At 40.5% G+C, this 109,759-nt stretch overlaps 2 protein-coding genes across 3 annotated transcripts; both read right to left on the bottom strand.

The window, feature by feature from the left end:
• Positions 1-31,300: 31,300 nt before the first annotated feature.
• RB1CC1 (RB1 inducible coiled-coil 1) lies at positions 31,301-71,236 on the bottom strand. 2 transcript variants are annotated; one of them, XM_053396166.1, is made up of 23 exons: positions 71,133-71,236; positions 69,001-69,130; positions 68,304-68,430; positions 68,046-68,216; positions 65,684-65,886; positions 64,304-64,739; positions 62,875-63,045; positions 58,418-58,602; positions 57,549-57,735; positions 57,361-57,442; positions 56,558-56,619; positions 55,810-55,913; positions 54,909-55,035; positions 50,927-52,833; positions 44,470-44,623; positions 43,540-43,648; positions 43,213-43,453; positions 41,872-41,926; positions 39,782-39,829; positions 36,150-36,208; positions 34,716-34,852; positions 33,158-33,228; positions 31,301-32,268 (listed from the first exon to the last, which is right to left on the bottom strand). In XM_053396166.1, exons 2-23 carry the CDS (start codon positions 69,069-69,071, stop codon positions 32,191-32,193), a joined length of 4,785 nt encoding a protein of 1,594 aa, XP_053252141.1. In that variant the 5' UTR covers positions 69,072-69,130; positions 71,133-71,236; the 3' UTR covers positions 31,301-32,190. The 2 variants fall into 2 exon arrangements, with proteins under 2 accessions (XP_053252141.1, XP_053252143.1); XM_053396168.1 differs by having other exon boundaries at positions 34,725-34,852.
• Positions 71,085-84,708, bottom strand: LOC128417422 (uncharacterized). Its single transcript, XM_053396057.1, has 4 exons — positions 84,663-84,708; positions 82,038-82,108; positions 78,393-78,907; positions 71,085-71,244 (listed from the first exon to the last, which is right to left on the bottom strand). The coding sequence occupies exons 1-4, from the start codon at positions 84,706-84,708 to the stop codon at positions 71,085-71,087; spliced, it is 792 nt and encodes a 263-aa protein (XP_053252032.1).
• Between the last annotated feature and the right edge of the window lie 25,051 nt (positions 84,709-109,759).

The following is a 109,759-nucleotide window of genomic DNA, read 5'->3' as shown; positions in this document are numbered from 1 at the left end:
TTGAAGCTGTTGCTGGGGTGGGGTGGAGAGGACAAGAAAGTGTGGCGCCTCTAAGTTGCATGGCTATTGCCAGGGACTGTGCTGAGGAGGGCTGCACTGAGAAGGAATCTTCCCAGGAGCAGGAGAACAGTATAGATTTGGAACAGTGGTTTGCAGAGGGACATAGTTCAGAAGGCAGAAGCTGGGAAGTACTGGGTGGGGAACAGCTAGGAGGAGAAGAACAGAGAGAGAGAGAGAGAGAGAGAGAGAGAGAGAGAGAGAGAGAGAGAATGGGAGAGTGTTAAGAGACTCACTGTCGCTGGAAAGCATGCATCTGCTCAGCCCAAGGTCAAGAAGAGCAGATAAGGTGGCAGCACAGAAAGCACAGTGGCTGCGAGATCAGGTTGCAAGATGTGAGAGTGACGTGGGTGACTAGGGAGGAAGTGGGTGGAACCCTGAATTGGGAGCACCTTCATTCCTAAGAAGAATTCCTATTCTTTGTTCTCTCACTGTGATCATTAAAATGTCTAACTGGTAAGAGACTCCTTTCTCTTTGTTCTGCGTATCTAATGCCAAAGGGGTGGGATGGGGGGGGGGGTAGAAAGCCAAGTCCCTGGAGCCTGACAGCTACTTACACCATGGCCTGTGTATCAGAGCAGCATCTTTACCATGTAGGGGGAAGGAAGAAGGATCGAAGCAGGGGATGGATGAAAAGCCCTATGAAAAAATAACCATCATTCTGTTTTCCTGTGGTGTAACTCATCTGCAGTAGTTGAATACATTACTGTGCATGGTTACTCCCAGGTAAGGATGTACAGGACTGTATTCTCAACCACTGCAGATGAATTGAACCCAATAGGACTTACTTCTTTTGAGTGGACATGTAAACTGGGATTCATTGCTAGACTCTTACAGATTGTTCCTCCCTTTTTAACTAAAGAACAAACAGGCCCATAGGAACCTCTGAACCACCAGCTTTTGAGGATTAGGTTCCTCAAAATGTTATTTGAGATATAACATGTTTTTTTTCGAATTTTGACCCTCTCGATGTCTTCGTTGCTGATGAATGTTCCTTTCATTATGTATAAAGTGCATAATAATACGCAACCAACAGTGCTTGAAATGATCATGCATACAACAACACAAGCTGTAATGAAATCCTCAAAAATGGCAGGCAGGAGGGGTTAACTTGGTTATTTTCAATTCAATTGTGTTGCCCAAGGACAGGACTTAACTGCAAGTGACTCATTTTAATTATTCCATCACACGAGAAATCATCTGCTGCTGTCAGAAACATATGTCTTCCATGTCAGAGTTATATATAGATTCAAATAACAAACTTATTAACAGAGAAAACAAGAAAGTAATTGTAATTGATGTCCATATTGCAAACATATCTTCTCATTTTAATTAATTAATTAATACATGCATCTCTCTGTGTGCGTATTCAAATCTTCATTTTATCCTACTCAGTATCCACTAATGCTTCTCATAGGTTAAATGCCTTTGAAAATTACTGTCCTTAAAAAAATATTTTATAGCACTTAACTTGGTAATTGAAGGATTGTTTGTTTACTTACTTATATCTCACTTAATGCCAAAATAGGATTCTAAGCAGTTTACCAGTATAAGAACCAATTACATAAACATTAGACAATAAATATACAAATTAAAAACCTAATAAAACTATCCCATTAAAACATCAAAATTTGTATTTAACTCAAGCAAAAAAACCCTGTATCATTAAAACTTGCAGGTAATGTATAGGGATCATATTTTCCTGTTTCATGAAACAGCTTCTGGGATGTGTGCTAAACACATTGGGTAGGCAATATGTCTGACTCTGGCTGTTCCCAAGTTATAAGATGCCTGATTTCAAGCATTTTATTTTTGCCTTCCTATAGAGCATCAAAATATTGGCAGGAAGGCAACAGGGATGCAAGGTGTCCTTAAATGCCTTTGTCTGAAACATCTGAAATTGTTTTAAGGCACAATCTTATACATGTCTATTCAAAAGTAAGTCTCATTGAGTTCAACAGAGCTTCCTCCAAGGTAAATGAGTATAGAATTATAGCCTTGGTGTCTTAAATTTTTTCCAAAGAAACAACAACAAACATGAAAGAAAATCTTAAATGGGGCCTTGATGAAATTATTGCTTTGGTCTGACATTTACAATTGCTTTCCTAGAACCTTCTACAGTTCAGCCAAAACAAGTGAAGGGGTTGCTACAGTTCTTTCCCTCTTGAACTAATGTTGGCATCAGGTTCAGCAGAAATACTTGGGCAACATCATCAAATAGTTCTGGGGGCCTTACAAAAATAAGCAGCTTTCACAGGCATAAACAGCAGAAGGTGTGGATGATATCCAAGTAAGTCATATTCAGAAGAAGAAAAAACAGACCAATTGAAATCAATGGACTATTGGTTTATTGATTTCAGTGGGTCTACTCTGAGGATGACTTACATGGATACAACCCTATAACAATGGATGGTATCAAAATCAGGCAAGGTACAGTAAGCAGATGTGAAGGTTGGCTGCTGTCATATTAGCCATGGCAGAAAAGACAAAAGAAAAATCTTACCCAGGCTGGTCTTTTGCAGAGTTATGATACTGCGCTTGGCCCCAACCCAATGCTGCCTTGATGCTGCTTGATTGGTATTAAGATTTAGAGAAAGCATTGCCAATTACCCTGATTACACTCTTCTCTTTCCTAATCTCATCTCTTTAATCCAGCTCCATTCTTAGTGGGCGAGTCTTGCCTCCAAAGCCCAATTACAAATTGTCAGGAAAAAAGAAAGCATCAGCCAGAAGCAAAGGAACTTCAGCATGGCTTTATTTTATTCATGACATTTATATCCCAGCTTTCTTTCATTATTATTTCCAGGAGGTTTCTCTTTTTTTAAAAAAAATATATAAATGTTTATTGAGGTTTTACAAATCAAAAATTTCATCATTTCAGATAGAACATTACCATGAATAAAGCTCACATAAAGAACAGAAACACCAGAAAAACAAAGATATATAGCAAAAAAAGAAAAAAGAAAAACAGAAAAAAAGAAAAAAGAAAAATCCAGTTTCTTACATTTACAAAATTCCATACCCCTATGTCTTGACCTCCTCACATCCCCCTTTTTTGTGTTCCTCTTTATTCCAATCAAATTCAGCAAATTCAAACCCTTATTTAAACCATATTTAAATTTATATTCTTCTAATTATTATGTCCCAATTTTTCATTGTTTTAGCCCAATCCTCATCTTATATACTGTGACATAATATTATTCTGTGATAACCCCTTCTCCTTTTTAACATTCTTCTTTTCATTCACATTTAACCAGATCCCACAAACCCTGTTACCTTCACTTCCCACATCATATTAACACTCAAACATTTTGCAGTGTTTTTGTAAATAGTCCTTAAACTTTTTCCAGTCCTGTTCCATCAGTTCTTCTCCCTGGTCACGGATTCTGCCAGTCATTTCAGCCATCTCCATGTAGTCAATCACTTGCATCTGCCATTCCTCCACGGTGGGTAGATCTTGTGTCTTCCAATACTTGGCAAGGAGTATTCTTGCTGCTGTTGTTGCATACATAAAAAATGTTCTTTCTTTCTTTGGCGCCCCTTGGCCAACTATGCCCAAAAGGAAGGCCTCTGGTTTCTTAGGAAAGGTAAATTTAAATACCTTCTTCAGTTCATTATATATCGTTTCCCAGTAAGCCTTAACCCTTGGACACGTCCACCAAAGGTGAAAGAATGTTCCCTCAGCTTCTTTACATTTCCAGCACTTGTTGTCAGGCAGGTGATAAATTTTTGCAAGCTTGACTGGGGTCATGTACCACCTGTACATCATTTTCATAATATTCTCCTTTAAGGCAGTGCATGCCGTAAACTTCATACCGGTGGTCCACAACTGCTCCCAGTCAGCAAACATAATGTTATGACCTATGTCCTGCACCCATTTAATCATCGCTGATTTGACCGTTTCATCCTGTGTATTCCATTTTAACAGCAAGTTATACATCTTTGACAAAATCTTAGTTTTTGGTTCTAACAATTCTGTTTCCAATTTTGATTTCTCCACCTGGAAGCCATTTTTTTTGTCCAAATTATAGGCCTCTCTTATTTGATAATAATGAAGCCAATCTCGCACTTTGTCTTTTAATTTCTCAAAACTCTGCAGTTTCAATCTCTCACCTTCTTGCTCCAAAATTTCCCAATATTTTGGCCATTTGGCCTCCATATTGAGCTTTTTCTGAGACTTAGCTTCCATAGGTGACAACCACCTCGGGGTTTTATTTCCAGGAGGTTTCTCATCCAGGTGACCAGACCCAGACACTCTCTGCACCAGCAGGGGTGCTATATCATTTGCTTGGGCAGCTAGGAAAAAGTAGCAAGCCCGTATCTCCTTCCTTCCTTCCTTCCTTCCTTCCTTCCTTCCTTCCTTCCTTCCTCCCTCCCTCCCTCCCTCCCTCCCTCCCTTCCTTCCTTCCTCTCTCTCTCTCTCTCTTTCTTTCTTTCTTTCTTTCTTTCTCCAAACCTTTCTTGGGCATTACAGATATAGACCATCTTAAAACATCCATATACAAAAAATTAAAATATATACAAAGAAACAGCCATATAAGATATATAGTAACAGAAATTTTCATTACAGTGTCTTCCTGCTAAACCATGCCATTCACCACTCTAAGAGATACTATTGACAGGAACTCAGCTACCCTTGCAGTTATCTCCAGGTTAATATCAGACAGGTAGAATCTGAAATTTTCATTGTACCATGATGTTAAACTACCCAAAAAAGGGGATAACACGTGTTTGAGTAGTTGGTTGTACAGTGGACAGTAGAAAAAGAATATGTTCTACAGTGTCTGGCACATTCAAATAACATCCAGAATGTCTATCATTTAACTTTATCATAGTAAAGTTACCGTAATTCTGCAAATAGGGAATGGAAGCTGAGTTCTAGCAGTTTGCACACTATGACTTGATACAACACAATCATTTATAGCTTTCACAGACACAAAGGTGTTTAAAATGGGTGTGGAATAATCAAAGAAAGAAGGCTGCCATTTAACTACCCTTCTAAAGAAAAGAATATTAATATGCAGTCAGTCTTGTTCTAAGCTGTAAATTGCTATAAGAGCTTGATTAAATTTAATGTAAAACTTTCATTTGGAAGAAAAAACTCTGAATGAAGTGGCTATCAGAACACACAGAGAAAATTGTCCTTAGTAATGGGTAACATTTGAAAAACCTGCTGAGCACTTGAACCCCAACAGTCTTTCTGATATACCCTTACATTTATAATTTATTCTAACACTGGGAGACCGAGGCTCAGATCCCCATTCAATCAGGAATCTCACTGGGTGAATGTGAGCCATTCACTATTCATCCAGGTTAACCCAGCTCACAAGGCTGTTGTGAGGATAAAATGGGTGGATGGAAACCGTGTAGACTGCTTTTGTGCAGACTTCTAAGTGCCCTCTGTTAGTATCATGGACACTGGTGGCACTGTTCCAGCTTTGCTTTCCAATGCTCCTGAATATAATTAAGTCAAAGAGCATTTTTGCAAGCCATATTCTTCTAAGAAGTATTTTTATATGCAACAGATCATTTCTTTATGTTGTTAATGCAATACAGAAAGCCACTTTTAAATCAAATGTACATTGTTCTGATCGATGTAGCCCTTTTATGTGTTTACAACTGTGGGAAATTCAGATACTCCTATTAGCATCACTTGTCCACAGTGGTTAAGTGCTTTAAGACAGTGGCTTTCAAACTATGTTCCAGGGAACACTGAGGTTTCTTTAAAAATCTCTTAGGCGTTCCTCAATGAGAAGATCAGCCATTGAAGAGAAGCTCCACTTAACAATAGTTTTCCCATTGCTACCAATCTTCCTGTACAATGCACAATTCACAGGAGAGTTAGGTGTACTGGTCAAGGGGGACCTCTTTGTTGATGTTTTGTGACACAGTGAGGCACAACACACTTGGCTAGTAGTACCAGGCAATGGTGGACAAGGGTTCTGTGGTAGATGCACAAGTGTTAGCAGACAAAGCAATGTGAAAAAGATTCATTGAATCTTATAAAAAGCTCTAATGAAACTTATGAAAGCTCTACGTTTGTCTCACTTGGTCTGACACATAACAGATGCCACCAGCCAAATCTGTCGCAAACCTAGACATTAGCTAATGGGTTTTTGGAAACCATTCTGTTCTGCCATGTTCTATAGGCCATGGAAATAACTGTGAACCATGGTAATTCAAAATGGCAGTACCTGACATTTCCACATGGGTTAACGTAACAGTCGCAAAAGACAGAGTTGCAATAATTCTTCTCTTCATACCATTTTGACAAGTACACCATAAAAGAGGCTTGAAAATCACCATGCAACTATTAGTGAAGTGCCATAAGCATATAAGGAGGACTAGATGTGAAGAATGATAAAGCAGGAAGGCACATACTTTAACAATTACTCAAAGTCTTCCAGGAAGCAAGTGAATCACAGTGTGTGTGTGTGTGTGTGTGTGTGTGTGTGTGTGTGTGTGTAATTGCCATTATGAAATCAGGTCACTGCAAGCTTTTTTGGGTCAGACATAAATTATCAGCTAATACAAGGTTTTGAAATTACCTGGATTGTTCTTCCATATCTGGCCATGATGACTCTATCCTAAAACCGCACAACAGATTACATAAATTATCAACTGGTTGCTAAATTGTTGGCAGATTATGACCCCCACTCCAAAAAATCCATAATTTCATCACTTAGGAAGTAGCCTACATCAGTAGTAAAGGCTCCCTGGTGCAGAACTTCCAGCTGCAATATGTGAAGGACTACAGGTTGCAGCAACAGTGGCATGATGGGACTACACAGACATCACAGTGATGGCTGTTTTCTTCTAAATAAAACAGCAACTCAGGAAGGGCCCATTCTGAGTACAGAAGCCTGGTAGCAGAAGGTCAGTGTCTAACTTTCTCTATTGCCAGTTTTCCTGCTTCTATCTCCCCCGTCCCAGGCAGTCTTCCAAAGGTAGATAGGCACACGCTAGAAACAATATAGGGAGAAAAGCTGCTGGCTGTAGGGTGGAGGCCACTTGGAGTGGGGGAAGGGCTGGTGGGGAAAAGGTTAATCCCCCTCTCCCCCATACAAGATCTATTTTCAAAATGGGCCCCTGGCAGGGCTCTAAAGTGTGTGTGGTGGAGGCAAGGGGTCAGGGAACCAACCCAGGAGAGGAGGCCAGTGATTTATGGGGTTTGGCACTACCCGCAAGGCAGGAACCAAAGCAGGGGGAGGAGGAAGAGTCTGGGCAGTGTAAGATGGAGGGAGACACACAGGATGTGGCAGAGGAAGAAGGGACTGTGCAGGTGAGGGACGGACCAGTACACCTTTGGTAAAAAGGTTGTTCTCCAGTTGGAGTGCTCGCTGGCCAGTGTTTCCCAGTTATCAGTGCTTATACAGTCATACCTCAGAAGTCGAATGGAATCTGTTCCAGAAATCTGTTTGACTTCCAAAACATTTGGAAACCAAGGCGTGGCTTCTGGTTGGCTGCAGGAAGAACCCACAGAACCCACAGAACGCGTGTCGGACATTTGGGTTCCAAAGTACGTTTGCAAACCAGAGCACTCACTTCTGGGTTTGTGGCGTTCGGGAGCCAAAACATTCAAAATGCAAGGCATTTGACTTCTGAGGTACGACTGTACTACAGTTTTTAAAAGATTTGCTTAGAGAGCCTCTTTTGTTGCTCATCAGTATTTCACTTTCCATTCTTAAGATGGGAATAGAGTAGTTGCTTTGGAAGACGATATTCAGGCATCCGAACAACAACTCCCCACCATACCCCACCCCACTGTCTCCTAAAAGCATGAGGGATATATATATATATATATATATATATATATATATATATATATTCAAAACACAATAAAAGTGGTAAGTGTAACCAATACAAATGCATGCAGAAATACAACGAGGAGGAAAACTTGAAAGCAATTGAGAATACAATACAGCATTCAACTATCGCATTATTTTTTTTAAAAAGGGTGAGTCAATTCAGTTCTCAGTAAAGCCTTTCCACATGTTTATCTGCGGAACAGGGGATTAGTGGGCTGTTTGACGAGTTAGCATAAGAGGAAAACTTATACCACTTATACCATGAGGATCTGTTTTTAATGAAGCATTAAGAACTCTCTGTTTATATGTCTGATGTTCTGACAGCGCAGTGTCCACAGCTTGTTTTCACCTGGAACTCACCGGAACTTGGTTCTGGCACCTCACAAATGGGCCCCATTACCATTATAAGAGAACAAAGGAGGTGTTCATGGTGAGTTCCTGCATCTCTTTTTCTAGAAAAATAGCACTGGCAGTATCCCATACTTTTGCTAGCCACTTCTCTCAGGAAGGAGTTGATTTGGATTTCCCATGGGAGGCTGCTGCTTCTTCTTCTTCTTCTTCTTCTTCTTCTTCTTCTTCTTCTTCTTCTTCTTCTTCATGCTTTACTTGCGAGGGGCTTTAAGAGGGAAGAGTAGCAACAGTATCCGTTTCAGTGGAGCCTCAGGTTGTGTGCATGTGCCCCGTAAGATGAGGGCACATAAGCTCCAGGTGGGGGCATGATTCCCCTGCTGCTACAACAGCTCTGCAAGGCACAGACCTACAGACAGCTGCCTAGAGGCTAGAAGTGTGTGTGTTTGTGTGTGTGTATCCACATCACCATGGAAGCCGCTACGTGTACTTTTGTCAATAAATAATTAGCTATCGGATATATGCCTTCCTTGGCGCCCAGAACAGCCCCTCAAAAATATGCTTTTCATCAGAAAAAACTGCCATGAGGACCACATTCTTTTCTGGATAATGTGCAGTTTTCTCCCAGATAGAATCAGATAAACCATCTCCGACACGAAACATTCCCTTTTCATCAGAAGTATAAACTATGCCCATTCTTCAACAATCTGAGCTGCATGCTACTTGTTAGTCTCAATTTCATTTTAAAATAACTGGTGTGCTTCGAAGTATGAATAGTTCACAGTTTAAATAATCTCTCTCTCTATTAGATTGGGGAATCTATAGTGCAATCCTGCTATATGTGTCTTCTCAAAAGCTAGTCTCTTTTAGTTCAACTGGGGTTACTCCCAGGTAACTGTGTACAGGATTGTTGCCTTATTCTCTTGATAAATGGACTCCACTGTTTCTAGATAACATGAAGACGGGTCACGTGCATTTCCAATCAGCAGAAATATATCACTAATTAAGGTGGAATCTGCAGGATTAAGAGAGAGTCATGTTGGGAGAGGTAAAACATAGCTAACTTTATTTTCCTTGTTGCAACCTCTAACTTCTCTAGTGCCACCTACTGGCCCTTGTGTTTTTACATCTAAAGCCACAACATCAATCAACCCTGCAGAGTCCCAGGCAGGAGTGCCAACTTGAATAAAATATTGTGGGGGCCCAGGTAAGCCTCTCCCCACATAATCGATCACATGACACAATGCACACATACCATTTGAATGGAATGCCCATCAACTTTGTGAGGGCCCGGCCACCACAAATATTTTATTATGGGGCCCAAAGCCCCCATGGCACTCCTATGGCCCCAGGGAGGGAGGGGCAGAAACACAAACCTTCTCCCTTGTGTCGGGGGCCAGTATGCAATGAATGCTTGTTTTACTTTGCTACAAAATTCACTAACCTCCTCTCATTTAGTGTGTATGTGTAATCTATCCCTTTCTTCAGAATTCAAACTATTTGGAGCAGATTCAGAGGCAACTAAACGAAACAAGCTCATTTACATTATACAAAATTCTACAATCTTACATCGACTTACCTGAAAGTAATCCCCTTTGCACTCCAGGACAGGTACCTCTAATAAGTTGTGTGCAGTGTGGTGCTGTTTGGGGATTTTGCAGAAAGCTAATTGAACACAAGTTTATATGACTCTGGAAGCAAATTCACACAGGCAAGCAGTTTCCACACTATCCCTACCAAAGGTCCTAAGTACAGTGATTGGTGGAGGCATGTTTTATATGAAATAGTCCTTCACACAGACATCCCTGCTTTGATTTCTAAGACTGCTGTGATGAGGTTGCCCATTTGCACATCACCAGAGAAAAAAATGGTTATTTTAATTTTTAGGTACAGGTGCAAATTTAAAAGCAGTTAGTAGGGTTTTCTATTTAAAAAATGCAATACAGCTGTGGACACACTATACATTTAAAGCATTTCCCCCAAAGAACCTTGGGAACTGTAGTTTGTAAGTACTGGCACATTTTTTTCTAGGGAAAAAAAGCACTGCGTATAGTAATTGTCAATCTATATTACATCCCTTGGTGGCTAGATCTGTGAGGGCACCTCATGACAGCAGGATGTAACTATAATAAATAGCTTAGGAGATGTGTGTTTGATTGGGGCTTATTACAAATCAACAGTTAACCCTTAAGGTGTCCTAACAGTGTGTATCTTGTAATTAGCAGTTTATTTTTCTTCTTATTTCATTGCAAATTAAAATAATATACCCATGAGACATTTGTGGATTATTGTTTTTTTAATGTTCTGGCTTTCTGGATGCTGTAATGTAAGCTAAATCACAGCATTAAAACAGATGTAGTTGTTATTTTTAACTACAGTTCAAGTCATGTAAATGCCCATGCATTTGCTCCCTATTTATGTGCAAGTAAAATCAGAGAGACCTACGTTTCTATAAGGAGATCTGACTACTAGTATTGCTATGCAAAGAAATGTTAGGACTGATTCTTGCACCATAGTCTACACGGAGCAAGTTTGAGTGTGTAATATGCAACCAATGAGACAAAGTTCTGGGCTCCTTATTCAATCTTTTATGTAAGTAAAAAATTGAAGGAGGAGGAGGGGGAGGAGGGGGGGAGGAGAAGAAATTATGCAATTTGTACAGAGTTTGCCTTTGTGAACTACTAGACACACCCTTGTAACTTGTGATCATTATTTATAGCTAGCAGCAAACATAGAAACATAGGTTCTGAGATTCTACATGCATGACCAGAAATCACTAGGTCGTGTTTTCCATAAAATACCAGAATGTTACTCTTGATTTTAGCCTAATATCACAATGCCAACTCTCTTTAATCAAGTTATGTTATTTTCATGCTCGGATTTGTACTTTCTGTTCAGCAGTCAACTGCTCCTCATGTAGCAATGCATGTAGTATTATTGTCAGGGACTGGAAGGAAACTGATGAATGTGCACCAAGAAAGGGGGCTGAAGTCTGACTCAAGAGAGGGGGAAATGGTTTGTGGGGACTTGTACCAGCCAGGAGGCAAGAATCAGAGGCAGAAAAGCTTCAGAGCTGGAGGAAGAGGCAGGCAGGCAAGTGAAGGGCCAGGTGCTTCCCCACCCTCTCTTGCGCCCCTGTCTCCCAAACCCAGGAGAGAATCAAAGCAGGAAGAGCAGAAGAAGCAGCTTCCACACTATTTGAACATACCTGCTGTTTGAAGGTTGTCCAGTCCAAACCATAATTTGGAATGTAGACAAGTAGAAAAACTAATCCCGATTCCAATGTAGTTATACCATTTGTGCAAGGACTTCAGCACGCACAATATGGAACTTCCCTTCCCTCTGATTTGCCCAATCTTTCCCTAATCCATTCTGAGTATTCTCCTAACCTACAGCATATTTGGGGAGGGAGCATGAGGAGTGGGAGGGCAGGTTCTGCTGCACAAACACAATGCCACTGCTGAATACAACCCTTCAGCTACATACTCTGTAAAGCCTGACCAGTATGTGTGTGAAGGCAGGAGGGAATATAGGAACATTGCACTTGGCTAAATATAGCCTCAATTTGCCAGATTAATGTTGCTTTTACTTTTGACATAGCGTAGGTGTGTTTATTAGCTTTTATGCGTTCTGGGAAGTCCAATGGAATTAACACCAGCAGCAGACTGTTCAGACAGGCTAATGTGACAGGGCCCTCAGCAACGAAGATATCAGCGCAATGGAAGTTGTTCCACATCTGGCATTTGCTAGCTGACTGAGACTAGGTGCACAAATGGAGAGATCCAAACAGTAGAGGCCACTCAATTGCATCTCCCCAGTGGTTTAGTCTTTCATCCTGTTTCAAGCCAAAGTTCCCCTTTAGTGCTGGATTCCATTTGCACACAGTGGCAAAAAGTTGTTTGTATGGTTTTGCGTTCTACCACCCCCTCTCACACCATGGGCAGCCTAATCCAACGAAACCCGACTCTGCCAAAAGAAGCAGTAGCTCCTTTTAATGCTTAGCATATGCATTGCTTCAGCCCGTGAGATGGTTCAGTTCAGGTGCTTAAACCTGTATGTTTGTTGATATGCTCTGTAACATAACAGAGCTGGAAAGTGCGGGATCTTGCAGTATTAAGCCATAATAATAAAAGGAACAAGTTTGCCCTGAGCTGGGGTGGGGGGTGCCACACAATTGATTCCCTCCCTCGTAAAACATACAGTATTAATTTGGGGTAAAGTGTGCATAAAAATGCATGTATTAGTGAAATCATCATACAGAAGTACATAATATGAGAGAAAAATGGTTTGAAAAAATGTGGAGAATAGGCAAAATTGCATTAAAAATGTGTATATATTCGGGGGGAGGGAATGCGCTAAGGTGCAATGAATTTTCATGGACATGAATTTACAAACTGATGTGACTATGTGGAGAACCAGACTTAAGACTGGACACATGAGTAATTAAGAGAAACCAAAGTTGGCATGTTCTCCCATCGCTAGATGTAGATTGGGTCAGTTTACATTGAAATTTGCAATTGTCATTTCTCTAATTTCCACATCCTGCTGTTTCCTAGAATTCCCTTCCACCCCACTGCTGCCTCATCACTACTTTTGCATAGTTCTCAGATGGACCTCTGGCTTTTATTAAGCCCTGTGCTAAGTGATCATAAACCATCAAGCAGATGTGAAACTCCAAAATCTCTACCCAGTAGTTCAAGTTTCCCCAACAGCTACTTCAGCTTGCAGTGAATGAGTGTGCAATGCAATTTCATGGCAAATCAGACTTAGCCCATATGTATTCATTTACTTATATGAACATTCAGAGGCATAGCATGGGAGGGGGGGCTGGAGGGACAATTGCCCTGGGTGCAGTTTAAGGGGAGGGTGTGGGGCGTCGTGAACTATTGCGCCCTTCTCAGCTGCCCTCCAGCTGGAGGGTGCCTGAGAAGGACGCAACATCTTGTGGTGCCCTGTGAGTCCAGCACTGTTTTTGCAAGTCTTGCAAAGTGATACTGGGCTTACAGGGCACTGTGAGTGCACCCCTCAAAGCTGGCTGGCCAGTGTGCAGGTGTTGCTCTGGCAGTGCACCCCAGCCCCATGGCGGGCTGAGTGCGCATACCCCAGTCAATGCCACTGTGAGCATCTTCAATCCCACTCTCCTAGTGTCCATGGCACTCAGTGCAGCTCTTGCCAGAAGGGTGCAAATGAGGACAGGGCAGCACTCTTGCACACTTCTGTCCTTTCCCCATTAAAAAACAAAACAAAACAAAAACACTTTCCTCTCCCTTTGGAAACAACAGGAAGGAATAAATTTACACCATATCCCGGGCTGGTAAAAATTCCTCCTCAGGATTGCACAGGCATTGGCTCCTTCAGATCCAAGCCTTCTTGTGGCCCCTTTTCATCCTGCCAGTGTCAGAGCTCTGTTTTCTGTAGGGTCAGGGCTGCAGAAATTGCCTCAAGGAGGTAAAACCTGACATGAGCTTCCTCTCTCCATGGTCAGAGCTTTCTTTCCAATCTTGGAGAAGATCTGATGTATCATGATACCCTCCCATAAAATCTTAGCCGAAAATACAAGAAATACCACAATAAAAATGCATAAAATACAAAGGAGGGGACTTGGTGTCCTGAGAGTGCCCCTCCCCCACTCCTCCCCAACCTGTCCTTTCTCTTGCCCAGCCAAAGGTGTCAACCCTAGAGGAGGACATCTGCTTCTGATCTTAGGAAGCGGACAAGATGGTATGGGAGAACTCTTGGGTCTAAACCATTAAACACAGATTCCTCTCTTGGATCTTCCTTCTACCTAGATCTCTTTCTTAGGGGTTCCTTTTGTATAGCTTTAAACCCTATCTTTAGTTGTTATTTTTTACTGGTTTTAGCTGTTCTTATGGTATGTTTGTAAATGACCTTGTAAAAGAGAATTCATAAATTAAATGAAAAGGGAATTAAGGACTAGAAGTTATTGTATACAAAGCACCTTTAGCTTTTACAGTGTACAGTAATATTAGTCAGGCTGACAGTGTTCATTGGGCCTTGCACCCCAGTAAGTGTACATAGGAATGCAACCTTAGCCTCAGATTTTGAGTTGTAGGGGGTTTTTTTATAACCACCTGATAGACAACTCTGCAGCTGAGCATATTTTGTATAGAAAGGCTCACTGGACCGTGACATTTAGGGTCAAATATGTGGCATCTTGATCTATTTATTTTATGAGTTGCAGTGATGTGATCAGCGCTTTCATTCCATGCATTCAACGCAAACAAATACTGTGTGTAAAATGGTTTGCATCATACAGATGGCTTGCTGAGTTATCTAACACTTGCAATTTCGAATTTGGCACTCAGAATAAAACACCAGAAAGCTTACAGAAGCGTGTCGGAATTATGACATTTCCACCTTTGAAGGACAATTGGGTTCTCGCAGAGGAATCTATGGGGTAGCAGAAGAGTTGTTTCCACGGAAATAATCTAATTTAGGTTATAACATGCATGTGGATCTTTTACAGCAGTTTCCCTTCTTGCTTCAACCCCAGGGGATTCCTTGGTTAAAAGGTTTGTTTCCCTCATTTCTCACTTTTGTTGTTTGTACGGTACTGGAAAGGAAAGAGGCAGCGGGAAGGGGAAACAGCTTCTATGTTTTGATCTGCAGGAAGCGTGAAAAGAGCGCACTGTCCACATTGGAAGGTTACAGTGGGGGCACTTTGACAGGAGGGGGCTTCCATTGTTACAGTCCCACTTGCTCTGTGAATTAACACCATCCTTGTGGCAAAGTTAAACAGAGGCTTGGTTTACACCAGCTGACAGTGCAGCAAATATTCAGAGGTTTCTATATTGCTGTTTTACTGGTTCTAAGTTGAGGTTTTGGGTTTTTTAAAAAATGCTTCAATGATATAATGTGTTTTAAACTGTACACCACTTTGATACTTTGGAAATATTGAGTGGCATAAATGTGCTATAAAATAAAATAAAATAAAAAAATAAAATAAAATAAAATAAAAATAAATAATCCATTAGCAGATCACAGATTACAGGGATCAGAAGAAACCCCTGCCCTAAGACCTTGTAAAGCTGCTATTTGTCAGAGAAAACTTACTGGGCAAGGTGGGCTTACTGCCTGCTTCAGTTAAGCAACCTCTGATGTTCGCTGATAAAACAGATCCTGGTGAGGTCATACAAATCAAAGAGCTAGTAATAAAACACAGCTCACACTAGCCACCTGCACCAAGCAAAGTCTTTCTTCCAGCTGTCTCAAGATTATCTTTGGCTGTCTTAAACAAAACTTGGAATGATACGTGTTCACAAAAACAAACTCTTCTGTCATCACCATCCTATGCAATGGTGACAGAACCTGTCCTGTTCTCTAATTATGCAAAGGCTAGAAAAATTCTATGCAAATTCAAAAGTAAATCCACTGGGTTCAATAGTCCTGCAGCAAACCACAATGAAGTCAATGGGACTCACTTATGCGTAGTCATTATTCAATTATGCTGTGGATTTTTTACAGCTCCGTTTATAAATACAGTTACACAATTTTGAATAGAGGTTGTGGTATATTTCTGTTTAGATCTGAGTTGTTGTTGTTTTTAAGATTCAGCCATACTTAAGGGGCAGGAGGGAGCATTTGTCATTCATACATGAAAGTTTCTTCAGGAAGACAACCTTGGCATAAACTATCAATAGAAAAATGAAATACAAGAGATTCCTTTCTCCCCAGTGCAAGCCACACATTAATGCCACAGAACTTAAGGGCTGATTCCTACATTGTGTGAAATGGACCTCCAGATAAAATGCTATCTGCAGGAGGCACTCATCTGCAGAGTGCACAGTTAAGTTGGGTATATAAGGCAATGACAGAGCAAGAAGGTGGAAGGTGAAAACATGGATACCAGAAACTGGGGAGTAATATTGCCAGGTCCAGGCCCTAAAAAGGCTCCTATAAAATGAAAGACAGACAGAATTCTCTTGTGTGACTTCCCTGGTAATTTCAGCACTTTGAGAAGAAAATTGTACACAGTCTCTTTATAGGCATTATAGAATTCCCTTCAAGATCTTGGCCTAGCAACCAAGCAATGGAGGCACAGAGACATTGAGTAGGCTTCACATCGCATCACTGAAAACTAGTCTACTCCACCTCTGCAATTGGACACTGAACATAATTTTTTTTCTCAGCATTCATATAGAGTAGAAATATTTTGCAAAACAGTAACCGATTCTCAGGAATTGCATTGCATGTTAAGAACATAGGGAGCTGCAACTCGCCATATCAGACTATTTGTCAATCCAGATCAGCATTATCTTCTGTGACTAGAAACAGCTCTTCAGGGACATGGGCAAAGGTATTTTACATCATTTTCTACTTGATGCTTTTTACCTGGGATCGAACCAGGGATGTTATGAATGCTCTATCTCTGAATCCTCCCTGGTTCATTGTGCAGAAGATATGCAGCTCTGTAATTTAAGTGTCAGGGCTATTTAGCTACACTTGACAGGCATATTAAGCGACAATCCTATTTAGGCTGTCAAATTAATGTAAACTAAGGCACACAATATCTTCTGTGATTTTGCTGGCTGCTGTTTCCAGATCTAGGTCTGCAGAAACTGGAAATGTCAGTGGCTCAGCTGTACAAGATTTAGATGGAAAACATACACTTGAGTACTGACTGAAAAGGTCAGAACCTTGAAACAATGTTTCTCCAAAGCCTAATTTTGATGCCATTGAATAATTGCAAGAGCAAAACCCTTGCTACTTAGAATTATATGCTACTATATGAACACAGGTCTAACCATATCTGATTGTAGCACTACCAGTTGTGCTACTTACATCTAGCTTTTTACATTTGATTAATGTCACTACAAATAAATCTCTCCCAAAGAAGTGCCTTGCAAAATGAAATAGGAATATGTCTTCTATTCAGAAAGAGCTCAGTGACACAGCATCTCTGCATTCTCTCTATTGTCCTGTTTATGTTCAAATCTTTTCATTGCTCAATACCTCTGGGAAGCAAATAGCAAGTTAGTCTTCTTAATTCATTTTTGAGATGCTGCTGAATAGAGTTAGAGTGAAAAGAAGCCACTCATTGTTAAGGAAACTGCAGCTAAAGGAAGGAGAAAGAGAAATGGGCAGCCATAGACTGGCAGCTAGGAAGAATGGGACAATTAAGTGGGGCTTATGCTGGGCTGGCATGTGAGCAGATATATGCAAATGCCATACCTGGAAGTGGCTACTTACGACAGAGCCTGTTCACGTTGCGTAGTCTTCATACAACAAAATGAATCCACTATACCAGCCTTCCCCAATCTGGATCCTTCCAGAAGCTGCTGGATCAAACAACTTGGACCCAAAGTACCTTAAGGACGATCTGATCCCATGTTCCATCTTGATCATTGAGATCCTCTGATGGGGAATTAGGGTAGTTCAACACACTCCTGATTTTTTGTTGGCCTTTGCAAGGGACCAAGTCTTTAGTACTAGGCAGGGAAACCTGGTTTGGATTCCCAGTGGATAAGTAAAGTCCTAGAAAGAGCTGAGTGGTTGTTCTTGGTTAGAACACTGACAGCCATTCTAGGTGGGAAAAGTCTACCTCTGAGACTTGGTGTCATGTTGGGGATTGAAACCGGGAAAGGGGGGGGGTTGGGAATCCAAAGGGTGTAGAATAATAATCTGTTTTTTAAATTTTGTTTTGTTATTAGTATGAAAATTGGGGAATTCGTGGAAGGGAATTTGGGTCGACTTTAGAAAAATGTTTTAAGAATGAGCACTGATGTTTAAATACTGATGTTTATAAGTTAAAATTGGGTTTTTTTATTAAAATGAATTAAATATAAAAAGGTCAAAAATTGGGGACAAGAACTTGTTGAATTAACAATTTGAATTGGAATATAAGAAGGGGAGGTGTGGGGAAGTCAGGGAAATATGTTATTGAAAATAAGGATTGTAAACTTTATGTGTTTTTAACTTTTTTGTTTTTTCTTTTTGCTTTTTTAATGTATAAAGGTGGAAAAACTCAATAAATATCTTTTAAAAAAAAGAGAGACTTGGTGTCATGAACTGGCAGGATGATGGGGAGAAGGAAGAAGGATGGCGCCAGGACTGGGACACACTGGGGAAGCAGAGGATGGGGAACGAAGTACTCACAGGGCGACGGAGGTTGGGGAGGGATTGGAGGTCAGTGCACAGAAACCAGAGCAGCAGGGCACATCACTGGAGGGACCCCTGTCCCCACAAATGCAGCAGACTCTGAGGCTTTGGGAGCAGCAGGTGGGGTGCTCCAGGAGGCTGAGGCAGGCAAGGGCCCACAGTCCAGTTCCTTGGCTGGCCAGGTGGGGCTTGCTAGCTCTGAGAGAACATGTGTTCTTCTTCAGCTGGAGTAGGCTTGAAGAGGTGAGGGTCACATGCCTACCAAGCCCAGATGCTGCAATCAGCATGGAAGGTATAAAAGCTAAAGCAGAGCTGAGGGTCTGTGTCTGCTCAGCGACCCATGTTACTGGCCCTTAGGGTACTGTGCTTTGGGTGTGACTCTGAACTGTATCCTGGCTGCTTCAGACTTGATCTACAACTCTACATAGACTGTGTTTCTGGACCCTTGGACTTTGGATTTTAGACTTGGCATACTGACTTGCTGCAAGGTAGGTCAGGGTTTCAGGACACTTGGTTTCAAACGAGTGCTGCTTAAAAGCTGCTCTGAAAAGAGTGTGTGTTTTAAACTAAGTTTTGTTAAAACCTCAAAGAGTGCAATTAAATAAATGTACAGTACAGGGGGTGACCATTTTGCACAGGCTTCCATTCTGGGTTCCTGCACATATTGATGGAGTGTGCATAAGCCCGCCTCATTACGCCTGTCCCTGATTTGCCCTTTTCCTGGTCCAAAAGGATCTGCATCAGCGGTCATGCGCCAATTGGATGCATGCAAAATGGTTGCCCACTGTAGTGCCTCCTCATACTTTGAACCTCTGGGTAGGGAGTGGATGATCACTGGATAGTCTTCACAGAAATATACCTTTGTGACTGTTAAACATAAAAGGTAGTACAAACAATTAATTATTGACCTCTGCTGTGTGAATATGATGGGGGGGCTGTTAATTATTGCACCCATTATATTAGCAGTGTCACCCAGCACCCATCTTCAGTGAGGCTGTAACAACTATACAGTGGTACCTCAGGTTACATACGCTTCAGGTTATAGACCCAGAAATAGTGCTTCAGGTTAATAACTTTGCTTCAGGATGAGAACAGAAATTGTGCTCTTATGGAGCGGCAGCAGCAGGAGGCCCCAGTAGCTAAAGTGGTGCTTCAGGTTAAGAACAGTTTCAGGTTAAGAACGGACCTCCGGAACGAATTAAGTACTTAACACGAGGTACCACTGTATTGTGAAAGTAACTGTCCAGGTTTGATTTACATTAACCAAAGGGAAGCAATGCTAGTTTTCATTCTCTGGTTGTATTTTGCTCCAGTTGTAAATGCATACCACCCTGGAATATTATTTGGTTGGAAATCATTGTTGCTCAGTAATATGTCAGCACATTTCAATTTACCAAGACCATGATCAAGTGCAGCCAAACTCACCCATCCCCCCCAACTGTGAAGCAATTTATTTAAGGCCTCCTTGAAGGCTCTTTCAGTGGACCTCACACAAAGGCTTTCCAGCACATTTATTCTTGAGAGGTTGAGTCAGTCGCAAGGAAGTTTCACAATCCAATTTCTCCTTCCTTAAAGTAACCCATTGAAAAGGGCAAAAGTTCACACAACCCGCTACTGTGACCTAGCACTTGAAGCGGATGTGCAAACAGCCAATGCAATAGTGACAGACTTGCTGCCTATGCTGCCCAGTGTGGAAAAAAGCTTATTCACAGCATTACCTTATTTACCTGTCATTTCAGAAGCAATCGGAGAGACTACGTAGAGGGGAGAAGAGCTTCAGAGCACAGTTTTCTTTAGTATTGCCTCTCTATTGGCAATGTTTAAAATTTAAAAAGTTGAATAAACATTTATACTTCCTCTTTAATGCAATATGCTGAAAGGACAAGTTGTCATCAGCTTTGACTATAACTATAAAACATAATTTGTTCATGGTTTTTATATTATTAAGGACAGACTTGCGTGCTCAAGTCTGGACTTTCACAATAAGAGGAAAGTGAGATAATGAATTTAAAAGAATGCATTAGGACTCTGTTAGATGCCAGAAAGAATATGCTAATACACTCATTTCATCCTTTCCTTTAAATAAACAAAGGGATTCCTTTGTGATGTCATAAAATATTCCCTGTGGGATTTGCACAATGTTTGTAGATACTGTGCTACTGAAATAGAAGCTCATAAACAAGCATTTGATTTATGTCATTCCTTTGGAAATTTAATAATATTTTTTTCCCCTTGGAATGGAATTTTGGCATATCTTACATTATGTTTAGTATTATTAAACACATCCCACAGGAAAGCATTATTGGCCGTGAAAGCTTGCAATTCATCACAGATACTTTCTGCATGCAAGAGTGCCCTCTAGATATGGCACAATATTGCCATATGCAATAACATGTCTAGAGCATGAGACTAAACTAAAAGGTATCAATTTCAAGAGTTACTGAAAACCGATATACATAATGGGTTGCATCCATTGGCAGTGGGTGGCCATTTAATCTGGTGAGTTGGAAGCAGGCCCTATCACACAATCTGTCTGTCCCTCTGTGTGTGTCTTTCTTTCCTGACACACACTTTTTCTATCCTCCCTAGTGCTAGCACACACTCATGTGCACGTGTGCACACACACAAACACACACGGGAGGAGAAGTGACAGTGAGTTGGCAGTAAACCACACTGTTCAAGTTGGAATTAACTCTTTACTAGCAAGAACACAATCAAGCAATAGGGGAATGTGCCTGCACAAAGCCAATATTTTCATGCCTCTTCTAGTTCTGGGAGACAAGGGGAGGGGAGCCTGTCACAGTAGGAGGGGGGATACCCAGCCTGGCTCATCTCTGCCTCTTGGCCTTCCTCATCTCACTCTCCTGCTTCAGTTTCTGCCTCTGATTCTAGACTACAGTGGTACCTTGGGTTAAGAACTAAATTCGTTCTGGAGGTCCGTTCTTAACCTGAAACTGCTCTTAACCTGAGACACCACTCATCCTGAAGCAAAGTTCTTAACCTGAGGTACTATTTCTGGGTTAGCAGAGTCTGTAACCTGAAGCGTCTGTAACCTGAGGTACCGCTGTACTCTCTGCCACAGCCTCTGCCTGCTTACTAAACCCTGCTACCTCTTCAGCTTCCAACACCTCCTTCTCCTAGTCATTGTTGGAGATTCATTCCCCATGTCTGCAGTTATGGGATTGTTGTCTATCAGATGACGGTGTATGTTTTCATTCCACAGTGTGCGAAGTGACGGAGACAGGATGTTTGTGTTACTGTGTTCCATGAAGTGGGACTATTGTCCCTTGTTCCTTTCTCTCTTTGGTGTCTGATGAGAAAGAGGGAGGAGCTAAGTCAGAAAGCGCTGAGTGTATTATATGTAAATAAACGTAGATTAGCCAAAATGCTGTGATATTGGTTCTGTTACGCAAACTGTGGAGACTCTGCGTATCCCTAAGTGTGCCAATGTCTGTTGTCATCGGTAGCTGTGATGTTCAGGCAGAAGAAAGCTTTTGAAGCTCCCGAACAATTGACCAGGAGGGAGAGAACATGCCAGTCGGGCATGTGTCTCTGCCAGGGTCCTACACAAGAGGAGGACGCTCCTAACAGTCGTCCCCCTCTTCTCCCTCTGACAGCTCATCATCAGCCTACAATCAATCCCCTGGCTCTGAGCCTTCTTCCCTCGGTAGTTCCCTAGCTGGTTCCACCCACCATCCCTCTGCATCCAACTGGTCCATGACCTGAAGCTAGAGTCTGCGAGGAGGAAAATAATAAAGCTAGGGAAGGAGAGCATTTATATAGTTCCTGGTCACCAAATTGCGCAGAAGCAAACCAGAGGAGCTGCTTGGGGAAGAAGAGGACAGCCTCCCCTTCTTCCCTGAGCAAATCACACCCTTTCTTCTGTGGCAACAAATACAACATCTATTGTTTAGACCAGTTTTCAGAAGAAAAGCTTTCCTCAAGGCTTGTTCTCTGCCAGAGTGAATTGCAGCTGACTTGGTCTTTTTTTTTACCTCATCAGTGCCATCTTTTATTTCAGTCAGATTCAGTCTTCCATTTCTCTTCCTTCCACTACTGTCTGCACTTATATCTTTTTCTACTGAAGTTGTGCTCAGGTTAATAAAAGTGAAGCTTGATTTACAGGAAAGTGTAGATGGATAGATGTTTAGTTGACGTGTTAAGGCCAGACTACCAAATATTCAAGTTCTTCTAGCTTTGTGAAAGACTGGGTGTATAAGAGTGTGGCAGAGGGGAAAGTAGCATTGTGACATTAAAGGAACATAGGTGCAGTATAAAGTTGTGTAAGACAGCTCGCTTACACAAACTGGTAGATAATAAAATGAATGAGGGTTAAAGGGTTGGCTGTGTGCTTTTAGCAGAGTCCTCTGAGAGATACAATGTACATGTGGTTTTCATTTGGCATCTGCCAAGAAAGAGCTAGGCTAGCACAGTTGCTAGAAGTGTCTATGTGCTTTAATGCATTTCCTGTTGTGTTCATTGTCATTAGAGACCTCTTTTTCCTTGTAAGGTACAGTAGGATCAAAAAAGGGCAGATATTTTTTACTGGGCATTGCATTCAAACTCATTGGTCCTTAGCTGCTTTTTAATGACATGTCAGAGGGTAACTTTTGATTGGTTAAAGAAAATAAAACATAGCAGCAACTAAAGGAAATAACTGGTATTTCAACATAATTAGAGAAGGACTGTTTCCTTTGCTATTTATAATTGACCCTATCCATGAGGACTCAAGACAAGTAATTGAAAGAGCAGAACTCTGGCTGTATTAAATGCCAGGCATGTGTTCATGGAATGCATACAAGGTGCCGCTGATGATGAAAAATTAAATACTCAATAAACCAGGCATGGAGTGGAAATAAAGCTTCTTTTATTATAACGCTCGGACAGCTGTTACAAACCAAATGCATTTTCCTGACATGTAAGTGGAACCTTGGTACAATCTAGTTGGGACATTCCTTTTAGCTATGCACTAGCAAAAATAAGAAGTATTTCCTAGAAGCCGTTTTGCAAAAACAGTGTGTACAGCTAACTAATGGAAGCTATACAAATATCCAACAGCAGCTGGCATGGTGGGTCAGAGATACTCAGAGCTCCCTCCTGACACCAGTATTGCTACAGCAATGGATGGAGCAGCTCTGCCCACTCCAGTCTCATCCAGGTAAGGTGAAGCAGCACCAGTCTTGGGATGGTGGGTCTGCCCCATCACACTGGCTGCTACTGCAATATTAACAGATGTTGGCAATGGCCCATCTCAGAAACCAAGGGTCACTTGGAGACTGCACTCCTACACATAGAAGTCTCATTGTGCACAATGTGGCTTAACCCCAGGAAAACAAGTGCACATAAGATTCCAACCTATTCCCCCCCCCCCAGTAGTACAGTATTCTGAGGAACTCTGGGATTCCTCAGTTAAAAGCTGAATAGTGGAAGACAATCTGCCTTAAGGGCTTTCCGCAGGCATCTGGTTAGCCACTGTGAACAGGATGCTGGACTAAATGGGGCTTTTGAATGGTTCCAGCAGGGCTCTTTTTAGGTTCTGATAGTGGAATGAGCTGTGTTTTCTTGAAGGACAACTTTCCTTCCGTCATTCATCTCTCCTTGCAGTGCACAGCTGCAGAGGATTGTTGGCTATGTTCTGGAACATTCAGTTTCCACAAGCCAATAGGCCAAGCCAGTGAATCAATAACACATCCTAAACCATCCTCGAGACTTTTCTGCGGTTATGCAGCAGATGTGTAAGAATTTGTCAGCAGATCAAAAAATCTGGAAAAGTGGTTTTCTGTAGACCGAAAATGTGAAAACCACTTCTGTACAGTATTATGTTCCCTTCTATTACTATATAATCCCCTTGCAGGAAATATATAAATGTTTTAAGTCTTTCTTTCTTTTTTACACTGGGCACAGCCAAGCCACAGTGAAGCCTTCGGAAGTCCTGATTTCAAAGGGAAAGTTAACCCTCATGCATAAATGAATCTGATTTCGAAGCACTTTGCTTTTATGGTTTATTGTATTTTACAGTCTTGTTTTGGTGCTATTGGTAGGGAACTCTGTAAATAAGTCACTATTACTGCTACTCATTCAGAGATATACAAAAGTTCATACCCATTACAAGTATCCTTTTATAATACCCTGAAATAAATCAGCTACTTAATCTAAAAAAGAACAAAGGCATAAATAAGAAAAGAGAAAGAAGAGAATGTGAAAGAAAGAAAAAATAAAGAATGATAAAGACAAAGACTTCAGATTCATTGTCCTGCAGCTAAATATAGTATCCACTCATTAAGAGCCAACCATTCTATCCTCTGTAAACCAGTATTTTTTCAATCTTCAAATCACTGTGCTACAAGTTCATTTTCTCTTTCATGCAAGAAGTCAGTAAGAAGTTTCCAGTCCTGAATAAATGTCAACAATTATTTGCCATCTCAGCCTAGTTTAATAATTTTATCAGCCAGGGCTGTATTTTTTCATCTTTGTGCATATAATAAGCCTGGTGCTGTAATCACACGTTGGAGTAATCTTCTATAATTCTTTTCTAGTTCTGTATCCATTAACCCTAAAAGAAAGAGTTCTAGCTTCAATTGAATATTAACCTTTAAAATCTGCTGTATCAATGTACGCATTTGTAGCCAATATATTTTAGCCTTTTTACATGTCCACCTTGGAAGTACCATTCCTTGTTGGCAAACACATTTCTTGCCACTGGTCAGTGTCTGAAATTATTCTTGCACAAAATCTTGATTGGGCAGCACAGGCTCTGGATGCACAACATTGATTTAGCTTGACTGCTTTCTTAGTATTGACCTGTAGGTTCCCTGGTGAATTCCAAGTACCATTAGAAACAACTTTTCAGAGCATCAAATGAAAAGGGAGTTTTGTTTACAAAAAGCAGCTGTTGCCACGCAGGTTTAGGTTAGGACCATGGTGCAGGAACGAAATCCAATCATTTGCTCCCATACTAGTTCCAGAAGCAGGCCCGTAAGCCTTCTCTTCCATATGTTCCCCAATCTTTCATAGCCATGCAATCAGGGGACATGGGAGAGATACGCCTCCCCTCCCTCCTCTCTGGACCATGTATTTAATCAGGTTTTAGGACTTTGTGGTGAGGGGTAGGATGGAGAAGGAGACATTTATAGGCTGTCTGGGAGCATCCTTCTGCCCACACTGTTTCTTGCTGCCAGACCATCTCCCCCCTTTTGACAGACCTAGATCACTCTGGATGGACCTGACCTGACCCAGAGTAATCTGGGACTGCTGAGAGTTCTTGTCCTATGTTATTTAACCCAAAGATGCTGAGGATTGGTACATAAATAGGGATGTTCCTGCTTGAAAGGGGGAAAGTAGCAGCATAGAGCAAAGCACTAGCAAGAAGAATGAAATCAACAATAATATAACTAATAAATAAATCAGAATTGACGTCATGTTTGTGAAACCAGTGGAATGTTTGTCACACATAATACAGTAGGTGTGAGCTCCTACAACATTTTTTTCTCACATTTGTGCATAAATTATGGTAAACCATTCTTTTTGAGGGATTTTGTAGGATTGCAATGACCAAGCTACCCTGGGACGAGAGCTCACTAGCTTGGTTATCTTTATAGGCTTTGAGTTCTCACATGTTCTTAGCTTAATTTCTATCCTTGGTGACTATTTTTGGCAGGGTGAATTAAATGTTAAGGTGGTTGGAGTGAGTGTCAAAAGTGTCCCACAATGGATCGAGATCATGAGCACACCAGATGTTTCACTAACATTATTTGCAGTGGTGTGCTAGAGTTTTATGCATTCTATAACACGTCTCTTATAGGTTTTGAGTGCCTCGTTTTAGTAAGGAAGACAGGTCATGCTATACTTTCCTGCTACAGAATGTAAAGGTGACTACTGTTCAGCTGAAGTTAAGTTCTGTATACAAAAATATAACAAGGGAGAAGGATTGCAACGCCTAATAGAAGATATGAGGATGAATTCTGAAGAGCTCTTATGACTAAACCTAATGTAATTTACAAGAAGGATTGCCTTCAGGGAATGAATGGTAGATGCTTGGGTATTAGAAGGGGGAGAGTAGCAACCGATATTTGGATTACTTGAACCTTCGTTTTACAAAATGTCTGGAGGAGTTTTAGAGAGCTCTCATGCCTATGCCTCTTACTTAGTGCCCCAAGACAGATTGTACTCATAGAATGAAATAAATGAGAATTCCATGTGGACATAAGTGACATCCTGCACTAGGTTCAATACAAAAGAAACAAGATCCTCTCTGAAATGGTGAGGTGACCATCCAGAAATGACAGCTGAGTAATTTGCCTTGTGATTACCTACTCATGTGAGTCATAGAGCATGATGCACACAAAACATTACTCATGCTTGAAAATCAATGGGTACAAAAATAAAGAGAAGAATTCTAAAGCCAGATAAGACCCAGCTTTGCCAAGGCAAATCATACCACGTCCTCCATTCTCCAATCTGCAAAGACTAGTAGTGTTAGAACAATGAACATGAAAAGTTGATAGAGTACTGTAAGTGTAATAATAAAGCAGTTGCTGCTACTAATTATTTTTAATTAAATAATTTTACACCACAGTTCCATATTAACAAACCCTGGCGCACATTATCTCAAGTAAGCCTTTTAATACATCTCAACCATTTGTGGGTTTGCAAATTACAACAGCAATTTGGACACAGGACAGAATCTTCAGCACTTCCTCCTATGCCCTCTTGGCCAGAGGAAATGGCCCTTTTGCCATCAGTATCTGAAGATGAGCAGTATCTCCAACATTCCCATCTTGTAAAAGGTTGTGATTACAGAACAAGGGATCCTGCCCCTTGTCCAGGCAGCTCCCACAGAAGGGCAGGTCTTTCCAGCTTTCACAAGGCTCCAAGCAGCATCTCTGCTATGGCAACATCTCTTTATTACCCACAATGAAGAGTGGGAGGAAGGGCTATAGGCAGCAGAACTCACTGGGAGCTATCCATGGTCCTGATAGGGCTGCCTGAATCTGGACATACCCTGCCATGTCAAGCTATAAGTTTCTTTTATATACAACCTTGTAAATATGTTTCGTATGTTACAAACTTTTTGTGGGGTTTTTTAGTCAGTGTTTCAGTTCAAAGAAGCACTGTGCCAAAAAAGTGCATGCCCGTGCACTTAGAAATTGCATGCCTATTTGTCTGCAAAGGAAGGCCTCCACAAGTCAGCCCACCTTTTCTACGAGATCCACCAAAACCACTCCCCAGTCTGCACAAAGTCCTACGCCATCAATCACTTCCCCAAAAGGATGGCATTGAAGACAGACTTCTGTTTGAGCTGCTCCCTGACTTCTGTCTGTGACAATAAAGGGAATGTAACTCACTTGTTAAAACTCGTCTGCTTGTAACAAATTTAATAGCCATCAGTAAGCACAAACTGGTTGTGCCTACATGTGAGTGTGGAATAATGAGGTTAAGCTAATGGCAACTTCAATCGGAGCATCTCTCTTAAGTTCCCACCCTTTGCAGGAAGCTGCTGTCTCCTGGATGAATTTAGAGCTGATTTCATTGTGCATTGATTAAAGGTAAAGGGACCCCTGACCGTTAGGTCCAGTCGCGGATGACTCTGGGGTTGCAGCGCTCATCTCACTTCACTGGCCGAGGGAGCCTTCCAGCTACAGCTTCCAGGTCATGTGTACAGCTTCCAGGTCATGTGGCCAGCAGTGCACAGAAAAGCCATTTATTTTCCCGCCAGAGTGGTACCTATTTATCTACTTGCACTTTGACATGCTTTCAAACTGCTAGGTGGCAGGAGCATGGACTGAGCAACGGGAGCTCACCCTGTCACGGGGTTTCGAACCGCCGACCTTCTGACAGGCAAGCCCTAGGCTCTGTGGTTTAGACCACAGCGCCACCAGCGTCCCATGCATTGATTGGCATCTGAATAACAGTACAATCAAATTCTCTCCTCCCCTGCCCATTGCTCTAGTTCAAATACTCTCGGTATGAGGCAGCAGACTCTTTCCTTGGAGGTTTATAAGCAGAGACTGGATGGCCGTCTATCATGTATGATCTGGTTGAGATTCTTCATTGCTGGGGGTTAGACTAGATGGCCTTTGGGATCCCTTCCAACTCTGGAATGGTATGACTGGCAAGTTATAGCCCTTCATATGTCACTATAGAAATGGCACACATGCAGGCCAGCACTTCTACTACCCCAAGCATTTAAAATAGTTTGTAGTTTACTGTGAGGCTATTAGTGTGACATAAGAATAGCTATTGTAACCCCATGGGTATGAATTTTTATTTCAGAGCCGAGGCTTTAAAGGTAGTGTATGCAAGGGAATGTATTCCTTGTGACACTTAACAGTGCTATTTGCATTCTGTTGGTGAGAAAATTCTACGGGTTCAATAACATAAGTTAATGATTTTCATTTGCTTTTATGCAATACATGGGCTGGATTTTGTTCATGGGTGCTGCTAGTGTACTTTCTCCTGGAGCTTGAGACCCAACATAGAACAGATTGTCTCCTTTTCAAAATGGCCTTGATTTTCTGTGGTGAGCCGTTACATGCCAACAGTTTACCACAGAGACAAATGCTACGTGATGTGAAGCAGCCTTTGTCTTGCAGCTGTGATGTGCGCAGCAATCTTAACTTCAGTCATTTTGGCTCCTCGCTCGACTTCATTGGCTCCTTTTCTTTACCTTGACACTATAATGATATGACTCCTGACTTGGCTACTAGGCTTGCTCATGAAACTGCCAAAATGTACTATATAGACTGGGAAGGAACAACACGGTTTCTCACTACAGCTTGCTTTCACATGTTACACCCTAAAGATGTCTTATACAGTGGTACCTCGGGTTAAGAACTTAATTTGTTCTGGAGGTCCGTTCTTAACCTGAAACTGTTCTTAACTTGAGGTACCACTTTAGCGAATGGAGCCTCCTGCTGCCGCCAGAGCACGATTTCTGTTCTCATCCTGAAGCAAAGTTCTTAACCCGAGGTACTATTTCTGGGTTAGCAGAGTCTGTAACCTGAAGCGTCTGTAACCCGAGGTACCACTGTACAGACATTGGCCCAACTAGCTCAGTATTGTGCACAATGACAGTCAGTAGTTCTCCAGAAATTTAGATGGGATACTCCTAGCTCTTCCTGGAGATGCCAGAGCCAGAACCGGAGACTTTTTGCTCTACCACTGAGCCAAGACCCCGAGTATACAAAATCATTTTCTGCTACTGCTGTTCTGCAATTAAAAGCATTAATGAAGGACAGTCGATTAGCTACATTTTTTTCTACGATCAAGAGAATGCATACTAGCACTTTCTCATCAAGGATAGATACAAGAAGCTAACGGAAATGAAAAACGTATATAAATGGCACATGAGAAATGGAAAGGAACCACTGAGTAATTTAGTACCACCTCCTCACTGTGCGTGTGCTGTTTATTCAAATTACGAAGATATAGATGACGTTTGTTGTTATGGAGTTAGATGAAGCAAGGTGGCAGTGCATAGGACTCATACTTCCATAAGCTAGTCAGGCTGCGATATCCAACAAGTATGTAAACTGCATATTTTTCAGCTGACTGTTCAGAATCATTACTGAATATGTTAGGGTTTTGTTTGACAGAATTTCCATTTTAGACACACATAAAGATTATAAAATGAAACAGATGACAAATATTCCTGAAAAGCCAAGGCCATCACTGGGTGTTTATATTCTAAATCTATGACTTAATATTCTTATAGCTCTTCTGAGAGCCTGGTGTAAGCAAGGAACAACTTCTTCCCAGGATGAGCATTTACAGGAATGTACGTTCCATTCTGAGTAATTTAAAAGAGGAGTGGCTTCAAATGTTATGAGAAGTGCTGATAGGTGGATGCACAAAGTGGCACCCGCTTCTGCCTTCTCACTTTCAGTGTCCTGAATTAACAGGGTTTTTTGCAAGGAGGAAGTCCAACTTTAGTTATAGTTTCCCTCTCCACACAAAATACCACCCCACCTGCCACTTTGAGACCTTACAGTCCAGGGGTGCCCAAACTTTTTCAAAGAGGATCAAACTTTTTTCCAAAGAGGACCAAAGTGAACATGCGTGAGGGCCGACCACAGTTGTTGCGCTTTTAAAAAAATGTTTACCCCAAAATTGTTCAGCTTTTTTTTTAGAATTTTACCCCAGGACATATACTGCCACGGGGGCCAGATTAGGCCCCCAAAACAGAATTTGGACATGCCTGCCTTACACAGAATATGCAAAAGGAAATATCTCCACAAACCAAGGTATGAAGATAGGATCTGACCCTGGCTTCATATCATAGCTTGGCAAGAGCTCTCAAGTCACAGTCACTCAGTTTGGGTGTCATCAGAAACTGGGGGCTTAAGAAACAACAAAAATCTTCACTGAAACCAGGGATGCAAGGAAACAGCTTGTTCCTGCCCACGGACCCACAGCTCATCAGACTGGAATGATAACATTTGAAATGGGCCACTGCCATTTTTGCTTATTTTACTTCTGTGTGGTGAAAAGAAAAAGTGCAGTAATGTGTATCTTTGTCATCAAGTGTCTATTTATAGTGCCCCTATATCCAGAGCAAAGAGCTCAGGGTTACATACAGTTCACAAGATTTCCAGAAGTTTTGAAAACTCTTGGACATTAAATGTAGATTGAATTCTACAATTATTCTTCTATGGCATTACAAATAAGAGTTAGGAAGATACTGTGCATGAAGAAAAATGGTTAGAACAAACACTATTTTGCCTTGTCCCAAGCAATTTATTTGAACCATTTTACTTAGATGTTTTGCTGTGCAAACATGAACTCTCATTAGAATTATGAGCTTTGCCATACACTGAAAGTTTCAGAATGCTGTTTCTTTTGAAATAATACAGGCATTTTATATTCATACAAATTATCTTATACATTTAAATTTAAAATTTACAAGAACAGTCTTGGATAGAACTGTCGTACCACACGGGCATTTAAAAAGCATGCAGACCATTTAGACATTTACAGGTTCAAATCTTTATTGTTTGAAAATTCTACGTGTCTTTTACAATACAATAATTTGTTACTTCAATGACCTTTTCATAGTTAATGTACAATGGATTCTTTTTTTCCTGAACCTCAGCCATGAAATATAATTTTATCAATATGATTTTTCTAAATAGATTAATACAAGACTTCTCTGTGGATTGGGAAGGTTCAGGTGCTTCTTTTAAATACAAGAGCACATCTGCTTCCCTTCAAAATTCTGTGATCAATCCTTTGAAAAAGCTTTACCTATTGCTGTTTCGTATCAGTCCAACATTTTTCTTCTCTCTCTCTCCTATTAAAGGGCTTTGTAACACCAGTTGCAGTAGTTACCTTTTCATCTACTGAGGCAAACTCATGTTGAAGAAACTTATGATTATCTGCATGCAATGAACACTCCTCTTTAAATAACTGATGAATTTATACATATTATAAAGAATCTGTTAAAGAGTGCAAGTATTTTGATAATGATTTCACAAAAGGTCATATGCTGGTAATAATGGTAGCTAACATTTAACACCTAATAGGAACTAATGTATATTTAACAGGCTATTAGCATGGCTAGTAAATAAGCCATGATATGTAAGATTTGCCCTTTCAGAAAATGAACTCATTTGGTCCACACTTCTAAAGTTATCCAGGTAAAAAAAAATGGAACAGTTAGGCCAGACGTTGTGATGAAATCCTTGTTTCTAAAATGTAACACATTAAAAAGGAAGAAGGGAGGGGGGGGACAGTATTACATTGTGGAGCATTGTCATGGGACCTCAGTATAAAAAGATGATGGCCTGCTACTTGGGAGTGGTGAATGAGCACTGAAGGCCAGGCCAGAAAAAAAATGGTGATGAGGAGTTTCCATCATGTGTTATACTTTCTTGTTCCATGGCACTGCTTTTACTCTGTAGAATTTTGTACCCAAAGGAACTTTAAATCTGTTTTGTGCCTAAGCAAAAACAAAAACACACATATGCAAAGAATTATTTGAAATATACCAGAGCTAGTCAGAAAACAATACTTTTTCATCTCATTTCTTTGCAGACGTGGTTGAGCTGGCAGCTGCATGACATTTCTCCACACACACCCCAGTCCATAATCACAGCTTGTTTTATTCACAATAATGGTTCACTAATTCATGCAAGCACAATAACACTAGCTAAATATAAATCAAGCGTCCTTTGACAAGCTCAGTATCTTTAAGGTGCAAATGGTCAAATATGCAGAAATTCTCTGTGAATGGGCAATGCAACTAAATCTACCCAACTTAACAGAATAAGATATTTAATGTACATTAAGTGAAACTGAATCTCCTTTTGAGGTAAATTACTATTTCACCATCTAGTGGGCTATGGGTAAAAAAATGTAATTTTGTGAGACCTCAAAGCACTTGCTTCTTGATTAGCTATTGGCAGCAGCTCAGAAAATTACTGAAGTACTTCCCCCAAGATACTTAAAAGTATTTCATGGTTAGCCAAGCTTTTAGACTTAAGAAGTTGATCCAGAGCACTTTCATAAAAAATAGTAGTGTTGATGTGTAGTGTTGATATGTGAGGGATGAATTAAAAAGTTAACAATTGCTTTATTTTTCCGTGTATAAGACTAGGTTTTCCCCCTAAAAAATAATGTCAAAAATTAGGGGGCGTCTTATACAGAGATACATCTCCCCCCCCCTTTTTCTTAAATCTGAGTCCCCCCAAATACTTTAAATATTACTCCTACAACTGAGTTTAAAACAGAGTTATGAGTAAGAATGAGGGTAAAGTTCCCTCTTAACTAAAAGGAACTCTTGCAACTATTTTCAATGAGCCATGCTGAAACTGAATATGTATCCTTACCTTTTTTGCCTGACAATATTCCTTTTCCATCACTTTTCCCAACACCCAGGGTCTTCGAGATGCTCCTGAAGCTGGAAGGAGAATATTTATTACTTGTGGCATGATAATATCCAAACTACTTTAGGCACAAAATTGTCCATGGCCATTTATCAAGCAGGCACATTATAATCTTAATTTTAACTATCTGACGGAATAAAAAACTTCCATATACAAAATGTTACCTCAAATTGGTACAATATTCTAAACTCACAATCTTGCATTTGAATTTGAAAAAGCGTATACTGGCAAAAATGTTTATAGTGGCATATTGTCATCTTTTTGCGACATACAGTGGTACCTCTGGATACGAACGGGATCCGTTCCGGATCCCCGTTCGCATCCTGAAGTGAACGCAACCCGTGTCTGCGGGTCGCGATTCACCGCTTCCGCGCATGACGTCATTGACCGTCTGCACATGCTCAAGTGGTGAAACCCAGAAGTAACGCGTTCCATTACTTCCGGGTCGCCGCTGAGTGCAACCCGAAAGTGCTCAACCTGAAGCATATTTAATCCAAGGTATGACTGTACTGACAAAAGATATTGGTTTATTGTATGGTGCGTAAGAGGGATCTACTCTCACCAAGGAGCAATAGAAGATAAAAGCAGGCAGACAGCTCACCTTCATCTCTGCTACACTTCAGTTGCCCAACCCAGCACCACAGGAAACTTCCTTAGGCAACTTTAAAGCTACATGGACATTAATTAGTGGGGCATACTTTGATTCTTCATCTTTTTCAGGCCACCTTCCCACAGCTGTCAACTTTTCCCATTTTTTAAGGGAAATTCCCTTACTCCGAATAGGATTTCTCACAAGAAAAGGGAAAAGTTGACAGCTATGCACCTTCCTCAAATCCACCCACCCACCCACAGATATTGCTTCTCTACTACTCATTAGAGAAGCAAAGCATTAAACCTCCATCCTCAATGCTGCTCAACTAATCTGCACAGAACACTTAAGTAGCAGGAGAAAAAAAGACTGCGGCTACACCCTCATTCTCCCACTGCTCAGTTCATCGGCAGGGGAGGACACCACAAGCTGCATAAAATTAAAACAGTGGGCTGCACATAGTATGTGGCAAGGGATTGCCCACCTCTGTACTACAGATAGAAACAAAGGGTATGTTTCTTGGTACATATGCATAATGGCTGGCAAATGTGCACATTGCCCAGAAAATGTAAAAAATGCAGTTAGCTTGTATACAATGCCCCACTCAAATACCTTTGGAGATAATGCATGGGAAATATATGTACAAAATACTATCAACTTGTAAGCATTCAATAAGTCCTGCTGGAAAGTATCTATACTGACTGGAAAATGTGCACAGTTCCCTCTTCATGTTTACATTTTTCATAAGACGTGGGAATCACGCACTAGCCAGCGGTTATATATATACTGGCCCCAACATGTATATGTAATACATGCATTCACATGTTCAAACATAAATTTTAAGCAGATTATTGCAAGACTGAATATTTAAATGCACCAGAAGAACATTCTTTCCAGAGTTATGACACTTACCACACTCACCTGGTTTGAGATCCAGTGCAGCAAGAGATTCCGAGTGTAAGAAATACAAAGTTGGGCTAACAGTAAATAATACATAGTTGTCATGACGTTCATCCAAAATAATGAGAACCAAATCGCCAACCTGAAAACTGAATAAAAAAATTACAAGGCTCAGAAGAAAAGCAGCACTATTGTATTTTTGTTTACTCAGAGGAAAGCCCTACTAAGTTCAGTGGGCGTCCTCCTAGGAAAGGGACCACAAGATTGCAGCCTGCGTCATAATGCCCTTTACACACTTTGGTGCCGTGATATGCTTTTGAGGCATTATGTAGTTTTTGCTTTCACCAGCTAGGTATGGACATGTTGCCAGAATCGGGGACTTTTGTGTTGAACCAAAGGTGAAATGTTCTGGAAGGCCTGCAGACACTGTCTTGGTAGTCAAGATAACCCCAAACTAATTGGCAGTTGTTGCACGAATGAGCTCACAGATGTTTATATTCACTTGCTTTGATATATGCTAACTGGCTTGCTTTGATGCTGTGCTTATCTGTGGACTTTGGGGTGCTGGGCTCTAGGCCCAGAGAAGGGAGAAACTTTGGACAGTTGCCACCTATAGCCTCACTGGCCAGGTGTGATGGGAGGTTCTGGGTAAACTCACATATGTTGCTCTGTGCCTAAAGGATGTATACATGTCTCCTTGGGTGCAGACAAGCCACCTCCTTACTGCAATGTCCATCCCACTTTTGTAAAGGCTGGGAGACCTGGCAGGCTGGTTGGCTGCAAGTCCCCACCTTTTTAAAAATAAAGCACCAGAACTGGTCACTCTGGCATTTTTGACATCCTTCTTTGGTATCCCTGCATCTGACTAGTCCCACAAGCCCTCCTTTGGGCCAGTGGATCAGGACAACTTTATAAAACAAACTGCATCCCATTATGCGTTTCCATATGACTTTGTAAAACAAAAGTATTTATGTAGTGGGCTGTTGTTCTAAAAAATACAGCCAGTGCTGTGCAGTAGGTAGTATCGGACTAGAAGTGGGAAGACAGATTCAAATCCTCACTTTCACTTGCACAGTTGTGTGTGGGGAACCTCTACTGGAGAGTACTCCCTTAAGGATACAGACCAGTATTTCTTGAATGACATCAACCAGATTTTTTGTATTTGGCAGTTTAATTCTAGGATATTATCTATCCCAACACAAACAATGCATTTTTTCAAAAAGACACCCAGGGTGGGGTGGGGCAATTAGATGCTTCCCTAAAACAATAGGAACAATTAAATAAACCAAGGCAGAGAATTGACTCAATAGCTTTTCAGATATACTGTTTTCAGTCTGCACTCAATTAGAACTTTAAAAAGCATTTACCAGAGGAGGAATTTTTTTAAAAAAGAATTCAATAAAACAGAAAAAAAAATCCTTGACCATTATTAACACCCATACTTACTCTCTGATTGCAATTTTCTCAGAATGTCTTAGAGACACTGAAGACATGCTTTGAGACATCTGCAAAAATGAGACAGCATTATTATTACCCTTTTCTGAAGGGTTTCTGCAACATATTCTGGCTATAGGGTCAATATTGTAAGATATTTCTATTACTACTTATTAGACTGCCTAGGGACACACCAGACACCAGTGAAGGCATAGCCGGAGTGCTCTTTAACCAATAGCCTGGATGCAAAACTGGTTCACTCTTCACAGGCTATTTTTGACAGATGAGTGGGGCCACAAAGATTCCTACCAAAAGCACATCTTGCATTGGTGCTAGATTTTTTTGCAGGGATCAGCTACACTCAGAAGTTCCAACTGGGAGTCTGCATATGGTGATGATCATTCACCTGTACTCAATTTAACTTTGAATGGCATTAACTGAATAGCTGGTACTGTACTGACCTGCCACTGTGAAACTCAATTTTAAAAAGGAAGGCAATGAGGACAGAGGCTCAGTAATGAAACAAAAATGTGTGAATGCACTGGGATGGTGGTGGCAGCAGCAGCAAGTTCCTTTTTACTATTACTTGTATGAGAAAGAGTGTGATGGGAAGGTTGTGACAAGGTTTCTGTGTGAGGATGTGTGTGGCAGTAGGGCATGTATGTGCACACACAAACATGAATGTAAGCACGCAGTCCTCAACATACTGCCAATCCTGCCTGCAGCCCCTTGGTGTCAAAAAGGTTGCTCACCCCTATTGTTTGGGCTTAGAGTGAGTACTTCACTCTGAGTCAAATGGGCAAGAATATAACAAGAGTCCTGCTGTATCAAACCAAAGGTCCAGCTAGCTCAGTATGCTGTTCTCACCAGATGCCTATGAAAAGACTGCAAACAGGACTATTCCCCACACACCAAAAGGAAAGAAAACCTTCAGAAGCTGACCAAATTATGTTCAGCATTCACATTGCTACCAAAAGAGCATGGACACTTACATCAAACGCTGAAACCCATATTAAATGATGCATCAAAATCATTTCCACACAATATAAAACTTCTCTTAAAACTATAATTTTTCCAAGGACCATTCTGTGCACAACCATTTCAAAGAAATGAACAGAAAATAATGGGGGGAAATCACTTTTTTTATACAGTGGTACCTCGGGTTACATACGCTTCAGGTTACAGACTCCGCTAACCCAGAAATAGTGCTTCAGGTTAAGAACTTTGCTTCAGGATGAGAACAGAAATTGTGCTCTTGCGGCGCGGCGGCAGCAGGAGGCCCCATTAGCTAAAGTGGTGCTTCAGGTTAAGAACAGTTTCAGGTTAAGTACGGACCCCCGGAACGAATTAAGTACTTAACCCGAGGTACCACTGTATTGTAAAAATCTTTCATGGCATTTTCAGGTCTAACCACCAACAATAAGTTTATTAACATGCTTTCTTATTTCATCACAATTTTAAACAAGGCTGTTAAAAACTGTGTGCCTCATCACCAGATCTGGTCTTAAGTCTCAATATATAAAATAATTACTTTTATCATCTGTTTTCTCTGTTAGGCTTTCTCTCCAACATATTGGCCTGGATCCAAAGATCTACATGCTCGACAGGGCTATTAAGAGGCAACCAATTTGTGTTCTGCTATGTTGACAGTGTAACTTTTTGTCCATATGGAACATAAAAGCTGAATATATACCCTTTTGTCCGGTCACGCCACACCTTTTAGAATCTTTCCTTCATTTTATGACATTTAAACTCAGGGTTTTTCATAGTCTCAGTCACAAAAATGACATGTTCCAGTGACTCTAGATGAAAGAGGTCTGTTTCCTTACTGCACCTCGTAGATACTAAGAGGGTCCTAAAATAACACTCAATCAATGGAAAACTGAACATAAATCCTTGCTCTCACAGTACATCCGAGCTAAGAAGAATGTACTTCACATCTCTTCTTTATGATGACGTAAATGAAAGGAAGCATTTGCTGATAAAATCTTGGGAGTATCAAGAAAAAATGCAGTCATGCTCTTGGCTGCTACATTAGTTGCTTCAAAACCAAGTAGCAGCTATAATTACCCATAGACTGGCAAAAACTAGCTTTAGATTATTCGTGCTTACTTGTGAAATAATTAAGTTACTGTTTTCCCCTTGTGAAACTTCTGTTACTGACAAAAAACGGTCTTTAAATCATACATCCAACTGCCAAATGCTCTCTTGTAGCTTTGTTAGTGTTCAGCTGAACACAATATAAGATATATTAGACTTCACATGAGGGGAAAAAGTAAAGTTTGCCATTAAATGAAAGTTTGGCTACAAACTTTTAGAAGCAAGTTATTTAAATCAGTGAGACGTACTTTTCAAGTAAAAATGGATAGGATTACATAGGATGGTAGTCAACTCAATAACTGCACTCACACAAGGATTACCATTGGGATGTTTACTGTAGTACTATGTTGGATCCAACCAATAGTATTTTAGAATGCCAGTGAAAAATACCTCCAGTGAAAACTACTTTTTACTGCACTTCAACATCATTATTATGCAAAACTATTACAGTATCACTGATTCTTAGTTTCAAAGTAATTAGAAACCTATGTCTATTCCTATGAAGTGATTACAAAATCTCATTAAAGAAACCAGGCAAGACTCCAGCTTGCCTGCTAAATATTCTCTGTTTTGCACAGCCTTTGGGGTAGCCAAAGGGGTTTCCTCCTGATTTTGCTGGACTATCATTTCCATCAGTCCCAGGCAACATGGCTGACTGACTACAACACCCATCACCCCTGACCGACTACATCTGGAGGGTGCTATGCAGGTTACCCGTTCTAAGGCATGTTCTCTATACTCCCAGCACTCCTTGATGGCTGTACACTGTGGGGAAGTTCAGCAATGAGGGACAAGCCTTCTTGAAATAATCTTTAATCAAGAATGATTTAATCAATTGATCAATCAAGTCTACTGCCAACCACCCCTAAATGAACACCACTGCATACCTAGTCAAAGTCCTTTACACAAATCACAAACAGAAACATAAATAAATCTAATAAACACTCGTAGTGCTGCAATACCAGCAGCTTTCATGAGTGCTATGAGTTCCAGAACCCCATGTAGCCACATCTCTCCTGTTATGACATCATGCTTCTAGACTAATGCATCACAATTCTAGATCATACATCTTAGACTAGATCAGCTCCTAGCTACTCCCATGGAACTGCTTCTGGCAAGGTTGTTCCTCACTATATATTGCTAGCTTTATTTTCAAGCAATACACACACACACACGAACATACATATGAATAATTTTCCTTGTTTCTTTGAAAAACTACTCCCATCCTCAAATTCTGAAATATCTTAATTTTTTTTAAAAAAAGAGATAAATCAAACAAACAAAAATAAAAATTTTAAAAAGGAATATTTGCTCTCCCCACCACTTTGAAAGTATTGGTTTAATTATTATTTTTTACTCCTCAACAGTTTTCTTGGGCCTCCCAATTACAATGATCATCACATCCAAATGTAGCCTGGCTTAACGCTGTATTATAAAGGCATACCCTCTTGAGTTAAGTCTCATTGCCACAAGCCAAGAGTGGCAGAAACCTACCTGTTTAACCACATTTGTTTTCTAAACACATAATTTTGTTATATGCTTACCAATCTTTGATTAAGCCTCTTATTTTCCTCCTCTTTCAACTGCAACGTCTATAAAACAGCATAACACGAACCTTTCAACATTTTGTTTAAATATAGTTTTACATATATTAGTTTTATAACTTCATATGCATGTTTTCAATATTTTAAGACTGCAATTCTATACTTATGTGGGAGAGGATGGCTCATTTAAAGTCTGAGTAAACAGGTTTAGGGTTGTGTTGCTAGAGGCTCAATTTTTAAAAAACACTACAGATATAAGTGTGTGTGTGTGTGTGTGCAGTTAAGTGTATAACCCACACTTATTTATTGTGCCACATACTTTAGTGGGTCTGAATATGTTTCAGATCAGATTTGGCCTACTGGAACAGAAATTCATACCAGCTGTGCCATCTATTAAGTATGAACTCAAATGATGGTGTTCATAGCTGAATCATATTTCTTCCGAGTAGTTACATAACTTGGAAATTCAGCTTTGATTTCCTGAAAGTTAAATTTTCTTTCACTGGCTAGCAAAGAAGTTGCATGATAGAGAAATTCTCAAAGCTTTGATACTGTTAAATTAATTTGGCCCATGGTGTCCAAGCTTCCAAGACACGTCCCAACTGCAATTTATGACCTGCAGTCTGAGGGCAGGGGAGGAATTTGAAAACAGTCATCTCTATAGATGAGCTCTCCTACCATCACCACACCAGCTTTGACTGTAGGTGGGTGAGATCCAAGTATTCATCTTCCCTTTTTTACTGGCATATGGCTGGGTAGGCGAGATCTGTATTACAAGTTTAAAAACCAGTCAACACATCTATAACCAGTCGTTGTTTGACATCTTTTTAACTACACATGTTAGGGGTTAAACCTGGGGCTTTCTGGATACAAAGCATGTGTTACATCCCTGAGTTTTCTCAGTAACCTATGAAATGTGTATTAATTGGAAAGCCAAAGTAACCACAATAATTCCTATGTTTCTAGTTTTAACAGGAATCAGTTTAAATGTCCTAATATGAAAGGGCAGTATTGACTCTGATCCAATAGTTCTAAGCACCTAAAATGAGGAAATGCTTTCAGTCATCCAGCTGCAGAATAGCAGCAGTAACTGTTGTGTTACTACTCAGTAATACTTAAAAAGACATTTGTCAAAGTAAAACTTTAGAACTCTCTTGATTTAAGAATGGGACAATTAATTTACATTAGTTAAGAATTAATAGGACAATTAACTTACAGATCTTACAGATTACACATAACGCAGTAACAGGTTTGCTCGATAAACAGCAAACATGGTAGCAAGGTAGGCTTGTGCAAAAAACAAAAACACAACAGGCTCCTGTGAGCAAAGGTCATGCTGCTGTGAGCAGATCTCTGGCTGACCAGGATCCACATGTGCAAACAAGTGCTGCACATGCAGTTCCTGGGCTGGATCTCTGCATCTTGCACTTCGAACTGCACACACAGTTTGCTTTGGGAACTGTTTGCGCTATGTCAAATAGCAACTCAGGCTCATCATGCATCCAAAATAGAATTCAGCATCATTAAAGCTGCTGTGTATGACTCTGGATAGGACCAATGGATGAATTTGTCTTTCTTCCAAATAAGCATCTTCAAGTATCTTAAAATCAAAGGGTTCAAGGGTGGCGTCCAATGCACTCACTCCATTAACACAAGGATATAAACTTGCACAATGGAACTCTCTCCTCTGCCTGAGCACAACCCACACCCTTCCCAAATCTGGGATAAACTCCCAGAACAGATTTAGGGTGGAGGGGAGTAGAGTTCCATTGTGCTAGAGTAAACACTTGCACTAAGGGAACAAGTCGCTTAGCACTACATTAGATATAGATAGCCCTTACAAACATTCTTACAACAACCTGAAATCACAGGCAAACGTTCCCTAAATAACCAGTAGCGGTATGCATAAGAAAAAAGGCAATCACAGTGGACAAAAAGTTAGGACTTTTGCTTTTGTTAGCTCCCATGTGGTTCCAGCCCACCTTATTTCAGCAAATGTATGACAATAAATTAATATATGAAGCTGAACACAGAGGTTCCTAATCTCTCTTGAAGGTAATAAATAGGTAACCAGAGCAAAAACTACTCACTTTTTCTAACATCATTATCCTCTGCTTTTCCTCTGACAAAATCTGCACATTTTCACTAAAAATAAAATAAGAAATGGTTAACAAGATGCGCAGCTTCATTAATGAGAAAATATGTCAAATAGAGGGTTTTAGTAGATTAATATGTCACAAGAAAATGAAGATAAGCCATATGATATTCATCTTGACATGCTACATTGTGTCTCCAGTGTATCTGACATGCTGTATATTCCCCGCTCCTAAATAGGAGGTGACAAAAAGAACGAGGAATCCAAGCAGATTAATTAATCACAATGCCTTGGAAAACATGCATGGTATTTCTATTGTGCTCTTTTGGATTTTCAAAGGCAGTTCAGCAACCATTTTTGAGGTGAGAGAGTCTTTATACCAGGTGAGCTCTCTTTTTAGTTGTCACATGATAACACAGTTCAGTGAAAACACTTCCATGTGCTAATATAGTAGGGCTGTGTCCAGAAGAAATATTCTGGACCCTCCTGGTTGGTTTGAAGAGGGGGTTGCTTTGGGCCAGTGGCTTGTACTGACTTGGTGTTTCACTCTGGATCCAAGACATGGGGTAAAAACCAACAACTCCTATGACATCTACAGTATAGTCTAAATTTTCAATTTTTTAGACAGAATTGTATATTTATAGGCACAGTAGTCACTTCTGAGGGAATGAAGCTCTCAGATTTTGGACCCTTTAAAGTCTGAGGTGTTTTTGTTTTCTAAAAAGAGGTCCAATGATTTCCTATGTACTTTTGCAAACAATTTCCATGAACATGACATAAAAAAAGGAAAAGGTGCCAGTATATGGCACCTGCAAAAATTATAGAAGGATGGTGGACGGGTTAGAGTTATGAATAAAGAAAATTGTTTGAGACATTTTAAAAAGAATATTGTTTTCTGTTCAAATTTCCACCAAAGTCACATGCTGCCAAAGCCGAACAAGGTGTAGATGGATGTGTTTTATCCCTCACAGCAAAATAAACACTGTAACTGGAAGTAAAAGGAGAATGCCGATAACCAAAGAAATAAAGATGTCATTCACAGAACTATATACTCCTCTCTCTGTCTGTCTCTCTGCCTAGTGTTTTCCCATTCCTGAAGAGCTTGGAGGAGATGTAAAAATGTATCAAATCAGATCAAAATATAAATACAAATTCCCCCAAGAATTCCAGGTTGTCCGAAAGTCTTGCACCCACAGCCTATTCACCTCAGATTTGAGTTGCTTCACATGACAGCAGAGTGGGGGGCATTTTCAAACATTTCAAATAAGAATAAAAAATTCCAAACAATGCCTACTGACATTCAGATACATATCTATTTCAAGATTTGTGTACTAACTTTACAGCCATCATGCTTGTTTCCAGCGTGGAATCCATTTTTCCTTCTTCTGTGGTATCTGACGTTAATCGCTCAGTTTCTGCTGTAAAATCAGCTGCACAAGCTCCGGGAGGTTCTGAAGGAGGAGGTAAACAGGCTGGTGGAACAAAATTGCTACTTCTCAGCTTATTAACCTCTTCTTCAAGTTTCTTCTTCTCTTCGAGTAAACAGGCTCGGTCTTCAGAAAGACTTTCAATCAGATCTGAGAAAAAGGCAAGTAATATTCAAAATTCTGATATTCTGCAGAGCAATTAATTGGATTCAAACATGTACAAAACATTTGCTTACCCTTATCCCTTTCTTGCTGCTGTATTATTGCTTTTAATTTGTCACTAAGATCATTTATTATGTTTTCCTTTTTCATTTTTTCTCTTGTTAGAACAGTGTTAAACGTCGTCTGAAAATACAGAATCAGCATTATTTTAAGTAATACAATGTACATATACATGACATGAAAAAAAAAAATAGGTACTGTAACTTTTCAATCTCTGAAGAGGCTACAACATACCAGCTTGGCCTCCTCCCTCAGCAGCCATCTATCAGAAGCCATTCCATCAGGTACCGGAGAGGGAGAGAGGTAAGAATGAAAGACTGGGAACTTTTGGCTCTGCTTCTTCATATTTTTCAATTCCAGCTTGCTTTCCCCACCTCCTTCCCCGTTCCTTTTCTTTTTGTGCTATACCTCATTAAAACTGTGAGCCTGCAGGGACTGTCTTATCATCATCAAAATTTGTAAGCTGCTTTGTGAGCCTTCTTTGACTAAGCAGGGTAAAAATGCTTTTTTGAAATAATAATAATAGTGATTTATTTATTTATTTTACTTTTTTAGAAGCATAAGCCCAGAATGCATCCAATTTTGATGTTCTCCAAGCTGCTCATTTGTCTCCTTGTGCCAGCATCTTTCAGATGTTGTGGCACAATTGCCAATCATGCAATGGAAGTAGTTGAGGACTCGAGTGAAAACTCCACTCAAATGAACAGGGATCGTATAAGAACAAGCAGTGGCTGTATGTGACATGTCAGAAAACCAGTACTAGCCTGAAATGCTAGGCAATAATCCATTTGCAAGCTAAAGACATAAGGAAACCATCAAAAGGTCCTGGAACTCTGAGGAATGAGAATTTCTAAGAAGGCTGTGAAAAACAAAGGAGCCCCCAGTTACTTTAAAGCATCCTCACAAGTGTATCTAATCTGAACTCTTGAAACAGCCTCGTCTACCTGCTGTTCTGCGGTGAGTGATGTTCGAATGTTTTGCATTTCCTCATTTTTTCTTTTCTCATGTTCTTCAAGCTGCTCCAAAAACTTCACTTTTTCTTCCTGAAGTTTTTCTTGAAGTTCTGCAACTAAGCTTGATGCAGATGATTCAACCGAACTAGGAAAAAGAAAACATTGAAAATTTAAATGACCAGCCCAGGATGGTATGAACAAACTACAAAGGGAAACCTTAAACATCAATATCACTTTATCTGGTGTTTCCCTAGTTAAGAAATTCAAAATTCTGACTAGTCTAGGGGAAACATTCCTGATAAATGTATGAAAAAGCTTTTTTTTTAAAAAACAAACAGAGCAGCAAGATTCTTAGCGCACGGTGTGTTCGCCTTCTTTTGCTTGACTTTGCAGGAGAAAGTTCAGATGTTGTGCAAATAATCGGTGTGTTCATGGAAAGATAGGAGAGTAAAAAAATAACACCGAAAAATGAAACTAAATCTTGGTTATAGGAGGAACAATAAATTTAGTTTCGATCTAAACTTGCGTTAATCTCTATATTACAGTATAATGGGATTGCAAAGATGGAATTCACTATCAAGCAATTTGCTTCTCTAAAGTCAGAGAAATTAATAGCTGTCTAAATATATCCTACTACAATAGCAGGCAGGGGAGCCTTTGTGAATCAGGTACACCACCAGCATTATTCAAATGCAAAATAATCCAGCTACAGACATGTTACATGATGGTCTTGACATGCCACATAGGGAGCACAATGTATATTCTTGTTTTAATAAAGAGATGGGAAAAACTCTGCAAGAAATGGATCTGCTTCCAATACTGTCTTTCTTGAATATTCTCCAAGATTCATTCTCATATGTTAAGACAGCTAAATTATTCTACTTGTAAAGTAACATATTAAGCAAGTCAATTCAGTTACACAGTAAAAATTCTCAGCTTACTGAGATGATAGTGCGGAAACACTTCAGTCCGGTATTACACAATTACCATGCAATTCAACAAACTCAACTCATGAAAATTACATTTAGAATTTTAAATGTGATGAAACAACTTGGCACTAAGCACATTATGCCTTGATGTGGCCATGCCTCACAAACTGGCTTGATCCCCAACAACTGAAAATGTACTATTTTTGCTTTTAAAACTTTGGTACCAAGGAATCCCTTCCACAATCCCCTAAGAATATAATAAAGCTCGATTTAAAAAAAAACAAGTCCTATAATCTACAAAATAAGGCTGCAGCTCTGTGTTTATTTCTAGATAAGAAACAAAATCCATGTGCCTCCCCTTTCTCCTAATTCCAGGACTTCTGCCAAGGTTACTTTCAAAGAATCTCAGCCTAGCATTATGTTCAAACGAGGAATCCTGGTTAAAAATAAACCCTGCCCTTCGTCCAGCATGCATAGTTCCTTTCCGTCCTCATAACAACTCTGTGAAAGTATGTCAGATGGACTCAAGATCTGCCAGTGATCTTGGAACCGGCCTCCTTTCAGTCCTAATCTGACCCTCTAACCAAACAATGGCTCACCACTGTTTGCTTCTAGTGCTTAGCACACCCAGTTGCAGACATGAGAGAAACTGGAAGCTGTATTGTCCCACCACATTCCCACCTGTCCCCCCTCCTCCAGGCATTCCTGCACCCAACTATATATACATATGCCCAGATAGGTTAGTCTTTACCTGAACAGTTGCCTGAGCCTGGCTTCTTCTCTTCTTGCTCTATTTGTCCCCAACAACAGCCTTGGACTATCTCTACAGAGCACAGTCCTTTAACCTTCTAAGCAAAGTATCCCAAGGGTTTCCTGATCTTGTTGATGCATATCCTTGTGGTTAGGGACAAATAATATTTTCCTCTGAACAAGAGGAGTGATGAGCAGACAGATACTCAAGGATTTTTGCCATGGGGGCACTGGCTCCACTCAACCATACCCCAAAAGCTTTGGATTGCCTTTATCCCTAGCAAGCATCCCAGATTACTCCTGCATCAAATCGTCTAAAGTTATGTACTCTTGGAATGGAGCAAAAGAACAGAGAGTCCCCCCCCCCCCGAGTAAAAGAGAGTGAGTATAGATATATACAGATTTATATAAAATAAAATCTCCCTTGTATCTATCCTATCCCCCTGGACTCTGAACTCGCTCTTTGCTGATTAAAAGGCATGGGGTTGCCGATGTGCAGGGAGAATAGGACATTTTCATATCTCCCTGCCCCCCAACCGCCACTTTGTGTCTATTCAGAGGATGACTGCGTAAAATTTCACCCTAGATGGAGAAATCTGGCTCAACTACTAACAAGATCACTGAAGAAAGTTCCTGTGGCAGTCCATGGCCCAGACTGCACTATGTGAAAAGTTCCACACAAAGGGAAAAATGCAGGCTGCCTAAAGAAAATCATTATGTCTGACTTGACCTGCATGTAACAGTTTTGAGTAGATAATGTCTTGGATTGCTAGTTTGTTGTTGGTGCTGCTGCTGTGGTTTTGAAAAACCTTTACTTCATTAACCCATAATACTTTAATTTACACGGTCAAAAAGACTTACACTGTCAACAGAAAAAACTTAAATCCATACTAAAACCAACATAAAGTACATATAAAGTATTAGCTAAAGAACCTTGAAAACAACTAAGTAGTTGATCATTAATAAAGCTATCTTAGACTTACTTTTCATCATTCATGTTGAACAAACTATTGACTCATGGAATAAAATACTTTGAGTGGAGATGGAGGAAGTCAAAGTCTAGCTAGCTGAGTAGGTCAGAGTTGTTGGGCTAATAATGTCAAGGTTGTGAGTGCAGGGTCCATACGAGTTGGGTGGGGTGGATGGAAGCCTGTGAGATTTTCTTTGGAGTAGAATACATTGTCCACCTGTGCTGAACTGGGTTACACTTTTCCTTATGGCACATTTTGTAGCTTTGGAGTGCTGTAAGATCTGCCACTTACTTAACAGCCTGTGACATCTGTGGTACAAAGTAGCTGAGGCTGCTGAACAGTTTTGTGGGTTGTCCAGAGACCACTGAATTGTAAGATTTTCTATGAAAATTAGGGTAATTTGCATTTTAAAAAACAAAGTATGCCCTAGGTATATGATCTAATTTTGCACTGGTGGATGTGTGGGGTTTTTTTGGTATTTCATAAACAAAGCTAAAAAAATGAAACTGCCAAGCTTGTCTAATATTTATTTTCAATTGACATCAATTCATTGTTAATAAACAACTTACAAAACAGGCATTTTTTGCCATGGAAAAATACCCACCCCACATCACTACTGTTGTGAGTGGTGGGACTCCTTGGTGGACAAAGACTGGGTAATTCAAGCTCTAATATCATCCAGTGTGTAAACTACAAAGTGTTGTACATGTGGCTGCCTCTGAAGACTACTTGGAGGACCTCAGCTATTCCAAAATAGATCACCAAGACCATTGAGCAGAATAGATTTCTTTGGTTTAAACTAGTTTCCCTAGCTCAATTAAAACAACAACAATGTTGACTTAACCTATACAGCCACACACGGCTTGCAGTCTGAGGAATAGCCTGATCGCATGTGAACATGTTCACTCATTAATATTTTCCTCCAAAGCCCTTCTCTCTATTCCCCCATTAATAAAAAATTGAAAAGCAGTCAGTGGTATTGCATTCGGTTGTGTGGGTCATCTGTTTAAAGAAAAAAACAGTTGAGTTTTCCACTAAGCTACTAGAAGCCCCTTGTATGAGCCAAAACAGCTTCTTGGATTTGTAGCCCATGTTTTTATTCATTGCAAGCAAATTCTTCTGTGCAGAGAAACTTGGTTGGAAAAAACACACATCTATGCATACACTTCTGTTTCTTCTTCTCCTTCTTCCACTGGCCCCCCCCCCCGCCCCACATAATAACCATGCTACTAGTGATCATTTGTTGGAAGATCAGCATGCCTGGAATTAGACCCTCCCCACTCCCTAGGTGATCAACATTAACAAGCCTGATTACTACTTACAGACATATATGTAATACCTCTTCTATATGCTATCTAATGAAGCAAACAGAAGAGCTCTTTCAGTTGCAAGTAAGCAATTGTACATAGTGCTTTCTTATTTCCTGAGGAATGCCCCTTCAGGCATGAGCACTGCATGTATTCAATGCATGAGCATAAATGTCTAATTTATATAAATTGACTATCAATAAATGGCATAACAGCCATAAAATAAATATAGGACATCATTAGACTGCACGATTTTTAACAACGTATCTTCGCTATTGAAAATTAGTAATTATAACAAGCATAAATACTTAGCTCTATATCACATCACATTTGAAGATGGCCCATGATATTTCATTTGAGGAAAAGAACATAGGTCGTGTGTACAAAGAACCTGTTTAGAACATAATTTTAGTTCAGGCTACTTCTGAACTGTAGAAGTGAATACATTTGCCAGATTTTCAGCATCTTAAGTTTTTCAAATATCTGGGTTTTGTTTTGGATGTGACATTGCGGTGTCTAGTGATCTTCGTAAAGTCACTTCAGGCCTCCCAGAAATAAAATATCAGCTGCTCCACTAATCACTTTACTTATAGAAAAGCTGAAACAGTTACCACTATTAATTTGCTACTATATGCTTCAAAAGGTAGGAAATGAAGCCTGAAGTATTTTTGGTAAACAGGTATCTAATTCTGGAAAAGTCTGTTACTGGGTTCCTTGAATGCAAATTATGCACACTATGAACGTTCTTAGAATCTTATGTTCCAATTTTAACACTGGTCAGTACTTAGAACTGTGCTTAGGTAAACAAACGTATTTTTGTGCTACTTTAAAGACTATTAATATTGCTGTTGTATTCGTTTTCATGAACTAGAGTCCGCCATCTGACTAACATGGTAACCCTTCAGGAACAGTTCACTGTATGGCTCTGTTAGAAGTAACGAGAAACCACAGCTTGTTGCTGAAAAATGGACTGTATTGAGGCATGGGCTTCTACACTCTCCTCTCCCTACAATTTTCCATTTTAAAATGACAGTGTTCCCTGTGACATCCAAACTCAAATAAAGGTAGTTTGCTTAAATGACAGCTTGAGAAGCCACAGTTTAACCTTCGCTTATTTTCATTAACCAAAGTTTAAAACAAATTACAGTTCTTAAGAGTTCCGAAGATACTGTTTAAATTTAAACCAGAAGTTTTTGATCTGCTTTTATGGGTAACAAGAGGGGTGGAGAGGGAGAACCAGGCCTATGTGGAGTGTTCAAATTCCATCCATCAATCAAAAGTTCAATTTCACTCTTGGATAGGGCAGCTTCAAAATCTTTTTTAAAAAACCTAATTCCTAAAAGATATCTGGGGAATAAATGAGTCCTGTGAATAGGAACAAAAACCAAGTGCCACGGTTTTTAAGCAGCCCTATAGTTATATTTTAAGACCACTTTTGTGTAGCATTTTGTCCCTGATAAACTGCCAGACTGATTTTTAAAAACTCCCCCATGCTGCTTTCTCATTAAAATCAAATTTTAAAAAGCCAGAATCTCAATTGATAAAACTCACGGACTCTTAAAGCTATTTGTGCGCAGCCAGAAACATTGTTATGAATATCACTTTATGCTGTCAATGACTGATCTTAAAAAACAGAAATATTCTTCCATCATTTAAAAATGTTTTAAATCTTTCACTTAAGGCATTCAGTCTGCTCAGCTTGGACAGATGTATCACTTCCATCTGGCATTCAGTGCAAACTACCCTTCATGATCAATAAACATTATGAGCTGGATCCAAAGGTTCCCTTTCACTATGGAGAGAATTCCTTTACTAGAAAAATGAGGGATTCTGCCCTATCAACCAAAAAGAATTTTGAATTTAGATGTGACAGTTTTAAAATAATGCACATTGTGCTTGATTAATGCTGCAAGATTGTGTGAAGGTGCTTCTCTTATCCAACAACTTTTCACCCTAGGGGAAAGGTAATTTTTAAATTCTTTCTTACACACAGCTTGTGTTTAACATAGGTTCATCAATTTCATGGGGTGATTGATTGATTTAGGTCCACCTATCCACTGGAAGACAAAAAAGAAAAAATCTACACCCAACAGGAAGATGTGAAAAGCCGTATTAAGGAGGTTTGAATGAAGTCCTCAACTCAGGAGCTTGAACTATCTAAAAAGAGGCAGAAAAGCTCAGCATTTTTGCAATCACAATTTATACTTAATACAGTATACTTGAATACAGAAGTTCAATAGAAAAAGAACTATGTGCTTCTGAGCATAAGTCATGTAATGATGGAATTAAGGATTGGGTTGAGTGAGGGGAAAGGATAAACATATCTAAGGAGACAAGATGCGTCTGAGCAAGAGCAGGAACCATTAATCCAAGAATGGAGAAAACCTTCTATAGTTTGAGACTGCACTTACTCAACTGACTACAAATTATATTAAGCACTGTTGGTTTATTTTATTTCAAACATTAGAGGGCAACTTAATTCATACAGTACCTCTGATTAACTTGCATCTCTAGTTGCTGGATTTTCCCCAAAAGTTCTTTTTCAACAGCTTCCCTTTGCAATTCAAATTCTTTAAGGGCATTTCGGACTGCATCTTCTTTTTCACAGTTGAGCTTTTGAACAAGCAGTTTCCTGTCCTGTTCATGGTTAGTTAATAGTAGCTCTTTTTCTTCTGCAAACTTACTGATAGTGGCTTCATATTTCTTTTGCTGTTCACACAATACCAAATTTTCTTCTTTTTGCTTTTCTAGGGCACTGACTTCCAATTCTAGCTTACCTTGCAACTCTGTTATTTGTTCTTCCAATCTTTTTTCTGCTTCAAGAGCTTGTTGGTGCAAAGAAGTTACTTTACTTAATTCAGTTCTAAGCAAATTTGTTTCTTCTTCATGCCTATCAATTAATTCTGCAATGCACTGATCTTTCTCAATTGTCATTAAAGTTCTTAGCTCTGCTAGACCCACCTGATATTCATCATTATTAATTTGTATTACATGGTTCAAATTATCAATCTGTTTTCTTAACGTTTCAGTTTCCTTGTCAATAAGACTTTTTAGATTATCTTGCTGTTGAGTTTTGTTTTCTTCTAAAAGTATTTTCATTTCATCTGTTTCTGCCTCTTTCAGTGCAAGTTCAACCTCTAATTTGCATCTTAAGTCAGACAGTTCAGAAACCTTGACCTTTAATTCCTCAATCTGTTGTTCTTTCTCATGGACATTTGCAGCATGAGTTTCTTGCATTTGTTCAAGTCGGAGTTTATTCTCCTTTTTCAACTCCTCCAAGCAATCATTGTGTTTAGCCATTAGTTCATCAAATTCTTGTGTATGTCTTTCCTGTAGATTGGATTCCAGTTCCTTTAAGTGATCTTGCTCCAAAGTCTGAAGTTCTGCTTTCAGAAGCTGCATTTTTTCATCGTTTTCAGTATGAAGTTTTTTCAAACTCTCCAACACCCTTTCACGTGACTCTCTTAGTTCTTTAATTTCACAACTCTGATTCTTCATTTGACTTTCCAATTCAAGCAATTTTTGCTCCTTTTCATTTTGTAAAAACACAACTGCTTCCTTTTCATTCTTTACTATTGCAAATTCATTATCTTTATCATGCAAAACATCTTCAAGACCTTTTAAGTCACCTTTTAATTTTGTGATCTTTTTTTTGTTCTCTTCACCATCTTCAACTAAAGTATTCATTTTGCTTTCATATTCAGTTTTTACCAATTGCAGCTCTTTCTGGTGTTTATCTTTTAGCGTTTTTTCAAGAGAAAATTTTACTTTTTCTATAATATTCTTTATTTCTATTGAAGTACATTTTAAAGAACTGGAAAGGTCACATTGTTCTTTTTCTACAAATGTTCTAAAATGACAAAGGTCTTCTTTTATGTTTATTAAATTTAACCGAGATTCCTCGGCAACATCTCTACATTTTTCCATATAAACATTTATAGCAGAATTTTCTAAAGCTTCCGCTTTTGCACATATATTTGTATCTTGCATCCGCCTGCTGTCAATTGCATTGATAACTGAGGAATAGAGAGACTCCACCATCATTTCTGGACTTTGAGGATCACTTATCACATTGGGTGACGTTAGGTTTTCTTCTATTATGAACTCATTAACCGCTGACATAAAATCAGATTCTGGACTTTCTGCCAGTGAGTCCAAGTCTAATGACCCTTGCTTAAGGGCTTGTTCAATGCTTGGATGGGCAATCGTTTCAAAATCAAATGTATGAGCATCAATACTGTCTGGAGACAATTCTTCTAAAGGACCTGGGGGGCACACAGGAGGGCACAAAGGACCATGAAGACTGAGTGGTGGAGGAGTTCTAGGAGAGGTAGCAATTGTTGTACTTTCCATCCTTGGTGTAGTGACAGACTGTGGTGAGGCTTGACTGTTGGAAGCCTAGAAGTATAAAACACAGGTCAGAGTTAAAATACTATCGTTCCATAAACATAAACAATTCCTAATATGGGCCTCGAGCGGGCTCCATACATGTGGCAGGATTTCACATTAGAGAAGCAGGAATTCATAAAACCTTATGACACCTTACTGGCAGCTATAGGTAGCAGAAAGTAAAACCATGGTTAATCCAGGGCAAACCAGCAAATCAGTACCCCAATCTCATTTGATGCACCTTCTGAAGCTGCCTCATTCTTGCATCCCATCAGAGTTCCTTTCATTCTGTTTCATCCTTATTGTTCCTAGCTTAATTTCTCCCCCCCCCCCTTTTATATCGTTTCAGAATATTTGAAATGGACAGTATTTTATCTGATAAAGAATAAAGGAATTTCTAAACAACTTTTTTCCTGCTTGCATGCTTTGGAGAAAATAACCCCCCCCTCCAAGCTGTCCAAAAATAAATTGGTATGCTTATGCTCTATTTCTGTGTGGGTGGGTGTGCATAGTAACATAGTATGCCGAAGTAAAATGGGAATTATTTTTACTTCCTTTCTAAAAAGGACCTGGAATCTATATGCTTGTTGTACTAAAAACAAATGTTTTTATATGTATTGAGAACTAACATCAAAACCAGTGGGGTTTACTTCTGAGTAGACTTGTAGAAGACTAGGAATTCTAATCTGAGGTAGCCATAATGCTACTTGTGGCAGGGCGGCCTTTATTCTGAATCAGTTAATTTAGAACATTTTTGTCTCTGGCTCTATCGACCACCAGCATGCAACCCACAACAAAGGTTGCCCGCTCCTGTGCTAGAACATTATGTAGCAAACTGGTTATAATTAGTGTATGATAGAGGTCCTGAAATACTTGTCAGATGGTAAATTACATTACTCTGAATTACTGGGATTTGCCCGTTTACATGCATTTATGGAAGTACAATTTTGTTTAATAAGTGAATCACATAACACAAAGATATGAATGAAATCTAGCCATGATCACTCTCTGTAATTTCTACCTTAGTTTCTTTCAAGCTGTATCTCCTTAAATTAATTGTTTATTTAGGCTTTATGCTGTGTTGACAAAACAAGGTGCAAAGACTGAGTTCAGAAAAAGCACACTATAACTAGGAAGTGGATTCTGCTTCATTATCACATTTTCTTTCTATTCAATTAGTATTTTAAAGAAAAATATTTCAAATATTAGCCATGCAAGCCTAATTTAGGCTTGTAGCAAAATGCTTCCTAATTAATATCAATAGTAAATTCCCAAGCAAAAATCTCCTGAGAATCAGAAATATGAACAGAAGCAGCCCCTATAACAATGCACTGAAAAAGAACACCAAGATAAATATTTTACAAATTTTCTCCTTGATATAAGTCTCTCCATATGTTACCTTTCTAAAAAGGGTGGTGTAATAAACAATCAAAGGACGGACCCCTGATGAGGTGACAAGCTCACGGATTTGCAACAGATGCTTTCAGAAATACATAACTGACACTTAACTATGTTTAAACCTAAAACGTTTTGTGATTAAGTATGTTACTTCAAATAAATGTTGTGAATAAGAGGTCCTAGGTATTTCAGAAACCCAACATTTAAGCACCACAAAATATCTTTGGAGGTTAGGGAAAGCAACTTTTAGCTGACTGTTCCAGTATGTCCAATAAGTTGTGTTAACTTTACAAAAAATAGGAAAGCATTTAAAAAGGTCTGTTTGGCAAAATGCCAAGATTCAAAGGATCGAACCCTCCTAGTTTCTCAATCAAAAATTTTAGGGCAGTTGATTGCGATATTATATAAAATATGGGCAATAAGCTGCCAACTGCAGGCAGTTTGCCTTCTTGTAGAGAGAAGAGACACTCCACAAGAAACATCTACTGAAAGTTGGGTACTCTCAGGAAAGGCCGGGGAACTGAGAAGCAATTTTTTTTTGTTTGTTCTTGTTCACAAAATACATTTCTCATAAATATTGCTCACCGATTCACTTCACAACTTAGTTAATTTCTAAGTAATTGTGTTTAGGATTGGCATTCAACAATCTACCCAAATATAAAGTCACACATATAATACAATGGTACCTTTTGTTCATTCAGCAGATCTGTAATGGTCTGTGACATTTCATCCAAACTTTGTGCTGCTTTGACCAGATTATGTAGAGCAAGTACATGCTGGTGGAGAGGTTCGAAATCACAAAGTATAGGAACCCTTAAAAATACAGAATAATTAACACAGATTACATTAAACAGATATTAACAGATTACAAATGTAAACTGCATTTCAGAATATTTATATATAAAAATATACCACTTAGCATATTCAAAATCTTTAAGTAGTTTAGCGGTCGTGGGTTTGAGTCCCACGTTGGGCAAACATTGCAAGGGGTTTGGACTAGATGACCCTCGTGATCCCTTCCAATTCTACAGTTCTATGATTCTATGATTTACATAAAACAACACAATATTCAACAAAATTTCCAAACTCTAAGTTAAAAATGACAAAACACAACTGTATTATCACAGATGAAACCAAACCATGCACAAAACAAAAATAAACATAAAAATCAAGAGCCAAGAGTCCCAAAAGCCTGGGCAGACATTTTAAAGATGTTTAAAAGTTCACAACTGTCTCTGTCTTTACCAGTTATTCAAAGGAGGGCAATCCTGTGCTATCATGAAAAGTCCTGCTGCCACAAAAGTGTTCAGTTTGAACCCTAATTGCTAAAGATCAGAGATTCTAATACACAGCCTCTAAAACTAGGTCACCAAACCATACAAATACCTGGCCAAAGGAAATAAATGAATACTATAAAGCAAGGCTAGCTATGGCAGATATATTTTTTTTCCTCTGAGCAACCTTACTACAATTTTACTAGTTTATTGTTATGGGAACCACTGCCAATCTACTACAAAATGCCCAGAGATCTAGCCGTAGATCCCCATCTATTTTCTGCTTGCCCACATGCTTAGGAACTCATTTTACCTGAGTAATGGTTGGACTTCTGAAGGACAAAAGGACTGCAAAAATTGCAGATCGGATAATGAGATATCAGGAAGTTCACCATCAAACCTGCGAGGTTTTCGGGTCTGTATGTAAAACAAATCAATGAGAACACGATAAATAGCAAAATAGATTGGACAACTGAGATATTTTTTTAAGCCCGTAAATAAAGACCATTGAGATATATTTTAATTTCCATTTATCGGTTGAAAGACTGTGCAGGGAGCTTGAATGTCTCCTGATCACTAAAACAGCTGCAGCTGAAAGTAGGAACATCTGAGGCTTGTAAACAAATCTACAAAAGTAGCTTGCCCACAAATAAATTTGTTAAACAAATGACCAGATATTTCTAAGAAAATAGTATTCAAGGTTTGAGAAGCTTCCCAACCTGGTTGCTTCTTCTGTGCCTCAGACAGGGTAGAGACTATTTATAAGCCTGAAATATTTGTCTACACTTTTAAATGAAAATATACACATAAATGGTTACACTGGATGAAAGATCACTAATCTATGCTACCAGAGCAATTATTCTAGGGCAAGTATAATATTAAATCAAGAGGCAGAGTAATCATTCTATGCCACCAAGAATCTAAATACCCCCTTCTTCACAAGCTAGTTAATACAAAAAGTAGCTACACACTTCCTTCTAAATTCAAATTATACTAATTGCTCAAAGTGTTTGGGAAAAGCCAAAAGTCTACATTAAAAATAAAAAGCATGGTATACTCACACAAAAGGATGGGGGCCAGGCATCAAGTCCCCTGAACAAACGATTTCTTAGAAAAGATTTCCCTGTTCAGAGAAATAAATATTACTTGATTTATTCACATATGTGTATGTATGTGTATATGTATGTTTCTATGTGTGTGTGTGTGTACACACAACAAAACAAACAACAACAAAAATGGGGAGGATTTTTTTTGGGGGGGATGAGCCCAATGCATTTCCTAACAGTTCTTTCTCAGGACTCTATTAAGAGGAACAATATAGAACTATATTGCAAGTTATTTGTGCAAATTTAACAGGGGCAATTTCATTTTATTTTTTCCATGTATACCTATAGATCTCCTTTTTTCAACTTTTACATAAAAGGTTATTTCATTGTATAATTCAGGTGAGGGGTGGGAGAGAAGGTCCAAGGGCAGCTGTGAAGAATCTTTGGCCCTCCAGATGTTGCTAAACTACAATTTCCATCTGCCCCAGCAAGCATGACCAAAAGTGATGCAAGCTGTAGTTCAGCCACAGATGGAGGCCCACAGGTTCCTCACACCTGGCCTAGGGCAATAAAGCAAAGGGAAGAAAGGAAAGAGAAGAGAAGGGATGTGGTAGTTTTCAAAAGCCCCCCCCCCCCAATGATCTAGTTTTTATCTGCACACAACTAGCTCAACATAAGGTAACAGTCACAAAATGCTGCAATTTAAAATAGCCTTTACATGGTAGCCACAATGTATGGCCACTCAGAGATAAAAGTGGTGTATATATCAATATTACAGGTTTAAGAATGAGAGTGAGAGAGAGAGAGAAAATACTTACTAAATAACTTTCCAAAAGATTCCCTTTTGGCCTTTTCTGCATCATAAAGATGTTTCCCATCTTTTATTAAAGCAGCAGCCCACTATAAGAAAAAATACATATTTATATTAAACATACATACACACACAGTCATGTTCCCTCCTCAAGTCTTCAATCTGAGATCTAGGTTTTGTACTCAAGTTGCTTACCTCCCTGTAGTGTTTTACAAACATCTTTCTCCTTACAACTTCAACAACAGCCAAGCAGTACATCTGAGGGACATTACTAAGCTTCTCTACAATCTTCACTCTTTCTAGCAGCTCTGTTACAAGACGAAGCAATGCTTGAAGTTTCTCTCCATCCTGGTCAGCATGAAGCATTACAAAGCAGCACCACCTATGGAATACAAAGTTTCACTGTAGCATACTGAATTGTTAACAGCAATAAAATTTCTCCACTGGATGCTTCTACCAGAACTTCTGTTTCCAGAATTGTATCAGTTTGCTCATTTGTAAACAAAAGAGAAGTTCTCTGTTCATTTTCTGCCAAAAACCGGAATATAATACAGAATGCCAAAAACCATTTCTACAAATCTACCTATATTTGCTTATACGGCATATTGGTCAAGCTTCAATGGCATGGTAAAAATACAAAAACAAAACACTAGATTCTCATACAGTTGATTTATGCATCGTGTACCAAGTTCAAGATCCCAGAACTGTCCCAATAAGTCACATTAACAAAATTAGATCTAAATTCAGGTTTGACTGTCGGATATGAACTAAATATCTTTCTTGCACAAGACTAAAAGCAAGCCCCCATCCCACCCAAAAAGAGATGAGCGAACTTTACAGATATCTCCAATCTTAGCACCTAGTACTTAGATTGGTGATAACAGATCTTTATGCTTGACATAGCAGGCCATTTAGTTACTGACCATTACGAAGTGGAGGTTTCCCATCCCTGCATAAAAACATTATTTTAGAAGCGTTGCATGCATGAGAGGCTCGTGACAATAAAAAGGAAACAAAACAAAACATGGTTGAGGAGCATATAGCACTGCAGCAGCATCACTTACTTCAGCCGGACTTGTAGATTATTTGCAAGTTCTTGTTTGGCAGTAGTACATTTCTGTTTAATATCTAAAAGTTTCCGGTGGTTAGTTAACATAATCATCAATTGATTTGCATGACTCAAGCACAAATCAGGTAATACAGAAGGATCTTTCAAGTTCTCTGCTCTCTTCTGATTAGCCAAAAATCCCTATAAGAAAACAGGTTTAAAACTCATTGTTGTGGCAAGATATGAAAACAAAAGCAGGACAAAAACACTGCCTTTTTAGAAGACATCTGAAGGCAGCCCTGTTTAGGGAAGCTTTTAATGTTTAATAGACTATTATATTTTAATATTTTGTTGGAAGCCGCCCAAAGTGGCTGGGGAAACCCAGCTAGATGGGCGGGGTATAAATAAATTATGATGATGATGACGATGAAGCCTGGTCTTCACAGCATATAATCACTCAATTATAATACATCTTAATGCTCCCTGATAGCCCAGATCCATGCATATCCCAAAACCAAGCTAAACAGTGTTAGTTATTTGAGCTGTCACATTTAAAACAAGACATTGTGCAGTTTTATAAAGAAACACAATTCAATAGACAAGGTAGGACTCGAACCAATGGCTTCAAGTTACAAGAAAGGAGATTCTGACTAAACTTTCTGCTGGTAAAAGCAGTTTGACAGTGGAACAGATTCCCTCGGAAGGTGGTGGACTCTCTTTCCTTGGAAGTTTTTAAGCAGAGGTTGGATGGCCATCAGTCATGGATGCTTTAGTTGAGATTCCTGCATTGCAGGGGGTTGACCTAGATGACCCTTGGGATCCCTTCCAACTCTACAATTCTCTATTTCTCTGAGCTTGATGTTTCATTTGTAACCCAAGCTGTGACACTGAAATGATGGTGGGTGGTATAAAAATGGAAATTAATACATATTTATTATCTTGTCAAATGTTCTGTGCCAGCTTCATATACACAAACCAAGGACAAGAACACTATTCAGATTATTTAGTACTCCATGCAAAATGGGCACATCTTCTGCAAACCATAACTTAATTACTGGCCCAGAGTAAAAAACCTCATTTGTTAAAACCTACTTATATAACTGCATGACATTAAAATAGAACATCTGTCAGCAAGACTAACAAACCATACTGTTCTGTCACACAAACTGCTAATTTTAAAACATATTTTTCCTACTGTTTCAAGGACCTTGCTCCATTTTAGTGAATTATTACTAAAAGAGTTTCAATTATGTTTTTACTTCTGCTACAGGGCAATCTTATGGCTACTCAGAAATAAGCCCCATTGAGTTCAATGGTAGTCCCAGGTAAGCATGTACAGGATTGTAGACACAGCTATATAATGAAATTGCAAACTACAAAAATTCTGCATCTTATTTACATGAAGTAGCTTTTTAAAAAATAATAATAATCCATGGTTAGCTTCTAAGGTAGCCAACAATAAAAATTTTAAACCACAAAACAATAAAGGCAACAAGAATAAGACTGTTCATTAAAAACTAAGGAAAATATGATTGTCTTCTTTTAGTGTCAAAAGGTAGTGAAGCGGGCAGTAATGAAATGTTTAAGGAAAACATTGCACCATCAATTGGGAGTCGCCACTGAAAAAATACATTGGACAGCTAGTAAACATGTGGAACTACATATGAAATCATTTTATATTTATGAGGTGAAGCTGAATATTTGTCTTCAAGAATTATGTCCCACATAGTGATTTCAATTAACACAAATAGTGGCTGTTGAAAGCTACACACAGAGTGTGTCAGCTGTGGACACAGCTGTCAATGGCAGGATTGCTAGCACATAACCAGCTGATTGTTTGAATCCTTCAGAACTTCAGATGTCTCTACATAAATATGGGAAAAGGCATTGTATTCTACATATAAAAATGGCTGGATTTTGAATAAAATATAGCTTTTTATATTCATAATACAAAGATTTTAAAGAAAAGCAATCAACACTGTATTCTTTCTAGCAACAGGCTTCAACCTTTTTATTTTTCCAGGGATTTTAAATTGCTGTACTTTTAACTGGCTGAATAGTTTATTCCTCTCAATTTTCCTATATTTTTGTTTCACGACTTTTAAGTTTATTTCAATATTGCATTTAATTTTTATGTATGCCACCTGAAAGGCATTTTCGGATAAAAGATGTGGTGTATGTGTTATTGAAATAAACACAACCAAATGAAAGTAACAAAATGGAAGTAAGTAGCACAAAGATCTCTACAGCTTTACATTTGATTTAGGAGTTGAGCGGAAGTAGCCTTATTATGCATTGCCACCTACTGACCATATTGATGAAAATCTAATGGATGAATTTATTTATAAAATCAAGAATTTATTTTTATTTTCACTCTATGTCATGCACAAATCACAAAGCTATGTAGAAAATTAAAATAATATTGCCAGCATTTATTAATGGATCCCAGTTCCACAAACAGGATCCAATCCAGTTCACAGCCAATCGTTCTCTCTGCTTTGAGGCAGCAGCTTCAACACACCCTCCTCTCACAATAAACCTATGTGGCTCAGGGTCACTGTGACAGAGAAATGTTTATCGAAGAGAAAATCAGGTAGCTTAAAGCGAGCAATTAATTACAGTTGCTGCAGGAGCAACAGAGGTGGGGGTTATGGGAGTGAGAAACTCGAATCCCAATTGTGCTATAATATTGTAACCTGCCCTGGGAACTTAGGGTGAAGGACACAAAATAAGCAAAATAAATAATGGCAACAGTGCTGGAGCCTGCTTCACTTCCAAGAAAGAGAAATGCAGAGAACTGGCGCCACAGCATGCTTTACAACAGGGGCACATGGTACCATCAACAGATCTTTATCCACAAATCTCAGTGACTAGGATACAGGAGAAAGAGGTGACTTCTCATATACCCTTGTCCAGAACTGTATAGGCTTTTTACACCAGTAATAAGAACTTGAATGTAGCTCAGTAGCAAATCAGCAGCCAGAGCAATACTTTCAACAGAAGCTTTATACGTTGCCTCGAAAAGCTACCATGCAACCGTCTTTTTGTACTAGCAGCAACTCTAGATGAAATTTAAGGACAGCCCCATTTAAAGTGGACTATAGATCTAATAGTACCATTGTGTGTACCACTGTCACCAAACTACCCTTGTCCAGAAATGGCTGCAGCTGGCGTTATTAGCTGAAACTGGTAAAAGGCATTTCCAGATGCTTGTGCTTCCACTGGCAATGCTGGATCACGGATCAACCCCCCACGTTATGCACCTGTTCATTCAGAGGAAGCGCAACCCCATCCAGAAGAGGCAACGGACCAGTTTTCAGATCCAGTATCTACTCACACACAGGGCCTCTATCTTTGCTAGTGTTTCATTTCAGTTTGCTGTCCCTCAATCCATGAACTGTTTCAGGACTTCCACAGCACCTCTTGATTCAGATGTTACAGAGAAATAGAGCTGTGCTTCAATACTTCCTAATGGCATTTGATCCCACTGGCCCCTTATACTGAATAGCACCATGGAACTCCCAGGGGACTGAAAGGCATCACCCAATGCTACCTTCTACAAACAGCACTCCCTACTCCTAAACCCACAGTGGTGATCCAGTGGTATCAAAGGCCACCAAGAGATCTAACAAAATCAAGAGTGTAACCCATCCCCACCCGGTTTCTCTCTCATGTGACTGGAGCTGGTTTGGTCTCCAAGCAGGCCTGAATGAAGACTGGAACTGGCGTACAAAATCTGTCTCATTCATGAGTGCCTGGAGTTGCTCTGCCTCCACCCGAGCTGTCGAGACCCGTTTTGCTGCTTGAGGTGAAACAAGAAGTACCACCTTTACCTGCCTAGCTTCTCTCACCGTCGCTTCTCTGCCAGCCCTGACACTGACACATATTTTGGGGGAGATCTCACTGAATCATGTGAGATCTTGCACACTCACAAGATCTCATGTTATTTTAGCCAATACAGTGGTACCTCCGGCTGCAGACAGGATCCGTTCCAGAGCTCTGGTCGGATCCCAAGGTTTCCACAATTGGAGGGACCGCTTCTGCGCATGCACCCGGAAAAATACTTCCGGGTTTGCCATGTTCACATCCTGAAGGATATGCAACCCGAGATGTGTGTATCCAGAGGTACCACTGCATCAGCACAGATGTGGCAGGGCAGCTATGGGGCTCTGCCTTGGGGGCTTCTGCCACCTGAGGCAGCCACCTCAGTTTGACCAAAGGCACAGCCAGCTTTGCTCCACCTTCTTCATCACCTTTCAAAAGACAGCTGTGTCTTGCATCAGAAGGCTAGCTTCCAAATGCATATTCTGATAAAATACAGCACATTTCCTAGCCTGGGTTGCACTAATCTAGGGCTTAATACTAAATTATAAAATTGTGATACTTTAAAAATAGTGACATTATTGGGGGGGAAATACTTGGGAAACAGTATCATCCACCTGCCACTCACATAAAAACTGAAAGAGTCATTACCTGAGCAAGTTCTTTTTGTTCATTTACCAGTCTGCTACAGCTAGCTATCATCTGGTCCAATGCATAAAGCCTGTCCTCAAGTCCCTTAATGGCTTTCATGTTCTGATTATCTAATTTGGCAATTGTTTGTCGACAGTCTGCCAAAAAGGGCTGAATAATCCTTGGATCGAGCTGAAAAACAAAAAGGCAGTTGGCATGAATAACCACTTTTAGTGAAAAATTACTATCAATGGATCATGGAAAGATAATTTCACATATGTAACTTTAGAAACCAAAAGCTTGAAAGATTTTAAACTGCAGATGAAAATGTTGTCTCTAATTAGTTCCTTAAACCTTCTGATTAACAACACAATCCAAATGCATGTTTACTTGGAAGCAAGTCTCACTATGCTCAGTGGAGCTTACTCCCAAAAAAGTGTGCACGGGATTGCAGCTTGTTTCATTTGAACAAAAAAAAGTCTCCAAAATATGCTTCTTTTGGTCTTTTTTCTTAAATTAGGCCTCTAAACTTTCAAGCCCATGTACCAGGTATCCATCAGGTATGTGATTTGTTCAGATGAATCTGAACTGAATTGGGCAGATTATGAGAGATTTGGGACTTGTCCAAGTTGAAGTGGGATCCCTCTGAAACAATTCCATTTCAATCTGGTTTCAGGAAGACGACTACTCTGGTCACCTTGGTGGATGATCTTTGCTGGGAACTAAATAGAGAGAGTACCATCCCTGTTGGTTCTAGCAGACCTCTTAGAAGTTTCAGATACCATCACCCACAAAGTGCTTATGGACTGCTAGATGGAGTAGGACCATTTTGCAGTGGCTCCAGTCCTTCCTAGATGGAAGGTTTCAGAAGGTAGTCCTGGGGACACTTGCTTAATGCCTAAGGTATCCCACAAGTTTCTATTCTGACCCCATGCTACTTTTTAAAAAAAGAAATGCTAACAATGGGAGAGCCTATTTTCCCATAAAAGAGTCTTAAAATATATTTCAGAGTTAACATCATGGGCATATTGTGACAACTTAGTCAATTCTGAAGTGGACCCAAGGCTCATTTCCATTTTTTAACAATGACAATAGCAGCAAGTGGCCACACCTAGCCTCTCAGAAGATGATTGGCTGCTGATACAAGGAAAAGGATATTTGTTAATTACAATTCCCATAGGGAGTGACCATGTTAGAGTGAAAACAATATCGTTCATGAACAGTGGGAACCTCGCTCAAACCACAACCACAAACCACAGCAAGATCATCATGCAATGTAGGAGTAAGAAAGAGGATTGTACAACTATTATTAAAATCTGATTCATAACTCCTGGTAAGAACATCTCACTGTATTCCTATGAAGAATGCTTAAACTTGTAGCAAGCTGGAAAGCCAGAACGCAAAAATATTAGAAGAGAACCCAATGGCATTATTTGAAGTGTTAACTTACTCTGCTCATGGAATCAAAACATTTTCTGACCAAGGATTCAACATCATTAGGTCTATCTTGAACATTTATCCAGTCTAAAAGTGAGACATTGAAAGAAGGCAGATCAGTCTCCTTAAGTTCCACTGAAGCATCACTGTCCTGAACAGAAGGATTTTGACTGGCTTGGCTGTTTTCATCCACTTTTTCGGAGGGTGTGCCATCTGGGATTGCGTGCTCTACCGATTTGCAAAATGATGCTAACAGCGATTGTTTGTTCATTTTAAGCATGTCAGGAGAAAATGCCACTTCAGCTGACTTCTCATTCTCAGTGTCTTCACTTTCTGTCCCACCACGTTCAGCAGAAGAATCTAGTCGTTCTAAACATTCCCGGTAACTGTGTCTGGTTAAGCTTTCCAAGAGTGGGATCTTGGCCATTATCGAAACAGCAGCCCCTAAGCTTGAGAAAAGAACACACACAAAATCTATTAAATACAAAGAAACTGAGGTACAGTGGCAAACATAATTCAAAAATATGCTCTCAAAGGTGTACTCAATACAATTTAATACTCAAGTCTTCAACTTTTTCCAATTAAGAAATGCTTCCTTATAAAATTAAATATTCAAACCTATTCTGAATTGGACTATGACTTGAGCCTTATTCGGATGTTTATTAATTGTATCCATGGAGGGGTTGCAGTGACCCTGCTCTCTCCACTCAACCATCCAACATTATGAAGGAAAGTCTGACGGGGAACTGTAACTGCCTCCAGCTGAATGTGGGTACAGTTTCCCATGTGACTGAGAACCCTCTGTAACTGGGGTCAGCTGAATGTGCTTACAAGCCCCTTTCAGAAAGGGCAGCAGGGAAGGGGCAGGGCTGGCACATACAACCCTGTGGGGTACTCCATGGATTCAATTCCTGAATTCTTGAATAGGATTATTTTTTACTAGAGCTAAAACTTTTACGCATGCATGTGCAACACTATTTAGCAAACGGTTTCAGATGAGCCAGTGTAGTGTGATGGTTCGAGTGTTGGACTACTCCTTAACTGTGAAGCTCACTGGGTGTCCATGAGCCAGTAACAGTCTTGCATTGGAGTGTTGAAGAAAAAAAGGTTAGGAAAACTTACATTTTTTTTTACAGTGCAATCCCAGTACATATCTACTCAAAAGTAAGAATTCAGTGAGATTTAAGTTTGGGGTTATAGCCTTAACTCCAAAATTAAACTTCTATAAATAATACCATTAGCACTATTTATTATTTCAATTAGTGCAAAGACACTGGAACTGGATTAAATTTAATTTACTGTAAATGTAAAAAAAACGCCATAAAACCTTAGTTTTCAGTAAAGCGACTATGCAGAGGTAGCTTCTTATTGAGGAGTCTAATGGCAAACCTACTGTGTAAGTTTCAGCTTAATATCATCTATGGACTGCAGGTAACTTGAATATGCATTTTCAAACTTGAAAAGCAGCTTTTGGTAAGAATATGTGCAATCTTCCAAATTTGCCATTATGGCAGCCCAGCCTTGGTGCTGAAGATGTTCGTCATGGACTAGGCCTTCACAGAAGGAACAAAGTTTCTTGGCAATCTCATACATTTCCTGTACAAAAACAACATAAACATTAAAGTTTTAGCACTCCAGACATACATATCAACTTGTTGCAAAACATGATGCAAAAAACTCTGACATTTTCAAGTTAAGATATATGAAACGCTAAAAGCATTTATTAGATATTCCTTAGGAGGAAAATGATTCACTGGTGCAAAGACAAGATGTGCAGTAGAAGGCCCTGCAAAAGGAATCTGAGTGAGAGTAGTTGTCCTGGAACACTCAGAACAACACAGGCTCAAATGCCTCACCCCCTGCAGATCACTCGTCTGCCTTTTTTAACTAACAAGGTGATATGCTGTGCAGTTTCCAAAGCCAGCCAACACATAGGCACTGCATGTTTTGTTAATATGCAAGAAAGCATCTAGCAAGAGCAAGAGAAAAATCTCCTCCAGCTTATGCTCCAGCTTTTTTATTCCCAAATCCTGGCTAGGTGCCAATAAGCACTTCCTACATACTTCCAGGCTGTGTAAAACTCCCAAGATCCTCTCTGATTGGCCCTCATCAGTACATCAACAATACCCAGTACTATTTTTCCATACCATGTGAATCAGGTGTGGCGGTGCTGAAGTGAGCTGGATAAGGGTCAATAAACTAAGTTTGACTCCTGCTATGATGTTAGTTCTGGGTAAGCACCTGTCCCTTGGAATGCACTTCCAGCCAACATCAGATAGGCACCTATTACATTGGAATTTAGGCATCTGTCAAAATCTATTCACTTCTGTCCAAGGGGTGATCCACCGATGTTGATGTATTCATCAGTTGATGTATTAGTCAGATATACTGACCTGTAATATATTTTGTATTTGTTTTACGAATGAAATTTTATTCACTTAATTTTGTTGATCGCGATATTTTTCCCCCCTAATGTTGGTGGCATAAAATTTTTGGAAATAAAACCAACTAACTTCATTAAATATGATAAATTATCCTCTTTTCAAAGAGCTCAGGGTCACTGAATGAAGGTGACCAGCAGCAGGCTCAGGACAAACTAGCAAGAAGAAGTACATTTTCCTATAGTAAATGAAGTTTATGAAATTCATTGTCACAGAATATCATGAATGCTAGGGTTAAATAAATGCAGGCAGGACAAATTGCTTTGTTCAGAGGTAGCATACCTTTGATTACTAGCTGTTAGGGAGAAACATGATATGGCTATGACGGAGCATAGGAAGCTCCACCAGACTATTTGTCCATCTAACCCAGTAGTTACTTTGACTGGGAGAGGCTGCCCAGGATTTCAGAAAGTGTTTTCCCAACCTCCTGCTAGCTGATCTTTTAACAGAAGGTGCCACACATTCAACCTGGAATCTTCTGCAGAAACTGAGCTATCAAATCACCATTGTCCATCACATGCTACTTGTTAAGCTTCTTTGAAACATCTGGCTGACCACTTTTTGATGCACTTTTGGAATTTACTGGATCCCACAGTATCAAAGGATTTATCCAACCAATCAAGGCAAAATGAAATCTGTTCTTAACAAACCATCTAAAATACCTAATTGTAATCATATTTATTCTGTAAGATTTATATGCCAACTTTTTAAAAAAGCCTCAAAGCATTTTACAGAAAGTTATGAAAACCCATGTAGTTTTCATGCAACACACATATCTATTTGCACTTCCATAAACAGCATAAAGTGTATTTGCATCAGAAATACCACTTTTATTGCAAACATGTTGGTGGTCTTCCGTTCAAAGAAAATGTAATTTTGAAAAATACTCAAGAGAAAATGGTACTAACTAAAGGTAGGTGCAAATGCAATGTTTTCTGGGCATTTACCAAGAATCTAAAAAGTTCTAAAACAGTCTATGGGATCACACATTTCTGTTTCATGCCACAATCCCTTCCTTATTCCACACCTGTTCACCCTGTCATACTATACCATTATCATTACTTTATCATTACTTCTAACCTCCTACAAACAGAGGACATTTCAAAACTTGTTTACAGACTCCTGGATTAATCCAGTATGTCAAAATCCAAAAGATACTATTCCATCCCCACAAAATGAAACAGAAGAGTACCAAAAGTAAAACTTTGTACCATGAAAGCAGCAACATGTCCAGCTAGCTTCAATTTGAGAGAGTTTACTGAGTGCTCAATGCTTTAACACAGCCCAATTGTTAAAGGGTCTGAAATTGCTTACCACAGCAAGCTGTGTCCGTGAAGCTACCGTGTGAAAAACTGCAGGCATCATAAGAGATTCTTCCACTTTTAATTCCATCTCATTTTCTGCTGAAAATGTTGTTTTTGGAATAGCTGGAGGACGTTCACACAAGATCATTTCTTTGTTGAAGAGAAAAATTGGGTTTGTATCCTGTGTTAAGATAATAAGTATTACTGTCTTCTCCTTCCAGACTTTTTTTTAAAAAATGAAATAATGAAAAGAGAAGTGAATATTTACCGTTCCAGCACTATAACTACAGACTTTCCTGTCAGCTGCCATACACTCTCCTCCATTGACAACCAATACTTGATGTTGAATAGCGATCTTGTATTTAGTTTGGATAGCTTGTTTAAGGTCTGCCACACTGATTAAAATGACAAAATAAAGTTTCAGTATCTTCCACAGATCCTTAAGAATTATACATTTACAGAGTACTCTAAATGTTAAAGACTTAATATAGATAATGCCAAAGTTCAGTTATTAAACTGTTACTTCCTACACTAGGACAATGATAGAGGCTAGGAGTAACTGCTCTTTGTCAATCCATCACTAATGACATTTTATATGAGAAACCATCCCAACTGTTTAAGGACAGAACAGGCAACGTAAGTTGGCCCTGCTGCAGTGACCATGCCATATATCCAGCACAAGCTCTCTTAGAGTGACTGGCAAAGGAGGAAGGATCTCAAACAAGGACGAAGGGGGTGAGCTCCGGCAAGGTTCATGTAATGGCACAAAAACCACATTAATAAGAGAGTATTTATTAAATTCTCTAAATGTCTCAGAAAACCTGGAATACTACAGGTTCATTCTAAAAGCAGTTTTGCTTTAACTCTCACTCCCAAACAAAACATATACTGTGAATCAAGAGATGACTTTGCTAAGAACAGTCCAGCAACAGACGCCTCACAGAAGACCAGACGGATTTACTTACTTCTGTACGGCAAGTTCTGTGTCAAAGGTAAGGGTGGTTCCAGTGTTGACCAGAAATACATATAACTTCATGGTGACTTCTTTAGGATCCGGAAGTTTATAGCTTCAACTCTGTGATTATTATTTAAAAGCTGAAAAGAAACCCAAGTATCAGCTTAATAATAACACATAAAAATTATTTTCAATTTAAAGGTTTTCAGTGTCAACACTTGAGGCACATTCATAGCAGGAAATCCTAACATATAGCTATGAACTGATGCTGCAGCAGTTCAAGGACGTAAGAGAATCATTCTATGACAGCATATGTACGTGTGGTAGCCTTTAGCAGGGGTTGATTTGCTTTGCGACATTTTGGGGGAAGTCAGAAGCAACTGTGTCGGTGACCACCCCGTGGCTATTAGTAACCAAGGTATGGTAGCATGATACAGGGTATCACGGTATTACTAGTCTATTCTGCCTCTTTCAACCATCTCTTGCATGCATGCCCTCCCCCCCAAAAAATCCTAAACACAAGAACTAAGATCCCAATAATTGTACGTCCTCCTGGGACATGCAGGTGACATTATTTCAGAGTAGACCCACTGAAATTAACATACCCAAGCTGGTCTCATCCATTCATTTCAAAGAGTCTTCTCTAGAGGAGGACTAACACTGGCTACAACCCCATGTGTGTGGTACCCTAAGAGACTGACACTCTGTAACATCCTGAGAATTCCAAATTTTTCACACATACTTTTTCATGAATTTTTGCAAAGGAACTAGGAAACAGGCTGCTTTACTAGCCTACTGTATAAAGGTAATCTGTACATTTATTGCTTCACTCACTTTCGCCTCTAGCCCCAACCATCACTGGCAACAAAGCTTCTGTACCCAGATAGGCTATATTTTTAAGACTTTAGAGGAACTGTCTACATAACTGCTAGAATTACCGTATTTTTCGCTCTATAACACGCACCCGACCATAACACGCACGTAGTTTTTAGAGGAGGAAAACAAGAAAAAAAATATTCTAAATGAAACAGTGGATGTATGATTTTTGTGGTTTATGCTGTGGCCACAGACATGTGATCTGACAGTGAGTTTGGAGTAGCCCAATGCAAAAATCCTGAGGATCCATGTGGATCCATGCTTTGTAACCATGTTTTTGCACCACTGCGGCCCCAGGCAACAGTGGGTCCGTGATTTTTTTTCGTGCAAGATGTAGCCATGGACATGCTATGTGATCTGATGGTGAATTTGGGGTGACCCAGTGCAAAAATCCTGAGGATCCATGTGGATCCGTGCTTTGTAACCACGTTTTAAGTGGGGAGGGAAGGAAAAGCACTCAAGGGACAAGGAGCACGCATGGGGTGTGTGGAGAAGGATGCTGCTAATAATGCAGGAGAGGGGTTTAAGGGGAGAAGGAACACATGTGGGGTGGGTGGAGAAGGATGCTGCTAATAATGAAGAAGAGGGGTATAAGGGGAGAAGGCTCCTCTCCTCTCCCACTTTGCTCCTTTAAAGCAAGCAGGCTCTGCTTTTCTTCCTCCTCCCCGCTCATCCCCGGCTTAGCGAGCTGAAAAACTTTGCTGCTATTTAGCGAGCTGAGTGGGGAGGAGAGAGAGACGGAGAGCCTGCTTGCTTTAAAGGAACCAGCCGGACAGGAGCCGCTTACACACGAGTGTAAGCGGCTCCTCTCCTCTCCCGCTTTGCTCCTTTAAAGAAGCAGGCTCTCTGTCCCTCTCTCCTCCCCACTCAGCGGCTCTTCTCCCGCTTTACTGTTTCAAAGTGAGCCACGGGGGAGGGAAGGAAGGGGAACCATGGATCCTCTGCTCACAACTGCAGCAGATCCCCCCTGCCACCCATAGGCATTCCCTCCATAACACGCACAGACATTTCCCCTTACTTTCTAGGAGGAAAAAAGTGAGTGTTATGGTGCAAAAAATACGGTACTTCAACACCTGGATGTTCAGGAGGAATCATTATAATGTATTAATTAAAAGAGCAAAACCTGGCGACTTTAATTTGTTTACCATGACACCAATCACTTAGCAACAAATTCTCAAAAAAAAAAAAAACCACCAAAAAACTGTAGCAAATAATTTGTTATGAGTTTAAACTTGAAATATTTGCTCTCCGGGATGAAACAGTTACCTTCAGGCACTGCATGGAGGTTCCACTGTCTTTAACAGCTGGGTTGCAAAACCACCTATTTTCCTCATTTGACTTTGGCAAGAGAATGAAGTAAACACAGAGCATCAAAGACCTAAAAAGTAATGGGGGGTGAGAGAGAATGAAGGGTGAATATTTGTGAAACAGGAAGCAAGTTAACAATGACTATTCAAATGTTCATGACAATGCTGCACTTCAAAAACTACTATTAAAGCACTTTTTTCATGCCAATTGTATACTTTGTACTAAACAGAACAAAAAACAAAATTGCCATAGAAGGTTTACAATAAACATTAGGTGGGGAAAACTAGGTGATTGTAGAGAAAAGAAATGTGAGACTGATTAATACTGAAAAACCTCATTTAAATTATTTCTGTACAGCATGAACACAACAATTTCATCTAAGCTGAAACAGAAAACTCAGACTCATGAATACCACCAGCTCACACATATCTATGATAGTAATTTGGTGTATAGTGGGATAGCTCAGTCAGTAGAGCATGCAACTATTAATCTCAGCTCCGTGGGTTTGAGCTCCACATTGGACAAAAGATTTCTGCATTGCAGGGGTTGGGCTAGATGACCCTTGGGGTCCAACTCTACAGTTCTATGATTCTAAGAAGGAGAAGGAGAAAAAGCAACTGTTCTGTAATTTACAAACGCTTCCCTGTCTAGTTACCCAGAGGAGAGACTAAATTACCACCAGTGACCAGGCTTTGTTATTTACAACTGAACAAAGCATAGTCCTTAGTTGTCATCCTATCCAGAACCACTGTGGGAAGAAAAACAAGCGCAATATACTTTGAGAGGCTTCGTTTGAAATGCAGTACAAATACTATATATTCTTGCCCTAACCTGGTCCAGATCAAAGTTCTGATGATGATACTGAGATGAACAAAAAAATCAGGGCACATCCAAACATAATCAGATCACAGGTTTATTATGAACGTTGTTTGGAGACTGAGTTGCATCCAATCAAACAAGTTTCTCTCTCCTTCAACCACATTCCACCCAACTCATTTCCATCGGTTCCCAGAGTTCCCTGGGAAGAAGCATCCAGCGTTAAACCACTGAAAGTGTAGCTCTGGAAGCGAATGGGGTCTCCTAGCAACTCTTAGCACCCTTAACAAACTACTCTTCCCAGGATTCTTTGGGACTGTTTAAAGTAGTATGTTTTAAATGTATAGTGTAGATGAGGCCTGAATCCTGAGCAGTGCCCTGAATCAGATCAAGGATGTGTTGCCAAACTTCTTCTGAAGAGCAATTACAACTCTATCATATTCAATATGCACATGAGCAGAAAACTTCCTAGCAAGTCCAGCACAGTTATACTTCATTTCAGAAGAGGCAGCCCTCCAAATGGGAGATGATTTGTTTAAAGTAACTCAGTTTGGAGATATAACGAAGGCCCAGATTGTCCCAGAAAGCTTCGAGGTTATTCAAACCACTTTAATAAAAATCCAATAAAATAAGTACATAAAATAGAAAGGATAGGAACAAATCCAAGAGACTATGTGGTTAAATGTCAAGAACACCGTAAACTGCAACGAGTCTTTTTTAGAAAAATGGAAGCACTGTTCAAAAGAGGTAAATTAACCAGACTGCTTACTGTGGCAAACACAAGTTGAAGCAAGCAAAAAAGATGAACAAGGGTATTAAAAAAAACACCCACAAGCACTTAAGATATTAAGTGCAGGAAACCAGTAAAGAGGCAGTAAGAACCTTGGATAGCAAATGAAAGAACAACTGTAAGAAGATTGGAGACTGCAGCAAAACAAAATGTGTTGTTTCCACTAGTTTTCATTGTAAAAAATGCTGATGAGAGTTCCACAGTCAAACCACTCCTTTCGGGGAAGAAAGAGCCATGCCAAATAAAGCTGCTAAGCAATCTCATTATAAAGCTAAATGTCACATTAGAAGTTTAACAGATCACTGGAGCAAGATAGCATTCATCCAAGACAGGCATAGGCAAACTTGGCCCTCCAGATGTTTTGGGACTACAACTCCCATCATCCCTAGCTAACAGGACCAGAGATCAGGGATGATGGGAGTTGTAGTCCCAAAACATCTGGAGGGCCGAGTTTGTCTATGCCAGAGCCAAGGCTTCTTTACAAACTCAAATGTGAAAAGTGCCAAAATTTCACAAAGAATGCAACTTATTAAAACCAGAATCAGAGGGTTAGAAGGCTATCAGTGTAATTAATGCCAGTATTTAAAAGGAATCTAGCAAATTACAGACCAGTATGCCTACGTGAAGTTCTAAGTAATTAGAAGAAAGCATGATTAAAACTAGGACATTAAAACACCTAAAAGCATAAGCCTTGTTGAAGACAAGTCAGCATGGCTTCTTCAAAGAGCTTCTAACTTGCCACTTCTATTTCAGAGTGTCACGAGTACAGTGGTGCCTCGCAAGACGAAATTAATTCGTTCCGTGAATTTTTTCGTCTAGCGAATTTTTTGTCTTGCGAAGCACGAAATCCCATAGGAATGCATTGAAAATCAATTAATGTGTTCCTATGGTCAAAAAAAGTCCAAACAAAGCCAAATTTGGTACAACAAGAGTTTATTAAGTGCTCTTTAAAGTCACACATACTGTAAAGAGCATTTCAAAATTCAAACCCAGAATTTTTTTTAAAAACAGCAGAGTGGCCCAATGGTCACAGAAAATCATAAAAATGCAGGGGGGGGGGAACAAGCTTCCAGATTCTTGCAAACCCCTCCCCAACTGTTCCCCCAGCCACCCAGCACACAGAAATTCAAATCCAGATTTTTTTAAAAAAAACAGCAGAGTGCCCCAATGGTCACAAAAAATCAGAAAAATGCAGAAAAAAAACACACAAGCTTCCAGATTCTTGCAAACCCCTCCCCAACACCAAGTCCTTGAATTCCAAACACCCCAACCCAAAATCCAAACCCCCCAAAAAAAGTTTTAAAAGCTTAACTTACCAAATGGCTGCAAAAGAAGTTTTGGAAAAGCTTCAAAAATCACCAAAGTCTTTAAAAACCTCAAAAAAGGCTACTATGTACACTGCGTTCTATGAGTTGCTCCTCGAAGTCAAGTCGCAACTGTATTAACGGTGTTAAGAAAAAGGAAACAAACTTGCAAGACGTTTACGTCTTGCGAAGCAAGCCCATAGGGAAATTCGTCTTGCGAAGCAGCTCAAAAAACGGAAAACCCTTTCGTCTAGCGAGTTTTCTGTCTTGCAAGGCATTCGTCTTGCGGGGCACCACTGTATATAGATTGGGGTAATCAGCTAAGTTTTATGTACCTGGAACACCCACAGAGCTTTTTATACACTATTCAAGTGCTTCTGAGCAAACTTAGCAGCCAAGAAGCAAGATCAAGGGGTACTCTTACAGGTTGAAACCAGGTAAAAGGACAAAATGGCTGGAAGAGACAATTTTTTACAAGGAAGGAAAATAAGAAGAAATAAAAACAAAAAACAAAATATTGGTTACAGCCTGTGGTTAGCAAGGAGAGTGTAACTCACAAATCCTGGTTTGATAACAAACCGTGGCTTAGCTCAACACAGGACAGCAGCAAAAAGGATCAGGAGAAGAAAAGCAGCTGCATACTCCTCTCTCAGAGCCCACATTTGGGCAGTTTCAGTAAGTAAGCTATCATTTTGCTTATTGTGTTGTGTGGTCCAGGACAGTGTCTGTACCATTCTTACCAAGGGCGTGTCTTAACAGAAGCAAGAAAAACTCAAAGAAAACTGGAAAAATCCTAGACGCCAATGTATTTTTAAGAGCTGGAGGCCAGGAATTTCATTACCCCCAACAGTAAAATATGAAATGTGCTATGAATATTGCTTTGCTGTGTGGAACACAAAAAACTGCATAGATTCCATAAAAATAGTGTTGTTAGACAGGGTGGACGTGGGTGAATGCATAAGACTGGAGCTGGGAAACTAAATTTAAAATTGTCACTAGGCTATGAATTTATTCACTGACCTCAAGCAAGTCACAACATTATCATCTGTGATCTTTGCCTGCATTTTGCACACAACAGCCTATATGCAAAACTGTTGTGAAGAGAGTTTGGAATGCTAATTCACTAAAGAAAGTAAGTAAAGTAAGTATCTAGCCCTCCTAGAAAGAAAGTTATGAGGCAAAATGTCCAGTATGGTGTGGCCACCTTGTATATTTTTCCTGGTACTGAGGAATGCTCCCATTTCTATTAGAAAACAACACTATCAGTGTGTGTGTAAAATTGATATTGTACAATCTCAACAATCAGGACCAGCAGGACATAGCTGACTTCCCATGGTAAACGTAAGGTTGTTGGGGGTCACTGTTTCTCTAATTTAGTGTTATGCCATGCAGCCATTTTGTATTACTAGCAGCTATTTGGTGACTAGTGTCCCCAGAACTCTTAAAATTCAAACGCACCTGGTGGTCAAAAAAAGTTGGCAAACCCACACTATACAAATAAGGTATTCTGTCAAGTAACAATTCACATTTGCATGGATTCTTAAGATTTATAGATACAATTTCTTCCCTCCCCCATGCCAACAGAGTTTAAATTCTTTAACAGTTCATTTACATGTAATCCCAAACTCTCCTACTGCAACCAGTAAACGTATTTTAACTTTAAAATGTAAGCATCATGAAATTTCATTGATAATAACCATTATTTTAAAAATCACCAAAGCAGTTATGGATCAAGACAGATACAAGTTGGATGAAAACATCTCTCCATCCATACTGAAATTAAACCAGTAGAGCAATCCTATACATCTACTTAGAAGTCAGTGTTGTGCTGGGGTTTACTCTCAGGAAAGTATCTACAGGGTTGCTCAATAAGACCCCCATAAAGGAGACCCACATAGGGTGTCCATGAAGACTCCTAATGAGAATCAAACCAGTAGAGAATACATAGGACAAAACACCTTACATGGAGCATTAGCTTCTCATAATGATATACTGGAGCTGTTCAAAAACAAGTACATCACAAATTAAGGTGAAATACTTCACAACTATGATACTTATACCCCTCTATCAGTACAGTTAATGTAAACTATGAGCCCAATGGAGCCTATAGCATGGCACAACTGTGAAACCATAATTTCATGCAGGCTATATCATTGTCTGGTGTGTTCCTGTATCATGGGAATACTTTAATACCAACATATTAAATACTTTCTACTTCAGCGCTAGACTAAAATGTCTGATCAATAAACTATAAGCACACAGGTACAAGCAAGTTCCTTCCCCTAAAAAATAAATAAATCCAAGAAACACTTGAATGCAGCCCTTGCCCTATTAATACACCTAAGATTCACTAACTGCTAGTACTACAGCAGTAGTTGGTTATGTAACTGCTATGTACTGTTCTATGTTACATTAAGATAATACTGTGACAGGGAACTTTTCTTATGACAGTTCACATTAAATTCTCGATTTCCCAAATACATTGTAGGACTATTTGCCTTTACATAGTTCCATCCTTATTTCAGACATCATGATATATCAATATATTGCTATGTTTAGCTGCTGGATGTATCATGGTGCTCAAAACCAGGTATTGCCCAGTCCTACTGTAGGTTTAAACTTAAATAAATAATACTTAAATTAATACTATATACAGGAGGAAAGATGATTACTCTCTAAATAAAAAAAATTAAGTCTACACTGCCAATGACTTAATTATTTTATCAACTAAACACAGTTATACAAAAAGAAACACCAATCACTGGAACTCATGTGAACACCACACTAGGCTTCACAGGTTCATAAAACTAAATTTAAAGAGTACAATCCAAACTCCCATCTCCTACCAATGGGGTTTTGCAGAGCAGTGGAGCCACTGCCACAATGGAAGCCCTGCCACTCTCAGTGGACACAGTGGAAAGTGGGGACGCAACATCACTGAGCAACAGCAGACAGCTTGCCACCCGCTCAGCAGAAGGTCTAAGAGGTGGGCAGAGGAACACCTCCACCTAATGCAACCCTCACCCAGCATAAAGAGGAGGGGGGTGTTGGATTGCTCTGCTTGCTGTTAACACTGATTGGGAAGGCTATTATTCTTCATATTCTACATTTGGCAAAGACCTACAATGCACCTCAAAGCTTCAAAACTTAAGGACACAAAGAAATAGCAGCAAATTTTGCAAAGCCAGTGTCTGAAGTTAGAAGCCAGTGTCCGAAGTTAAAAATACAAGCAGTTGCAATGCTACTCACACTGACAGATGTTCCAATAGCTTTCACTTCACAGTAGAAAATATACTTTTTGTAGTATTCATGGTAAAAAAAAGGATTACAGTGATTCACTACACACCAACTTTTCATAACATGTTCAGCATAACCTACATATCACTTAAACCAATCTACTTTCACCTGACCCAGTGTCAATGAAATACATTATGGTGTCAATGAAATACATTATGGTGTCAATGAAATACAATGTTCTATTATGCTTATCTACCAAACTGCCATTTAATTGTCCCAAACAATTTCATCTTGTAACAGCATGCTTATGTGTATTTTGTCAACATGCTCAAACCTACAACATAAGTGAAGCCTACAAAAAGGCAATTGCCTGGTTTGTGTGAATATCACCCAGTCAGTGACACCCACCCACACAAACAGTCAATTTGGGCCAAGCCCACCTAACTTAGAAGACCATTCCGACCCAATGTGACTTTGCATTCACACAGGGCCTTCAGCGCAAAAGGAAGGGGGGAGGGAAAGTTGGGTGTGGAGGAGATGGAGCAAGATAAAAAAAAACTAGAAATCCTTCGCTAGCATCCGTGCGAATGAAAGCTTTAGGTAATAAGCCTGCTGTCCTGGGTGAGGAAAGAAGAAAACAAAACCACCCCAGCCACCCCCTCGGAGCACACTGCCTCCTTTTTCGCAACAAGGTGCTGTGGGCGGGGCTGCGAGAAGCGCAGATGGGCTGAGTCATCCCCCCTCGGAGTTAACTTCAGGACGAGCCGGTCCCCCTTCCGAGCTACGCGGGCCGGAGGCGGAGAGGGAGACGAGGAGAGCCCCAGCTCTCAGCCCCCAAACCTCGAGGTTCTTTAGCCCACGGACGGAGATAACCCCCCACCCCACCCCGACTGAGGGGGTGGCGGCGGCTCCGCCCTCGCAAGCGGGTGCGCCCACCCCCACCACGAAAAGAGGGTCCTCGCCCCTCCCCTGCCGAAGGGAGGAGAAGGAAGGCGGGCCTTGGTCGCCCCGGCGACAGCAGCAACTGCCGCGGCCGCCTAGCTCCCCCACCGCGCCCTTTTCCCGACGTACCCGAAGGAGAGCCAAACAGCAGCGGCGGCGCCAGCGGCAGCAACAGCTGGGCGGCCCCGCGCACCATCCCGCGCCGGTGACCGGCGGCCGCGGAAGCTCCTCCTCCTCCCCCCCTTCGCTGCGGCTCCACAGGGCAACCTCAGGCGCCGCCGCCCGGAGGACAAGAGCGGGAGGGGAGGCGGCGGCGGCGGCGGGGCTCCCTGACAGGAACAGGGAGTGAGAGAGACGCGGAGGTGGCGCGCGGGGAGGGGAAGCCACACAGCCGGGGATTCCGGGCGCTCCTTCGCAGGGCCCCCCGCTCGCTTTACGCGCAGCCCTCGCCGCCGCCGCTGTTTGTTATTGTCGTCACTCTCTTCCGCCGCGGTGCACGCTGGGTAAGGCACAGGCCGGAGGACCTGGAGCGGGGAGGGGGAGGAACCATAGAGAGAGGCGGTGACTCGGGGGATAGAGTGGCACGGAAACTTCCTCCTCCTCGGCTGAGAAGGGGAGGTCCATATAGTTTCCCCTTCCAAATGCTGGAAGGGTCGGTTTTTGAATAGGGAAATTGTCCCTCCTCACCCACCCCCACCCACCCCCAAAAAGAAGGAAAGGAAAGGAAATGGGGAATTTACCAGGAGCAGAAGCGTAGTTGGGCGGTGACTCGACGTAAACGTCATGTGTTGTTGTCCATCTGAGGTTGTATTTATCCAATTTTGAGTCCTGCTAAAGAACAGGAGATTGTTTTTATGTCTTCAGAAAGCTACAGAATTCAAAGAAGATGCCCTTTCTTCTTCCCATGATTGTAAATGCCAATGTAGAAAGAGGGGGAAATTTTGTGGACAGGAAAAAATATGTTTACACTCCCCATTGCTACCATTCAGCATGTGAATACCTTCCTGTAAGACTCAGACCAGGACTGCAATTCTAACCCCACTTAGCTGGGAGTAAGCTCCATTGAATTCAATGGTACAGTACTTGCTTCTAAATATATATGGTTAGGCTTGTAGCCTCAACAACAAGGGTCCCTGACCAAAGGGTCCACAATCTACGGCTACCAATTTAGTTGAATAAATTAGTGCTGTGCTGAGGCATGAGGTTACCTAATTAGAAATTAGGCCACTGTGAGTAGTGGGTGTTGTTTTGTAGAGCTGAAGGTGCTATTATGTAACATTTGATCTATATTTTATTTTCCCTCAGCTTTCATTTAAAGAGAATGTAAAAGGATGCCGTCTCTTGGTTAAAAATGAAAACATTTGGGCCCCAAGATTCACAATTCTGGTCTGTTTTTGAGCCACTCTATGTTCTTTTTCCAATCTGAATTCAGCTAATGAGCTATTCTGTATAAAACAATCTCTGATTCCTCATGCGCTATAACAGGGAATCTAAACTTAATAACTTCCCTTTGGGCCAAACTGGATGAAATCTGCTGGCACAAGAATCCCTATAGTGTGGATTAAGTCTCCCAAATAGTAGACAAATAGGTCCGGGGGTGGTGGGAAAGTCAAAAGGATTCACTTTCCTAAATAATAATCCCTTACAGGAAGAGTGGGTTTTCCCATCTTTCTAACTTTAAAGAAATTCAGAGGTGGCCAAGGGATGTGTATTCTTGCCTCTACATTAAAAAAAATTAACTTGAGGGCATCACACTAGCCTTTCTTTCTGGTCATTACTGGAGTCCTCCAGTAAGCTATATAGGTCTTCAATAGGGCTTACAATGTGAGGCTGTCTAGAATGCTATGTGCAGAGTTCTGAAGAGCTCTGGGTTTTGTTTTGTTAAAGCAGAGCAAAATAGGATTCTTTAAAAACTTAAATTTAGTTTTTTATTCTAACAGAATCCTTCATTTTAACAGTTCAGAACTCTGCAGTGCTCCATAGACAACATTTTAGACTAGGAGTGGGAACCTTTATGACTTCACAGGCCAGATCTTTCTCAGATCTAGCCTTGCAGGCCACATTTGATGTGCAGGCCACCCACCAGTCAGTAAACCTGACATCACAGGGGATTTAGCACTTTGAAGTCCTGAAATTGGAACTTCAGAGAACCATGAAGGGCTTGCAAGGAGCCTGTGGCTTTACCATGCCTAGGGAAAGGTGCCAGCTACCTAGCCACCAGAAGCATAGGTGTACATGTTGAGTGCACCTCAGGAGCTACTGTAAATTCCTGCTTATCAATAAAGAATGAAACTACCTGCCTGCCAGTTGTCCTCTTGGACTGAGTGTGCTCAGGGCAGATAGTAAGAGAGTGATACTTCATCCTGCCCAAGCAAGGGAGGAGTGTATGCCCACATCAGGGAGGAAAGTTGTGTGAGACTGTGAGGCATGCTATGCCGTGTTTAAAAATGGGAGGATTCTGCTGTGTATTTATGAAAACACAGGTGTGTGTCAGTGTTTGTGTGCAGGAAGGGACCAATGAAGATATTTGTCCTTCCTCTGTCTTGCCTTATTTCCCTACTACACACACCTCACATTTGCTACTTCCAGAAATGGTGTGTGTGTTCATGTGCATATCCAGATTCCCAACTCTGTTACAGTTGTCTTGCATTTCCCCATGTGCGTGATTCTCCTATACAGACTGTCATCTACAGAGCTGTCATATTGCTGCATATGCAGAAAACTACCCTTGTGGGATCTATTCCATCCCAGTCATGTCTCGGTGTGTTTTTGCAAGGCAGCCTTTGTGTTACTCTTGTGCCTGCTGAAAGTGTTGCTTAAGGTGTAGTTTATGATCACATTGTGGAAACTGGCAACACTGAGTTAAATAACGTGGGATTTGAGGGCAAGGCAAGACAGCAAATAATAGATGGGTTTAAGCAAGTATATGAGCTGCTGCAAGAATTATTTTGGATAAGAAGCAAGGCATGTTAGGATGTACCCTATTATTATATTAAGGGTCAGTCTAGACTAGGCTTCCCCAACTTGGTGCTCTCCATATGTTTTTGAATACAACTCACATCAACCCCAGATGACCCAAGCTGTGTGGAATTGTACTCTGAAACACCTGGAATGCATCTGATTGGGGAAAGCTGATTAAAAAACAGTCCTTCTATCCCATTGCCCCACTTTGACAAGTTCTTTCACTTTTTCTTACTAAAAAAAATATCATTAATTTTAAAGCACTGGAGTGTGCTCTAAGTTCCATGTCTTGACTTAGAGATAATCATTTGGCAACTTGGTGCCCTCCAGGTGTTTTGAACTACAATTCCCATCATCCCCAGTCAGTGTAGACATGCTTGACTGGGGCTGATGGGAGTTGTGGTCTAAAACCTCTGAAAGGAACGTGGTTGCTGAAGACTGGTTATTGTTCTATGGTTGTTCATTATAGGTATATAATTATATGTAATTGTTCATAATTGGTTCTATTTTGTATTTGCTGCACAATTTAAAAAATGCTGTTTAACTTCTGCCACGATAGGACTATTAGGGTACTACCTGTGCCCAGTTCCTGTCTTCAAATTGATCCATCCTATATTTAATTATAACAAGAGAAAGTAATATGTTTGCAGACTTTAATTACACAAGCAAAAGCAGTAAAGTATACATGTAACTACAGAGCACCTAGTAGAGCTTGTCGATATAAGCAAGCAGGGATGTCAGTAGTCTATTCTAGACTATATGTCCAAGTGATACAGAGGTCATCATGTAAGCTTCAGTGTCACCTGCACATACATTTTTCACAAGCTTCCCATAAGCATTTGTTTTCTGCATGGCTATTGAGCAGTTGTCAAATACTCCTCCAGCTGATAAACAAACAAAGGCCCAAGAAGAATACCAAGGAGTTCTTGGTTGGATGTGCTTGTTTATTTGTTTTGCAGCTGCCAAATGAAGCCTGTTGGCCTGAGACAGAGAAGCAATCGTGGCTGGGATAATCGCTTGCCAATTGTGTCTCAGTGCTGTCTGTCTCTATTCATTTTCTTTTCATTCTGTGTGAACAGAAAATATTAAGGGAAGAAAAATCACTCTCTTCCTTGATGGTAGCTGGCTTGCAAATAACTCATTTTCAGAAACACTCTTCTTTAACTAAAGTTCTTGGGACACACTGTTGCATTCTAACTTTAGCCTTTCCGGGAAAGGTAAGATCTGTTTATTTGCCTCCCTTTACTTAGGCCACTTGTTGGCCCATACTCTATACACCTTTGAGAGTAACACAAGTGTTTGTTTGTTTGTTTGTTTGTTTGTTTGTTTGTTTCTTGCATTTATATCCCACCTTTTCCCGAAGGAGGTCAAATTAAGGTGGTGTGCATGGTTCTTCCCCTCTTCATTTAATCCTGTGAGGTTAGGCTGAGAGGCAATGACTGGCCCCAGATCACCCAGTGAGCTTTCATGGCTGCATGGGAATTTGGTGTTTCGGGTTGTAGGCCAGCACTAACTACTACACCACGCTGGCTTCACTGGGGATTACTAGCAGGTTGCCCATGGGCACACATGTGCTCAGAGGCCTTTCCAGGCTCTTATTTCCCTCCACCACATTGAAATTAGACTTGAAAGAAGAATTCTTTCATGACCAATAGAAAAGGTTGTTGTATGTGCATGGTTGCAGACTCTGTGTAACCACTGCAATTTCTCTTGTTTGTAGATGTGTCAATAAACTCAGAAAGGTTAACAAGCCCTACTTTCAACCATGATGTAGGTGAGGGATGGGGACTCTTTTCTGTCAAAGGTCACATATTCTTGGGCAGGCTTCCTCAACCTTGTAGTTTTGAGACTACAATTCCCATAATCCCTGACCACTGGTCCTGCTAGCTAGGGATCATGGGAGTTGTAGGCCAAAGACATCTGGATGGCCGAGGTTGAGGAAGCCTGTTCTTGGACTTTACATTTACGGGAAAACAGATTGGAGTTAGGGGTATTGTTCGGTCTGCAAAACAAAAGAATAGCCTACTGGATCAAGCCAGTGGCCCATCTAGTCCAGCATCCTGTTCTCTCAGTGGCCAGCCAGAAGCCTGTGGTGAAGAAGAAGAAGAAGAGGAGGAGGAGGAGGAGGAGAAGGAGTTTGGATTTGATATCCCGCTTTATCACTACCCTAAGGAGTCTCAAAGTGGCTAACAATCTCCTTCCCTTCCTTCCCCACAACGAACACCCTGTGAGGTGAGTGAGGCTGAGAGACTTCAGAGAAGTGTGACTAGCCCAAGCAGCAGCTGCATGTGGATGAGCGGGGAATTGAACCCAGTTCACAAGATTACGAGTCCACTGCTCTTAACCACTACACCACACTGGCTCTGTGAGACACCAGTAAGCAGAACATGAGCACAAGAGCACTGCCCCCCTGTGGTTTCCAGCAACTGCTATTTGGAAGCATGCACTGCTTCCAGCTGTGGAGGCAGAGCATAACCATCATGGCTAGTAGCCATCAGTCACCCTCTCCTCCATGAATTTGTCCAATCCTATTTTAAAGCCATCCAGGTTTGTGGCCATCGCTGCCTCCTTAGGAGTGAATTCCATAGTTTAACTGTGTGCTGTGTACTCCCAGGCCACCCCCTAACAATGCCCCTAGACTTGTACATTGCAAGTCAGTTTCCCGAAGAGCACAGATTTCTTTGGGGGCTGTCTTACATCTGGAGGGATCAGCTGAGAGCAGGAATCATGAACCTGAGAAAGAACAACGTAGTGCTCAAATTACAGGGAGAGGAGAAGAATCCTGGCACGTTCCATTTATGATGCCTCCCACCACCACACCCTTAGGTACTGCTTTTAAAAGCTGACCTATGATTTGCCTAAAACTGACAGTGGGTAGGGCTTGTGCATTTCATGACCTTTAGCCTCCTTCCACCACCACCCCAGCAGTGTGAGTATGAGCAATCCAATGTGATTTTTGTGTTACTTTGGGTGGGATTCACCTAATATGCCCTGTCAGCAGAAGCCCTGTGCAAAGATTTCCACCCATGCAATGGGATTCCTGCACCCCTCCTGCCTCCACGTGCCCACGGAGGTTGGCTGGGCATTCAGAACAGTGTACTGTGGGGTCACTCCATCTGGCAAACTGCAATGCTTGCACAGACAGAACACTAATACTAGCACAATGTTGGATTCTACCCTTTGATTCCAACTCTGCGCTGGTGGAGATGGAAGTATCTGTTTCTTTGCCTTGGAATGATCACACACTGCCTGCTATATTTGACTTGTGTCATATATCATATGTCATTACAAAGCATCTGCCATCACTGGAGTGTGTTTGATTGACTTGCCACTCTGTGAAAACCTTGCTTTCTTCTCTCTGTTCAATGACATGCATTTACGGTGGTGGTTCTATATCAGTCCTTGCAATGTGGACTATAGCTTGCTTAAGCCTCTTACCTTTCAGCACCAGAAGTGAGTTAGATGTATCCATGAAATATAGCATTCCGAATGGTGACTTTTCCTTTTCTGGGAAACGATGCCATGCCACAAGCAATGAAAGCGTACCTTATTAGTCAGCTTACAAACTGCAAGTGGCAATGCTACAAAAGCGCCACTAGAGGGAGCATCAAACCATTGTTTGTATTTCAAGCTTGTTACCATCTCTGGCAAGAACACAACAGACTGGGTAGTAACACTTTTCTGGTGATAAAATTTAAGCATCAAATTTTCTAGAAATTACTGCATGTGTGAATGGAAGGTTATAATACATCCCAGTATACTTGGGACTTTGAGCGAGTTCTGCTGAACGCAATGATGCTTGCAAATGATAAATCACATACCAATTTAGGAAAGAAGAACAAATGGTGCATTTTCCTTCACTGTGTAAGTATTCTCCATATCATTGTGTGTTCATCTTATTCGAAATAAAAGTGGCAGCAACAAATTGTGCAGTTTTAACTGAAACCTAGTGATGGAACATGTCGTTCCACACTTGTATCATCTTCACCGGCAGCTGGTTCATTTTGGCACAAAATGTGATGTCCTAGTTATCCATTTTAAAGCTCTAAAGCAGTTCGGGGCCAGGAAATCTTAAGTACCATATTAAAGACCAATAGTCTCCCATTTTTCTTCCTCTTGTCTAGTGATAAACAAATACTTTAGCAAAACAGATGCAATGCTGCACTGTCACTGCATGCACTACCTTTTTAGGGCCACATAACACACTCTTTGAATTCCCAGTGAGCTCTACCAAACCTTTTCTGCAAAACTCTCAAAATAAGATTCCATCTACTTCATGCATTTTAATGGACATTTGCAGGGGCGGGGGGAACTTTGCACCTGAAGAATGCAATGTGCATTGCTAACAAGCCTATGCTCTCAAGAATCAATGGTTTTCCCCTTTCCAAAGCTGTTGTTCCTAAGTGACTTGAATTATGTTAGCTTGGTTGGTAGAGCATGAAAGGGTTGTGGGTTCAAGCCCCACATTCGACAAGATTCCTGCATAGCAGGGAATTGGACTAGATGGCCCTCATGTTCCCTTCCAACTAAACAATTCTATGATTCTATGAATTCATATTCCATAGGAATATAGATTTGAATGCAGTGTAGCTCTGATAAGTATAAACAAAAAAAAAAATCCTTCCAGTAGCACCTTAGAGACCAACTAAGTTTCGTTATTGGTATAAGCTTTCGTGTGCATGCACACGTGGTATCTGAAGAAGTGTGCATGCACACAAAAGCTCATACCAATAACAAACTTAGTTGGTCTCTAAGGTGCTACTGGAAGGATTTTTTAAAATTTTGTTTCAACTACGGCAGACCAACACGGCTACCTACCTTTATCTGAGAAGTATCTGAGATATGCAGCAGCCTGGGCATTAAGATATTGAGTTTCGCTCTGCTTTTCCATATTCCTCCCTGGGTGTTTATTTTAATAATTTCCGTGTTGATTTCATTTTTTAAAAAAGAATTGAAGTCCAATATAAAAGCAACAAAGAATTGCATAAAGTATCATTATAAAACAATAAAGCTGGTATCAAGCAAGTTCAAAATATTGAATGTCACCAGGCAAATTAAAATCCCGCAGAGCGTAAATTTTAAAGCCTTCCAAAGTAGTGAAACGATTTGTGTGTGTTTTCAACATCCCTGTGATGAAGTAGCGCTGTTACTGTTTTGTAATTGAGGAAAAGAAGGAAAGGAGCATTTAAATGTGTGCTAAAGGTATATATGCACAATGCAATCCTATACATGTCTACCCAGAAGTAAGCCCAACTGGGCTTAATGGGCTTTATTCCCACCTAAGTGCATATATGACTGGCCAAACTCTCCAGAAAATATGAAAATAAAACATGATACCCGGGGCCAAACTTCAGTCTGTGCTCTTTTGTTTGCTGTCTCAGGTCAGAATGTAATGATCTATGACGTGCCAACTTGCTTTGCTTTCTTTGTACCATGTTTATTTTGCTATCAAATACAGATATGGACCCAGAAACAGCTTCAGGCTGCAATGTCATGCCAGAAAGCTTGATTTGTATCGGGGAGTCAACATCTGGCCTTTACTGAGCACACTAATGCTGGTTAGCCAGAGGCAAAAAAAAAAAAAACCCACACCCTTCAAACCACAACCTAATGCACTCCATTATAAAGCAAAACATGAAGAATATTTGATTTATCCAGTGTTATTGTTCTATACTGATATTGCCTCTCCTACCTAATCAGGCTGAACTAGTCAATGCTGGGGGTTGGGGAACCATTTTTCTATAAAGGGACACATTTCCTGAAGGGAAATAGTTTGGAAGGTGCATACTGGCAGTAGGCAGGTCTGGAGCTGGGGTGTGTGGGGCTGGCAATAGTGGGCAGGGATAGAGCCCAAAGTATGTGAGGCTCCTCTCTTTCTGCCACCTCTACCCTGCCTCCACTTCCTTGCCAACCACCTGAAAGAAGGTCAAGGGCCACGTGCATTCATTCTTTGGGCTGCAGATTACTCACTGGTGCCCAGACACAACAGAGGGCAGGCTGCAGAGGGCCTTCTCGGTAGTGGCGCCTGCCCTCGGTAGTGGCGCCCTCCCATCAGATGTAAGGAAATAAGCAGCTATCCTATTTTTAAAAGACCTCTGAAGGCAGCCCTGTCTAGGGAAGTTTTTTTATATTTAATGCTTTATTGTTTTTAACACTTGATTGGGAGCCGCCCAGAGTGGCTGGGGAAACTCAGCCAGATGGGCGGGGTATAAATATTAAATTATTATTATATTATTATAAACACGTCTACATCCCCAGGCTGCAAAACCTGAACTCATCTCTAGCAATAACTATAAGGCTGAGTTACGCCAGTGTGGCATCTAAGCCAGAGAAAATGCCAGTGCTTTTATCAGCAAAATGCAGAGCAATTGAGCCACAGCGGATTAACTGGGTCTTATCCCAGAGGAAAGCCAGCATTATGCCACTGCAGCAGCAAAAAAAGAAGAAGAAGAAGAAGAAGAAGAAGAAGAAGAAGAAGAAGAAGAAGTCGTCTGCTGGACAGCAACAAGCAAACACAAGGGTGACAAAATTAAGTTCCCTTCCGTGTCATCCCTGCTGTGGAATTTGCCACCAACTTGGCTCGTTTTAAAAGGAGATTAGACAAATCCATGGAAAATATTCCAGTGTTGGAGGCAGGATGCTTCTCAATACCAGTGGGGAGAATGTTGTTGCCCTCAGCTCCTGCGTGTAGTTTTGTCATAGGCCTCTGGATGGCCACTGGCAGAACAGGATTCTGGATTAAGATGGTCCTTTGGTCTGTTCTGGCAGGGTTCTTTTTATATTTTTTGGCCACAGAATCTTTGGCCTGTGCTTGGTCTGATTTGTCCAAGTTTTCCTCCAGCCATCCTCCCTTTTGTTTTGATTTTTTGTTTTGTTTTGATTGCTCAGAAATAAGACAGTCTTAACAGTAATCACCTGATCCTTTCAGAATAACGGCCTGTAAAGAAACAACAACAAGAAGAAGGCTTAGGTTCCCAAGTGAAATAGCGTCCGTTACAGAGTTATGAGTCATTAATGGTGTGGTCATGAGAAGGGAGGGAAAGGAGCCAAACAAAGTTTGAGCAAATCCTCTTGTGCTGGGAATGTGGCTGACACACATGGCCCCAACTAGCCAAATACATGCATGATTCATTAACTCATCTCCTTCCTGAGCCACTGCCTGCTCATCTTTCAGCATCCTGGGATGCTTAAAGAAGTACTCTAATGCATCTTCCGAATGGATGGTAACTTACTCTTTTTAAAAACCCTCTGACCAAGGAGTTCATTGTATTCCATTGTGCTAGTAGGAGTGTGGGGAATAATGCCACCCAATGAACAACATCAGAGAGGCTGAGCTATAAGTGCATATTAGCGGAAGGTATTTGGGATTAATAACTTCCAATTAAATTTGCAGGTGAGGGATCATCTATGTCTGCCTTAAGAGCTGTCATGGCTGTCATTTGAAAAGGCCTGTCCCTGGACATCCTCATAGTATTAATTAAGTAAAGTTATCAATAAAAGCAAATGAATCTGTAATTACTTTACCGCTCTGCTCCCTTGCTGGAAACCTTCCTGAGGCAAACTGAGCCATGCAAGCCAAGCAACCAGACACATCCTCACCTAACTGAATCAGGCACGGTGTGAATAGTGACCACTCTTGTACCAAACAGGGTCAAACTAAAGCTGACCTTGGATACGCAAGTGAATTTTTTAGGAGCATGTACCTTCGCGGGTGGCGCTGTGGGTTAAACCACAGAGCCTAGGACTTGCCGATCAGAAGGTTGGCACTTTGAATCCCCGTGACAGGGTGAGCTCATGTTGCTCTGTCCCAGCTCCTGCTAACCTAGCAGTTCGAAAACACATCAAAGTGCAAGTAGATAAATAGGTACCACTCCGGCGGGAAGGTAAACGGCGTTTGCGTGCACTGCTCTGGTTCGCCACAAGTGGCTTAGTCATGCTGGCCACATGACCCGGAAGCTGTACGCTGGCTCCCTTGGGCAATAAAGCGAGATGAGCGCTGCAACCCCAGAGTCGGTCACGACTGGACCTAATGGTCAGGGGTCCCTTTACCTTTTTACCTTTCCACAAAGTAGGGAGAGTTAGCAGGCTGTCTCATTTTTTCCAGGTAAATGGGAATGGTAAATTCTGTCTCATTCCCTTGCTCCCCATCCAGTGCAGATACAGGCTCCCCATCCAGTGCAGATACAGGCATAGATACACACACTCAAACACATACACACATTAATGCAGCGGCAGGAGTAGCCTGGTTTGCTTGATGTCTTTTAATGAGAACATCATTAAAGCCTTGTTGTTGGCTATGTAAATCACAAGGTATGTGAACACACAGGGTGGGAATGGCTCTTCTGAGACAGGCAGTTGCCTCCAGCCCATGCAAAGCCAAGCCTCAAAAGGATGTTTTCAAGTAGAAAGATGCAAAATGCTCACAAACTTGGGTGGCTTTTGAAGAGGATCAGACAAATTCAAGGAAGATAATGATCTGAGTCCATAATTGCTTCTGAATGCCAGTCCCAGCATGAAACTACTCCCTTGGCAACCTCCATCTTCCTCCTCCCACAGATTACCAAGCACCTTTTTCACCACCGGCCCAATTATGAAGCCACCATCCCCTCCTATTCCTCAGATCCTTTCATGCTCCTGCTTTCAACTTCACCCCATTCTCATGCTTCCTACTCCTCCCTGCACCCCCATTTTTACCTTTACTCCCCTTTCCCTCACTTTCCTCAGCTCTCCCTTGCACACAGATCAACCCATTTCTGTGCCTTAGGCTTTCTGACTGCCCAGCCCAACTCAGGATCATTATCATCTTCACTCCCCCTTTCCCCTCCCTCCTCCTCCCTCCTTTTTTCACCTTTCCTTTCCACAGAGACCACCCCCATCTTATTACTTCTCCCTTCTGTTCTGCACCCCCCCCTTTGTACACACCCCATGCTGATATGTTTCTTCAAGGTGAATAGAATCTTAAGAGCAAGCATGTCAGTTTACATGTTCAGTTAGAAAAGGATCAGTTCTCTTGATAGATGTTGCACCTCTAGGTGTTTGCTTGTTTATAAAATACATCTTATAAATTACTACATGACTACTACTATGTTGAAGATAACATATGGTACCAGGAATAAAATACGTTGTGGGGAGATACTGTGAAATGTTTTGAGGGCTCCACATCCTTTATCTCTCTCACATGACGTGCTGAGGAATGAGAGAGGGGCAAGTTTAAAATAGCCCATGCTCCTCCCTTCATACTAGGCTGAAATGAGAGCAAAAGTCTGAGTAAAGCAGGGATGGAGAGATACTGAGGGTTGCTTTCTAAGCCAGTTTTTACAAGGAAAAATGTACAACACAGAAGCAAACACCAAAAAGCTGACACCACAGAGACTTTCCCAACTCCCTTCTCGCTCTGCTCAAACCTTGTTTTAAACTGTCACACACTTTCACACATGTCACCTCTGCTGAAACCTACTTGCTTAAAATGGCCACTTTCCCCCCTCTCAGTTTCATCCAGTTAAATTGTCATAGATTGCACACACATTATCTCAGAAAAGCTAGAGTTGTGGAGATGTGAAGGGCACATATTTCTGCCTCTGGTGCTCATGTCTGAAAGTGGCGGTTTTCTGGTGCTGTATATTCGAGTAAACAAAACAGAGTACGAATCAATACGTGCTTCCAGTTTCCTCCCTGGCAATTTTAAATGTCTGGGATGAGCAAAAGATAGACTGTAAGAATAAAGAATAAATATGTTCTCTGTTGCTGACGGCTAGACTAACCACTGCACCATTTGGGAAATACATGAAGAAGGCCACATTGGAACAGTGGTATAGCAAAGTATGCTTTCTGTCCGTGTGGGGAAAGGTAACTTGGAAAATCTATTTTCATAAAGGGTTGTCAAAAATACACATTTATACAGTCTGATTCAACTTTATTAAATATATAAAATTATTATTTGTTTCCTAAAATGTATATACCACTTAACTGTAAGAAAAATAAAATCCAAAACCTTCAAAGTGGTTCAGTGAAGAGCCAGCAGCCTCAGACATCACAGCAAGATAGGCAAGCTTGTGGAATGCTTAATAAGTGACTGGATATTTGAGACCAATGAAATGTTGTCTTTGGAACTCTCTGCTGCATTTTTGAATCCCTGTGAAAAGAAGTGTAATAATTAGATCTGACAATGACTGTTGTGCTACATTTTTTGTCTATTATATTCCTTTGTTATAATTTTCCTTATCCTTAAAAGCTGAATTTAAAAAAATACTAGTATGACAGCTGCTTCGCTCCACTGACACTTCAGGAAATAGTTTAGCAGGCAAACAGCACAATCCTCAGCATGTTCACTCAGAAAAAAGTTCCACTGGGTTGTTTGGGAATTGCTCCCAGGTAAGTATCCATATAATTGCAGCTTTAGTTCCATTCACTTCAGTGCCCTATTTAAGTGGTTTTAAACCTAGCAAAGTGATTTTATATCCTGTTAAAAGAGCAAGAGGTTAGAGAGAACCTAGCAGAACTTTAATTTAAAGATGATGCCTTGTGGGAGCTTGGGGAAGGAATTATTTGAAAGGGCAATCTATGTCAGACTGACATTACTGCCATTGCTTGCTCAAGGGAGTTGTGGTAAGGTGCATCTAACTCCTCAAATTTGCTGACTAAACCTTTGTTACAGTCAAATACAAGTTTTGGTGCCTTACAGAGAAGTAAACTGAAGGGTAATCTTTTTATGAATCATAAGAAAATAGGGCTTTGTGTCATCATGCAATATCGTATTGTGATATTTGTGTGACATTATTTCACATGCCAAGTTGCCATGTTGAGCTGACTTTGTCATGTCAATATTACAGCTCACCATACCCTGTCTCAAGATCCTCTTGTTGTCAAGGAGATCTTCAATTTCACAGATTTCCCCACAATTTTCTAAATCATCTATCCATATGGGTTTCTGATTCTCATTATGTGTATCTGTTTTCTGAAGACCACTGTTCCACAAAACTATGAACCATGCATTTTTCATTCAGAGCCAATGGCACAGTCCTGATGGCAAGAAGGTGGCAGAGGGGATGGTACAAATAACCTCTTTGAAAGGTTTAACAGGGGTTTAAACAGAGGTTGGATGGACATCTGTCAGGGATGTTTTTTTAGCTGTGATTCCTTCATTGCAGGAGGTTAGACTAGATGGCTCTTTGGTTTCCTTCTACCTCTAGCACTGTATGATTCTATGTATGAACCAACAAAAGTATCCTTTGCAGCAAGGACTGGAAAAATGTGGCCCTCCAGATATTGCTAGACTACCACTTCCTTCATTTCTGACCATTGGCTATACTAACTGGGGCTGATGGGAGTCAGAGTCCAATATCACCCAAAGAGCCATGGGTTCTCCATCCCTGATTTCCAGCCAATGAAAGGCCTGTAAACAAGGTTGTAGTTCAACCTCAATTACTGAAAAATGATGCTGCCACTGTCACTATACTGGCAGCACATCTGGCTACTGGTCATTGGGAAAGAGGAGAAGTCCTTTCCTTTAGGGGAATCACCTGCTGCATGCTACATATATGGTGGAAAGATCAGAAATGCAGATTCACTCATGCACCCCTTCAAAAAAAAGCAATTATTGCAATATTTGAAGCTGCCTAAGAATGACTTGCCGATCAGAAGGTCAGCAGTTCGAATCCCCACGACGGGGTGAGCTCCCATTGCTCGGTTCCAGCTCCTGCCAACCTAGCAGTTCGAAAGCACCTCAAAGTGCAAGTAGATAAATAGGTACCGCTCCGGCAGGAAGGTAAACGGCGTTTCCGTGTGCTGCTCTGGTTCGCCAGAAGCAGCTTAGTCATGCTGGCCACATGACCTGGAAGCTGTATGCCGGCTCCCTCGGCCAATAAAGCGAGATGAGCGCCGCAACTCGGTCGGTCGGTCAGTCACGACTGGACCTAATGGTCAGGGGTCCCTTTACCTTTAAGAATGACCCACCACATCTGGATGTAACATGAACTAGTGTAAAAATGCAACTAAGCACAATCCTGTGCATGTATACTCAGAAGTAAATCCCGTGATTTAGTGGGACCTATTCCCATATAAGCATGTAAAGAGTTTCAGCCATGGTTTATATTTAACACCGCTGAGGTATACCAAATTATGAGTCAACTCAGTACACAAATTACATGTTATGGGAGAGGCCAGTAAATCCTTAAGACCACAAAGAATTTGTTTTGCTAACTATTATATATAGTTACATGTCTTCTTATGGCTCATTTAGCTATGCTAATATTTTCTGAGTCTCGTGCTGCCCTTTCTTGTAGGACAGGCAATGCGAGACCAGGAGAATTAAACACTGTATCTGATTGTTTTATGTTTGTCTCAGCAAAATGCTACTATATATTGAACTGGAAAAGTAATGATTTGTAGCCTTGGAAACAGCTAACAGAAGACAAAAAAAGAGAGACAATATATACATTAGTATTACTTATTTACAAACGATACATATGTTCAAGGGTCAAGGTTGGCACATTTTGCTCCTACCTTTTTTATTATATTGGAAATACCTTTTTTTGTTTTTAACTGCAAATTAAATACAACAGTCTGTTTGGAATATTGATATTATCATCAATTCATTGCTTACAGGAATAATATTTTAAAGTACAGTATTTAAAAGTTTCTTTTTTGGTAGCATATGATATATTAATTTAAAAATATCAGTTACACTGGCAAAGCAGTTACACACTTATTTCTACTTTCACTATTTATTTTTTCTTCAATAATTAAAAGTTCCCTCCCCCCATTGTATTACTGAAAAAAACATTATTGGATATAATGAGCTGTCTTAATAATATGCCTTTATTTTATGGAAGTGCTTTTGTGAATTGATCTTTCTTGGCAAAACTTCTCCATTATTTTAATTTTGATCATCCTTCCCTTTGAAGTTCACAGCACTATCGGCTTCATTTCTTTCTCTGCGGTTCCTTAGAAATGCAGCCATCTGTACTCCTGGGGTTGGCTGAGCAGATACCCCATTCCCCCATCTGTCCAGACATGGCACATATGAGCCCAGTGGACTCTGGAGAAAACAGGTCAGGTAGCAGTCTGGAACAAGAGCAGGGGATGGACAGGCAAAGACAGTATCCACTCAAAGGAAGGAAACAGGATTAGAATACAAGAGAAGTCAAAGTCAGGCAGGTCCCAGCAACACACACCCCTGGCACACACAAACAAAACACACAGCAACCAACTGTCTGCAACCAACCACGCCTTGGACCCTCAGGACTCTCACACTGCCAGCAAAAATAAAGTACCTGTTTACGTGATGCTGACACAAAAGCTTTGCTCATATATTATGTAAAAGAGTGAAATGTTACTGTCTCCCCCTTTCCTCCCCCCTCCCCCTTCTCTTTCCCCTCAACCCCATATTGCCTATAACAGTAATGTCTCAACTCTGAAAATGAGCATTACGGAGCATTCATCCTGATTTGTTTTCAACAGCTGGCTACTTAATGAGCATTCATGCTGATTTGTTAGTGGGGAGTCTAAATGACATTTATTTATTTCCTAAAATTTATACATCACTTGATTGTTCAAAACAAAACAAAACAAAAAACACCCAACCTCAGAGTGGTTTACAAAAAAATAAAACAATCAGTAGAAATCAAAAGAATCAAAATCAGCAATGAACTAAAAACAGATTAATACCCACATCAATATTCAGTCTATATGGATAGACCTTTCATCAAAGCAAAGGTGCTTCTGCACTTTTCACTGCATTTCCCCATCACTTCTTCTTTTTTTACAAAGAAGTCTGATCTTTTGGGGAAGTGGGTTTGCTGCACAAGAGCTCCAAATCACCTTTAATCGTGTAAACCTGAATGTGCTGGTATGTGATTCAACGCCACCCAAATATAACAACAGTCTGAAAGCACCCACAGTGACAAATGAGATAATTCAGTTTATATTTGTTTATCTCAAAAATAAACAGCAGTACATTTGAGTTGCTGTTTATTTACCTTGTCTGAAGAAACATAGGCCCCGACAGCTGAACTGCTGAGCTTCCAAACACTGAAAAGGCAATTTCAACACAACTTTCATTACATGCTACATCTTCTGCACCTCCCACACACCCTTTTCAGGTTTGTTCGTTTTAGTTGTGCATCTAAAATCCTAACATGCTGCCTTCAGTTTCACGTTCTGTTTCTTGTCAGCTTCTTCCTGTGTGGTAAATGTTTGATCACTCTCTCTCTCCTCTCCCCATCCCAGCCAACTGAAAATCCATTCTTTTCATGCAAAAAAGAGCTGAAAATTCATAGTTTTCAAAAAAAAAAAAAAGTGTAGCTGTGGGATTTCACAGGGTGTCATAAAGCCAACAGTAATGATGATCTTGGCTTCTTCTCACAATTAAATTACAGCAGAGCGCTGAATTATTCACCAGAATTGTGAGCAGACCTCTTCAAAGTCAAGGTGACAGGTCTGAAACTAAAGCACCAGCTGACAATTTACTTACAGGATTTCTGTTCACGCCACCGCAAGCTGGAATGCACTTTGAGTTCAGTGATCATGTCCATTTAATGTGATGCCACGATAGCAACCCAAGAATTTGCAGAGCCTTTCCCAAAATAAAGACTTTGTCGAGCAAAGGGAGAGCAAGGGGTGGAAATAGATACCTTTTCAACAAAGCTTTTGGATCAATGTTCACCCAGCCAGAAATCAAGTCTAGGTATAGGGGGGTTCACATGAAGTCTTATACCCATGAAGTCTTATACTCATGGGAAGCAGGTGGAAGGGAGGTTGTGCCAGATTGACCTGACCCAGCTAGAGGAGAGCCACCTGGAGGTGCTTCACAACACCTGGTGCATTTTCAGAGCATCAGATGGACCAACATAATAACTCAATAGCCTAAAGTATTTTGCTCTTTTTTGGAATGTTTGTACATAGCAGCTATTTCTAATATAAAGGTGTGGCACTTTCCCCCCACCTGCACCCTGTGGGACAACTTTTACCCACCCACCTGTCAATCACCTGAAGGGTGAGGTTCTGGAAATAGGTGGATTGGGGCATATAAACAAACAAGGACGACTCATCCAGAAGGTTTACCTTGTGGATGGCCCTCCTCAATGGCTTTACCTATCAAGGACAATGACTATGGCAAGTGGCTTCATGGTGAGTCATGCTGTCTTGCCTGCAGGAAAGGAGCACCATCAAAGGATTATCTTTAGGTGGCGTCCTAAATGTATTACCTGTCAGAGAACAATTGCTGTGGCATGAGGCTGCCTGACTCATCCTTGAGACATTGTTGTTCTGTCTGGTCTGCACCTACATTTCTATGGAATTTCTATCTGATGGAGGGAGCCTGATGGTTTTAGATAGGAAAACCTGAATCTGCTGTTCACCAATCATTTTACTTTATTGCCATTATTTGCAACTTAGCTATCTGGCTGAGTAGGGATTTGAACCCTGGGCTCCGAGGTCCTAGTCTGACACTCTAACCACTACACCACACTGGCTCTCACTGAATATATGGAAAGAAGTGATTATGTTTTCCTTAAACTTGTACTCCCAACCAAATATAAAAATTGTAACTCATTTCAAACAGGAAAGGGCTTGCAGAGATATAATCTTTGCTTTTAATTATTATCAAGACAGGATGCAGAACTAATTGCATCTATATTAAACATTTTGCAGCTCTTAAAACTTATGAGGCCTTATCTGGAGAAAGTTTAATTGTGCTAAGTTCCCTTGGAAATGAACAAGGAAAGTTAGTAGTGAACAAAGTGAAAGCTTTGTTCTTTCTCAGGATCAAGACCGTACAACGAATTTCCAGATTGATGCAGGTGAAGGCAAAAGCTCTCATTAGTCAATTAGCATATCTGACAATTTCCTAATTGGGGGGGAAGAAATCTGAAATGGTATTTTATAAGGTAAGTGCTTCTTTCTGAAAATGTGTATCTACCTCCCACCAAGCAGTAAACAAAGGAATGGAAATCTTGTCTACAAAGAGATGCTTTCAAGATATTCACAGGAAAATAAGTGCAGCTGTCTGCCAATTCATGCTGGTTTTGACAAACAATTTTTTTCCTTCCCAAACAACGGCTGCATTTTAAAAAAAAAATGGCATCAGAATGACCAAGCTCACACAAATATTAATAATCTTGGTTTATTTTTGTGACACTTGAGAACAGACAAATATGTTAAGATAATGGCTGGTTTTTGGTGAACGATATTTTGTGCTGCACAAGCTCCTCTTGAGATCATTTGTTTCATATCAGCAGTGCAAGCAAAACATCAAATCTGTTGCTTAAGATGCCAGCTGCATTTAAATATACTTGGAAGAGTAAGCAAAAGTAAATCTAAAGATTGACAGACTCCACTGGCAATTGCATTTGGCATAGGAGCATTAAGTATTTCACAGACCAGTGCATTTCTAAATATCATCTCTTCTAAAATGAAGTACAAGTGTCGATATATTGACTCTTTTAAAACTTCAAAAGAGCATGTACCCAAAAGATGTTTCTGCGTCAATTATTGGCTTGCTTCAGTTTTAATTCCCCTAACCCATGAGGCCCAATGACTCAAAGACAAGATTAATTAACGGTATCCTGCTTCTTATTATTTCTGTAATGAATTTGTCACCTTAATATGACTTCATATTTTAATCTGAAGAGTGTATATCAGGAGTGAGAGTCAAAAATACCAGCTGGTGTGCCCTTAAAGTCTCCTCCTCCTCCTCCTCGTTCTGTTTTTTTCTTCATTGTCACATTGGGAAATGACCATGAGTGAAATAAGCATAATTCAGGAAAACAGATCTTGAGGAAACAGACCCATGTCCTGTCTCTCCCACCCAAGCGGGTCCGTCAAATAATCCAGAGAATGAAGGCAAAATGAAATTCAAGATACAGAAAGGTAGCCGTGTTGGTCTGCCATAGTCAAAAAAAATTTTTTTTTCCTTCCAGTAGCACCTTAAAGACCAACTAAGTTAGTTCTTGGTATGAGCTTTCGTGTGCATGCACACTTCTTCAGATACACTTCTTCAGTATCTGAAGAAGTGTGCATGCACACGAAAGCTCATACCAAGAACTAACTTAGTTGGTCTTTAAGGTGCTACTGGAAGGAAAAAAATTTTTTGTTTTGAAATTCAAGAGGCAGCATTCCTAAGTAAACTTTGGTTTTAATTTGAGAGTGCAGATTGTTGGGATCATGGGATGTCAAGCCATACAAAAGGCAAAGGTTTCTATGCACACATCTCTACATCCAGGAAAACAAGAGGCATGATCACAATTCAAGCAGACATTCCAGGCAGGGGAAAACAGTCAAGAAGAAGACGAGGCAGGGCTGATACTTAGTGGGGACTAGGGAGACTCCCAAGGAACAGGTAAAGAGACATTGAGGGCTGCATTTGACCCCTAACCTAAAGTCCTCCACCTGGAATAAAGAAGCAATGGTTTCTCCCCATCACTGATAAAGTGAAACACTTGCAGTCGCCATCTTGGAACTGAGTCTGCAAGCTGACCTCATGATTATAATTTGAGTCGTGTGCATCTTTCCTCTTGCTTTGTGTAATATGTTGCCAGACCGCTGTGACATTTGGGTTGCTCCCCCAAATGTTATTGTTCAACTGTGGATTTTGGAACTGTGGTTGTATGTGTGGTAACTTGTTGGACCTCCTCCTCTCCTCTGTGCCTGCCTTGGAATGGAGAAGGAGAAAGCTCAGTCAGCTCCAAAGAGGAAGGGGGGCAGAGGCAAAGCTATAGGAAAGAGCATACAAAAGGAAGAGAGTTTTCTTTGTTTTTTTAATCTACCTTAAAGAAAATGAAATCTGGTTGTTAATCTACAAGCAGAGGAAGATGGTTTTTCAGCACTTGAAGATGGCCTTTCATTTTGATTTTAAATCCTCTCTCACCATGAGGAGTACTATACAATTTGGCTTCAGGTGACTCTTTTTGCCTGGTAAAAAGGTAAAGGGATCCCTGACAATTAAGTCCAGTCACAAACGACTCTGGGGTTGCAGTGCTCATCTCGCTTTAAAGGCCAAGGGAGCTGGCGTTTGTCTGCTTCTGCAGACAGTTTTTCTGGGCCAAGTGGCCAGCATGACTAAGCCGCTTCTGGCGAAACCAGAGCAGCGCACGGAAATGCCGTTTACTTTCCCGGAGCGGTACCTATTTATCTATTTGCACTGCATGCTTTCAAACTGCTAGGTTGGCAGGAGCTGGGATCGAACAACAGGAGCTCACCCCGTCGTGGGGATTCATTCCTAGCTTTCCTAATAATCCATGTCTCATGTTATTTCTATACTTTGCCTACTCCAGGAATCTCTGTATTTCATTTAAGGTTTGGGAGAGATCTGGGTTAAAAGCCCCCTCCCCCCACAAATAAAATTTAGCATTTACCTTCTTCAGCTGGATGAATTTATTTTCATTATTATCTTATAAAGCTGCCTAAGCATTTTATATCAATCAATTCAATAAGCAGCAACATAAAATCATTAACTGTAAATAGCCTCACTACTCAGCAAGTCAACAGTAAACAACCATAGCTACCTTCTATTTATTTTGTAATATCATTCCTTAATGGGGACATGTTTTCTAAAATAGAATAGACAGGCATCTTCCCTGAGTGACATGCACCTCTCAGACACTGGCAATGTTTTATTGCTATGCAGTTAATGAGATAAAATGTTGCTTATGTGCATAGGAAATACATTTCAAAAATCAATAAGGGCCTTAGAAAAATGCATGTCAGAAAAGCTTGAAAACATACAGTTTTGAAAAATACACTTTAACAGTGTAGCCCAATGCATATTTATACAGTCTCACTGTCACGATAGGCCTTACCATTAGGTAAAGTAAGGTGGACACCTAAGGCAGCTGATTTGGATGTCTATTAGAGATAAAGGAGAAATTCAACACAATGTGTATTTAAAAGGTGGGCCTTCCCTGACAGGTGGACCTACCTAATTCACCCTTTCAACTCTCCTCTTTCTCTCAAGACTGTGAGACTTCTGATCCCATCATCTAGTAAATGGTTTGTATCTTCTTCCTTGTCCTGTCTTCCTTGGCTGGGAGTGGGAAGTAGAGATATTGTGAGCATTCAACCAGGGGTTCTTGCATAAGGAGGACTGAAGAAAGGAAAGGAACAAAAGGGCAAATTTCATGTCCTCCAAAACCTGTTTTCTTTGAAAACTTTTGAGCAAAAAAAATTGTATTGCTCTAGGTGTGGTTTCACTGTGTTTCCTGGATAGATAACGATCCCTGAAGTCAGTAAGTACTGACTCATACTGGCGAATATATCATGTGGAATATTAATGAACATATAAAATAGGAACATATCACACGGAATCTCAATGTGCTTTATGAAGTCCCCTGCTGGATGAAACCAAAGGCTCACCTTAGACCAGCAGCTGGTTTTCTAAGGTGACCAACCAGATCCATGGGAAGCCCTGTAAGTGGCACATGAGCACCATTACCCTCTCCAACTGTTGATCTCAAGCAAATGGTATTCAGAGGCATGCTTCGTCTGATCCTGGAGGGAGCATATAGCTATGATAACTTGGCTATTAATAGCTGCATGCGTGAATTTGTAGGTGGCAGCAAATTTGACAGTTTGACATTCTTTTAACTATTCAGAAAAGGTTTGGGCATACAAGAATCTCAGTAAACAGGGGACCACTTGAGGTAGAGGACTGGTTCCTACATCAGCTTATTTTAGGACCTAAATCACAAGGCTGACCCGCCCATGAAGGGATGTGAGGTGGTTACCTCAGGCGGCTGATCTGGGCCTGAGGAGTGTGCTGCTTGCCCACGCCTCCACTGCAGTTGTGGCACCCCTCTTCTGCTTCTGTGTGCGCCCCACATCTCCTCCTCTGTGAGTATACCATGCCACTGTTACACACTGCAGCAGGGGCACCTCGCCATCCCCATGCCGCCACTGTGGGCATACCCACAGCAAAAGAGGAGGTAGCAGGGAGAAGGAAGAGGGGCATTTTGGCCCTGCCAAATCGGGTTTTTCATTTTCAGATCTTCCATTTCAGATAAGACATAAATCTTTCACCAGAAAACACATTTTACCACCTGAGCCTACATTAATGATTACAGCCAGGATTTAAAGGTCTGAGTGATGGTTTATTGAAGCCACGAGGTTAGCTGCTTTGAAGAAGACAGTGTTCTTTGCCAGTTAAAAAAACGATTAACCAGAAATGACATTTTGTAGAGATGGAAGAGAATCTAAATGCCTTTTGATAAGCCCTCTTCAAAAGTGTTTTATATATAAAGTGCTGAGATTTTTCTTGACAAAATGATTGAAGGAACTTGTAGCCGAGCAACTAAGGAATTCTCCTTTTTTTTCTTGCCCTTTCATTTACTTGTGCTTTAGATTTTACTATTTCTTTTTGCTGTTGATCTGTCTTGCAGTTCAACCTTATGCATACCTTCTCAGAGTTCAATAGGACTTACTTCCTGTTTATGGGCAGGGATAGCCAATGTGGTGCTCTCCATATAATAGACTCCCCTACTCCCATCACCCCAGGTAGCATGGCCAGTTGTCAGGGATGATGGGGGTTGTAGTCCAGTGACACTTGAAGGAGACACCACACTTGGTCAGCCCTGGGGTAGGGGATTACGCAAGAGTGTAACCCTATTGATGTCTACTGAGTTCATCTGAGCTTTCTCTCAAGTAAGCAGATATAGTATAATAGCTCTACAGAGCATTCATCACCCAAGTCAGGCAACACTGGGGTGTGATGATGGGGCAGCAAAGCCACCATCACTTCCAAAGCCCCACTGCTCATACCAGCTGGGCCTGTTCTTCATCAGCCTGGATGGTAGTGAGGCTGACTTGAGATACACCCCCAGAAACTGCAACTAACCCGGAAAGTGCAACTGATCCAGAATGCAACAGCTAGACTGGTGACTGGTAGTGGCAGCCGAGACCATATAACACAGTCTTGAAAGACCAACATTGGCTCCCAGTATGTTTCCAAGCACAATTCAAAGTGTTGGTGCTGACTTTTAAAGCCCTAAACGGCCTCGGCCCAGTATACCTAAAGGAGCATCTCCACCCCCATCATTCAGCCCTGAGGTCCAGCACCCAGGGCCTTCTGGCGATTCCTTCACTGTGAGAAGTGAGGTTACAGGGAACCAAGCAGAGGGCCTTCTTGGTAGTGGCACCCGCCCTGTGGAATGCCCTCCCAGCAGATGTCAAGGAAATAAACAACTATCCAACTTTTAGAAAACATCTGAAGGCAGCCCTTTTTAGGGAAGTTTTTAATGTTTGAAGTTTTATTATATTTTTAATGTTCTGTCGAAAGCCACCCAGAGTGGCTGGGGAAACCCAGCCAGATGGGTGGGGTAGAAATAATAAATTACTACTACTACTACTACTACTACTACTGTCTGGGGGCTTTCCAAAGGCTGTCACTGGTAGGAATCTCACCAACGGCACCTGCCCATGTCGGGCAGAGTCCTATGCAACCCTCAACCCCCAGCACAGTGGATTGGGGGGGGTCTGTAGTGCAGCACTGATTATTTATTCTTGCTACCCAATATTTGTATAATAAGCAAGAAAAGGAAAATAGGATCAAGCAGAGATGTGGATGATTCAGATTTTCAGAGTATTTAAATAATTGATCTGAATACCATATGGTGGAAAGGTGGCATGCAAATTTAGCAAGCAAGTAGGAAGCAAACAACTAACCAACACTGTATTGTGAGTAGGGTTCTGTCAATTTCAGTTCCTTTCAGTTTTCCCGTCTTAAGTGCAGTTCTCCACATTGCCACATCAGAAGGCGATTTTTCTTGTTAAAAGTCCTCTTAAAAGCACACCAGCATTTTAGTGCAAATATCTTCCAATATACACATTTTTGTATGCAATTTTGCCTCATATACACATTTTTGCAAAGCAATTTCCAGTAATATAATGCATTTTTGTATGTTATATTGCCTAATATATGTTTTTGTATGCATATTGTAGCCTTGTATATGCATTTTTGCAGACATTAGTTGGCTTACTAAACTGGAGAATTGCATTGCAAAACCAAGAGAGGTGCAAATCTCAAAGGATGGCTGTGTTTCAGTTGGCTTATTTTTAAAAGTGAAAAATAGGTTGGTTCACCTTTAAACACAAACTGAATCATTTCCCCCCTCCATGATTAATTGTGAGAAAGTTATGATGCTTGCAAAATATTTCTATATTTTTAAAACCTTCATACCGTTCCCCTTTCAGTTGCTGTTTGCAATCCGCCTCTATTTATTCCTGTTGTTTCCTAAACTATGCATCAGTGAGGGACAGGGCTTCACTCCTCATGCATTTTAATTTTTCACTCATAATGTTAATTTGATTTTGCTGTTGAAAAAAGATATTAAGCAGTCATTCTCCTTACTGCCCCTTTATCCATCATCTGAAGTAGACATAGGGGAACTGTGCAATGCTCCCAAGGGAGGCATATCAAGGTTTGTTGAATTGTTAGGCTTGGGCATAAAAATGTGCTACTGTTTTCTTTTGTGCACACACCAGGATCATTGTTAGAGACATAGTAAGGTAGTGTTTATGTTATCCAAACAAGCTCCAGGATCCTAGCGACATCTGAAAGAGAACAACCAAGGCACCAGTTCTCCTGGGATATATTTTTTTTAACCTCCATTCTGCAAGTCATATACAATGATCAAAATGCCTTCTACTACCATTGTCTGTGAATGTCATAAGATTGATCTGAAAAATAAGGGAGCACAAAGCTGTATCCTTTCTATCTGTATCTCTATATAAATCTTTACTGCTCTGAGCCATAGACCACCACAATTCAATACATATAGAAATGCAAAATACACACAGAAGTACACATTGTCTTGTCATATTTCATCAAACAAGCACACACACAAAAGGAACTACAAAATAATAATACCTTCCCTCCAGAACACAAGGCACACTGACACACCACATAAATAATACATCGGTGCTACAAATACAATGGAACAAAAGCACATCCCACTCAGTCCGCTCACTAAGGGCTTTACTGATGGCTGGTTCTTATTTTTCCAGCAGTCAGAGCAAATTGCGCAGCCTGGATAGTGGTAAACGTGCTGCTGCCTGCAATCATTGTATGGATCTGATCCAAGCATGGTTTGTCAAAAAGCAGAGGAGGCTGGTGAGAAATGATGCCTTAGGGGTTTGAGAAAGGGGCAGCTTAGTTAATAGTGTGAGATACCCTCAGCTTCACTGGACTAAAATGTATTTTATTAATTTATCAGACTGATCAGAGGGCTCCCAGTTTTAAAACAGAAAATGTAAGAAATGCATTTTGTCAGAGTCTCTGTTATTGTGACTTGAGTACATAGTGTTCCTTTCTTTTAGCCACTTGTATGCATATGTTTGTTAATGCCATCAAAATGTTGTTCAATATGTGATAATCTAGTCACAATAAAGCTGAATCAGTTTTGGTGGCACAAATAATAGTTGCGTCTTATGCTTCTTAGCAAGTCAGGATAGAGCCACAGAATCAAGGAGAATAATAGAATTGGAGAGGGATTTGTAAGATATCTAGTCTAACCATATCTAGTAGTTGAAGCATCCTTTGCTATTTGGAACTCCTTCCTAGCCCAGACAAGCAAACATTGTGTACCATCAAGTTTAGCACTGCAGCACAGATGCCATGAGCAAGTCCTGGCAGAAGGTAGTAGATCCAAAGAGCCAACAATGGCTTCTGTGATTATTGTACTCAAAATACAGTGAATTAACTGTGTACAACTACTTCCTGAAGTATAACTAATCCTTCCTTTGAACTAGTATAGGGATGGTGAATATGTGACCCTCCAGATGTTGCTCGAATCTCACAACCATTAATCTGTATCTGCAAAGCCTACATGCTGTATGTATATCTCAACATCTAGAACTGTATTATTGAAGCCTAATCTTCTACAGCAGTAAACTAGTTTGGGCCTTAAGCTGTCTCTGTGTGGTGACTGGAACTGGGGATAACTTCTGCTACGTAGGTATCACACCTCAGATTCCCAACATAGTCCAGTACCATCTGAAGGGCAACAGGTTCTCCATCCCTGGACTAGAAAAATCACTGCTGCAGGACTGTTTTTTTGTTCAACATCTGAGGCAAGATATCCATGAAGAAGAAGTTGCCCCCAGTTCCAGGCACCACTGTGAAAAACACCAGCTGTGTTTTTCATTGTATTTTTACATTTGTGTTTTATTTCATGGATGTAAATCATTCTGGGAGGACTATATGCAAATTCATTAAATCAATCAATGTGCAGCCAAGTTATCAAAATGTACAGGCAACCCTGCATGCAACTGGCCTTCACTTTTCAGTAAATGTATATGAGTACCGTCATTGATAACTTGTCCATCCCTAGTTTCAACAGTCTTGATAAAAAGTGTTCTCCTTGAGTGTAGGTGTCCACTGGGATAGACTCAAGGTTTGTTTGTTTGCTTGTTTGTTTGTTTGTTTGTACAACTGTACTATTCTATGATTCTATGAATGACATATCCTGCAATTCAACTGCAGTATATGAGGTGCTTTGAAAGGATTGGGTAGGCTCTAGATGTTTTGAAGCTGTACAAATAAGTACTATTAATCAGAACTGAGTTTATGCATGCTTTCATAGAGAAGTTGATCCAGCATGTTACATAAGCAAACTGGTGCAGAACACATTGGCCAGGTACATGACAGATGGAGTCAGTACATTTTATCCTTCCAAAACTGTTAGTTAAGTATTGCATCTTTCCATGAGGCATTTCTTTTGTCAATTGAGCAGCCTTAAAATAGACTGTTTTTCTGCTTTCCACAGAGTGTGAGTGCATTGTATAGATATCAGGCTAGACAAGCATACTGATCCATAGTGAGGGAGGCTAATGTCGAGACAACTCAACCCCATTAACATAAATCCATGATTTGTGATGGCATCATGTTAGAAATATTTAAAAAATAATCAATATGTGGAGGATATGTACAGTAGTTACCTTTTGGTGAAGGTGCTCTGCCACTGATCAGAGGCTATTTGTATAGGAGTAATGGCATTGAAAGAAGTTTCTGGTGCTCAGTTGTGGCCAGCTTTCCCAAGCTTGATCAGACTCTCTGAAAGCCTGAGTTTGTGCTACAGGTGTATACCCCCATCTGGTGTTTGTTTGCATAGCTTTGAGTTGGGCCCCATCTCACCTCACACCTTGACTATGAGGAATATTCAGAAATAAGAATATTCAGATCTGACATTGACTTGACTTGAAAACAAGAATGGCTATAATCTACATGCATAACATTTGGAGAAATTATAGCCCCACAAGAGGGGATTATCCCTGCCACATATCAGACAGGAAGGCCCAGTGTTTTTTCTGCTAGCTAAATCCCCGCCCCTGATTAAAATTTTAAATAATCATAACATTTTCATTTTTGCTCTTAGGTGCATGGAACTTTGTGAGATGGTATTCCTTCAAGAGTGAATTGACCTTGCCAAATTTCAGACAGCAATATCAAGAGGTTTCTGTACTATTCACCTTTAAAGTTTACTTTTTTCAAAATATTTTCTGAAGTAAAAAAAGATAATGTTTTTGAATGACATACTTCTAAAATCTGCCTTGTGGGTGAAACCAGACCAGAGACCACAGTTCAAAAGCACCTGAGTTAGAAGTTATTATTTCTAAAATGTTTTTACCTGGTTTACCCCTTTGTGTCTAATAGAAAATCTGATTTCATCAAACGTTTCTAGAGCATCTACTTCCTTTCACATTTTGTAACACTATTTTTGCTACACATGTTCTTTGGGTTTCTGAACACTAGAATTGCTGGTATTTTACTGATAAGATAATGCCAGCCTGGGTGCAATAAAATAAATTGAAGTATTTATCTCTTTTTTTATACAAGTATTAGGATAAAGAAGCAAGTCTCCTTCTGGAGGAGGAAAGCAGGTAAACAACTTATCAAAAAACCCAGCACGAACCTCTGAGGGAGGAGAATAAATTAGCTTTAATTTCCAGCACTCTCAAGAAGGTACACATGGAAGCTACACAAAGTCCTTTCAGATGTCTTCCTTCATTTTTGGAAAGTGCTATAGTCTTGTCAAAGAAATATCTTATCTGTTGGCCTTTACAGTACTGGCTAAAGATGCTAGCATATAATGTTAAGCGGCATGCATAATGTTTTCCATGGTACCTTAAGATAAGAACATTGGAAGGTGCTGGTGTTATGGTTAGAGTGTTGTATTAAGACCTGGGAGACCATGGTTCAAATCCCCTCTTGTTCATGAAGCTCTCTGGGTGACCTTGGGTCAGTCATTGTCTCTTAGTCTAACCTACCTCACAAGGTTGTTTTAAGAATAAAATGGAAAGGTAAAGAACTATGGTATGTATGCCCCCTTCAGCCACCCACTTCTCACCTTCCATTCTACATTATAGCTGTGGCACCCTCTACGTTACCCCCAAGGCTCCACGCCCAGTGCAGCCAAACTGGCTGTGCTCCCCTAAATCTGATGGGTGCATAGTCTCCGCAGTCAAATTCCAAGATGCTGACCACTATACCATCTTTTGTCAGTATTTTGTACTTGTTTTATGAATGCAATGGCTGTTGTTATGCTATTTGTCACCATGATATTTTTTTCTTTACAGTGGTGGCATATACCGTATTTTTCGCTCTATTAGACACACCAGACCACAAGACGCACCTAGTTTTTGGAGGAGGAAAACAAGAAAAAATATATTCTGAATCTCAGAAGCCAGAACAGCAAGAGGGATCACTGCACAGTGAAAGCAGCAATCCCTCTTGCTGTTCTGGCTTCTGGGATAGCTGCGGAGCCTGCATTTGCTACATAAGACGCACACACATTTCCCCTTACTTTTTAGGAGGGAAAAAGTGAGTCTTATAGAGCAAAAAATACGGTAATTCTTTTGCAAAATGAACAAGTACTTTCCCACTGTAAGGATGTGGGTCAGGTCACTCTTGCATGCACCAGCTGCTCACTCAGTATACAGTGGCAAAACAGCTCTCTTGTGCCCAACAGAAAATATTCTGGTAACCAGGTTTTTAAATACCCAGTGATTGTCTCTGCATAGCAAATTGTAGTGTGCTAAGCAGCCCTGAAATCTCCAGTCTCTTCCTAGTTTTACACTGACTGAGAGCCACTGTTTAAATGAGAACTCCTGTGAGACAATGTGAGAGAGAGTGGGAAGGGGGGCACTCGTCCGAAAGTCTTTATTTGTCATTATTTGTGACAAACTGCTGCATTTTTGTGATTTGCTGCTCACGGAAAAATCACGCTTTAAAGTTCAAATTTATAACCTATTTGCAATAATTAAAATGTGGTTTTAAGGACAATTATTTGGAAGACTGCACAAAAATTTCCAACCGTAGCAATATTCTTCCTCTTGCTTTATTTCACTCTTCGATATGAGAGTTGCTACAACAAAGGAAGGGAATGCAAACTATAGGAAGCCAGCATAATGTACTCCTGGGGAAATTATGCTGGTGCAGTTTACCCCATTCCAAACTCCATGCAGCTTAGCCAGCCTGAGCCTGGCAGAGGGAAAACAAGCCTTTAAAATATTTTGGCCTGCACCATCCTTTTTGCCAGTATAACTTCTCCTGGGAAGTTGACTGGAGAATGGAATAGGGGGAATGGAATAGAATAGGGTAATTTCCCTCTTTCCCCATTCCACCCTCACCACACCCCCTCCACTTCCCTGGAACAGCCCATTGGGGGAATTACCTGGTCTTAGTTCAGCCAGCTTTGGCCTGAGTCAGGATGGAGGACTAACATGGGCATATCTCTGACTGAGCTGGGATGAGGGACTTCAGCCAAAGATCTGCCTATTCCAAGCTCTGCTCATCCAGGTGCATCTTGGGCTTGGATTGGTCCTTTGGGATGCAAGCCTATACCAATTTGTTCGGGTGCAAGCCTCTACCAATTTTTTTAGGCAAGGGCAAGCCCCATTGAACTAAATGGGGCATGTAAAAATGATTGCACTGTAAATCTGTACTATAGATTGTAGTCATTTGTAGGAATGTTATTTTGTTGGTACACTTTGATGGTTCTTCACCTATGAGTAGCATCAAGATAGACTCTGAACATCCATTTTAATTCAAAATGCCCTGTTTCTGGTGATATTTTTTGGTGAGTTGGAAAAATAAAGATCAATTTAAAACTTTCTGGGAGGAGTCATTTACGGAAACCTGGTATTTGTTAGATTTTTATTCAGGTAGTTTTCAGATACTTACTGTAATCACCTGTGGGCTAAAAAGGGCCATCACTCAGAAGTGAAACACATGCTTGCATGAAGAGCAAGTTTAATCTACTGCATCTCCAAGTAGCAGAGCTGGGGGCAGCAGAGAACCACTGCCAGAAAGAACAGACAACACTGGACTGGGTGGACCAATGACAGCTTAATATATTTGAAAGTTTTAGGAATCATTCTTTTACTAAATACAGTTACTAGAACCAACAGACATAATCAGTAGGGGCTGCAGGGAGAGAATTGTATTGGCCAAACATTATCCTCCATGTATTCCAAGAATGTTTCCAGTAAAGCTTTGAAACTCATCTCTTGTGGTGGAGAGAATTCATATCTACACAAGGTCCGGAGCA

Source organism: Podarcis raffonei, chromosome 7 (genome assembly GCF_027172205.1).
Source record: "Podarcis raffonei isolate rPodRaf1 chromosome 7, rPodRaf1.pri, whole genome shotgun sequence".
Classification (NCBI taxonomy): Eukaryota; Metazoa; Chordata; class Lepidosauria; order Squamata; family Lacertidae; genus Podarcis; species Podarcis raffonei.
The sequence above is the reverse complement of the archived record's forward strand: the minus strand, read 5'-3'. Positions and strand labels throughout refer to the sequence as shown.

Bases quoted from the DNA above. Each gene is read 5' to 3' on its own strand.
- RB1CC1 (XM_053396166.1), bottom strand. From the start codon at position 69,071: ATGAAGTTATATGTATTTCTGGTCAACACTGGAACCACCCTTACCTTT. The intron at 68,431-69,000 runs GTAAGTAAATCC...CATTTTAATCAG, and splicing joins ACAGAACTTGCCGTACAGAA to TGTGGCAGACCTTAAACAAG. The intron at 52,834-54,908 runs GTACCATTGTAT...TTATACTTCTAG, and splicing joins ATCTGCTGAATGAACAAAAG to GCTTCCAACAGTCAAGCCTC.
- LOC128417422 (XM_053396057.1), bottom strand. From the start codon at position 84,708: ATGCTATATTTCATGGATACATCTAACTCACTTCTGGTGCTGAAAG. The intron at 82,109-84,662 runs GTAAGAGGCTTA...TTTGTTTATCAG, and splicing joins CTCACTTCTGGTGCTGAAAG to CTGGAGGAGTATTTGACAAC. The intron at 78,908-82,037 runs GTATGTGCAGGT...CGACCCTTCCAG, and splicing joins ATGGGAAGCTTGTGAAAAAT to CATTTGGAAGGGGAAACTAT.